This window comes from Balaenoptera acutorostrata, chromosome 16 (genome assembly GCF_949987535.1).
Source record: "Balaenoptera acutorostrata chromosome 16, mBalAcu1.1, whole genome shotgun sequence".
NCBI lineage: Eukaryota > Metazoa > Chordata > Mammalia > Artiodactyla > Balaenopteridae > Balaenoptera > Balaenoptera acutorostrata.
The window spans coordinates 35,665,847-35,780,517 of record NC_080079.1 but is presented as its reverse complement, the minus strand read 5'-3'; the positions used below and the strand labels follow the sequence as shown (position 1 = coordinate 35,780,517).

At 37.4% G+C, this 114,671-nt stretch overlaps 2 protein-coding genes and 1 long non-coding RNA gene across 4 annotated transcripts; 1 reads left to right on the top strand and 2 right to left on the bottom strand.

Annotated features, from left to right (window-relative positions):
- Positions 1-17,474: 17,474 nt before the first annotated feature.
- Positions 17,475-18,766, bottom strand: FGFBP3 (fibroblast growth factor binding protein 3). The gene is made up of 2 exons (XM_057531348.1): positions 18,702-18,766; positions 17,475-18,334 (listed from the first exon to the last, which is right to left on the bottom strand). Exon 2 carries the CDS (start codon positions 18,243-18,245, stop codon positions 17,475-17,477), a length of 771 nt encoding a protein of 256 aa, XP_057387331.1. The 5' UTR covers positions 18,246-18,334; positions 18,702-18,766.
- Positions 18,767-19,348: 582 nt separating this feature from the next.
- LOC130705012 (uncharacterized) lies at positions 19,349-26,523 on the bottom strand. Its single transcript, XR_009005609.1, has 2 exons — positions 26,128-26,523; positions 19,349-23,639 (listed from the first exon to the last, which is right to left on the bottom strand). It is a non-coding gene; the product is annotated as an uncharacterized LOC130705012 (long non-coding RNA).
- A 63-nt stretch (positions 26,524-26,586) lies between these two features.
- BTAF1 (B-TFIID TATA-box binding protein associated factor 1) lies at positions 26,587-113,180 on the top strand. Of its 2 annotated transcripts, XM_007187496.2 has the most exons (38): positions 26,587-26,893; positions 38,733-38,856; positions 42,187-42,301; positions 44,047-44,193; positions 50,361-50,524; positions 53,264-53,400; positions 55,677-55,806; positions 56,083-56,151; positions 57,252-57,341; positions 58,039-58,134; positions 58,230-58,406; positions 59,084-59,224; positions 60,048-60,172; positions 63,020-63,140; positions 76,303-76,407; positions 77,525-77,674; positions 77,969-78,111; positions 78,377-78,551; positions 79,893-80,096; positions 85,172-85,598; positions 86,562-86,752; positions 88,322-88,475; positions 88,900-89,009; positions 90,379-90,580; positions 91,731-91,879; positions 97,915-98,067; positions 98,296-98,417; positions 98,508-98,675; positions 100,618-100,695; positions 100,827-100,956; positions 102,983-103,124; positions 103,276-103,406; positions 105,035-105,160; positions 106,587-106,739; positions 108,578-108,789; positions 110,041-110,200; positions 110,583-110,756; positions 112,259-113,171. In XM_007187496.2, the coding sequence occupies exons 1-38, from the start codon at positions 26,880-26,882 to the stop codon at positions 112,400-112,402; spliced, it is 5,553 nt and encodes a 1,850-aa protein (XP_007187558.2). In that variant the 5' UTR covers positions 26,587-26,879; the 3' UTR covers positions 112,403-113,171. The 2 variants fall into 2 exon arrangements, with proteins under 2 accessions (XP_007187558.2, XP_028023555.2); XM_028167754.2 differs by lacking the exon at positions 97,915-98,067 and having other exon boundaries at positions 112,259-113,180.
- Positions 113,181-114,671: the final 1,491 nt, after the last annotated feature.

The following is a 114,671-nucleotide window of genomic DNA, read 5'->3' as shown; positions in this document are numbered from 1 at the left end:
TGAATTATATAAGGGGTCCTAATAGAAGTAATTAATTGTTTAAGGAAAAATTAAAGTTAAATCTTTAGTTTACATCATAGTCTAAAATAAATTGCATGTGGATCTAAAAGTCAAATATTTTTTAAAAATAGAACTAAAAGATGATAAAGATGAATATTTATATAATCTCAAGATGAAGAAGCATAAAAGCAAAAGTTGTAAATCAAAAGATTGAGATGTGATTACATTTTTAAATTTAAATTTGATATGTAAAAAATACATAGATACAAAAAAAATACAAAATAGATCAGAAATATGACAGGAAAAAAGTTCAACACTAGAATTAATAAGATGCATGAAAGTTAAAATAACACCAGTTTTATCTATCAAATTGGCAACTTTTTTTTTAAGAATGATACTCTGTGGTGGAGGTGCTAAAAATGAGTATTTTCTTAAACTGCTGGTGGGAACGTGTATTGGTGTAACCCCTTTGTAGATTCATTTGTAAATCTGTAAATCATAAAACAGCATTTTCCAGGCTTCCTTTTCAGAGATTAAAAGAAATAAATATGACCTATTGTGTAGTGTTACATATCAAACTCTTTAACTAAATGATAACCATTAATTTTCATAGCAGACCTACGAGGTTTTATCTATAATGATGCCCATTTTATAGATGAGGAAAGTGGGGGTTAAATATTTGTCAGCTGGGGACTTCCCTGGTGGCGCAGCGGTTGAGAATCTGCCTGCCAGTGCAGGGGACACGGGTTCGAGCCCTGGTCTGGGAAGATCCCACATGATTACCGCAGAGCAGGTAAGCCCGTGCGCCACAACTACTGAGCCTGCGCTCTGGAGCCCGTGAGCCACAAGTACTGAGCCCTCGTGCCACAACTACTGAAGCCCGCGCACCTAGAGCCCGTGCTCCACAACAAGAGAAGCCACCGCAATGAGAAGCCCGTGCACCGCCACGAAGAGTAGCCCCCGCTCACCGCAACTGGAGAAAGCCTGCGCGCAGCAACGAAGACCCAGTACAGCCAAAAATAATTAATTAGTTTAAAAAATATATAGATATATTTGTCAGCTGTATGTATTTCATTGTTCTGACACTAATTCCCATGTGTTGTTATTTTTTCTTTTGGTCTGATCAGACCCCAATAGAGATAATAAAAGCATTAATCCCCGCACCCCCAAATAAAGTTTAAAGGAAAATCCTTATTCCTGGTCCTTCAGCTGCCTTCTGAAATCTTCAGAGCTGCCCACTAGCGAGGGTGTTGGGGGGAGTCATGCTCTGCACTGTGGGGCCCACGGACGGAAGAGTCATCATCGTGGCAGCACACACTTGGGCCCCCAGTCACAGACACAAGGAACGACTAGACGGGTATCTGTGTACTTGAAATTCCACTGGAAACCTCTAAGGAATGGATGGAGGCTATGAGAAAACCCTGTGATTTAAGAAGTTTGGAAAATACTTCTCGATTCCCCAGGACTCTTACCACCAAGGTATTCCATCCTGTCTCGTGGATAAGCCCTGATCACTCTATGGCATGTTTTAATATTGTATGCCTGCCATTCGATATTTGTTAAAGCATGTATTTGGGCTTCTTGTCATTTATTTCAGGATTAAAGTGATGTTTGTGGTATGAAATGGGGTTTCAGAACAGTGCCCTAGTTCCTAGCCTTGTATCTATAGAAAATAAATTCCATTTTTATGATTCAATTAAGGACTGTCATCTAGGAATCATTTAGATTGTATGGAAGTTGTGTAACTCTTGTGTTAGAGAGGGGTTCTCAATGCTGGTTGCCATTAGAATCACCTGGGAAGTTTAAAAAATACTGCTGCACGGTCCTCACTTCCAGATTCTGATTCAGTTTGCCAAGAGGGGACTTAAGAGTATTGGCATTTTTTTAAAAGATCCCAAGAAATTCTAATGTGCAGCCGGAGTTGAGAGCTGCAGTATTTGATCCTTTGTTCGGTTGCCTTTCCAACTGGGCTACTGGCTGCACGTAGACAGGGACCATGTCAGTCTTGTTCGTGACTGTCTTCCAGCATCCTGCCCAATGCCATGGACACGTGTTTGAAATGAATGCAGTGATATCCTTGGGAGTTCGTTCATTCAAGGCCTGAGTGGCTTTTGGGAGGATGCTGGAGGCTCTGAGAACCAGTTTTTGCCCAGCTTGGAGGTAACTGGGGGAAGCAGGTAAAGATAAGCACATGATGGGTGACCAGGGTATGTGGGGGGTTTATCAAGGGTTGCGGGCAGGCTCAGCTAGCCTTGCGTTTGAAATGACTGATTTAGTGTGAAAGGCAATTATTTATCCCTTGAAGGACCCGGGGACGTCAGCTGTATGAGGAAACTGAGATGTGGCGCCAGTTAAGAGCTTGCGACAGCGACAGGAGTTGGCCAACCCTAGGGAGCTGTGGGGACACCCCCGTGTTCAGAGCCGTGCTTCTGCTTTCCTTTAATTCCAAGCACGAAGTTGTGCTATAAATCAGAGCTCTGGTGGCTACGGCAGTGTTCAGAGTAGAGGCCCAGGGAAGATCGATGAGACTTGAGTAAGGGGAACAGATAAGAAAAAGGGGGGATTAATACCAGCATGGAGCAGTTCTGAAGACTAGGAAGCTAGAGGGAAGAGATGCTGCTTGGGCTTTTCTGCAAGCCGCTATTTGAAAGGATGAAGGGAGGCCTGAGGACTGGCTTCTTTAAAAGAGTGTTTTGTTTTGTTCTGGCCCTGAAGCAAAGCCATAATGGCCATGCTGGTTATAAAGGAGGGGGAAGCCAAAGTGTAATTTTTATATGTTTGTTTTAAAACATTAATTATTTAATTTGAGTAGGTATTATATTTACATGGTTCAAAAATATTAAAGTATAAAAAGATATTCAATAAAATCTCTCTTCTATCCCCATTCCCATCACCCAATTCTCCCACATTAGATAAATGCTATTATTTGTCTCTAGTGTACCCTACCAGAGATTTTAATACATACACAAGCAAATATGAATGTATATATGTATGTATATATTTTAACCCCCTTTTAAAATTCACATTATGCACACTGTTGTGCGTCTTCCTATTTTCACTCAACAATGTATCTTGTGCATCTCTGCATATTAGTACATTGAGAGCATCCTCAGTGTACTAATATGCACAATGCATGGCTTTTCATTTTGTAGGTGTGCCACAATCTGTTTTACCAGTCTCCTACTGGTGGATATTGACAACGTTTCAAACATTTGCCATTACCAAAAAAAAAAAAGCTTCAGTGAACAACTATACAGTCATGTCATGTTTGGAGTGTGAGTATATCTGTTTGATCAATTCCCAGAAGTGGAATTGCTGGTCAAAGGGTCAAAGGGAGTGACGGGGGATACCCAAGGGTAGTTTAAAAAAGTAAAATGCACACAGTGAAAATCAAAAGGTAAAAAAAGGTATAGCGTGAAAAGCAAGCCTCTCTCCCACACCACTCCCTGCCACTCAGTTCCCTTCATTGAAGTAACCAGCATTATCACTTTTCCATGTATGTATATGGGTTCCTTGTTTCTCTTTTCTTTTTTAACACAAATAGTAGTACACAAGACACCTTGCTTGCTTTTCTCTCTACAACATTTCTCCAAGATACTTCTATGTCAGTATCGTGCTCCCTCAATCTAAAGGGGAATTTTCTAATCCTACTCCAGTGTGCTGCAGTTGCAATCATTCTTTTTTTAAATTTCTTTTCTCATCCAGCTAGAAAGCAGTTTAGCTCAAGTCTGAGATTCTCATACCGTTGAAAAAACTCTTAGAGGTTACATCTGTTTTTAAGACGTGTGTGATTTGGGAGTTGGTTTTATTTGCATCTCCATCTCTGTGAGCCATGGTGTCAGGGAAGAAAGGTGATTCAAGGAGGTAAAATGAAGCCTCACGTGTGCTCTGCACTCTCTGACTTTCTAAGTCCTGGTGGACACGTGTCATATCAGACTTCCCCTGTTTTACACATTGGTCTTCAGCATAACATATTGTTAGAAATAAGGATTTGGATCTGATATACCTTCTTGGATTTCAGAAGAGGGTAGTGAGGCCAAGAGAGGTTGAACAACTTATTTAAGTCCACCCAACTGGTAGATGCAGGAACAGGACGAGGGTCTCCGAAGCAAGGTCCACATCCTTCTCTCCTCATGCCGGGACCCTCATCCACCTTCTCAGGACAGCTAGTGTCCTAAGTTGACAGCAGAGTGTTTAACCAGCTCCTCCAGATAACACCTGTGCATGTTATCACCACACCACCCAAACCTGAAGAACTTCCTAAAGAGTGGACACTCTAGGCATTCCAGAAGAACCACTGGGAGGACTTTGGGGGAAGGAGGCAGTAGGTAGACATCTGACCTGTCCAGCAGCACACAGGGCTAATTGGTGCAAGGCCAAGGAAACACTAGACCCAAGAGCTCATAGGAACCACGAATCAAAGTGAAACACTCCTGGGTCTTGTCTGCATAACAAGTTACCAAACGTGATTCTTACCAGAATCTCCTGGGCAATCTGCAGGTTAAAAATAGTCTCCCCAGTGCTGCCCCAGATGGTCACTTTCGGAAGATCCAAGTGCGGTCCAGAAATCTGTATTTTTCATGAGCTCTGTGGGTGGTTTAAAAAGAGCTACTAATGTTCAGCCCAGATTTGAAGAAATGCCATTGAGTAGAAAGAGCACTTCAAGTCAGACATGGGTTCAGGGGGCAGCTCTTCCCTACAAGACACTCGCTCTGAGCCTCAGTTTCTCACAATGTTAATTGGGGGGAAAGATCACGCATGCCCTGCCAACCTTACAGGGTGGCTATGGGGCTCAGATGAGGTCATGTCTGTGAAAACACTTGGCAGATTATAAACCACATACACATGTGAGGGGCATTACCTCACTGTGCCCAAGAGGAAAAGATATTTGGAAGAGACTGGTTGATTTTCAGGGCTCAGCAACAGCTCCCAGCTACCCTTGGGGAGACTGCTGCAAATACACACTTGTTTTCCTACAAAACATCCTCTCCTTCCTTGTCCATGGGCTTTGCCTGGGACTAGCTTCATTTTAGGTCAGCTTCCATTTTGCAGGGGTTTGTGCTGATAGGTTGGTTTCAGAGGCTCGGACCCCTTATTGCATCAGGTATGGGACTAATGAAAAGAGTGCTCTCTCTCCAGACCACTCCTGGCCCTGTCCCCTCAGAGTCCCCTGGATTGAGGAGCGCCTTTGTGACTTGAATCTAGGTCACAGGATTGCCTTTGTTAATCCCATGGGGTCACAGTTGCACCCGGTGCTTGGAGGAGGAGCGATGAAATGGAATAAACGCCTTACCTTTGACTTCCCGCTTTCCTACAGAGAGATGCAAAGGTTCCTAGAGGTTAATAAGATAGAGCACTGTGGGGTTCATTCCCTGGGGCTCTCCTTGAGTGGTGTGACATCATGCTGTTTCCTCGGGGCTACAGTGGGTCTCCTAGAATATCAGAGAATAGCACCCCGCCCCTCACAATAAAAGGAGTTCATATTTTGTAGTCTGTGATCTACTGAAAGTGCAGCCTGCCTCAGCCTGGACTGAGGTTTTCTCCCCCACCCTTTTTTTTTTAAAAAGAGCTCCTGACTTATTAATTTATTTATTTATTTATTTATTTATTTATTTATTTATTGGCTGTGTTGGGTCTTCGTTTCTATGCGAGGGCTGTCTCTAGTTGCGGCGAGCGGGGGCCACTCTTCATCGCGGTGCGTGGGCTCCAGACGCGTAGGCTCAGTAGTTGTGGCTCACGGGCCTAGTTGCTCCGCGGCATGTGAGATCTTCCCAGACCAGGGCTCGAACCCATGTCCCCTGCATTGGCAAGCAGATTCTCAACCACTGCGCCACCAGGGAAGCCCCCCACCCCTTTTAAAGTGCCTGTAGGCTTGGAACTACCATTTAAGACAAGAGGTAAATTGCAAGAGGCTATTTCATGCCAAGGTAGAGTAGCATCTCAAAGAAGGCTTAGCTAGGAGAGCATGATGGGCAAATCCTTCCACTCCCTGAGCAGGCAGGGAAGGTGGCCCGTGGGTGGAGAGAGCCCTAGCTTCACCCTGCACAGCTTGCCTACACTTACTTAAAGGAATATTCTTTCGAGTGGCCTCCTCCTTAGGCTGTTCATGATTAATGTACTCATAATTTTGGCAGACGTTGTGCTTTTTTTAATAAAGAGAGGGGAGCCATTTTCAAGATAGAAACGATAGTTCTTTAACTGTTGCCTATGAAGCGACAATTACAGCGTTTTTTCCCCAGTTGTCAAAATGTTGCATTTTACCTTCTCTTTAAGGAAGGACATGCCATTGTAAGTTTCAGACCCCAATTAGTCCACCGGCATTCCTTAGGAGGGCCTGGTTTTCTTATACATCCGGATTTTGATTCGCTTTTTCTCCAACTTCAATAGACATTTCCTGAATGTGTACTAGAGGCAGGCAGCACAAAGAAGATGGAAACAAGAACAATGACTAGCAACTACTACATGCCTGCTGGGCAAATGTTTTCCTTCAGAAAACTAAAAAACAAAAGCTTCCCTCCCTTTGCTTTAGTAATTCCCCCAACTTTGCTATACATTGGGATTACCTGGGTTTTAAAATAATTTTATTTATTTTTTAACATTTATTTATTTATTTATTTGGCTGCGCCCGGTCTTAGTTGTGGCACGTGGCATCTTCCTCGAGGCATGTGGGATTTTTAGTTACAGCATGAGGACTTCTTAGTTTTGGCATGCATGCGGGATCTGGTTCCCCTGCCAGGGATCAAACGCGGGCTCCCTGCATTGGGAGCACGGAGTCGTACCCACTGGACCACCAGGGAAGTCCCTTAAAATAATTTTAAATAACACTGTTGCCAGGCTCTCACCCCCAGACATTCTGATGTACGGGAGTGTGACCTGGGCCACAGGGATTTTAAAAAGTTCCCCAGGTGATTCTAATGTCCACGAAGTTAGGGAACCCCTGGCCTAACTTCTTCTCTCAGGTTTCAGCTCAGTATTTCTTCCTTCAGGAAGCCTTCCTGATTCTCTCTCTCTCACCTCCACACACACCCATGACCCTGACCCAGTCGGGTGTCCCTGCAGCACCCTGGGCTCCTGCAGCACCTGGTACTTACTCTTTCATAATACTGGCCACCTCAATCAACGCTCTTCCTCAGGAATACTGGGAGATTCTGGAGGGCAAGACCGGTGTTCCACACACTCTTGAATCCCTGGCGCCTGGGGCATTGTGGGTTCTCTAAGTACTAGTTAAAGGAGTGATTTAATTTTCTATTTGGACATTTACTCATTCTGTAGATGCCAATTTACTTTTTCTGGTGAGAATGTCATTTTGTATTGCCCACTTAATCACACTTTCTCTAATTTTCATGGTCATTGGATAGGTGATTAAAATGAAGGATTTACATTATTTTATGTTTTATATATTTTATAAAATATTTTAGGAAATATTGCCAGCTGAAGCTATTTTAAAAATATGGTTTTTACAGAAAGAAGAATAAATTATTAGATTTGGTGGAGCATTATTTATGAAAATAATATATTCTTTTCATTTAGGTTTCTGTAAACTTAAAACCCAGTTCTTCTATTATTAAAAAAAAAAGTTTATATTTTATGAGATGTGCTTTATAAGATTAGACAAGGGCAAATCAGGAAAAGTGTCTCTTTTTTGTTTGATTCATAGGGATTTAATGAAAGGGCGCGCGCACACGCACACACACACACATTTCTCAAGTTGTACCACGCTTTATTTCCAAAATTCAGACAAAGGAACAGATCTGCAAACACAGGCCCCCTGTCACATCACGAAAGGGGTCAGATTACTAGGCTAGTCGACGACGGGGGCCTTCAGAACCACGGTAATTGTCTCCACGTTCCTAGCCCATCATTTCTAGATTCTGCGACGACGTCCATAGACTTCTTAATGTCCCGCTTTGTAACCCCCGTCGGGCCGCGTGAATGGTGGGGAAGGTAACGTGACTGCAGAGCGCAGGGTCGGCCCCGGAGGGGCGCGGGCTTGGCCAGTGGGAAGGTTGGATGCGGAGCGGCGACATCACCCCACCGGCATCAGGCCATCGCCTCCATTCAGCGGCGGAATGTGGGCGGGCAGAGGATGCGCGGGCCCCTCGGCGTGCAGTTAACCCTGTGTGCGCCCGCGGTGGAGCATCACGCGGGTCGCGGAGCACCGCCCGCTCCCGAGCACCGCGCGCAGTGCTTAAAGGGCTTGCCAAATTCATTTTCCTCTAAAACATACTCGTGTTCGTGGCTCTTTTAGTGTTGTCTTTTTTTTTTTTTCAATCTCACCGTTTAATCACCATGGTTACATTCCTCAGGACCACATTTTCTCACTACAATTCAAATAATGTAGAAAACATTTTAAGGTAATCGTGGGGCCCGGGAAGCTTCCGTTGCACAGAGCCCACAGGAGAGAAGCCAGCGAGGCAATGGCTCTGTCTCTCTTACTCTCTTTCTCTGTAACTTTATTATATTCCTAAGGAGAGGCGTGATCAGTTTCCGGTTAGTTTTTCTTCAGACTTTCTTTTTAGGAAATATTCAAGTCTACAGAAAAGTTGAAAATGTAATACAATAAGACAGATGAACATTCCTCTACCCTTCATCTACGTTCACCACTTGTAGGCATTTTGCAATTAGCTTTATCGTATATCTGCATAGAGAGATTTCTTTCTCCTGAATTACAAGTAAATTGCGCATCTCATAACAGTTTGCCCTGAAATAATTCACATTCAGGAACTGGGCATAAGGACGTTTTTCTTCATAAACGCAATACTGTTATCACACCTCGAATAATTAACTCTGCTTAAATATCATTTAAAATATAGGCCATATTTAAGTGTTCTCAGTTTTTCCCAAAATGCCTTTTAACTAGATTTTTTTTAAAAATCCAGAATCCAGTAAAGTTTCATGCATTGCATCAGTTATGTTTTTTCTTTTTATAGTAATTTTGTTAAATGTTATTATTATTTTTGTTGTTGTTGTTATTTTCAGCCTCGCTGGCACATTTCTGGAGTTTAAATTTGTGCACTGTGCCCTACAGTGCAGTATGGATCTTGAATATAGTTCCCTGTGCTATACAGTAGGACCTTGTCGTTTATCCATATTACACTTTAGTTTTTAATCCCTTAGATCACTGAGAATGAGTACTAGTCAAGATTGTAATAGAAAATACCCAAATGGAACTCATAGCAGAAAAAAAGCTGAAGGAAAAAAGGAAACAGAACACCTTCAGAGTGATCTGTTTATTTTCTAAACCCCAAACTGTAGGACATGACCATATAAAATGTGCAAATACAACATTAGAAATTCTTTAATGAATATTTAACTCCTTTTCAAAACAATGAAATCCGGCTAGAAAATTACTCTCATCAAATCTATAGCTTGAATAAGTAGATGAAGGTCTCTGCGTCTCCAAAATCTTTACTAAGTGGAGAAGTAATGACTAATCAAAGCAATGAAAACTTTAAAAGAATTATTCCTTTTAAATCACAAATCAAAACTTCAAATGCTACTCTGGACTATTAGCTGATAAAGAAAATTACATTTAAAATATAGGCCATGAAATCGGCAAGCTAGATGAAAAAGAGGAGACCTTTGGAACGATTTTGGGGGGTAAGGATCCTGGAAAATTGCCCTCACATCCTTCCAGCATGAGGATGTTCCTAGCGCCACCCCCCCCCAAAAAAGGTTAAGTTCAAGTAAATCATTATCCAAGTTTAATATTTCATTGTACATAAAAATTTCTTCAGATGGAGAAACTGACTTTTAAATTCTAAGCACAAATGCAAAGTATTCTGTAGCTCCTCTTACATGTTTCACAATCATGTCATAATTAGCTTTGACCAATGGAGGGACTTGTGAAAGGACACATTTAGATTCTCTATTAGAAGAACATGACTGTCACTTGTGCATTAAAAAAACAGACATACACAGACATGCAAACCCTAGAACTGAAAAAAAAAAAAGCTGAATAAACAGCAATTAATAGTATTTCAATAGCTGATTCACTTTGTTATACAGCAGAAACTAACACAACATTGTAAAGCAATTATACTCCAATAAAGATGTTGAAAAAAATTGTATTTCACAAGGACAACTAAACACCAATATAAAACATCCACATAATAGTCATAAAATCATAATACATGTCCAGTATTCAGCTAGACATGGTATTTTTCATGGCACTAACAGCACAACATTTACAGAAAATAACAGCAAATTTCTAGATTTGATTAAAATGATTTCAAAAATTATAGCCAGAACAGTCCAAACTAATGTTTCATTAGTTTCACACCTGTTGTAAAAAGCACAGGTTTTCACTCAAGTAAAGAATTGAAAGAATGAAAAAAAAATGTCAACTGTAGGTATTGATTTAAAAGGTTGCTGGGGACTTCCCTGGCGGTCCAGTGGTTAAGACTCCATGCTTCCACTGCAGGGGACAAGGGTACAATCCCAGGTCAGGGAACTAAGATCCACCCCGCACCCCCCGCATGCCGCTCCAAGAGGACTAAATAAATAAATAAATAAAATAGGCCTATACCATCTTGGTAAAGGGAAAGAGGTGCAAACCAGAATTTTGGACAAAAATCCAGAAGCATTCTTGGTGTTCTACACCAGCACTGTCCAATAGAAATATAATGCCAGTCACATACGTGATTTTTTTTTAATTTAATTTTTTTTTTTTGGCCTCACCATGTGGCATGCATGATCATAGTTCCCCGACTGGGATCGAACCCGTGCCCCCTGCAGTGGAAGCATGGAGTCTTAACTACTGGACTGCCAGGGAAGTCCCACACATATGTGATTTTAAATTTTCAAGTAATTACACGAAAAAAACATAAAAAGAAACAGGTAAAATTAATTTTAATAATTTACTTTCTTCAACCTAATATCTCTAAAATATCACTTCCACATGCAAGCAATATTACAAAATTTTTTCATGAAACATCTTACATTTTTGTGTTGTAGGGGGAGGGCTACCAAGCTTTTGAGACCCAGTATGTATTTTATACTCACAGCCCATCTCAATTCAGACTAGCCACATTTCAAATGCTCAGAACCTCATGTGTCTAAATAGCTGCTATATTGGGCAGTGCAGTGCATAGTTTGACTTTATTTCAGGAGACAGGGTCTCAACTGTGCTAGTAGCAATGGCATTCTTTGGAACAATTCAAAGACTATATGCTATATTTTCTGGATCTGCCCAGAGATGTCACATCTTGATGAAGTACATATTAAAATTGACCTTTCTGACACACAATGTGAGAGCCTATGAAATGGTGCTAAAGCAATTAGACTTAAGCTAGATACAGAACATGTGTGAGATGAGTTAAGTGAAACAGATCTTCAAATGAAGAACAAATTGTAGTTGGTGATAGAAAATGAAATTAATTTAAAATGTGCTCTCTCCGTACTTATTTTTGGTATATCACTTGCTATTAATAATGTTATCAAAAGCTTATAAGAACAACAAATAGATTCAAGATTGCCTATTTCACTTTTTAAAAAATTAAAAATACTTTTTTAATTTTAGTGAAAATTGGTTATTTAAATTGAATGAAACCGCATGTGACATATGAACAAAAGTGACATTCTTATAAAACATAAGGAAATCAAAATGGAAAAGAATATGTTTGCATGACTTTGAAGGAAAAGATTTATTCATAAATGATTCTAAACTAATTTCAATAGAGCCTATTTTCTGGCCTTTGTAGAGCAAGGTGTCCTGTCAACTGAAGAGAGATTTGAACAAATTGGAAACTTTGAATTTAATATTGAATGGTTCTAGATATTGCTTTAAGAGATGAAACATTGAAGTATAAGTGATAGCAATTTATAGGATTCAATTAAAATGTTTTACAAATATATTAAATATTTTATGCTATTTTCTGTAATAATGTTAATTATCATTCGCAATTCCAACACAGTGCTTGAATGTGATTTATAAAATTTCGGGTTCATTTCTGAATCTAAGAAATTCATTGACAAATTCAGTTGCTACTGCCTCAGCGGAATGAAGTTTCTCAAAATCGAAATTAATAAAAAGCCACCTAAGAACTAAGATGACTCAAGAATTATTATCTAATTTGGCATTTCTGGCACAAATCTTGCCATTATAATCCAAACAGCATAATTAGCAATTTTGCTGAAATGAAGACAAAAAATTACAATATAATAACTTGTGAATTATATAGGTCACTATTACTCATCCATCATTCACCGGCCCATCAAGAGGACCCCAGACATGCACCATGATCATTAAATTTCATTTTCTTTGACATTTTACCAACTTTCAATCGTATAAAAATTATAGTTTTCGGGCTTCCCTTGTGGTGCAGTGGTTAAGAATCCGCCTGCCAATGCAGGGGACATGGGTTCGAGCCCTGGTCCGGGAAGATCCCACATGCCACAGAGCAACTGGGCCCATGAACCATGGCTGCTGGGCCTGCGCTCTGGAGCCGGCGAGGCACAACTACTGAAGCCCGTGTGCCTAGAGCCCGTGCTCCACAACGGGAGAAACCACCGCAATGAGAGGCCAGCACACCACAACGAGGAGGGGCCCCTGCTCGCCACAACTGGAGAGAGCCGCGCGCATCAGCGAAGACCCAATGCAGCCAAAAATAAATAATAAATAAATAAATCTATTTTTTAAAAACTTATAGTTTTCATACGTATATATTTAAAATTCTGTTGTTCAAAGGTATGGCCAAGATAGGAGGATAGACTATATTTATTAGCTTGCGTTATGATTATTTAATATTTAGACATACCGTATGTGGACTTCCCTCCATTGGAGCTCTTGCCCCAGGCCCTGCAAATGTTGGAGGAGGACCTAAAGAGGGAAATGCTTCTTGGAGTGATGTCTCTGCCTAAATAATCGTAGTATTCCCACCCCTATTTCTACAGCTTTGAGAATCAATCCCTTACTCCCATGGGCTCCCCTGGTACATTTCCAGAGAGACTCTAGTGGGACAGACCTTCTTTCAATGTGCTCCTGGGTTTAGTGCAACCCACCCCTCCCTGGGGACCTGGCACGCTTTCCTGGGGGTTAGGTGGGGAGTCAGTTTGAGCAACACCATGGAGTGCAGGGTGCCTTTGATCCCCACCAGCTGTTCCGCCTGGGAGGTTAATAAGCAGCCATTATTCCCCAACACATGCGGGGTTCAGACTTGGGAACAGGCCACCAACACAAGTTCACAAGCTCATTAACCCTTCTCACTCTTAGATCTGAGCTCTCACATTCAATATTTAACAAGGACCAGGAAGTCTATGAATTTCAATTAGGATCTAATGGCAAACTTTGAGATAAACAACAGAATGGTAAACAAAGGGACTTTTATGTTATTGATATAGAACTTTGTGAAACTGCATTCGTTACCAAAATAACACACCAGTCATGTCTAAATGGTTTTCTAAGTTATTTTCAAAATTCAAGAAGATCATTGACATTAAACAATAGTTGTTATTATTTTTTAACGGCAGATGAAACTTCATGACTATTAAAAGAGAAGGCCTCCTCTACTATTTTGAACAAATTTACCATTACACAGTAGCCAAATTTTGAGGCTGCAGTCGAAGGGGCTCAGTCGAGGCCCCTTCTGGCCCATCCCCTCTTACATCCTACCACCTGGTCCCATGAGGCTAATTATCCCTCCTGCAAATAACTTCAGCTCTCCAGCCTTCAATCTGCCCCCAGCTTTCCTAAGGCAGCCCACCTGCTTTTAGGCATACGTGCTGTCCTCTTACACTGAGGTCCTCCTTCATTCTCGGTGACTCACTCAAAGTTTTTATAACAGTGTAGGTGCCAGCCATTCACAGTTACTCAAAGTGATTTCACCCTCCAGATTTTCCTGAGGGTTTATGTTGTGGATTTTAACAGGGCTTTGCAGGAACATCCAAACCCATCTGAGAAGCTGGTTGCATACCCACATGGTAGAGACTGCTGGTGTGAGCTAAGGAATGAAAGACGGGACTGTCCTAACCAACTTCTTTCCTCTGGGCACACTGCCGGCAGTAAGTTTTCAAAACACTCCAGTCCTCTGTGTGTGTGTGTGTGTGTGTGTGTGTGTGTGTGTGTGTGTGTGTGTGTATGGGGTGTGTGTGTGTGTTCTGTTGTGTAGTGTGTTCTTTTGCTTTGCTTTTTTTAAATTTAATCGAGAGCCCTCCCAAGCCTTAAGTAATAATAGGAAGGGAGAAAAGAGAGACAGTAAAGAGCTGCCTCTAAATGCTGGCAAACATTTCATCCTGTGGCACTCCCAAGGAATACTAACACATGATTAAACATAAACTGTGACATCTCACCCTCCTGGGGATCCCACACTGGCCATCTTCCCTTCGCCTCTCTTCCCACATCTTAAAATCAATGCATAAGGGCCCTCTCCCTGTCTCGATTTGGAGAAGAATCGTTCTCATTGTGATCGTTATGCATGGAAACAAAAGAACATACGGATCAAAGGTTTAGGGTCCTCAGCCCCACCACGATCACATGACCACCCAGCTCAGAGGCAGCAACAGTCAACTGAAGTGCTGGTTGGAAGCTTCTGGCCTTCTATGGAGAGTCCCTGTGGTTACCTAGAAACAGTCCACTCACATCATTTACATTGTTTTGCACTGTGCTGCCAGCAGTCCTTTGGGAGATTCTATATTTAACCATTTCAAATTGTACCCTTAACCTTAATGAAAGCATCCTTTTTTTCTCTCTCTCTGAAACATACAACCCTGCACCCCTCCAGTCCCCAAATTCGTTTTGGTTTTCCTTTGGAATTTTAGAATCAGTTTGCCCAATTCTCACACCAAAAAATCCTTTTGGTAGTCTGTTGTTATCATGTTTAAATGTATAGATTATTTACAGATTGACATTTTTATTTTTATTTATTTATTTTTAGATTGACATTTTTAAATGTTAAGGCCTCTTTAATCATAATCATAATCCACATATGTTTTCATTTACTCAAGTCTTTCTGTTCTGCCCTCAGAAGTATTTCTGTGTTCTTCACATAGCTCTTGTATATTTTTTATTGAATTTATTCTTAGGTATTTTACCTCGGATTGCTATTATTAATGGCACCTTACATTATCTTTTTCTAACTGCTGTTGTCTGTATATAATGACCACCTAATAATTTTAATATGGCTGAAGCAGCTGTCTTGCTTTACAAAAGGGAAAGGAGGGCTTTGGTCTGCTTTTATGCCTGCTTTTAAAAATTGAAATGGGGAAGAGTTTGAATGTGGTGAGCCAGAGGTCACAGGAGGGACAAACTTGGGGTAAGTTCATCAAAGCTCTGCAGCTGTAAGCATCGGGCAGGAAGTAAGGAGAGATGCTCTTTGAAGTTGTAAGAAAGCCATGGAGCTGGGAGGGCAGCTGTGGTCCCCAAGCCTCCAAGACCAGAAACATTCTCATCTCCTTTCAAGTCCTTGTCATTGAAGGACATCACACATACCCTCTTGCTTACGCGTCAGGGATGCGAGCACTGTATTTTGTTCTCCTCATCAGATAATTCTCCCTTCTACAACCACAAATTTCTTGCTTATTTCTTTTTCAACCACACATTTCTTGCTTATTTCTTTTTCAACCACACATTTCTTGCTTATTTCTTTTTATGTGGCTCCCAGCTGAGATGGAGAGTTTCTGATCACCATTTTGTGTAAGTGCCCTGTAAGACTGAACCCCTTTTGGGAATTCCCTGGCAGTCCACTGCAGGGGGGGCCAAGTTCGATCCCTGGTCGGGAAATTAAGATCCCTCAAACCTTGCATTCCTATCTTTAGGGGGTGGTCGCAAGCTACTCTGAGCTTCCTTTCCTTGGCCAAGATGAATTTTATCTAATGGTCAATGTTACTCAGAAGGTGATTCATAAACGTGGCATGAAACTGTGGTCAATCTGAATGTTTTGCCAATTGTGTGAAGAATGTACAGAATAGGTAAAAGATAGTTTACATTTTCTAGGGGCTGGTCAAGGAGGAAAAAGGTCAGGAGATGTTCAGTATCTGTAAGATTGTTGCATTTACCATTATTTTAAAGGAGAGGAGGTGAGAAAAACAGAAGGTCAGCCAAAAACCCTTATATCTGGTGGTGGCTTAAATGTCTCATGGGTTCAGCCCTGTAATATAAATGAATAAAGTCAATTTATAAGATGTGCAGCAGCAGTGGGAAAACTCAAGAAAATATATCTAATCTAAAGAGGTCAGCCAATATTCAGCATCAGCCAGTTGTTGCAATGTGGAAAGATGTGTCCAATGTCATTAGATCTAATTTTACAAGAGAATACAGAAATCTGGCTTTTTATATGAAATGATCTAATTTTTAAATGCTAGCAACAAATCCCAATTGGGAGGGAGGGAGGAAGAGTGGAAAAATGAGAGAACTGCATGCAGGCCAAACAGAGCAATGATAGGACCCAGGGTTTGTCAGTTTGTGATTTTTCCCTTATGCAGACTTGTTCTTGTCTTTCCCCAACAATTCAAGATGTTTTTAGGAACTTCAAGGTATACTCAGAACTAGATCAAATGCAGTCAAAATTTCCATTGTCCTGCCAGTTCTTTAAATCTAGCCATACAGTTTTTATTGAGCACCTGACACATGCAAAGTCTATCATTTCATCTTATTTGAAATGAAATATGTTAACAATTAGTTACGTGAAATAGAGAGATGACTTCCATAATGGTCCAAATGACTCTGAGATATGTACTTACATTTTAGCTTTTTTAAAAAAAATACGATCAAATACAAAGAGAATTGTTTTTTAAAACCTACTGGAGCACTCAACTTCTATAATTCACTTCTGAATTTGGAAGGTTAATAGGAAAGTTTCAGAACACTAGGCATCACTCTGTTTAAAAGCAGAACTTCTAAAAGAATTCAAAGGCAATCATCCTGAAAACCTTTTCACTGGAGTCAATTTTGAGCTCTGAATGGCTTCGATCGCTATAGGGATCATCTATGACAGGAGACAGCACCCAAGTTCAGGCTAATTCCTAAAGAGAAAAGAAGTTGGTAATCTTGTCAGCTGAGTAGGTGAGATGACACTGAAAATTCAACCTGGCTCAGGTTATCAGTTGCTCATGAGTGTATTTTAATAGGAATGTGTTAAACAGTGTACATTGTATCCTGCTTCCCACACGAGAGTCACATCCTCTTAGTCACTTTTTCCCACTTATTTTTTTCAGCCTCAATCTGTACCCGTCTCTCTCCCCAGTCTACAGTTTTTGTACATTTAGGGTATGCCCACTTCTGTTTCCACTAGTTCTTCTGCTCTTAATCAGGGTCGACTCTTAATAATTTTTAACTTCTCTGCTGTCTCAGAGACTCTCCATAGCCTTTATACTCTCATCCCAAGCCCCACCTCCACCCCCCAGACCCATTCTAGAACCTGGACTCTTCCCCACTCTCTATCCAGTATCTCGTGGCCTAGGATGCCCTTAGCTTCCCCTCCCGGGCTGCGCACAGATCCCCTCCCTCCCTCTCCCCTTCCCTCCCCAGGCCCGCACCCTCAGCCATTCCAGAAATTGACAAAGAAGTTGCAGAGGGAATGCCACTTCTCAGCACAGTAGGTCTCCGTGAGCTTCGCGTTCTCGTCCAGCTCGTCGGGATCGGGCCGGGTCCCCAGGGGTCGCCCCTCGTCTAGGTCCCAGGCAGCCTTTCTCTTGCCTCCTTTGGTCTTCTTCTCAGAGGGCTTCCCTTCGGGCGGCGCGTTCGGGGGAGGCGGGGCCCCTGCGGCGGGGCCGCGCGCGGCGTCCCGGGGCTGCCCCCGGCTCCTGGCCCGGAGCTTGGGATCCCGGGGAAAGCCCGCCCCAGTAGGGCTGACGAATGGGGATGCATGGGGCACCAGGCGCAGCTCCGCGCCCTGGCCCTTCTTGCCCGCGCACAGGCGGGCCTTGAGCGGCGCGGGATCGTGGCAGGGCCGCCGCTTCCTGCGCAGCCCACCTAGCACCTGCTTCCAGAAGTGCGAGCGGCGGGCGGCATAGACCGGGCAGCGCCCCGGCTCCCCGCGGTAGGCACACTGGTGGCGCGCCCCGTCCGGGCCCTGGCAACGCAGCGCCAGCTCGCTGCCCGCCGCGGGCCCTGGGGCGGGCGGCAGGAGCTGCCAGCTGCACGCGTGCCGCTCGGGGCTGACGAAGCGACCGGAGGAGCCGCCCGCGGGGCCCGGGGCCGACTCGACCGCGCTGCCGGCCGCCCCCTGGGTTCTCCCGGCGCCCTCGAGGAGGCAGCCACCCAGCAGCAGCAGCAACGAGAGAGACGCTCGCAGCCTCAGAGGACTCATGGCTCGTAGTGTCTGCACTCAGGTCGGCTTTCCAGGGACCCCTGAGCGCTTCAGTGGTAGCAGGGCCAGGAGAGCAGCATCCCTTGGACCTGGGGACAGAGGCAGAGACGGCTACTGACTGAGTCGGGCGCAGCCCTTGGCCCAAGCACAGGCACCTGCCAATCCCCCTCCCCAGACTTTGTGGGCGTCGGTTTTCAGTGGGCAGCAGCAGCTTGCGAGTGGCCCCTCTGGAAAGGTTTCCTGGGAAAAAGCCAATTACTGTCTAATCTTTTTGCAACTATTTGCGCATTGAGGTTTTTCTCCCCATTGCAAATATGATAGCAAAGCGATGCCTGATAATTACCACCTCCACCCCTTCCTCCACCCCCTCCCTTCTCCACCCTCCAGTAAATTATCTACAAAGTCATTTCAGATTATTCTTTGGAAAAACGCACTTTTACTGCACTTTGAACTTACCGAGTTCTGGGAGAGGTGGCGGAGCCTTGTTAAGGTAGAGGGAATGACTGCTAGAAGGATTAGTCTGTTTCAGCCGGCTCCCAGTGAATGAACGTGTTATCAATGGAACCGAACGGGCCTCCCCGACTATGCCCCTCCCAGACTTCTCTCTCTCTCCCTGGGAGACTTCCCACCACCGTGCCACACACACACACGGACACACAGATGTATGATAGAAGTGGCAATGTAACATGAATATAAATCTTTTTTGCTTCCAGTGTTTAAAATAATCACGCGAATTTTAACAAATCATTCTTTTCTTTCCTTTTACGTATTTTTTACTTGAATTTTATTTAATTGAATTATAGTTGATTTACAATATTGTGTTAGTTTCAGGTGTACAGCAAAGTAACTCAGGTATACGTATATATATGTATCTATATTCCTTTTTTAAAACTTCTTTTCCATTATAGTTTATTACAAGATACTGAATATAGTTCCCTGTGCTCCACAGTAAATCTTTGTGTATCTATTTTATGTATGGTAGTGTGCATCTGTTAATCCCATACTCCTAATTTATCCGTCCCCCCCAAAACACTTGTTTTCAATGCTCTTTTAAAAATAGGCATTCATAACTATATTTGCAGTAATAGAAAAAAAAGCTTGAATAGTGTGCTTCCTTCACGTACTTTTTATTGAGATATAGTTCATATACCATACAGTTAACCCATTTAAAGTGTAAAATTCAATGGTTTTTAATATATTCACACATACGTGCAACTATCACCACAGTTAATCTCAGAACACTTTCATCACCACGAAAAGCAACTCTGTACCCTTTAGCTACTACACCCCCTCTCCTTTTTTTTTTTTTTAAATTTATTTATTTTTATTTATTTATCTTTGGCTGCGTTGGGTCTTCGTTGTTGCACATGGGCTTTCTCTAGTTGTGGTGAGCGGGGGCTACTCTTTGTGGCTGTGCGTGGGCTTCTCCTTGCAGTGGCTTCTCTTGTTGTGGAGCACAGGCTCTAGGTGCGTGAGCTTTAGTAGTTGTGCCACATGGGCTCAGTAGTTGTAGCTTGCGGGCTCTAGAGCTCAGGCTCAGTAGTTGTGGCGCATGGGCTTAGTTGCTCCGCGGCATGTGGGATCTTCCTGGACCAGGGCTCGAACCCGTGTCCCCTGCATTGGCAGGCGGATTCTTAACCACTGCACCATCAGGGAAGTCCCCCCCACTTTTACATATTTAATCATGTGAAGATAAAAGTTAAACAGAAAGATCTAAGTTTTAAGAGTTAAATAAGATGAAATGAAACAAAACAACTGTCAATATCCTTAACTGGACACTATTTACACTCTATTTTTTATATCATTCTGAGTTCTATATTTTCACCCACCATTTCTGATAGTTTTTCTCATCCTAATAATCTTAATCCTAATAACTGTTACTACTAATAAAAATGTAATATCCTCATTTATTGATGCATTATAATGTCCAGCATTTCATCCAGCGGTGAGCATTTGGTCTTTTGATTGTTTTTAGGTTTTATAACTCGATTACAAACTTCTTACAAAAATTAGAAGTTTAAAAAATTATTTTGATTATAGTATAATATTACCAATTCAAATGGTTAATCTTTAAGAATTAATGTGTCCTTGAATCTTAAGAATTTTACATGTAAACAAAGCAATTTTTCTTTTACACTTTAGGATATTCCATTATCTTTTAAAAACTGTTCTCAGTAATAAATGTGATCTTTTTTATTTCAAGAGTTTATACCTCTGACTATAGTTGTTTAATACAAGTAAGTATTTTCCTAAAATACTCCCTCAGGACATCAAGAAGTCTCATTATATTTCCTAATGTCTTCTTGTGGGCAGTATTTTCTATTACTGAACTCCCATTGGTATTGTATTTCAACAGTTACAATTTGATTACTACTATAAAAACCAAAATATTTTAGAATTAGAATGTACTTAAATATGTTTTAGCCCAGAGTAAATATACGGTAGTGTATATCAACCTAAGAAAGGATGTTTCTACCACTCTGGTGAAATCAGAGGGATTAAAGGACTTACCAAATGTCACACATCATTTAGTGGTAAAGCCACCTGACTTTTAATGATCAATGATCTTTACATCTCAGCTTTGTATTTCCCTATCACTTACAAAGTTAGTTATGTCTTAATTACACCAGCTCAATTTATACTGAAAAACAATTAGTACCAATGAAGTTAATAAATATTAACATAAATTTCATGAACAGAGTAGCTTACTAATACATTTCACAGATGGAAACCTTCTCTTTCCCAGAAAACCATATTTGTATGAGCAAAGCACTATATACAGGCTTTTATCTGATGCTCTGGAATTACTTATAGTTATCGGCTACTGAACCAAACTGCAATAGTTTTTCAGCTGAAGAGTGACATCTTGTGACATTTTTTACTAATTACAATGAAAAAGTCTATTACCAGAAAGTCATAATTATTAAAGGAGACATTCGAGACCATGTTTTCTGTCAGAAACATTGCCCCCAGAACAAAAATAAGGGCACACAGATGTGCTATGCCATGTCAGAAAGGGGTAACGTCTTACTAGAAGTTACTTTTTATAAATTGTGGTTAAATACACATAACATAAATTGTACCATTTTTTGTTTGTTTTTTTGTTTTTTAAATTAACTTTTATTGGAGTATAGTTGATTTACAATGCTGTGTTAGTTTCTGCTGTACAGCAAAGTGAATCAGCTATACGTATACACATATCCCCTCTTTTTTGGATTTCCTTCCCATTTAGGTCACCACAGAACACTGAGTAGAGTTCCCTGGGCTATACAGTATGTTCTCATTAGTTATCTATTTTATACATAGTATCAGTAGTGTATAGATTTCAATCCCAATCTCCCAATTCATCCCACCCCCAAATTTACCATTTTAACCATTTTAGGTGTACAATTCAGTGACATTAAGTACTTTCACACTGTTGTGCAACCATCACCACCATCCAGCTCCAGACCTTTTTTCTTCTTCCAAAACTGAAACTCTGTACCCATTAAACAATAACTCCTCATTCCTCCCTTCCTCCACCCCCTTGCAACCACCATTCTACTTTTTGTCTCCATGAATGGACTACTCTGGATACCTCATATAAGTGGAATCATACAGTATTTGTCCTTTTGTGACTAGCTTATTTCACTTAGTATAATTTCGTCGTCTCATCTATGTTGTAGCATGTGTCAAATTTTCCTTCCTTTTTTTTTTAATTTTTATTTATTTATTTATGGCTGTGTTGGGTCTTCGTTTCTGTGTGAGGGCTTTCTCTAGTTGCAGCAAGTGGGGGCCACTCTTCATCGCGGTGCGCGGGCCTCTCACTGTCGCGGCCTCTCCTGTTGCGAAGCACAGGCTCCAGACGCGCAGGCTCAGTAATTGTGGCTCACAGGCCTAGTTGCTCCGCGGCCTGTGGGATCTTCCCAGACCAGAGCTCGAACCTGTGTCCCCTGCATTGGCAGGCAGATTCTCAACCACTGCGCCACCAGGGAAGCCCCTCCTTCCTTTTTAAGGCTGAATAATAATCCATTGTATGTATAGCGCACATTTTGTTTATGCATTCTTCGGTTGATGAACACTTGGGTTGCTTCCACCTTTTGACTATTTTGAATAATGCTGCTATGAATATGTGTGTATAAATATTTGAGTTTCTGCTTTGTTTTTTTTTAATAATTAATTTATTTTTATTATTTATTTATTTATTTTTGGCTGCGTTGGGTCTTTGTTGCTGCGTGCGGGCTTTCTCTAGTTGCAGCGAGCGGGGGCTACTCTTTGTTGCAGTGCGCAGGCTTCTCATTGAGGTGGCTTCTCTTGTTGCGGAGCGTGGGCTCTAGGCACGTGGGCTTCAGTAGTTGTGGCACGTGAGCTCAGTAGTTGTGGCTCGCGGGCTCTAGAGTGCAGGCTCAGTAGTTGTGGCGCACAGGCTTAGTTGCTCCGTGGCTGCTTTCAGTTCTTTTGGGCACATACCCAAAAGTGGAATTGCTGGATCATATGCTAATTTTATTTTTAACTTTTTGAGGAACCTCCATGCTGTTTCCCATAGTGGCTGCACCATTTTACATTCCAACCAACAGTGCACAAAGGTCCCAATTTCTCCAGATCCTTGCCAATACTTGTTATTTACTTTTTTTAAAATATAAATTTATTTATTTTTGGCTGCGTTGGGTCTTCGTTGCTGTGCGTGGGCTTTCTCTAGTTGTGTCGAGTGGGGGCTACTCATCGTTGTGGTGTACAGGCTTCTCATTGAGGTGGCTTCTCTCCTTGCAGAGCATGAGCTCTAGGTGCGTGGGCTTCAGTAGTTGTGGCTCGTGGGCTCTAGGGCACAGGCTCAGTAGTTGTGGAGCATGGGCTTAGTTGCTCCACGGCATGTGGGATCTTCCCGGACCAGGGCTCGAACCCGTGTCCCCTGCATTGGCAGGCGGATTCTTAACCACTGTGCCACCAGGGAAGCCCCTGTTATTTACTTTTTTTGTTTGCTCTCTTGCGTGTGTGTGTGTGTGTGTGTGTGTGTGTGTGTGTTTTATAATAGCCACCCTACTGGGTATAGTTTTTCTTTTTTTTTTTTGTCTGTGTTGGGTCTTCGTTGCTGTGTGCAGGCTTTCTCTAGTTGCGGCGAGCAGGGGCTACTCTTCGTTGCAGTGCGCGGACTTCTCATTGTCATGGCTTCTCTTGTTGCAGAGCACGGGCTCTAGGCACGCAGGCTTCAGTAGCTGTGGCACACGGGCTGAGTAGTTGTGGCTCGTGGGCTCTACAGCGCAGGTTCAGTAGTTGTGGTGCACGGGCTTAGTTGCTCCGCGGCATGTGGGATCTTCCCGGACCAGGGCTCGAACCCATGTCTCCTGCATTGGCAGGCGGATTCTTAACCACTGCGCCACGAGGGAAGTCCTGCCATTGATTTTTGAAGCCACCTTTCTGGTGATAAAAAAAAAAAAAATAGCTAAAATTTATTTAGCACTTAGTATTTCTTAAGTGTATCATGTATCAACTCATTTGCTCCTTACAACAACTTTACAAAGTACAGGTTCACGATCCATTATTTACAATTCTGGAATTGAAAAAGGTCTGAATATGATACTTAAAAAAAATTCATCTGGCAGCAAAACCTGACCTAAACTGCCATGCATCTATTTAGAGTTTCTTATTTAGTCCTCTTAGTATGGCTATTCATATGTTTTGCTGCAGAACTATAAATGTACTTGACTATGGAGTGCTGCCCTAGAAGCTGCTAGGGTGTGACATAATAGGCACTGGATTGCCTTTCAAAATCTAAAAAATTCTAAATTCAGAAAACCATCTCTAGCCAGGGTCTCAGATAAGGGTTGTGTACCAGTACTAATGTTATCCCCATTTCACAGCTGAGGAAATTGAGACATAGAAGGTAAGTCATTTGCTTAAGGTTGCGTAGTTAACAAAAAGAACACTCAATGTAGTTAATAATGTTTTTGAGTGCTTAAAGTTTCAGTCACTGGGTTAAATGCTTTATATTCATTATATCATTTAATCCTTACCACAACCCTATAAGGTGCTATTATTGTCCCCGTTTCCCAGAAGCAATTGAAGCTTAGAAAGGTTAGACAACTCCCTGGACACACAACTGTTAAGTGTGGTAAGGAAGGATTTAAAAACAAGTCAGTCTGACTTCAGTATATTTGATTATTACACTATGCCTTACCAATCTGTAACACCAGCCTTTTCCTCTCTTCTATATGTCCTTTCGAACTATATATCTAATTACCTCTTGGATATTAAAGAGTAAGATTTTTTTAAATGTATATCAGATCATTTTACCCACATGCTTAAAACCCTCCTATGACTTTCTATTGCTAGACTAAAATCCAAATACCTTACAATGGCCCCTTTCTACCTCTCCCATCTTGTCTCCCAAGATAGCCAGCTTCTCTTAGGTTTTTACACTAGTTGTATCCTCTATCTGGAAGGCTCCCCAGGTTTTCACATAGCTGGCTCCCTCTTGTCCTTCAGGCCTCAGATTAAGCTCCTCCTTTGTTTCCCCCTAATAACACAGTCTGGGGTCTCTAATCACCCTCTCTATCCCATCATTCTGCTTTCCATAGCATACAAACATGATATTTTCTTGTTTATCTGTTCACTCTCTTTCCTCCCATTAGAATGTAAGTTCAACTAGAGTGGGCACCTTATCTGTTTTTGGCTCCTTTAGAAGCCCTAACCTCTAGTGTAGAGTTTAGCATGTGGTAGGTACTTAATTTTGGCTGAATAAATGAATGTAGTGTACAATCAGTAAATGTACCTGCTTGTTAGTTTCAGTGGTGTTAGATGAACTGAGAAGGCAGGTGGGAGGAGGCTGTGAAATATGAAGACATGTGAACATCAGCTTAATCAGATATTGTCTAATAGTATAAAACAGTGCCGAGCAGAGTGTCTGGCATAGAGCAGGGGCCAAATTAATATTTGTTTAAGAATGAACAGTAAATATTATTAGTAGCTTGGATCTTGGGCAAATTACTTAACCTTCCTGAGCTTAGTTTTCTCACCTATAAATGAAGATTAAAACTTACTTTACAGGGTTGGCCTACAAATTATATGAGATAATGCATGCCAAATGCCTAGCACATAGGTTCTTAAGTTAGTTTCTTTCCCTTCATGCTTTATAAACTCTTGTAAGCTTTTCTAGATACATGACCTCATTTTATTTCTATAGTACTTCTCATTAGCCTCATTTTATAGATGAAAAAGACTCAGGGGTTGAGGCAAAGCCTCTTCAGATAATGAGAAGCCAATGGATAAGTTTTATAAGCAGAGGAGTGACACGGTGAAAGCAGTGTTTCATGAAGATTAATCTGCTGGAGGCCTTTAAGATGGGCTCAGGGGCTTCCCTAGTGGCGCAGTGGTTAAGAATCCACCTGCCAATGAAGGGGACACGGGTTCGAGCCCTGGTCTGGGAAGATCCCACATGCTGCAGAGCAACTGGGCCCGTGAGCCACAACTACTGAGCCTGCGCGTCTGGAGCCTGTGCTCCGCAACAAGAGAGGCCACGACAGTGAGAGGCCCGCGCACCGCTATGAAGAGTGGCCCCCGCTTGCCACAACTAGAGAAAGCCCTCGCACAGAAACGAAGACCCAACACAGCCAAAAAATAAATAAATTAATTAATTAAAAAAAAAAAAAGATGGGCTCAGTTGAAGCTGGAGAAATATTACTTTGACTACTGTCATTAAAATCAAGTTTAAGGTGATAAGGGCCTGCACTAGGTGACAGAAGAATGTTTAAAAGCCTAATAAATTAAGCGACTGAACAGTCACATAAGCAAATAAATAAATACATAAATAAATGGCTGAGAGTTTTCAAATAAGGCTGAGAAAATGATGGCACCAACAACACAAGCAATTAAGAAATCAAACATGGCAAAATGGTTGACAGAATACCTTCCCTCCAATACCTAGGCAGAACATATGGCCGATAGATGGCAAACATTCGAGCCGTGTCTTCAGTGCCGTTGCAGATCTTTCTGGATTTCACCCCTCCCACTGGCATCGCCACCTGGACTAGAGCATGCTATGGTCCTGTGGATTCTGCTTTCTCTAGAAGCAGTCTGGTGAGATGGGGATCGGGGCAGTGAGGAATTACAAGCAAAGGTTTTAACTCCCAGAACCTTGGCTAGATCGCTTCTTTTCCTTCCCTAGAAAATAAGTGGACTCATTTCTCCTCTCTCGCCTCTTATGAAGACTACCGACCCCCTCTAGATGAGCACAGACAACTTTTTTTTTTTTGCGGCGCGCGCCACCAGGCCGTATGGGCTCATACTCCTACTCAGCGGCGGAGCGGAGCCCCTGACTGTGAGCGGGCGTCACTTCCGGCGCGCTGACGCTCAGTCCGGCGTGCCGACGCCTGCGTCAGCAAAGAGCGGCGTTGGGGGCACTCGGTTTGAAGTCGTGCGGGTCGGAGGACTGCTGCCTCCGCCGCCGTCTCAGACCCCTGCTCCCGGGCCGCGGCAGGGACGAGCTCGGGTAGGCGGCGGGGCAGATGCCCGAGGGCCCGCGCCGGGACATCCCGCGCTGCACCGGCCGCTCCTGTCTGCTCCGTGGTCTGGGCCTGCGCCGCTCCGCTCCCTGGAAACTAGCGTCTCGGCAGCGCGGCGCGTCGCTCGCGGGGAGCTCCGAACCGCCGGCGCCCGGCCATGGCGGTCTCCAGGTGGGTCTAGCTTTTCCCGAGCGGACGGGAAGGCGGCCCGGGCGAGGCACGGTCTCCTCTCTGAGCCCCCACTCCTAGGAAGGAACGGTTCCCATTGTCACTGGGCTCGGCCGCCTTCCTCCCCAGACTCCGCGATTCGCCCCTCGGTCTGCGGGGGTTTGGGCTCGGGTTACCCCTCGTAAATCGGTTCAAAAATGTCTTTTTTCTTGTTGAATAGATCCTTTGGCGCGTTAGGGCTAGTTTTTCTCTTTCCTCACCATGTTTCTCTTCTCTGGTTTCTCTTCCCCCTTTCAGTTTTAGGAGAGTCTCTTCTTTTTCTGAGCATTTTAAGGCCGATCCCTAACCTCCATTTCACGGGAAAACTTGGTAGCAACTGTCGAAGTCGGGGAGATTTTGAGTTAATATTATCTACATGACCTTCTAATTATGTTAAAATTTTGTGTTTACGGCTTTAGGGATATGTTCCGTATGAGGACTTTTTCCTTACATTACAGTATAATTCTTCCTTTTGTTTGACAGTACACATTCAGTCAGTGTAATCTTTAGCAAATTACTGTATCAGCATCATCTTCCTTAACTAAGGCGTGAAAGATGTATCGCGAATCTTAAACTATTTTAAAGCGATGCCCATCGATAAGAAACTGTAGAAAGACCAGCAAGACATTTATTTGTATAGCTATAGAAGGAAAGTTCTCCTTTCCTCCAGTATGAGAGAGTGGGGGGAGTATATTTTGTCAGAGGCTTGAAGTTAGTGGACCTATGTGTGTGTAAGTAGGGGATATTCCCTCTGATAGCAGTCAGGATTCGCCAAGTTTACTGTTAGTTTTCATGAGAAATGGGTCCTTCTACCACATAGACTGAAAGGGGAAGACATAAAAACATAGTTTTTGCTCATTTTTCATAGTTAATTGAACACATTCCTGTTTTGCAAGTGAAATGATAACCCATCCCTCACAGACTCCCTAGGTAACTGATAAAAGAGTACGTGGGAGAAACCCCCATGGGAGTTGGGTGAAAGGGGTCCTAAGATACCTGTAGTGGGGCATCTAATTTTTATTTCATAGATTAGTTGAATCCGTTCAATGGGAGGAAATTCTTACTTTGTGATATGTAAAATTGCCTTGAGAGTATACAAGTAGTATTTTCAGCTTTTTCAAATACAGAAAGGTGTATCATCTAATTTGTTACCCCTATATGAATATATAAATACATACATTATAAATACATTGATATATAAACTTAATATGGTATTCTGTTTATAAGGTGGTACAACGTTTAAGGGAATGAGTAGCTCTTGAAATTTCGTTCCTGAGTAGACGGTGTATGTTCACAGTATTGGTTATAGTTTTATAGAGACAAAATGAAAGATTAAAGAGCGCCTAATCTGCTTGGCCAATGTTAATCTATTTACAGAAGTTTAGAGCACCTAAACTTCTGCATGAATGAGTGAGTTTTGAAAGCAAGTGCTTTTTGTTCTTGACATTGGATTTCAAAGGGTGGTGCTCTTTTTCTATAGATCTTTTTTATTTAGCTTGCCAAAATTCTATCAAATTCTACTGTAAAAAGAAAGCCTGTCATGGTTTTATGAAAGAGCTAGTCCTGTGCTTATTTTGGTAATATAATAGGTTCATAGAAAACACTTTTGAGACACTTTCTGGTTTGGGGATACTGTCAGTCCTTGACTTTTTCATCTGAGGATTCACTTTGGATAGCAAACTTTAATTTCAAGCTGGCCTTCTCCATGCACTGAGCACATATCTTTATTAACTAAATTTCCTTTTTCCTTTTGGTGTGGAATACAGACTCATTTTAATACTTTATTGTAGAAAAGGTGGAAGATGGTTCAAGAGATAAAAATCATATTTGCTAGAACCAAATCTAAAATATTTTTTGCACTGTTTATATCAATGTGTGTAACTGAAAAGAAACTGTAATGTTTTTAGAACCTTGTAAGTATTTCCAATAGAAGGGAAATATTAAGTTCAGATTGCAAGATCCAGAAATCTAGGAATAATATTTGACTTTGCTCTCCCTTCCTTTCCCCGAGTCTAGCTAGTCCCCACATCCAATCTTGTCAGTTCAACCTTTCTAATCTTTCTCTGGCCAATCTTTTTCTTTCCATACGAATTACCACAGTCCTCCTCCATACCACCATCATCTCTAATCTGAGATACCTGTAACAGCAGCCACTCTGCTCTTCCTGCCTCCCATGGCATCTCTTTCTAATTTATTCTTCATTTCAGTTATATTATTGTTCGCTAATATGCTAATTTTAATATGGCCTTTTTTCTGCTTAAAACCCTTTAGTTTTCTGTTGCCTTAAGATAAAGGCCACATTCCGTAACAAACACATCTTACCAGATAATTTGTGATCTGGTTCCTGCTTTACCTTTTTAAGCTTCATCTTGTCTCAGGTTCTCTGCATCTCTCTCTCTCTTCTCCACTCCCCTTCATTCTGAATCTTTGTTCTCACCTCCAAGTCTTTATCTCTGGAACATTTTTCCTACCTCCCCCACTTCCCCCCAAGTCTGGCTAATTCCAGCCTTAGTTTTTAGGTCTAAACCCTAAGCCTGTACATATGTCACTTTGTTTGGGAAACCTTCTCTGGTTTTCCTTCATCTGAGCTCTTTGCACCAACGTGTACTCCTATCAGTCATATTTATCATACTTTGTAAGTGATTGTTTAATTGTTCTCTCCCCTGCTTGAGCATCAGCTCTGTGAGAGAAGGGAGTGTCTTTGATCTTAATATCCCCAGGAGAGTGCCTCGTTCCTGGTAGGTGCTCAATACGTTTTAAAAAAAACGAGTAAGTGAGTGCTTTTGTTTCTTGTTTTAATTCCTCTCATGATTTTTCTGTAATTTATATATAGTAGAGTATTTCTGGTGTTTTTCAATAAGTGCTTCTGAGTTTTACAGTTTTCCCTGAGGAGAAAAACTTTATAGCTTTGACTATTAGCCAGAATTATAATTTTAAAAATATAATAAACATTGTCAGAACTAGTTTTATAGGTTTATAACCTAGTACAATTCTGTGATAGCATGGTCTTTTATAATGCAAATTGGATATAATGTAACCCTGCATTTTGTGTAATCAAAATTTTTAGACCCCACTTAGTTTTATGAAGGCCTAGTTTTAATGTACTTTGAATTATAAGAATGTAGCAAATCGTGAAATGTATGGTCAACTCTTGATCCATGGATGAGTTAAATCTTACCACAAACAAACACTCCCCCCGAAAAAAAACTTTGTGACTCTCTAAAATTGCAAATACAATTATAGCATTTGAAGTTCTCTATAAAATGCAGTGAAATACTACTAAAAAATGTATGACTCCTTTAGACCCTAAATAAAAGAGAGCATACACATGTAGGAGAACAATGTTGCCCTTAAGATGTGAATGCTGGAAGGTCAGCCAAGCTCACTCACTAGCTACTTGACTTGCTCCCATAAAATCACCCTCAGCAAAAAAACAAATTAGTATATATTACAGGCTTTCAGTGTTGTTTGCAAACAGTTTGAATTATAATTGTTAAATCTTTGAATATTGTTTTGTAGAGGCTCACAAGAGCCTCTCTCCCTGTATTATCTGTCATCTAGTTGGAGTTGAGTCACCAACAGTAAAGGCAACCTTAGAGGGACTGTTAAAACTTATGCTCATTACAGAAGGTGTAGGTGAATGTGTGGTGATGTTGGGTTCCATAGCTTAATACAGATTTTTTAAAAAGATTGTTTTTGATACCTTTGCCTGTTTATGCCACAATTGATTGACTGTTGTTATGCATTGATTAGCTATTATGAACTTAGTTTTTCCTTAATCATATAGGGAAAATGTAAAAATATAATTTAGAGAATTTTTCCTGAGTGATCTCTGCTATAAAGTTCATGTCTAAAATGTCGAGACGGTAATTATGACTTGACTGTTTTAGAAGTCATGCCTTAAGTCTGTGACACATATTCTTTGCATTTAAAAATGATGCAGTGTTCAGAAGAGATTCAGGGAAAAAAAGGGAACATACCCTCTTATGGAAGAAACAAATTGCTACATGTGAGCAGAACTTTGCTCAGTTTTGATAATTCTCTCTCTGCATTGCTGATACTTCAGAGAAACATTGTCTCAGTGGCCTATTCTGCCAAGTAAAAGGAGGTTTCATGATGCTGGGGCAAATTCCAGTGGGTCCTTGCTCTTGACAGGGAAAATGCTAAAATAATCTTACCTATAGGACAGCACAGGTTGCTTATGTTTGCTAGGCCTATTCTTCCATTATTGCTAATTTCTATCCATTATAAGATTGACAGAAGGCACTGTTGTAAATTGTAATATATCAGATATTTTGTTATTTTAAAAATGTAGGGACAAAAAGCTAGGAAAGGTGGAAGAGGCATTATGTAAGTGTATCCATTTTAATCCCTGTGGTAAATTCCTCCCTTTTAGTTTATTTCTCAAAGTACTATACACATAACAAAAGTCACCATTTTAAAGTGTATAATTTCAAATGAAGTTTTAAAACCACAGATATTTTTTCCTGCAAAACCTAGATTTTGTCTTTAAGATAAAGTCATGCAAGAGGTGGAGACTAGAAAAAAAAAATGGCCTGAAGGAAATAATGCAACTTGGTTGTCCTTTTTCAGCATTCATTTAACAAGTATTTACAGAGTGCTTTTTATTTTCTAGGTGCTGGAGATACAGCAAAGAACAAAAATGGAGTTCCCATTCTCATGGAGTTTGTGTTCTAGAGTGGGAGTGGGGGGAATGTAAATTATCTAGCATGCACCTGCCCTTGCACCTGGCTTTGGTGTGGTTTCACATCTTCATATTTGTTCTTAGTGTCCTATGTGGTATTTCAGATTAATCTACTTTCTTGTTTAAAAAACATAACATAGTTTCAAATAACCCACAGTAGGAACTAGAAGGCATACATTTTAAAACATCAGTCTAGACAATTTCTTGGAAGTTGTTTCTTTTGACCATAACTTCCTTGCTTAATGATATTATGTAGGACTAAGTACAGTGTTCATATCAGCTATTTATTTTCTTATTCCGTAAGTAACACAGAAAAGTAAAACTTCAAATAGTAAATGTAAAAAATGTATGACAAAATGGACAAACTTCACTGACCAATCCCTTTTAGTTAAGATTACAAAGCCATCCGTGTGAGGTATTCTGCCAGTAGACCTTCCATAAATTTTCAGAGTGTTTAAATTTATTCTGAGAATATTGAGATTGGAAGTAGATTGAGGAAGTTATATCTTATACTTTTTTTCATCCTCAAATGGCTTAGGAGTAGGAATGCAATATATATATATGTTTATTAATGATGAAGTAGTAATCTAGGACATGTTTTATAGCTCAAAATGCATATGATTTCTTTTTATATTTTTACTTTATGAATTATCATAATGCAAACAGCTGAAGTTAGATCGCAGTTGCCAGCATGGCCTCTACAAACTCCCACGTACTTTCCTTTTTTCTAGGCAGTCTTTTTTTTTTAACCACATTTTTAAAAAAATTGAAGTATAATTAATTTTCAACGTATTGGTTTCAGGGGTACAACATTGTGATTCAGTATTTTATAGATTATACATCATTTAAAGTTACTATGTGCTGTACAATGTATCCTTGTTGCTTATTTATTTTGTACATAGTAGTTTGTGTCTCTTAATCCCACACACGTCTTCCCATTCCCTCTTCCCTCTAGGTAGTCTTTAGAGCAGTTTTCTGAAATCACACGTTTGTAAAATAAACATGAATCATATCTGTTATAGTTATTTCTGTGAATTAAAATCCAAATTGAAAATGGGCCAGATTATCATCATCAGTAGATTCATAACCAGTGGATACTGTCAAATATAATTGCCTTATGTTTTATTAAAATTATTCGTCTACAGTCTTTGGTACCTTCCATTCAGCTTGACATCTGTTACCTCTTTCTCCTCCATCTGTCTATCCTTCGGCAAATGAAGAATGTCATTTTTTTCTATTATCTGTTATGCAACATAAGGTTTAGCCAAAAGAAGTATCGTGGTAAGTACTGTGTTCCCTCAGTCAGCCCTTCTTTTAACTTCCTTTTTCTTTTGATCACCTAGCCTTCAGACCTCTCCCTCATCAAGGGCCCTGTCTGCTCTCCAACATAATACTGACTCTGTCTCATGCCCTTTCCCTGTCCCCTACCAGTTCATTATACCAGCCTTTTCCATTGTGGCCTGGCGCTGATGCTTACCCTGCTTGCCTCATAGCTGACTATCTCGGAGTAATAGGTCAGATTGCCCTCTTGTGAGATCCTGGTCTGCACATCCCTTTGTTCTTCCTTTTGTGTGGCATCTAATCTGTTGTCCTGGAGAGAGGAATGGAGAACTCCAAAAGGGGCTTTGAGTCAAGAGGACTAAAGAAGCATTCTTGGGTCCCCATTCCTCTATTCAGGGAGGCAAATTTGGCTATCAAAAGGTGGGAGATGTGAGAATAAACAGGCCTGGAATTGGATGAGAGGGTGAGCTGATCTGCTACCCTCAGGGCAGTTGGCTGGTGAGGGAGCAGAGCTGACGTGACATGGCATTGGGATAAAAGACGTTGAAGAAAGGAGAGGCAGGAGGAACTGTGTGGTTGTGAGGCAGAGCCAGCATTAGGTTAGAGAGGAGTCGAAGGTCTTTGAGCAGGATATGGTTCTAATGAAGCTGGGTAGCAGAGGACTAAAGGAGAGTTTAGGAAGGGTAGAAATTATTGAAGGAATACAGTGCCTACTGCGCGGTCTTTTTCGGCTTGCTCTTTGGAGCAAGTGTAACTGCCGTGATGTTCAGATTGCTAAAGTACTGCTGTGTTCGTCTTTTCACTTACTGAAACATTGCCTTAGCATCACTTCTGTTATTTTTATAACTTGTTTTTACGTAATATAGCTATGACAGATTAAGGATATTTCTTGAAGGAAGCAAAAAAATTTGTAATATAGCACCCTCTTTCTTTGCTTAAAAATGGTGCTTAAACCTGTCCCCAAGAAACTTGAACTTTTCTTTATCTATAATTTTAATTACAGTAAATACCAGGTATTCAACAAATATTTGACTACTGTGCGAAGACACTGCAAAGACACTGTGCAAAGTGTTGTGGGGGACAAAAAGAATCATTGAAGAAGGTGAAGCCTAACGAGCATAAGACAACATGTGACAAATTAATGTAAAGACACAAGAATTCATAATAATGCCAAAAAATGCCAAAATGGTTATTTAAGATGAGAATCCCTGTGGATTTTAGAAAAGGATGAAATAGTATAGTAGTCTGAGATGGTTTCAAGAAGGTAAAGGACTTGAACTGAATCTTGATGGGTGGGAGCTAGCTGAAGAATTGGACCAAGAAAGACATTCCAAGTAGAGGAAACAGGGTAGACAAAATTGTGGAAACCAAAATGGATCCTGTTTGGGAGATACTTTTTTGTTTTTGATTACTATCTGGTAGGTAAGGGTGAGCCATTGAAAGTTTTAGCGTAAGGTAATAATTTGATCAAAGAGTGCTTTAGGAAGTAAATTTAGCAACGAGATCATATTAGTATGGAGTTATGCTCGTCAGGCAGTTGAAAGTGTGGCACTGGAGCTCCCAGACGGGCTAGGTTTGGGGATTATTTTTACTGTGTTATAGTTTAACCAAATTACAGTTTCCTACAGGAGAAATGGGTGAGAGATGGGCAGCCAAGGATTGAATCTAGGAGAATGTTCATATTAAGAGTGTTAAGAGTAGGGAAACCACAGAAAGAATTAAGAGTTCAGAAAAGAACAGGGTAACAGAATGTTGTGAACACTTAGGAAGGAAAATATTTTAAGAATGGGGTACTTGCTGAAATCACATGTCATAGAAGATTCATGAAAATTGGATTTACAAAAAAACACACAAACCATTAGATTTAGAGCTTAGAAGTTCATTGGTGACCTTCAGGTGTGCTATTTTAGTAGTAAAGAAGGATAGAAACTTGATTTATAGGGATTAAATTGTGTATGGTGAGGAGATAAAAGAAGTGATTTTAAGCACTTGTTCAAGATGTTTGGCAGCAAAAAGAAAGTGTTCTAGAAGATGGAAGTCAAGCAGTTTATCTTCTCATTAAAGATGGACCTCTGGATGTTTGAAGATAGAAGGGAATAGATTACTAAGGCAGTGATTTAAGATATTGGAGAAAGGATAGTTGAATGAGGGTAGAAGGAGATGGTAACAAAAAAAATAGTGGGACTTTATGTAAGTCTTGAAGAAGAGTGAAGATTGTCTTTTCATCTGAAATTGAAAGAGGATAAGTGTAAAGACCTTTAGAGGTAATGAGTAGAGAATGAGATAGTTCTTGTTCCATAATCTAGAGATCTACTCAGTCCATTCCTTTTTAAGGAATAGGGAATGGCAACTGGGACTTGAGGAAAGTGGAAATGATTGGGGAAAACTGTCAATTTTATTTTAACTTTTTTACACATGCATTTATAAACAGGTTAGTATTGTCACTTCTTAGAGTGTTCATTTTGCAGCCAACTTTGCTTTTAGTCACAAAAGCAGAAACTCCATCATCAAAAAAGGAATTATGGGGACTTCCCTGGTGGTCCAGTGGTTAAGAATCCATCTGCCAATGCAGGGGACACGGGTTCGATCCCTGGTCCGGAAGATCCCACGTGCTGCAGGACAACTAAGCCCGTGCGCTGCAACTACTGAGCCCGCGCGCCACGACTACTGAAGCCTGTGTGCTTAGAGCCCTTGCTCTGCAACAAGAGAAGCCACTGCAATGAGGTGCCCGCGCACCGCAACGAAGAGTAGCCCCTGCTTGCCGCAACTAGAGAAAGCCCGCGTGCAGCAATGAAGACCCAGCATAGCCAAAAAAAAAAAAAGGGAATTATGAGGTAGTTGAAGTCCTTCCAGAGGTGCAGTCTAGGGAACTTTGCGTGAAATAAGTCAAAGATATGACAAACACTATGGTATATAAGGGAAAAAACCCCTATTAAAATGAATGCAATGATGTGAAGCTATAAAATATGGCTAAATCTAGTTTAACCCTACAAAATAAGAGGTTAAGCAAAGTTAAGTGAGCTTCTCTAAGTCGTCTAACAAGTGACAAAAGTAGTGCTTTGTCTCCTAACTTCCAGTCTAGTTTGTTTTACCATTTTACCACTGTTTTCCTGTAAGAAAGTCCTGGATTTATGTGAACTGTACACATACAAGAGAGCCCAATATTGTTATAAAGAATGCATGCCATCATATGCAAATATAAGTCCACTGTTACATAAATTTGACCTAAGACATAATTTTTATAATAAAACTTATTTAATTTTGGATAATTTTGCCTGCCATAGAATATAGATTTAAAATGAATATTTGCCTTGATAGAAAGTTGTTTATAAATTATTTAAAATTTCTTTTCGCAAATTTCATTGAGCAGAGGCATTCAAAATCAGAGTCATGGCAATAGGCATTTATTTGTTGTGAAGGTTCAGAGAGAGTTTCAGTAACTTTAATATCACAATCAGTTGTAAAGATGAAAATACGTCAAAGAGCATTCTTAGGGTTATGTATGGGATGTATAAGGGAAGTCATTTTATGGGGAAGGGATTTGGGGTCTGACTTAGTGTTAGAACTTTAAGAAAACCAGCTGTCAGAAAATTTTTTTTTCTCCCTTTTGTCCCATTATCTGTGACTCACTGTTCACCAAATCCTGTAGCAAGGCCTGAAGAGTGAATGGGTAAAGACAAGTATTTAGATAGCCTTGAATGGATAAGGAGAAGTATTGTGTCAAAAGGTGGGGTGTGTCTATGCACAGTGTATAAAATAAATTGATCTTTGCATGTTTTTTTAGAAATAATTTCTATAAAACCACTCTGTGTGCCATTCAGTATATTGGAAGCAAAAACTGTGTTGTATTACTCTTTTTTTCCCCTTTATTTCGCTGGCTTTAATTACCTGAAATATTTTTCTTGAACTATGTCCTTCTTACACATACACTTAACTGTAAAATTTGAACCTCGCCTCTTAGTGTTTTGTTCTGAAGCAGTTGAAAAGTTTTCATAGTACCCTTAGCCTTCTTGACTGAAAAAGATCTATTTTAGTTATATATATATTTTTTACCAGTTACAGTGATTTTGTGCTTATTAGTGACTGGCTAGTTTTATAAATACTACCCCTTCGAAAAGAAAAAGTAAGAAGAGAAGGAAAAACCCTGCTTATTTCCTTTGCCCCCTTATAGCTTTATATTTTCTCGTAAAAGGTTTTTAGAGCTTTGCTTTCTAATTTTTTAGCTCTTTGTGAAAGAAAAATAATCCCAGAAGTAAAATATGAGCCTCTTTGCAGTCTATTAATACTTAATGCTCATGCTTAACTTTGGGACCTTGCTTGCTTTCTTTTCCTCATTAGATGACATTTAAAGGTGTATTCTCTAAATCTCCCCTCATATAGGATTGGGCACAATTAATATAACCTTGCCCCTTTTCACCCTTCATCTTGCTTAAAGTACCCATTTATTCTGGATATGAAGCCGCCTCCTTTCATTACCTGTGGCATCCATTTGCCTCATTGAGCCTGATGAGTACTGTGGTGGAAGGGCTAGACCTTCTACCATGTGGACAGCTGGTGGTAGTTACTAGTTTCTTTGCCTTTTTAAAATCTTAGGATTTTCCTGTATCTCAGAAACTAAGGGATACAGTTTTCCCTTTCTCCCCACTTATTCCAGGTATAAGGCATTGTGATTTTATTCCAAACCGTCTGTTGGATAAGTGGCAGAACTGGGATTTGAATCGTGAGGCTGTGGCTCTGGAATTTGTCCCATTATGCTATTTACCTTTACAAACTCTTTCCTCAGAGATCTTATTGCTGTATCTGTCACTTCTACACAAATGACTCATATATCTATATACCTTTCGTCTCGACTTTCTCCTGAACGTCAGATCTCTATTTCAGCTATCCTTTTTGGTCTCCCCCAGCTTTCCTGTCCCTGCCAGTAATAAACTTGTCATCTTTTCTCAATAACATTTCTTCCACTAGTTATTCCCATATCTTTTAATGATATCTTCATTTCTAAAATTCAGAGTCTCAGAATCCTTTCATTTCCTTGACATTTCATGGAATTACTATACCGTGGTGTTTTACTTCTGCAGCATTTTCCCCAACTTCTTTCTAGTCTTAGATAGCAGTTCAGGTCTGAAAGTTCTCTAAAAGTTTTCTTCCATTTTACTTCGTGCTTCACACTGCTGCCAGACTAATCTCTCTAAAGCATAGCTCCAGTCCCATCACTTTCTTGACCCAGACTTTCATGGCTGAGCTATAATTCAAGGGTCTCCACAATATTAGCTGTATCTTCCACTGTTCTCTTAAGTGTACCCTGAATTACAACCAGGCTGTTTTACTCACTTCCCTAAATACAGTCTCCTTTTTCTTATTGCTGTTCTCTTCTTATTCCCTCTTCCAGATGTTTCTCCCCCTTTTCCTTTTTACCACCTCATCTCCACCAGTATTGAAATTTTTTTCTACCATTAAGGTCCAGCTCATACACCATTTCTTTTAGAACGCCTTCTCAGTAGTATACAGTTGGGGATGTAGTGTTTGTTGCCTCCATTCCCACTCCTAAAAGCACTTTGTTTGTCTTTTCTGACGTGTCTTATTGTATGTGTCCATGCATGTACAGTACCTGTATTGAACCCTATATTCTAATTGTGTATTTGCCTTACCCATTCACTCCACCTCCATAGCATGTTCCTTATGAGTAGAGGTTAGATTATCTCCTGTGACCCTACCATAAATCTTTCTTCATAGGTGCTTAAAATGTACATTTACTGACTCAGACGTATACATATGAAGAAACATTTCAGAATAAGCATTATATTTTTGTTATTTTAGGCTTGACCGTCTTTTTATCTTACTGGATACTGGCACTACTCCAGTTACAAGAAAAGCTGCTGCACAGCAACTTGGAGAAGTGGTGAAGCTTCATCCCCACGAGCTAAATAATCTCTTATCTAAAGTAAGAACTCTCTTTTTTTTTTTCTTTTAGTATAATACAATTGTAGAAATTTATCCATGGGCAGGAACATAAAAGTAGAGAAAGAAATTGTCTTATTAGTGACACTTTGTGGTCTTCAAATTAAGTATCTCAATATTTCTCCAAATATTTTAAAATTTTTGCCATTTTTGTTTGTCACAAGGTTTAAAATATTTTGCTTTTTGCATCAAGTTTGTTTAAGGGATTTGACAATGTAGAACCTTTGGCCTGTGGCACAAATTTGAATCTGATCCAATTTGTTAACAAAGTAAGTTGTTAATCTAGTTTTTTAGTGGTCTAACTTGTTCTTAGCAGCTAATAATTATACTAGTTGGCGATCTTCAAATGGATGAGTACTCATGGGTAATGGTGGAAATATATGAGAAGCTAGTTGTTACATTCTTAGCTATTAGCTCTTTGAAAGTGGAGACTTCTGCTCTGGTGGATAAGTATTTTCATAATCCTAGCCCATGTTCTTTCCCTAAGAAATGCTTTATTTTTACTGACCTCTGTGGGCTTGTAGAAGTGTGACTGTATGATAGTAAGCAGCAAATTCCATGTATTTAATTCTCTGGCATGCAAAGTAAAAACAGGAGTGCTTTGTATCTGTGTTTAGGGGGGTGGGAGCAGTGGATAGAGGATAAGGTGGGAAGCAGTATGATAGCCCAGATATTGGAAGACTCAGTATATCCCTCTTCCCACCAGTCTTATCTCATCCTTTCATTCTGATTTGTCCCTCCCTGCTTCCTATGAGTAGGCGTTCTAAGCCCTTTGTCATCATACACAAACCTGCACTCTATTGTTCCTATCATAGGGGCTAACAGCGACTCTCATTCCAACACACTCCCCACTTAGATACTATCAGAACTTTCTAACCAAGATGTCGATGAAGAGATAGTGATTTGACATCTACAGGCTCCATATTCTCAGAATGGAGAAGGGTGCGTATTAGGCAATACCATACTCATGTGAAAGGTGTGGGGATAGAGAGGTATACCCATTTCTTCTCATCCCAAGGGAAGAGATGGAGGACTGAATGAGCTGAAACTGGAAACAATGAACAAGACTAACTTGTGCTGAACTGAGAAAAGGTTTCCAGACTTCTAAGTGAGTTCTGGTCTTCTTAACTCAGACCCCACCATATGGCTGCCATCAAGTAATTCCAAAAGAGGCAGTTTGTTTTTAGCACCTTCTCACCTCCTATGCCCTCTCTGCCCTCATGTTTTCCTATTGCCTTTGGTTTTATTTTTTAAAAAACAGCTGTATTGAAATATAATTTACATACCATACAATTCACCCAGATAAAGTGTACAATTCAGTGATTTTTAGCATATTCACAAATATGTGCAACCATCACCACAATCTAATTTTAAAACATTTCTGTCACCCCCAAAAGAAACTTCATGCCTATTACCAGTCACTCTCCATCACTCCCCCTCCCGTAGCCAGTCCTAGGCAACCCCTAACCTACTCTCTGTCTATAGATTTGCTTATTTTGAACATTTTATATAAATGTATGACCTTTTGTGATTGGTTTTTTCACTTAAAGTATTATTTTTAGGGTTCATTCATATTGTAGCATGTTTTGTTTTTCATTCCTTTTTATTGCCAAATATTGTTCCATTGTATGGATATGGATAATGCTGTATGGATATAGCACATTTTATTTATCTCTTCATCAGTTGATGGACATTTTGGTTGTTTCCACTTTTTGGCCTGTTATGAATAAAGCTGCTATGAAAATTTTTGTGCAAGTTTTTGTGTGGATGTATGTTTTCATACATGGGTGTATACCAGAGAGCAGAATTGCTGTATCATATGGTAACTGTGTTTAACTTTATGAGGAACTGCCAGATTGCTTTCCAAACTGGCTCCACCATATTACATTCCCAACAGCATGTATGAGAGGTTGGATTTCTCCACATACTTGCCAACACTTACTATTAACTGACTTTGTTTATATCCGTACCAATGAGTATGAAGTGATATTGTAGTTTTGATTTGCATTTTCCTGATGACTAATGACGTTGAACATCTTTTCATTTGTTTATTGACCATTTCTATATCTTCTTTGGAGTCCTGTCTGTTCAGATCCTTTGCCCATTTTTAAGTGGGATATTTGTTCTTTTATTAATGAGGTGTAGGAGTTCTTTATATATTTTAGATACCAGCCCCTTATCAGGTATGGGGTTTGCAAATATGTTCTTCTAGTCTGTGGGTTGTCTTTTCACTTTCTTGATGGTATCCTTTGAAGCACAAAAGTTATTAATTTCAATGAAGCCGAATTTATCTTTTTTTTCTTTTTTTAAATACATCACTTGTGTGCTCTTGAGATCATATCTAAGAAATCTTTGCCTAACCCAAGTTTACAAAAGTTTATCCCCATGTTTTCTTCTAACAGTTTTATAGTTTTAGCTCTTATTTTTAGGCTTCTGGTCTATTTTGAGTTAGTTTTTCTGTCTGGTGTGAGGTAGGGATTTTAAGTCATTATTTTGTTGCTCTAGTACCATTTGGTGAAAAAAACCTTTTTCCCCATTGAATTGTCTTGGCACTGTTGTTGAAATCTGTTGACGATAGACACATAATATTATTTTTGGACTCTAAATTCTATTCCATTGATCTATGTATCTGTCCTCTGCCAGTACAACGCTGTCTTGATTATTGTTGCTTTGTAGTAAGTTTTGAAACCAAGAACTGTGAGGCTGTCAACTTTATTATTCTTTTTCAAGATTCTCTCGGTGATTATGGGTCCCTTACATTTCCATATAAATTTTAGGATTAACTTGTCAATTTCTGCAAAAAATCCAGCTGGGATTTTGATAGGAATTGTGTTGAGTCTGTATTCAATTTAGGGGGTATTGCTGTCTTAACGATATTAAGTCTTCCAGTCCATGAACATGAGGTGTTTATTTAGGTCTTATTTAATTTCTTTCAGTAGTATTTTGAATTTTTTGTAGTCTTCAATGTACAAGTCTTGTACTTTTTTTGTTAAATTTATTAAGTATTTTATACTTTTCGATACTATTATAAATGAGATTTTCTTAATTTCATTTTCAGATTGTTGAAAGTGTATAGAAATACAGTTGATTTTTGTATATTGATGTTACATCTTGCTCTCTTGCTGAACTCATCTTTTCTACTAGTTTTATAACTGTTGTATTAAGTAATGGGACTTAATGAATAATATGCACTTTGCTTTTTAGAATGTTAAAAACTATGTTATTTTTAAAATGCACTTAAGCATTCTGTTTTGGCCACTTTGAACAAACAAAATTTTTTGTTATATAACTATTTAATTTTTAATTTTTTAAGGTGTTGATATATTTAAGGAGTACAAATTGGGATACTCGGATTGCAGCAGGACAAGCTGTTGAAGCTATAGTGAAAAATGTACCTGAATGGAATCCAATGCCAAGAACCAAACAAGGTGCTTTTAAGTGGAAAAGTAGTTTGCAGTAAAAACTACACATTTTATATTTTAGTAATTTCACTTTTAAAGACTTAATTTTCATGCTTTTAGGTGCAGTCTTGTCAGGAAATAATATTAAATAAGGTGATTTTTTCACCATGTTTTAAAAAGCATACTAGACAAACAAAATGTTTTCTCATATATATTTTATTTATTTTTCTTTATTTTTTAAATTAATTTTTATTGGAGTATAGTTGCATTATCTCACATATATTTTAAATTACTCTACAGTATGCTTGATTTAGAGATTATTACTTCCCTCAAGGATTTATGTTCTAAAAAAAGAAATCAATACAGTGTAAATATTTGTAACAGTCTATTTATTCTTGTTGCTGGGAAAATAGTGTAATTGTTTACTAAATTTAAGCACAGTTATGTGTGGATATTTGGAGGGGTCAGTCTTTAGTTTTTTTTATGTGTCTTTTAGATGTCTTTTAGTGGAAATTACTTGTTTTCTGACTGCCTATTATATATGACATTTAAAAATGAATGTATGCTTTTACAAATTGATAAAGGTATACATTTTAATTAAGTGAGAATTTAATATGGTGCAAATGCATTTCATTTTCAAGTCACTTTGATAACATGACTTTTATCATATGTCTTAGCTCGTCCAAAATTTTTGCTTTAATTTGCCTCACCTATTATTTTGAGGGATTGTGTTAATTTGTCTTCTCTCATCAAAAGAAATATATAACCAGCAGAAGTTATAACTTGTTTTAGAAAAGAGCCTTTTCCATTCCAGCCTATTACTCAAATTCTTTTCAAAACAAATTAAAAAAAAAAAAATTTTTTTTGCCCTTGCCACACGGCTTGTGGGATCTTAGTTCCCTGACCAGGGATTGAACTCACAACCCCTGCGGTGAAAGCGTGGAATCCTAACCACTGGACCACCAGAGAATCCCAAAAAAAAACTTTAAAGTAGTTACAATAGCATTAAAATATATAGCAAGGTTACTTGTTATCATTAGAAAACTTTAAGATATTCATAGCAATTCCCTTTCAGTTTAGCAATTATACTTCAGTTTACAGATGAATTATATGCAAATGCCGGTTAAACAAACTATTAAGTCAGTGAACAATTACAGTACATTTAAAAACTTACAATGGCATAACCTTTTTGGGAGGAATACAGAACATTTTGTAGATAGTTTTAGACCCCAGATGGATATTTAATTTTAGTGATTTGCCAGGAGATTGTAATTTGCTTTATATTATGAGAAATGAGTCCTGTTGTTGGAGTACTTCACTTCCTTTATGTCCTAGATATTCCTCAGGTATAGGGAACGATGATGCTCACTAGTTTTATTTATGAATATATTCTATGAATATGTTTATCTTCCAATTTATCACTATGATAAACTACCTTGGTATTTTTTAACTGTTTAACAGCACGATTTTTAACATACATATTTCAACATGGGGATGCATTTCTTCATATAACATTGTGCTTTCATAGTCAAAAAGTTATACACACACCCACTGACATTCTGGTACTTTGTAGTAAGGGAGCCACCTACTAAATAATTTTTTCATAAATAAGAGTTGATCATAAGTAAATTCACAGTAGCTTTTCTACTTCTTCCACATTTTACTTCTCTTAAAATATTACCCTCCCCCCTGCCCTTCCGAAGTGATGCTATTTTCTTTCGTTCTATACTTTGGCTATATAATCAAATTAAATGTTTTTAAACCTCATCTAGAAACTACTTCAGAAGGTGCTATGGAAGATTCATCTACTACAGATCGATTGAATTTTGACAGATTTGATATATGTAGATTGTTACAACATGGGGCATCACTTTTGGGATCTGCTGGTGCAGAATTTGAAGTACAAGATGAAAAATCAGGTATGTAGTAGTAGTCCTACAGAAAAAAGTCTGAAATGCGTGCGTTCAGACCAATTTGTTATTTGGCGTGCTATGTTATCAGTCATGCAAAATCTAATAGATGTCATGAAATGCAAATTCACTGAAGTTTTCAGTTTGAGGTGTGGGGCATGCAGGTGGGGAAGGTAACCAGAAGCACTTTGTCTAAAGCTACCATAGGAATATTTTTCTTCCCTTAGTTGAATATGTACTATATATATATATATATATATATATATATATATATGCACCATTAATAGATACATATTAATATTTCATTATTTCAATATAGAAATTGTAAATGGTACCCAAGAGCTTCAGTTGAATAGATTTTAAAAGCCAGGATTAGTACAGATTGTGGTAATGTTTTCACAATTATGGAAATTTAAGAGGCTATGATAGTTTCCTTTTTATCATATGTTTTAAACATTTAAATAATTGGATCTACTTATGCTGATGACCAAAGCAAAAACTAAAAATGAAAAATAAATCTTAGATAGGTAATTGTCCCATTATCTTTAAACTTACAGAATCCATCTGGATATAAATAAATGTTTTGGCCATTCAAGATTGATGCCTTGAGTGGAAAAAACCTTGATGTTTTTAATGGATTTCTGTAAGTAAATAAGTTGCTTTTTTGACTAAAACCAAAACAGAACAGTGTTTTGTTTTGTTGCTAATTTATCATTAGTCAAATCATATCTGTCTAAGTTAATGAAATGATCTTCAATTTGTTCATTTAAAAAAAAAGTCAAATACCCATTTCCTCTTTCCTAATATACTTTGTATTGAAAGATCTAGTGTAATTATTTATGGAGAGAATTAAGAGGAGAATTTGCTTAAGTTCCAGAAAAGCATAGTTTTTTTTTTTTTAATAAGGGAGGTAGAAGTCTTCAAAAGCTTTCCAATTTGAAAAAAAGTTATCTCTAAGTTTACTAATTAGTAAGTTTACTAATCTTACTAGTGTACCCATGGACATCATGAGAGATCATTGGCCCTTATCTAAGGATAAAAGTCAGTGTCACTTTTGTCACTTAAAAAAAAATATGTGTTTGGGTCGTATCTTAAAGATTCTGATTTAATAGATCTGTGGAGAGTTTTGGGAAATTGTATATTAAAAGAAAAAGCTCCACAGGTGACTGATAATGTAAGCAGGATTGGGAACCCCGATTTTCTTGGAACTTAGTTTTTAATGCTGATAAGTCATAGTATGCTGAAGAGTGCTCATTAAAACCCTCTAATTAGGTTTTCTTTAAATATCTGCTCATCTGTGTTGGTCTCTACATATTTATAAATATGATTTGCATAGGTGCCAGTCTGAGTTTCCTTTGCAGTTGGTTATTTTCCCCAGTAGAACTTTCCCTGGAATGAGAGGACCAATTTTAGGCTCTTTGTAAGTGTACTGAACTTATGATCCAGCAGCCTTCATTTTGGATGCCTAGTGTTTTTCCCTCTGGTTAGAGTAGCCTTAAATTTTTTTTTTTTTTAATGTAGCTTTAGAGAGATGTAATTCACAGACGATAGAAATCCCCACTTTAAAAGTGTCCAATTCAGTGGGTTTTAGTATATTCACAATTGTGTGTAGTTAATTTTAGAACATTGTCTCAAGAAGAAACCCTGTATCCTTTAGCAACCACCTTCCTATCCCCCTACATCCTTCCCTTCTCTTCTCAGCCCTAAGGACCATTAATTTACTTCCTGTAGCTATAGATTTGCCTACTATGGACATTTCATATAAATTGAATCATATAATATGTACTCTTTTGTGACTGGCTTCTTTTTACTTAGCAGAATATTTCCAAGGTTTATCCATATTGTAGTATGTATATTAGTACTGTTTTCATTTTTTTTCCTAAGTAGTAGTTACTACTGTTACAGGGTGTATCAGTTTTTAAATTGTGATAGAATATAGATAACATAAAATTTACCATCTTAATCATTTTTAACTGTACAGTTCAGTAGTATTAAGTACATTCATACTGTTGTACAGCCAATCTCCAGAACTCTTTTCATCTTGCAAAACCGAAACTTTATACCCATTAAACAGCAATTCCATTCCGTTTTCCCCTCACTCCCTGGCAACCACTGTTTTACTTTCTGTCTCTGAATTTGACTGCTCGAGGTACTTCATATAAATGGAATCATAAAATATTTGTCCTTTTGTGACCGACTTATTTCACTTAACATAATCTTTCATGTTCATCTATGTTGTTGTATGTGTCAGAATTTCCTTCTGTTTTAAGGCTGAATAATATTCCAGTGTATGTTTATACCACATTTTGTTTATCCATTCATCCGTCAGTGGACACTTGGGTTGCTTCTGCCTTTTGCTTATTGTGAATAATGCTATTATGTACGTGGGTGTACAAATATCTGTTTGAATTCCTGCTTCCAGTTCTTTTGGATTTATGCCAAGAATTGGAATTATAGGATCATATGGTAATTCTGTTTTTGATTTTTTTTTTAGAACTGCCATACTGGCAGTTCCATAGTGGCTGTTCCATTTTACGTTCCCATCAACAATCTATGAGGTTTCCATCTTCTCCACATAACCTTGTCAACGCTTGTTATTTTCTGGCTTTTTTGGTAGTAGCCATATTGGTAGGTGTGAAGTTATTTTATTTTCTGGCTGAATAACATTCTATTGTATGAATATCACATTTTGTTTATTCATTCATAGGCTGAGGACATTTGGGTTGTTTCCACTTTTTTGGCTATTATGAATAATGCTGCCAATAAATGTTCATGTACAGATTTTTGTGTGGGTGTATGTTTTCATTTCTCCTATGTAGATACATAAGAATGGACTTGCTGGGTCATATGGTAACTATGTTTTACCATTCGAGGAACTGCCAGACTGTTCTCCAAACTGGCTTCACCATTTCACATTCCTCTAGCAGGATACAAGGATTCCGATCTCTGCACATCCTTGCCAATGCTTACTTGTTATTAACTGACTTTGACTATATCCATACCAGTGACTGTGAAGTGATATCTCATTGTAGTTTTGATTTGCATTTTTCTGATGACTAATGATGTTGAACATATTTTCATGTGTTTATTGACCATTTCTGTATCTTCTTTGGAGACCTGTCTATTCAGCTCCTTTGCCCATTTTTAAGTGGGATATTTGTTCTTTTATTAATGAGATATAAGAGGTCTTTATATACTCTTTATACAAACCTCTTATCTGATATGTGATTTACAAATATTTCCTCCCATTCTGTGCATCTTTTCACTTTCCTGATGGTAACCTTTGAAGCATAAACGTTTTTAACTTTGATGAAGTCCAATTTATCTTTTTCTTTTGTTTCTCAAGCTTTTTGATGTCATATGTAAGAAGCTATTGCCAAATCTAAGGTCATTTACCCCTGTGTTTTCTCTAAGAGTTTTATAGCTTTAACTCTTACTCTTAGGTATTTGATCTGTTTTGAGTTCATTTTTGTATGTTGTGAGGTTAAGGATCCAACATCATTCTTTACATGTGGCTATCCTGTTGTCTCAACACCATTTGTTGAAAAGATTCTTCTTTCCCCACTGAATTGTCTTTGCACCCTTCATGAAAACCTGTTGGTGGTAGACATATGGTTTTATTTCTGGACTCTCAATTCTATTCAGTTGATGTCTTTCTTTATGCCAGTACCTCATTGTCTTGATCACCATTGCTTTCTGGTAATTTTTAAAATCAAGAAGGAGGATGGGAGGGAGGGAGATGCAAGAGGGAAGAGATATGGGGATATATGTATATGTATACCTGATTCACTTTGTCATAAAGCAGAAACTAGCTAACTAAATAAATAAATAAAAATTTAAAAACTAAAAAAATAAAATCAAGAAGTATGAGCCTTCAACTTTGTTGTTCTTTTTCAGGATTATTTTGGATAGTCTCAGTCTCTTGCATTTCTATATGAATTATAGGATCAGTTTGTCAGTGTCTGCAAAAAGCCAGCTGATTTTTTTTTTTTAAATGCTATTTCTTTTTTTTTTTATTATTAATTTATTTTTATTTTTTGGCTGTGTTGGGTCTTCGTTTCTGTGCGAGGGCTTTCTCTAGTTGTGGCAAGCGGGGGCCACTCTTCATCGTGGTACGCGGGCCTCTCACTATCGCGGCCTCTCTTGTTGCGGAGCACAGGCTCCAGACGCGCAGGCTCAGTAGTTGTGGCTCACGGTCCCAGTTGCTCCGCGGCATGTGGGATCTTCCCAGCCCAGGGCTCGAACCCGTGTCCCCTGCATTGGCAGGCAGATTCTCAACCACTGCGCCACCAGGGAAGCCCCCAGCTGATATTTTGATAGGAATTGTTTTGAATCAGTATATCAATTTGAGAAGTATTACTGTCTTACTATGAGGTATTATGATCCATGCACATGGAATGTTTTTCCATTTGTTTAGATCTTTAATTTCTTTCACCAGTATTTTGTAGTTTTCAGAATATAAGTTTTAAGTTTTACTTTTGATGTTATTGTTAGTAGAATTGTTTTCTTAATTTTATATTCAAGTTGTTTGTTTCTTTAAATCTTTTTTTCCCCTCCCTGTTCTTTAGATGAGGGAACTTTGTATAGCTTTACCTTTGAATTCACTTATAAAACTATTATAATTTACCCTTTTCAAGTGTATGATTCTATTTTTTTTAATAGTTTGTTTCTCTAATGAGGTATTCTATCTTTTCATCATTGTGACAATATCTTCCTTTACATTTAGCATTGTTATATTAGCTGCTTAAAAAATCTTGTCTTCTAATTCCAACATCTGGGTCATCTCAGTGTTGATCTCCATTAATTGTCTTCCTTTTGGGAATGCGTTACATTTTCTTGGTTCTTTGTATGTCAGTTAATTTTGGATTGTATTCCTCACATTATAAATGTTTATACCGCAGGATGGATTCTGTTATATTCTTCCAAAGAGTGTTTTGATTTGTTTGGTTTAGTTGGTTGTTTTTGCTTACTTGTTTTAATAAGCATTTAATTTGGTGAAATGCAAATTGCAAACTCAGTCTCCTTTGTACTGGGCAACAACTCAAATCCCAATTCAATTTTTAGCTGTAGTTGGACTGTTTGGAGTCTGCCCTGTGCATGCATAGTTCACAGGTCAGCCAGAGATTCGGCTGAGTTCACAGAATTTGGGCTTTCTCTCTGGTTCTCTCCTTTCTGGGTTTTTTCTCTCTACTTTCCAGTGGCTATAGTGATCCCTGACTCTCCTCTAATTCTGCAAGCCAGACAGACTGGGTTTTTACACAACTTTTAAATGTAGGGCCTGGCTGCCCTACACACCACGGACTGGGTCTACCTTCAGGCTAAAAACTGGGTCTACCTTCAGGCTAAAAACATTCAAAAATGGGAAACTCACCTAATGCCATGTCCTTCTTCCAGGTATTGATGACTCCTCCAAGTATATGCCTACTTTTGATTTCTTTCCAGTGCCTCAGGTGGTTGTTTATTATATTTTAGCTAGAATTTGTTATCTGTGGAGGGGGTAGTCCAATAAGAACTTAATCAGCTATTATTGGAAGTTAATCATTATAGAACCATCTCTTGCAGCTTAGCTAGTTTAAGCCCAAATTTTTATTTTTAAAATAATACCTTTTGATCTATTTTCCACTGAAATATTGAGGGATTTTTCTTGGGACATTCAAAATCTACTTTTATGCCTTTGTCTTTGTTATTTGGGCTATCAGGACTGTGTCATCTCAGAATACATAAAGGCCACACTTGGAATAAGCATGTATTTGTTGAGATCTTTTTCTGTAAAATAAAATATAGATTTTTCTTTTTTAAAGCCTGGTTAGAGCTCTCAGAGAATATACGAGATTAGCTAAAAAATAATAAGATTGGTTTATTTTCATAGGAATAGATCTCATTTTATATATACTTGATAATTGACAGTAGGGCAATGGGGTAATCTCAGTGAATTTTTGTTAGCTAGAGTGTTTTGTTAGCTAGAACACTGTTTTCCAAGATCCAGTAAAAATATTTACTCTATTAGGTAATAAAGTTTATGACATCTTCAGAGATTGTGAGTGTGGTTCGTTTTATTATCAAGAGAAGTATTCTAATGGTTAAATTTTTTTTTAAATTTTAATCGAGTCTGATCTTCACGTATTAGAAAACTGCTTAACTGATTTGAAGAAAATGTATTTCTTCTTTGTTTAAAGGTGAAGTGGATCCTAAAGAGAGGATAGCACGCCAACGAAAACTATTACAGAAGAAACTTGGCCTTAATATGGGAGAAGCTATTGGAATGAGCACTGAAGAACTCTTTAATGATGAAGATTTGGATTATACGCCAACTTCAGCAGCCCTTGTAAACAAACAACCTGTAGGTAAAACCTGTGGTTGGTTGATTGCAAGTAATAATACAGGGGGTTTGTTTTATTTTGCTATGCAATTGGAATTTTAAAAAATGCATTTTTAAATTCTGCTCATTGTTGCTTAGTGTCACCATAATTTAGTGTCTTCATAAATTGGATTTCTAGTGATAGATTCTAAGGAGACAGAAGTTGCCACCTACCTCATAGACATTGGACTATTAGATAAAAGGTATGGTGCATCTTTTAGGAGACACTGGTGTTGAAAAATCCTAGTTGCATCAATTGCTCTTTCTTTGTTCTTCAATGAAGAAAAATATTTCAGAGGGTGGGAGATAGTAAGGGCTATCATAGTCAGATATGATGATACTAGAAATCTTTACAACTATGATTCTTTTATTTGAGAAAGTAACAAACATGGTGAAAACTTTCAAACAATGCAAAAGGGCACACTAGGAAGCAACCCTTTTTAAGTTATTTGTGCATTTTTCCTGAAATTTTCTCCGTATACATAAGTTCTTTTAAGCCATGTCCACCTTTTCTCACTTCATATGGCTTCATATATCAGTATATACAGATTGAGCACATTCTTTTTTGACAGCTTCATGCTGTTTATATGGCTGTACCATAATTTTGCTCTGTATTTTTCCTGTTCCTCTATTTTTCCAATTCCCAATGGATGCCTGTATGCTTCTTTTTTTTATACCAGACTCTTTTTAAGCTCCAGTAAAAGCTGTGGCTCTCTCCTCAGAAAAATTCACATACATGTGAGATATTACCTTTCAGGGTGTTTAGTGTTCTTTCCTCTTGCCCCTGCAATATCCTTTTAGGGATCTGTGGGTCCCATTAAGAATTCCTGCTTTACATGAAACCCGTATCTTCTCATTCCCTTGGCCTTTCCCTTTGCTTAAGAGGAGAAGGGTTCTATTTGCCTTTATACCACTTGCCCTCTAAACCATTAGAATTTGTAAACTAAATTTTTTGGCATTGAGGGGTATGTGATGATGATGGAACTTTTGCAGACAAGGGGGAAAAAAAGGCAGATTCTGGAGGGAAAAAGGAGAAGAGTACAGAGGCAGAAAATATAATAACAACCAGGAAGGAATAGAAAGAAATGGGGTACAAAGGGACGCATAAGATGTAAATAAATAATAAAGAAGACAGGACTTCTCTGGTGGCGCAATGGTTAGGAATCCACCTGCCCATGCAGGGGACACGGGTTCGAGCTCTGGTCCGGGAAGATCCCACATGCCACAGAGCAGCTAAGCCCGTGTGCCACAACTACTGAGCCTGCGCTCTAGAGCCCGTGAGCCACAACTACTGAGCCCACGTGCCACAGCTACTGAAGCACACGCACCTAGAGCCCGTACTCTGCAACAAGAGAAGCCACTGCAATGAGAAGAAGCCCGTGCACTGCAACAAAGCGTAGCCCCCACTCACCACAGCTAGAGAAAGCCTGCATGCAGAAACAAAGACCCAACGCAGCCAAAAATAAATGAATAAATAAATAAATAAATAAAATTTTTAAAAGTAAGGAAGACAATAGAATAGAATAAAGGAAAACAAAGATGTAGTAATGTGATCACAGTGTGGTATTTCAACATGGTGTAGGGAAATGAATGGGTAGGTGTATTAGAGAAAATGGGCTATAGACAGAATAGTTGGATATGGGATGGCAGCAGCAAATTTGAGGTTTGCAGGATCCAAGTTTGGTTGCTTTAGATGTCGCGGACCTTTGGGAAGAGTTGCTGAGGTTAGTTGTTGCCATAGGGTCATCACTGCTCCATTGCCTTGTGTATATGCCAGTGGTCGCTGGACCAAGTCTGTAGTAGGGTGCCCACACCAGTGAGCCTAATTGGTTGTAGAAGTGTAAATTTCAATTGAATCTTAATCAGTTAAGGGCAGAAAGGATTTTTAGGCCTGCGCTCAAAGCATTTTTGTTCACATCCTTAATAATGTCTCCCATGAATGCAAAAGAGAGCAAAAACAGTATGTAGTGAGTGATTAAGAGGGAAAAAACATATAAGCTAAGTTAACTATAGGACACTGGCCCAGTTACTACAACTATATGGCTATAGTTATTTTTATTTTTTTCAGTAGGAGATGATTATCATTGTTTAAAAATTGACATTCTTTATTCTTATAACTTTTGGATGGTAGTATGTTTTTTTTTTGTTTTTTTTGTTTTTGCCTGCGTTGGGTCTTCGTTGCTGTGTGCGGGCTTTCTCTAGCTGTGGCGAGCGGGGGCTACTCTTCATTGCGGTGCGTGGGCTTCTCATTGCGGTGCTTCTCTTGTTGCGGAGCATGGGCTCTATGCACGTGGGCTTCAGTAGTTTTGTCTCACGTGCTTAGTTGCCCCGTGGGCATGTGGGATCTTCCCGGACCAGGAATCAAACCCGTGTCCCCTGCATTGGCAGGCGGATTCTTAACCACTATGCCACCAGGGAAGTCCTAGATGGTTATTTTGAAGTCTCACCTCTTCAAAGCCCTCAGTGGGGTCAGGATCATACATTTTTGCCTTATCTGTGACAAATGAGCATTTCCTGGCAATTGAAAGAATAGGGGAGAAGGAAGAAGAGAGTGAAATTATGGTACAGCCATACAACAGAACAGAATGAAGCTGTCAAAGAAGAATGTAATCAATTTGTATATAGTGAAATTTATAGACTTTAGGCCTCTTCTGAGGCTGAGACTATGGGTATATATTCTAACTTCAGAAGTTCAAATTCAGCATTCTTTTATTCTTTTAGACTCTCCAGGCAGCTGAATTGATTGACTCAGAGTTTCGAACAGGAATGAGCAATAGACAAAAGAACAAAGCTAAAAGAATGGCCAAGTTATTTGCAAAACAGAGATCCAGGGATGCAGTGGAAACTAATGAGAAGAGGTAATAATCTTTTTCTGCTTATTTAAAATAGTAATGTTGGTTAGCTTAAATCTGGGTCTGCTTGATTTCTAAAAACATTTTGATGACATTGTCTTTGGCTGTGGAGTACCATTTGGATTGTCTTGCTCAATTGTCAGAGAGTATTTACTATTATTAGGGACTAGGACAACTTTCCCAGAAAAATCCACGTATGCACACTTTTTTTTCTTTTTTTTTTTTTACATTTTTTTTCTTAATAATTATGAGCCCTGAATTGAAGATCTTCCAAGGGGAGTGCATTCCAGGTAGCAGGAGCAAGTGTAAATGCCTTAATCATGGAATATTCAAGAAACAGAAAGAAAGGCTGTATGACTGGTAAGAGTAGTAGAGAATGAAGTCAGAGAAATGGCCTGAGGACTACAAGTTAAGAATACTACATTTATAAACTGGGTATTATATCACCTGTTCCCTTGGCTGGGGGCTAAGCCAAATAGTGGGTAATAATCCAGACTTGTTTACCTAATCCTGTTGTAGGAAAGAACTCTGTGGATAAAATCACTGTCCTCACTTTCTTAATGAGTTCATAAGAATGATATCTGCATGGCTTGGAGCAGCATTTCTCAAGGAGTGGTTCAAAACAACTCCCTTCATAAACACTTTGAGAATCTTGTTAAAATGTAGTTTCTTGGGCCCCACTTAACTCTTAAATTAGAATCTTTAGTGGTGTCCAAGAAATGTTTGAGGAAATGGTGCATTCATAAACACGTGAGAGCCTATGAAAATAAGGTTTTGTTGCAGATAACAGAACTTTTTGTTGTTCTTTCCATTCATATAAAGCTAAAAAGTTGTGTTTACAGCATTTATTTAAAAGCTAGGCATATGGTGGGGTAAACAATAAACATCTACTTGGTATAAATTTTTACTTGGAGTTGTTTTTTTAAGTATAAAATCTTTATTGATCTTGTTTAACTACAGGTTTTTTTTTAAAGTTAACAGCTCATTAGGATTGTGTAGTAACCTAGTAAGTGTTTTTACTGACTTCTGTTCACTTAAGACTTTTACCCAAATATCTGAATATTGGAAATAATAGACCTTATTTTTCAGAGCCCATGACTCATTCATTACAGATATTTATTAAATACTTTTTATGTGCCAGATACTGTTCTAGGCCCTCATGATACGGTAGTGAATAAAATAGGTAAGAACTCCTGTCTTCGTGGAGCTTACATTCTAGAGGGAAAGATAGATGAGGAATAAGATAAATAATTCTATTAATGGTAAGGGTTAAGAAGGAAAAAAGAGATAAAGCAAGGAACGAACAAGTGAAATGTTTTGTGGGGAGGGAGTTTTAAAGTTTAGATAGGATGGTCAGGGAGAGATTCACAGAGGTTACTTTTCAGTAAAGATATGAAAGAAGTGAGGATGCTAGCCAGCCCTGTGAATATCTTAAAAAGACATTCCAAATAGAGGGAATAGCAAGGACAAAAGCCTGGGAGTAGAAACATGCTTAACAAGTTCAAAGACAGTAAAATGACCAACCAGTGTGACTAGATTGAATTAGAAAGTATTAGGAGAATAATAATAGTCTCCGATTTCTTTCATCACCTTACAGAAAAAATGGTTGGCCAAGATTACACTATTAAGGTGGAAGGTGGGGCTGGGTGGATATCTATAGAAAATAATGCTGTATATATCTTAACAATGCTAATTCTTTCTTTCTGTTAATAATTCAATAAAGCAGTTACTTGTCTTCTCCTTTGTAATATTTTGTTATTAGTCTAGCCTCTGTTTTTGTTCTTTTAGTCATAAAATTTTCCTCAAATTTTCTGCACACATTTTTCATCTTCCAATAGTCTTATCTCTATATTTTTCAAGAACTAGTAAGATTATAGTGTGTTGCTCAGTATATTAGTTTTTTTCAGGGTACAAAAGCCTAAAGAAAAAAAGTTATGCTGGGCCAGATTTAGGTTGTTAGGCCAAAAGAGTTTAAAATAAAAAGGAGAGGAGCTGGTTGTAGAGAGAAGGGGAAAAAAGAAGACATTGTTAAATTTGAGATCCAGTCTGAAAGTAAGACGTCTTTGACCTGTTTTACATTTATCAGTAAGAGTAGTAGGATAAAGTTTGCTCAAACATTTTTAAGCAGTTAATCTTAGTTATTTGATACATGAAATTGTAAGTAAACCATATAAGGAGAAAATGGCAAAACATTTGTTCAAATGATGGATTCTTTTACATTCATTGTGGTTAACATTATCCTTTATTCACTTTTTTTAAATGGTGACTTTTTTTTTTTTTAGCAATGATAGCACTGATGGGGAACCAGAAGAAAAGAGACGAAAAATAGCCAATGTTGTTATTAATCAGTCTGCAAATGATTCCAAAGTCCTGATTGATAATATTCCAGACAGTTCTCCCTTAATTGAAGAGGTACTATTGAAATGCCCTAAAGTGTCCTTTGAAATTATTTATAATTGTTTCATACTAATGTGTTAGTAGATGGTATATAATAATCTGTCACTTAAGAGAACTTTTATTATTAAAAATCTAAGTATCTTTACTTCATTAGTAAAAATTATAAATTATTTAAAAGTTTAAAAGCCTGACTATTATTATTAGCCCTACAAATAAATACACCTTATTACTTAAATTATTAGCATAAGATAGATCTTTTAAATTAGTAGTAATTCTGTTTTTCTTATTCAGACAAATGAATGGCCTTTGGAAAGCTTTTGCGAAGAACTTTGCAATGACCTTTTTAATCCCTCCTGGGAGGTAGGATTTCTTCATTACAGTTTCTCTCAGCTCTATTTTCTTGGCTAATGATAGGAACCATGTCAAGCACAATCTGTTTTGTCAGAGTTCCTGTTCTTGCCCTGTATCCTTCTCAGAACTACTGGTCAGGGCTCTTCATATCACTCGCCTCTTAAATAGAAAACTTTAGACTGATTTTCACCTTTAATACCCCTTTTGACATATTTCTTTAGTGAATTGTTCATTTCTTTTCATTCTTTTAGCTATTATGTAAAGAGTTGCATATCTTCCAGACAGTAAAAATTTCATCTGGAAGTGGACAATTATCATTAAGACCAGTAGTTTCCAAGCAGTAGCTTAACCTCAGAAATATTTCTTCAAAGAAAATCTTGAACAGGTCTCATGTAAAAGAGATGAACGTGAAGTTCCTCTGGTTGAAATTGAGGGTTGGTAGTCTCAAACGATTCTGTTTCACTTCATTTGGCCTCTGAGTAATTTTAAAACACTGTTTTGGAATACCCTTCAGCACTCTTTCTTCTCCTTGATGTACTTCTATTTAAAGCTATTCAAGTCTTAACTCAAATGGGGTCTTGAATAAGTGGATGCAGTGTCAGTGGCACATTTCCTCCCTTCCAGATGACACTGCAGAAGGCTACAGGGCTACAGTGAAGTAATAGTCATGAGACATTTTATTTGAATTGTCTTCCTTTGATGCTTAACACTGGTAGCTTTGGAACTTAGTATTGATGTATTTATTTCTAAAATATTGGTGTTTGGGCTATAAAGAACATTATATGATGCTTTTCTCTCCTTTCCTGTGGATGATGCTGAATGCAAGTAGAGGTTAGAGGAGTGACAGCCAGGTGGGTTAATATCTCAGAAGGAATTTAGAATAGCTGTTTTCTTGCCTTGATTTTTAAAAAAATTCCACATAATCAAAATTGTGAAATAAATATATGTAAATCTTCTTGGACAATAGAAGAAAAACACATTCTTGTGAAGTACTGCTTAGTTTGTTCCAATTTCTTAAAAATCTAATATCCCTTTTTCATATTGAAGCAAAGGTAAACACTGTTTCTTAAGCATTTAACCTCTGATATTTGCTTCTTGGTTCTTTTTAGGTTCGACATGGTGCAGGCACTGGACTTAGGGAAATCCTTAAAGCTCATGGGAAAAGTGGTGGTAAAATGGGAGACAGCACTTTAGAAGAGGTAAGTGTAAGTGTAGTAATCAATAATTATCACCAAGTTTCAGTAGGTGGCCTCTTTTTCCAAGACAGGGCAGTAACAGAGCCATGAAGTAGAAATGAGAGGTAAATAATAAGAAACATGGAAAGGTGAACATAAGGAAAAAGATAAAAAGGTTAGGAAGAGGTTTATTTATATTATTTATAGACAGGAAGAATGAGTTCAAGGGAAAGATATGTCTGGAAATATTGAGTGGAAAAATATGTAGAAGCACTAGTATTTGAGCAGGATATAAGGGATTCGAATGTGGAGTAAGATGAATGAAAGGATAGTTTAAAGGTCAGGAAGCAATATGATTGGTGTTAAAATGGAGACACTGGTAATAGGCTAGATAATAGATATGTGATAGATATAATTAATACCAGAGCAGCCTTAAGTGGTTTCTTAATTTCTCTTGGAGTGCAAGTAAAATAATAGAATTCATGAATTTTAAAGATTTTGGTACAGTATATCTAATAATCATCAAAGAGGATGTGGTTAATATTAAAGATAGTAATTGGGACTATTCCATATTTTGGTTATTGTTCCTACAGCTAAAATAATCTGTCCCAGCATTTTGTTTCAGTTTACTATACTGTAATAGTTTAGTTTTAGTTTTTGGACCTAATATGTTTCCCTTAATATGTTTTAATACGTTATTAAAAAGTGATCATTTTAACAGATGATTCAACAGCATCAAGAGTGGTTGGAAGACTTGGCTATTAGACTCCTTTGTGTGTTTGCATTAGACAGATTTGGAGACTTTGTTTCTGATGAAGTAAGTAGCGCCTAAGGGAGGCTTTACCCAATCAAATTTCAGATTCTTACAAAATAAGTTTTTTTGCAAATGTGAGTTATCTTTTTTATTTGTAGGTTGTGGCACCAGTTCGTGAAACTTGTGCTCAGACATTAGGTGTGGTGTTAAAACACATGAATGAAACAGGAGTTCATAAGACTGTGGACGTGCTGCTTAAATTACTTACACAAGAACAATGGGAAGTTAGACATGGTGGTCTGCTAGGAATAAAATATGCGTTGGCAGTTCGTCAGGTAAACACTTCAGTTTTTGAAGCATGTATGGGAGAGTTTTTTCCCCCTCTTAGTTTATTTTCATTAATTAAATGAATTGGCCCTAGATTTGCCTTGTTGAGGTAGTATCATAGAGATAGGTGATGCTAATAAGAATTCAAGTACAAATTAAAAGATAGGCTTGGAAACCTGTTTCTATTTCATAGCAAGACCAGTTCTCAGCGAGATTCCTAGTGTATGATCACAGGAGTAGCCTCTGGGAGCTGCCTTTATTGGGGCGATTGAAAAGAGGGTAGTTTGGAGTAATGAGAAGCAGGAAGAGATGGCTTTCTTTTCCCTCTTCTCTCATATTCCCTTTGGTTGTCAGTGGTGTTGAATGAGAAATAGAAGTTAAGGTTCTAGCACAGGAGTGTGTATGTGTGTGTATTCACACTGGGAATTCATAGTCCTGCCTTCAAAACATGTTCTGATGTTTCAAGTCACAATGAATAATGAAGTACTTGATACTGTTGTGTTCTTTCTGAAATGAGATTAGTTACATAGGCATCTGTTGATGTTATTTTTTGTTTCCATTTACATGACTTTAAAAATAAATAAATATTGGAATTTGTGCTTCCATATGTAAATTTAATAAAAGATGTTTACGCACAATAATTGTACTATAGAAAATTAATCTATTTTTATGTACTCTTTTACAGGATGTAATTAATACTTTATTGCCTAAAGTTTTAACTAGAATAATTGAAGGACTCCAGGATCTTGATGACGATGTGAGAGCTGTTGCTGCAGCATCATTAGTACCTGTGGTAGAAAGCCTTGTGTATCTTCAGACACAAAAAGTAAATATTTTTGCATTTTCTTCACGTAGAGCCTGTTTACATTTGAGGTGTAGCATGTTAGGAAAAACTCTGAGACTTTTTTCGCCATTCTCCATTTTTCTTATGACAAACAACCCTCTGATGCATGGGATCTCGATTATATATTATCCTTGGGAAGAGTGAACTGTGTCTATTTATCTTTCCCTTTCATGTACAGAATATGTAGGGAACTTCCTTGAGAAGGAAGCAACCATCCCTTCTTCATTTCATTCCCGGTTTTTAGGCATATGAGATTTTTGTTTGTTTTGATTTTGGTTTTGGCTTTTGGTTTTTTAATCTGGTTTCATCTTTGAAATGCCTCTTTTAAGATCTATCTGACTTCCCTTTGTATTATCAAAACTGGAACACATGTATCTGGGAGTGCAGCAAGCAGTACTTTGAAAGCTCAGAAACTAAATTTGTCCTTTCATGATGATTAGGAATGTATTAAATATATTAAAATTACTTTACTCAGAGAGTCCTGACATGTGTTTCTACACTGTATTGGTTTCAAAGTTTAGTTTTTTACATAAAATAGAGTATTGGATATCTTATTTCCTAAATTCTCCATCCAATTATGAGCCTCATTAGAAAGGGCAGTGCCAAAGTAGAGTTGAGTGGCATTAAAAAGAGGGGTAGAGAATTGTTAAAGGCTTCTTAACTTTGCTCAAAACTGGCATTATCCAAGGTCATTGGGATTGTATATGTTGTTGAATCAGTAGTGACTCCTGAGATACAATTTGGCATGGCTCGTGACTATTTCTTGAAAAATTAACAACTGTTTTCTTGATAACTAATCTTACAGGTACCCTTGATTATAAATACATTATGGGATGCTCTTCTGGAACTAGATGATCTAACAGCTTCAACAAATAGTATTATGACTCTTCTTTCATCCTTGTTAACTTATCCTCAGGTTCAACAATGCAGGTAATTATTTCTATTCAGTGGAAAAAAGTAAAAAGTGTTTACATACATTTCCAGATAATTAAGCCTAAAAATAGTCTAGCACCTTTTAGAACAGTACTGTAAGTTGGGGATGCCAAAGACAGTTATTTCCAGGAGGACTTTTCTTCTTGACTGTCTAGCCACCAGATCTTTTGGGGCAGGAACTTAGAGAGGTCATATTCTTGGGTTAGTTCATTTATATAATTCTTCGATTTGTTCATCCTGTAATAGTTAACTTTAGAAATACAATTATTACATGTTATTTTCACCTCTAGCCCCAGACTATGGAATTTTAGCCTTTATGACATTTAGTTAATAGAATTATCGTTGAACATCAGTTGTACTTTTTCCAAAATTTACTACTCTGTAAACTTTTTCTTTGTGATGTTCACTTCAACTCTTGTTCTTTATTTCAATAATCAGTCATCAGGAAGGGAATACATAATAATGTAATATAATGTCCAAAGGCAGAGTCTGGGTGAAGCCAAAACATAAACCAAAAATTTAAAGTGTTGTTTATTTTCCTATCCTGATATTTGAAATGAAGCTCAGCTAATTAATATATTCCCTACCTTTTAGACTGGCTCCTGAATATTATTTTCTATTAATAGTATCCTTGGAGACAGAGAAGAAGAAAATCATATGCAACTTAAAAAAAAAATCACAGATGAGAAAATTAATTATTCTTCTTAGCCTAGTGAGAGTGTTCAATGAATGTTTATGTGATTATGATCATAAATGATTTCTGGTTCTGTGAGTGAGTCTATTTCCAATGAAAATCATCGATGTGTGAAAAATGTTTCAAATAATACTGACCTGCTGGTAGTCCTTCAATGTTAAATTTAGGCTAGTAGGACAGCTCACAAATTGGAGGAGCAAAATAAGTGCCTATAAAATGAAGAAAAAAATTGAAGTGGTAGTGCCTATATGGCATTTCCTAATTTTCTGATGCTTTCATTGGTATAGGGATTAAATCAGTTAATCTATATGAAAGCCCTTCTCAAGCTGCAAAATGCAAGAGTTCTTAATTACTCTATATCAGGGGTTGGCAAACTTTTTCTGCCCAGATAGTGATGTTTTGGCTTTGTGGGCCATACGATCTCTGTAAAAACTACTCAACTCTGCCATTGTAGCACAAAATCAGTCATAGATAATACATAAAGGAATGAACATGCCTGTGATCCAAAACTTTATTTAAAAAAACCAAGTAGAGTGGATTTGAACTGTGAGCCTTAGTTTGCTGGCACCTGCCCTAAATAAAGACTCTGGACTTTAAAAAAAAATAATCAAGTGGACAGTGTCTGGAAAGCTAGACCATGTAAAAAAAAAATGAAAGAATGTAGCAAAAATTCTGTTAATTCAATGTGAAATAATGTAGTTTTTGATCTTTTTTTTTTCAAAATTGCCTTAGAAAATTTGCTTCATATGTTGTGATATTTGGCAGATACTTTCCAGCTTATGTAAGAAGAAATGCAGCATGTATTTGGAGCATGAACAGTTACACTATTAACAAGACCTGTTATAATGCTTTTATAATACATATTTGACTCTGTTTTATGTCCGTGTGTGCATGTGTTTTAAGTTATAATTTTATAAGTAAATTTACTAAATGTGTAAATAAATGTAAGAAGTGATGTTCATACAAACCTGCAAGTAATGAAAATAGCATTAAAAGATGGACCTCCTGAGAGGAACCAAAAGAACAGAGATAAATAGTTACACTGACATATTCTTTTTTCCTCATTTCTTTTTCTACAGAGGTATATATTTCAAGTGCTAGTTATAAATAATTTCCTAATTTGAGGTAACTTTTATAAATGACTCACGGATGTGACAGGAATCTTATGGTCCAAGTTGTTAGCCTACACGTGGCTTTGCTTGCTTTCCCATTTAAAATCTAATCTGTGAGAAGGAAGATAATTTGAATTTTCCTAACTTAGTAATGCTAGATCAGGATAACAAATTTCAAATCTACTACCATACCATCTCTTGTTTCTTTTTTTTTTTTTTTTTTTTTTATAAAGTATTTTTTTTTTTAATTAATTTATTTATTTTTATTTATTTATTTATTTATTTTTGGCTGTGCTGGGTCTTCGGTTCGTGCGAGGGCTTTCCCTAGCTGCGGCAAGTGGGGGCCACTCTTCATCGCGGTGCGCGGGCCTTTCACTATCGCGGCCCCTCCCGCTGCGGGGCACAGGCTCCAGACGCGCAGGCTCAGCAGCTGTGGCTCACGGGCCCAGCCGCTCCGCGGCATGTGGGATCTTCCCAGACCAGGGCTCGAACCCGTGTCCCCTGCATTAGCAGGCAGACTCTCAACCACTGCGCCACCAGGGAAGCCCGTCTTGTTTCTTTTGATATGTGATACAGTTGGCCCCAAAGGGGGTTGTAAGTTATGTGCACCTATTGGTTACCCATTGGGGTTAGCCATGGGAAAGTAGTAAGGATTAGCAATCCTGATTTTGTGTAGGCTGACCACGAGCTAAGATACATGCCCCCATTTACCTGAGTAAGAACAGACTGAGAATAAGTGCAGTTATATTGGAAAGTTCTAATTTGATAAAGGTTAATTCATGGCATTGGTGCCATAGGACAACCTAATGTTAATATTTCTACTCTTCTTTATGACTGCATTTGCTCTGTCTGTACTGGTACTATAATAACGGTTTTGAATGAGGGTGTAAAGCGAATGTTCGTATGAAAATTGTATTGTCTTTTTAGAACTTATTCATCAGAAAAGATGCTAGGTCCACAAGGAATTGATACTTAGATAATGTATCAATAGAGCTTCAACTGAGAATGAGTAAGATTAATTTGTGTCTTCTTTATTAGTATTCAACAGTCACTCACAGTTTTAGTTCCACGAGTCTGGCCTTTTTTGCATCACACTATATCATCAGTTCGAAGAGCAGCATTGGAAACTCTGTTCACTTTATTATCAACTCAAGACCAGGTAAGAACTAATAACCATAGTAATCTTGAAATTTATATAAATTAATTTTGTAAAATAAATCTGATCCCTAGGTTACCCTCACTTCACATAAAGATCGGGAGAATGCTAGGCCTAGTAAAATTGGTATGGTGACTATGTAGACACATAAGAATATAATCACCATAAGGGCAGAAATATTTAAATATTTTGTTGTAGGTTGTATTCCCAGCACTTGGAATATTGCTTAACACATGGGTGGCCCTCACTGAGTATTTGTCGAAAGAAAGATTGATTGAATATTCCCTTCTTGTCAGAGACTTGTTATTCATTCTTTGCTTGCTCTGTGTGGTTGACAGTTGGATGATTGGCAAAACTCATCCCAGGTTAGAAGGCTACATTTGAAGCTCTGCAGTATGACTCTAAAGACTGATACTAAAATTGCTAGGCACTTACCTCCTCTTAAGGATTACTCAATCTTAAGAGCATGATATTTCGAAGGATAGTATACTTCAGGAATAACACAATGAAATGCCTACAGAGAACCTTCAGGTAATATCACCGTGTGAATGGAATCTGTTAATGAGCTGAGGAGTCCTTGCCCTGTCTGTAAAAGGCTTCACATTCCTATTTTAAAAGTAGCCCTAAAGGTCAAACAAAATACTAGAATTTAGGGAAACACCATAAGGAATCTATTCTTCTATCATGCTGTTATTTATAGGTACTGCAGTTTGAGCCGGTGGTCTTCAAAAAGCAGTGATTAATTTTTTTAGACAATATAGTAGGGATAAATGTCTCTTTTGTGTTCACTAGCCATGCATTCATATGTGAATTAGGAATATTCCATGTAGACCTACTTTAATCTACAGCATGATGTTGTGTTGCACTACCATGAATCAATATTTGTGAAGTTTCGTTTTGCATTATCTTTTTTGTCTAATCACAGTCTTCTAAGGAAAAACTATCAGGTCTGTTTTATAATCCTTAGTTGATCAGGCATGGGTTCATATGACAAAACCGGCATGGTTGTTCTGAATTTTCACTTCATTTTTGTTTTACTTTTGTGAGTTTTGCCTAAATGTTTTTGATGTAAATGTTCTTAAATTCACTTTCGGTAGACCTCTTGAAGTTATCAGATTTCTTCCCTTCATGTTGTTGTTGTTGTTGTTTGGAGCAGTTTTAGGTTTACAGAAAAACAGCAAAAAGTACATAGTTCCCATATGCCCCTACCCACATGCACACAGTTTCCCCTTTAGCTAACATCTTGCATTAGTGTAGTACATTTGTTACAGTTGATAAACCAATATTGATATATTATTAACAAAGCCCACAGTTTACATTAGGGTTCACTCTTTGCATTGTAGATTCTGTGGGTTTTGATAAATGTACAGTGGTATGTGTCCACCATCAGAGTATCATAGAGAATAGTTTCACTGCCCTAAAAAATGCCTGTGCCCCACCTATGCATTTCTACTTTTCCTCCCTTCAGAGCCATAGCAACCACGGATCTTTTTACTGTCTTCATGGTTTTTGCCTTTTGCAGAATGTCATATAGTTGGAGTCATGTAGTGGGTAGCCTTTTAAGAGAGGCTTTTTTTCATTTAGCAATACAGAATTAAGATTCCTCCATGTCTTTTTGTGACTTGATAGCTCATTTCTTTTTATCACTGAATAATGTTCCATTGTATGGATGTCACACAGTTCATATATTCACCTATTGAAGGATATTTTTGTTTCTTTCTGTTTGGGCCATTACGAACAAAGTTTTAAACATTCGTGTGCAGGTTTTTGTACGGGTGTAGTTTTCAGTGCACTTGGGTAAATACCAAGGAGCACAATTGCTGGATCATGTAGTAAGAGTATGTTTAATTTTATAAGAAAGTGTCTTCCAAAAGTGGCTGCACCATTTTACATTTCCACCAGCACTGAATGAGAGTTTGTGTTGCTCTACATCCTCTCCCAGCATTTGATGTTGTCAGTGTTGCAGATTTTAGCCTTTCTAATAAGTGTATAGTGGTATCTCACTATAGTTTTAATTTGCAGTTCCCTAATGATATATGATGTTAAACATCTTTTCATATGCTTTTTACCATCTTTATTTCTTCTTTAATGAAGTGTTCAGATCTTTTCCCCATTTTTAAATTGGGTTGTTTTCTTATTGTTGAATTTTAAGATTTCTTTGTATATTTTGTATACGAGTTCCTCATTGTTCTTTTAAGCCTTTCTGTTCTTTATAAGGTGATTAAGCCACCTGCAGTCTCTTTTAAACTTAACTTTTGTGGCTTTACTTTATTTCTTTAGTAATGTCAACTTTATTTACATTATTAGGAAATCAGGTATTTCATATAAATCAGTTTTCTAAATAGTTGAAACATACTTTTTTGCCACCAAACATAGTTACCCATTAAAATCATTGACAAACCTGGTTATCATCTTAAAGTATATTAAACATGAGTTAATATTTTTTGATGAATGAGTCACCAATATGACTTATTGGTCAATAGTGTGCTTGCTTATTACGGTATACCGTGGGAATATTGAGATACATGAGTCACACTACTTCTTTTTCAGTTGCTTTTTCCTAGGTTTTTGTTTTTTTTTCCTCTCAGCTGTCAATTGTGATTTCTCACTTTTGTCCGTCTTAATAAAATCTGGCTCCTCCTCCCATGTTTCAAAATTTTTTGATCCCAAAATTGCTTCAAATCCCCTTCTAAATTTTTTTAGCCCCTCAATGATTGGTTTGTTTGTTTAATACATTTATTTATTTATTTATGGCTGCGTTGGGTCTTCGTTGCTGCGTGCGGGCTTTCTCTAGTTGAGGCGAGTGGGGGCTACTCTTGGTTGTGGTGCGCGGGCTTCTCATTGTGGTGGCTTCTCTTGTTGCACAGCACGGGCTCTAGGCGCGTGGGCTCAGTAGTTGTGGTGCGTGGGCTCAGTAGTTGTGGTGCGTGGGCTTAGTTGCTCCACGGCATGTGGGATCTTCCTGGACCAGGGCTGGAACCCTTGTCCCCTGCATTGGCAGGCGGATTCTTAACCACTGCGCCACCAGGGAAGTCCTCAATGATTGTTGATATTGGCTATTAAAATTATGTGGCTGTGAAAACATCTCTACAATGTTCTGTGATGTGTTGATTTCTTTTTATTCGGGGTTTTATTTATTTATTTATTTAGGTCCTTTGACCAAATTTGAATTTGCCTTTACTGGCTTGTAAATGAATGCTTTGGCCTTAGCATATGTAAAAGATTGATGATAATGACTGTCATTTCTTATACCAGAACTCTATTGTGTTTGTATGTGATTTGTGGTACGTCAGCCATCACTTATGCATAGGCCCTCAATATTTGTTAAATAAATTTATATAAAATTCAGTGCAGGGTGTTACGGGAAATTATCAATAAGAAAAAAATCCTACATGGTTCTTACCTTGAAAAAATTTATGGTATGATTGTGATAAGACTCTTATGTAATAAGTTTAATAACCTCTGCAAATAAATAATGGAAGACCAGAATATGATAGGTGTCAGGAAGCAGCATTGAAGGCTAGACTAAGTGCTGAAAGATCAGGAGGATTTGGGTGATAAGGTTAAAAAAAGTCATCTTCCCTTACTTCTTCCTATTTAACATCTAATATCTTTAAGACATACTTCTATAAGCGTCTCATTTTTCTGAGTAATATGTCAGTTTCAAATTAGGCAAGTTATACAGACTGTATTGAACAAAAGAGCTTTTCCAGTCTCCTCCTTTTAGACGTTTAAATCTATCCTGCTTCCATATCTTACATCCAGTTATTCTGATATGTGCACAATCCTTTATTTTTCTAGGTCTTAATGTTTATTGTATTTCCTATGTCCTTTTTTTTTTCTTTTAACATCTTTATTGGAGTATAACTGCTTTACAATGGTGTGTTAGTTTCTACTTTATAACAAAGTGAATCAGTTATACATATACATATGTTCCCATATCTCTTCCCTCTTGCATATCGCTCCCTCCCACCCTCCCTATCCCACCCCTCTAGGTGGTCACAAACCACCGAGCTGATCTCCCTATGCTCTGCGGCTGCTTCCCACTAGCTATCTATTTTATGTTTGGTAGTATATATAAGTCCATGCCACTCTCTCACTTTGTCACAGCTTACCCTTCCCCCTCCCCATATCCTCAAGTCCTACAGAGTGAAGTAAGTCAGAAAGAGAAAAACAAATACCGTATGCTAACACACATATATGGAATCTAAGAAAAAAAAAAAAAAAAGGTCATGAAGAACCTAGGGATAAGACGGGAATAAAGATCCTATGTCCTTTTGTGTTTGTTATCTATGCCTCTTCTTTTTCTCTTCTTAAAAATTTTTTAATGGTGTCACTAATGAAATTTCCCATTGTTACTATCTATCCTGTATCTTAAGAGTGTCTTTTTACTGAAAGCATTGCTGTCAGTGAAACTTAATATTGATGCATGTAGATTATTTTGTGCTTCGTCACTGCCCTGAGCCTTGCTCTCCAGTAGCCTCACCATTGGAGGCTGTAGTTATGGCGCGTATCACCCACTCTCAGTACATTCCACTTTTGGGCCCCCACATATATCCTTTACTATTTCGTTTGAGTTTTTGTTCTGTTTTTTCCCCAAATAATACTATAAAGCCAAACCCTTTCAGATTACATTTTTTTACTACCACCACCTCTTTTTCTTTTTTTTAATTTTGGGAAATTATTTAAATAGAAAAATGTTCTATTTAAATAGAGGGAATTATAAAACAACATTCATCTATCCACTATCCGTACTTGGCATTTGTTATAATTCTTACTTGCTTCAAGTTTTTGTCATCAAAAATATAAAGAATAAATTGTAACCCGCTTAGAACATCACCTATTTTCTAATTTACCCATTTTCTTTCTTCTGTATATTTATAAAAAAATATTATTGTCCTTTCCCTAATAGTTGGCTCTTTAAGGTTTGGAATCAGTCTTTGTATATTTAGTTTCTACACAGTCATAGTACTTCTAAAAGGGGAGAATTTGAGTTAAGTCTCAGGATAATTTGGGGGACCATAGCCTCGTTTACTTGCAAACTTGTTAGTAATCTGTCATTGCCTACTACATTAGAATTAAATTCCTGTCTTTCTTGTTCTTCTGTTATTTGGCTCTTGTCAGCCTTTTCCTCTGCTATTCCCTAATATGTAACCTGGAGTTAAGAAAATTGTCCACGTCTACCCCTGTATCCCAGTTGTAACCATGTTACGTTCTTTTGATCAGCGTATCTTTGTACATGGCTCATCACCAACACTGCCCGCCCCCAGCCACACATACATTTTCTCTCCGAAATATTAGCTCCGTTTCTTCCTCTCTGTAACTTTCCTTCAGGGAACAGGTCCAATCTCTAGGGCCATAAAGTTATTCTGACTTCTATAACTCACTATGATTTTTCTTTATCTAAAACATTATTTAAATAAAGTCATTATGCAGTGAAAAACATTTATTTAATGGTTATTGTTAATCTTGTGATTTTGGCAACATTATTTGCTTTCTGAGAAGATAGCAGAGTAAACCATGTCTGATGCTTTTATCTGTTATTGTGTTCCTCCCATGGCATTACCTGATAGTTATTATAGATTGATTAATAGCTATGTACAGACTCTTGTAATGCAAGCCCATGGTCTCTTACCTGCAGTTTTGAAATCCAGCACTTTTGTAAGTTGGGTCAACTTATAAAACTACTTATTTGGCAGAAAAACCTGACCATTCTGAATAGAGGCTATTTATATAAGTCTTTATCCTACTTAATGTGCCTATTCACAAATTTTGCTGCAGAACTATTAACATATTTTATTCAGGTGCTGCCTCAGACTCTATTGAGGATATTACATAACATAGGGTATATACAACCTCATTACTGTTCTAAAATTTGAAAAAATTCTGAATTTTAAAACATACTTGGCTCCAGGGAATTTGGACTGCAGATGTTAGGCCTATTTTGACAATAAAATCTACCTTCATATAACTTGCCTTACTTCTTTCTGAGCTGCTTTCTATCACTGTTGTTTCCTCTTCAGTGGTTTAATGAAAAGATCCCTTAACTGAACAGAGAATCTGGGTTCTAACCTTAGCTCTACCATTTGTTAGCTTTATGACCTTGATCAAGTTTATTTAACCCTCTGGTGATAATCTCTATTGATCCTTTTTCAGAGTTATATATTGACCAAGTAAGATAATGTATATGAAAGTGCTTTAATTCTGTACAAATACAAATTATTAATAGTACAGACATAACAATAATAATTAACACTTGTACTTCTGGGAAATCTTTCCTAACAATTTCAAAATCTTATTTGTATTCTAGGGTGTAAGAATGATATTTAATTGTAGTAATAATCAGGCTATTATTGAGAGCTTAACTTTATGCTGTGAATTTCAGTAAGCACTATAAATGGGGTGGCTATTGCCGTTCCTATTTTGCAGATGAAGGAACTGATGATCAAAAATTAAGAAACCTTCCCAAGCTCACAGCTACACATCTCATAGTAAGCGACTCAGCTCAGATTTAGATCCAATTCTTGCTGACTTTCAGCTTCTAGTTTTAGAAGACAAAATGGAATGTGTCTCTTGAATTACTTTCCCATTTCTGAATATGAAGTCACCTTAAGTCCAAAGTGAAAAAAAACTTCAGAGCTCATTTACTAGTTAGCTCTGTTTTGGTTTCAGTTCTAGCTTCTCAACCTCTTCCTCTCAGTAATTCCAAGGTAATTTGGTGAGGCCAAACCTCACTGTAGCTCAGTGCATCAGTACCTCATAAAGACTGATGCCTCTGTTCCATTGGAAGTATTTTGATTATCTTTAGCAATTTTGTGTTTTGTTTTGCTTTGTAAAACCAGAAGACTTTATAAGGAAGATATCCTAAATCTTAAAATTTATCCGATCATAAGTGTGTATGCATAGCACAGGGAGATCAGCTCGTGCTTTGCGATGACCTAGAGGGGTGGGATAAGGAGGATGGGAGGGAGGCTCAAGAGGGAGGGTGTATGGGGATATATGTATACATACAGCTGATTCACTTTGTTGTACAGCAGAAACTAACACAACAACATTGTAAAGCAATTATACTCCAGTAAAGATGGGAAAAGAAAAGTGCGTATGCAGACCTGCTCATCTCTAAAATGTTTTTGTATAATATCACAGTTAATATAGTTATTTATGAAATAATGAACTCTCATTTCTTTTATTTATTTATTTGGCTGTACCATGCAGCTTGCAGGATCTTAGTTCCCTGATTACGGATCAAATCTGGGCCCCCGGCAGTGGAAGCGCAGAGTTCTAACCACTGGACTGCCAGGGAATTCCCGAAATCTCATTTTTATTAGACTTCCATGTGACATACCTTGGCATCTGTGAAAATAAATTGTTTAATCCCTGTGCCTTTATCTCTGTTGTTAACATATGAAAGTATTGGCAAGCCTGGCTTCTCAGGGAGTATGAAATAAGAACTCTTAAGCAAACCAAATTAATTTCATTTGGTAATGACTCAAAATCAAGATGTAACTTTTTTTTTTGCTGAACTAGGAGCTTGACAAAGTGAAGTAATTAATCACTTGCTTTTCCTTTTTTTTTTAAATTATTTTTTATTGGAGTATAGTTGATTTACAATGTTGTGTTAGTTTCTGCTGTACAGCAAAGTGAATCAGTTATACATACCCATATATTCACTCTTTTTTAGATTCTGTTCTCATATGGGTCATTACTTGTTTTTCCTTTCTATATACTATTTATTCGTGTGAGTTTATCTATGAATGTATATGTCTATCAGTGAACTACTTTACTGGAATGTCTAGATTAATTAGTCTTGATAACCACTATCTGTTTTAACCAGAACTCAACTTCACGATCTAGGAAAATATGCTTCTGGACATTAATCTCTAGTTTAGCCATGTTTTGTTGACTGGGTCAACTTTTCCATTCCATTTGCATCAGAGTCACTTTGTGAGTCAATCCAGAATTTCAATACATACAGTATCGATTTTTGTTTTAAAGGCAAGCATTAGCATGACGCTTATATTTCGCGTGAAGACATACATGAGATTGAGTTGGAATCGGGGGCATACTTAGTCCAGGATGTAAGAAAATTTAACATATGCATATGTAGAGAAGGAAAGAAAGACCAAAAGAATAGAGCTGACTAAGACTTCGGCATTTGAGAACATTAACATAATTAGGTATTGACCAGATTTTATAAAGGTATGAAAAGAGGAGAGCAAAGTTTATATATTTAGTTGACTTTCAATAAATATTGGTTGGACAAATAAATAAAACAAGGCATTATAAGTTGTCTAAATATAGAACTGGGTTTGTTTTTGTTTTTGGCAGTGGGCCAAAACAGGATTTCAGACCAAATTAGTGGAAGAACACAGAACTCAGTATGATTCATCACTTTGCTGTAGCTTCTTTCCAGACTTTCTTCCCTGCAACCCCAGATCATTTGATATGGAGATAGCAATGATGATGCATTTGCCTGCAGGCAGGAATCACGTGTTCAGGGTAATGATAATCAGATTGCTGCTTTTTTCCACATCTGCCTGCTTTGTGGGTGTGCTTGTGGGAAGATAAAAGAGGGGGCATAGCAAAATGGTACTGGCAAGATCTTATCCCACCTAAGATACCAATTTTGCCAGTTAGGGATTTATTGCCAGCTACAGTTGTGGAAAATTTTGCATATTACCAACTATTCCCTGTGACTTTGGACCATTCCCCTAAGCAAGGTGGATTTATTCAACAGATATTTTAGTGCCTACTGTGTGCCTACAGTTTTCTAGATACTTATTGGTAAGAGACAAGGTCTCTGCCCTTCTGTAGAGCTTAAGACAGGAAACTAAGCAAGACAGGAGAAGACAACTAGACAAGCCCTTAAAATTATATAATGGTCATTTCATAAAACTATCAATACATAATGAGGTGAGGATCTGGTAGGGGAAGAAGACAGTGCTACTGGATCCTCACTAGTGAGGTGTGTAAAGGTCAGGGAACTATCTTGCTAAAAGTGAAGTTGAAACTGAGACCTGAAGGATGAGTGGAATTTAACCAGGTGAAGAGCAGGGTAACAGTCAGAGGAAGGAACATGTGTTAAACTCTGGGAGTAGGAGTGAGCATGATGGCACTAAAGAGGAAGTGAAAGGAAATTGGTCCGGCTGAAGGATAGAGTGTAAGGGGGTATAGATGGCTAGAAGTTTAACCTTGATTTTCTGGTACAATGACATGTCTGATAGGCTTTTGTTTGTCATCAGCTTTCCTTATTAGTTCCATGAAGGCAGAACACAGGAGGGAACACCAATCTGAATAAAGGAGCTGGAAAGAGACTGCCCCATTCTCATGAAATTAAATAACTGTCCGTCATTCCCCTGAGTAATTCCCATAAATGCCCTCCCCTCCATCTGACCCTCACTATAGAAATGTTGGGGACCATGTTTAGCACTAACATAAAGTGCTAATATTATGTTAATTATTTAACACAAACCAAAAGATTTTTTTTAAAAGCCCTCTTAAAACATGAATTTACTTATAACTTGAGTTGTAGTAGTCCAGGTTATAGTTAATTTAAACCTAGTGAAATAAACAGTCTGTGGTAGGAATTTTTCTGTATTTTAGATTGCACTCTGCTAGACTAATACTAAAGTCGTCAGAACTTTCCAGACTTTGCCTAAGATTAGGAGGGAAATTTTTGACTAGTAGACTCCAAGTTAGTAGCATACTAGAAGTCTATTGACTATTTTTTAAAATTTTGGGATGGAAAATCCCAAGGTGGATAATGTCTAAAGGACTGAAAGTACTACACCCCTCACTGTACCCCACTCCCCAACCAATTTAATTTAATAAACTATAAATAAAAACAACATTAGGTTACCTGCCTAAATCACTGTCTACTGGAAGACAGGCACAAAATTAATGAAAGCAGGTGGACCAGCTTTCAGATTTGCAAGAGGCAAGTTGACTCTGAATGGGCCAAATGGTACTTAGCGATATTTTGAGAAAATGCTAATAGTGAGCTAAAGCGTGTAACTTTTTGCAACCGTATCTAAAAGGAGATGCTTGCACAGTTGTTTAGATGGACTGAATTTGGCCTACGGTTGTCTTCCCAACTTGTATTTTGTATCTTGTATTTTCTGCTAGGCAGACTTTATGTTGTGCTACTGGAGAATCTGCGTTTTTTAAAATACTGGTTCCTGTGATGATGGTGATCTGCATATTCTGGGTTGGGTTTTTTTTGTTTGGTTAGGTTTTTGGTTTCTCTTTATTTTTTAAATTTTATTTTTCTGTTTATTTATTGACTTTACTTTTTTTTTTTTTTTCTGGCTGCGTTGGGTCTTTGTTGCTGTGCATGGGCTTTCTTTTTTTTTTTTTTAATTTATTTTATTTATTTATTTATTTATTTATTTATTTTTGGCTGTTCTGGGTCTTCGGTTCGTGCGAGGGCTTTCTCTAGTTGCGGCAAGTGGGGGCCACTCTTCATCGCAGTGCGGGGACCGCTCTTCATCGCGGTGCGCGGGCCTTTCACTATCGCGGCCCCTCCCGTTGCGGGGCACAGGCTCCAGATGCGCAGGCTCAGTAGTTGTGGCTCACGGGCCCAGCCGCTCCGTGGCATGTGGGATCTTCCCAGACCAGGGCTCGAACCCGTGTCTCCTGCATTAGCAGGCAGATTCTCAACCACTGCGCCACCAGGGAAGCCCCGGGCTTTCTTTTTAGTTGCGGTGAGCAGGGGCTACTCTTCATTGCCGTGCGCAGGCTTCTCATTGTCGTGGCCTCTGTCGTCTTGGAGCACCGGCTCTAGGTGCGCAGGCTCTAGAGCGCAGGCTCAGTAGTTGTGGCGCACGGGCCTAGCTGCTCTGCAGCATGTGGGATCTTCCTGAACCAGGGCTCGAACCCGTGTCCCCTGCATTAGCAGGCGGATTCCTAGCCACTGCGCCACCAGGGAAGCCCTGACTTTACTCTTTAGAGCAAAATTAAACAAAGTACAGAGTGCCCATCCATATACCCCCTACCCTCCCCCAAACACACCTTCTCCCACCATCAGCATCCCACACCAGAATGGTACATTTGTTACAGTCAGTAAACAAACGTTGACATATCATTATCAGCTAGTCCATAGTTTATATTAGGCTTCACTCTTTTTTTTGGCTGCGCCACACAGCTTGCAGAATCTTAGTTTCCCAACCAGGGATTGAACCCTGGCCCTTGGCGGTGAAAGTGAGGAGTCCTAACCACTGGACTGCCAGGGAATTCCCTAGGCTTCACCCTTGATGTTGTATGTTCATTCTGCTGATTTTGACAAATGTGACATCTCTCCATCATTATTGTATCATACAGAATAGTTTCTCTACCCTAAAAACCCCCTGTGCTCTTTCATCCCTTTCTTCCCCTGGTTGTTTTTAATAATTATAAAGTAGAATTTACTACAGTAACAAAGATTATAGCCTGAGAAGGCTACTACAATTTATATTACATTCATTGTTTGTAAATACAGGGGAAAAATCTTCCTCTATAGGTGTGGCTTTGGGATCTACAAGTAACTATTTGGATTTCCAGTGATGGGGTTAGGGAAGAATTAAGAGAGTTGGTAAATATGGTGGGGAGAAATGAGAAGAAATTATGGGAGAGTAATATCAAATTATTTGGTTATTGCTATTACAGCTTTCCTAATTCTATTAAGATTGTCCCTAATTCTCTCTGCTGAGAAAAGAAAGAGAACTTTTCTTCTTTCCGATTTCCCTTTCCCTTTCAATGGAAAGTAGTTAAGGCATAGCAATCAGTGAGTAGGCTCCCCCAGCTGATGATTTTGCAGTCTGTTTTAAACTTCTTTCAAACCATTTTGAGAAGCATATGAAAAAGATAGGACCAGGGTTGTTAGTTTTCCACTGGCTAGAAAATTATAGGTAGCTTTCTGAGTTATACATTATCCCTAGATCTTCTGGCTTTCTGGAATTTCAGTTAAATTTTTCAAATTTCTCTTCAGTCTCTTCCAGACAACACAGTTTTTGCTTTAAAAAAAAAATTGTGGGGCTTCCCTGGTGGCGCAGTGGTTGAGAATCTGCCTGCCAATGCAGGGGACACGGGTTCGAGCCCTGGTCTGGGAAGATCCCACATGCCGTGGAGCAGCTGGGCCCCGTGAGCCACAATTACTGAGCCTGCGCGTCTGGAGCCTGTGCTCCGCAACGAGAGAGGCTGTGATAGTGAGAGGCCCGCGCACCGCGATGAAGAGTGGCCCCCGCTTGCCACAACTAGAGAGAGCCCTAGCACAGAAACGAAGACCCAACACAGCCATAAATAAATAAATAAATAAAAATTTTAAAAAAAAATTGTGGAAGGAGGTGATGTTAAGTACTGTGAACTAGTTAATAGAATTTTTAGCTCCCAACAAGCTTGTAATTTTGAGCAATAGACAACGTGTGAGATTCCTTTTCTTAGAATTTTGGGCACACAATAGATATTTAATTAATCACTGTTTGATTGCTTGATTTGGGTTGGCTTTTGAATTGTTGAGAAATTCCTTAGATTGAGGTTCTAAACCTGGGCTTAAGGAAATCCTTGAACCCCCTGAAACTGAAAGCAAAATATTATACCTAAGTGTGTATATAAGTGTATTTCTCTCAGAAAAGGTTGTGTATAGTTTTCACCAGATTTTCAAAGGGTCCCTAACCCAAAATAGATGAAGAACATTTGCCTTAATTTTGTAGTGAACTCAAAGTTGAATTTTCTAGGTTGGATATCATCTTACAATTCATTACTTGCATTAATGGTGAGCACATAGAACTTAAACTGTTTAGCACAGCATCAGTAATCTGATCATTTGTCAAATTTCTCTGACTGAGCAGTGATATATAATGTAAACAAAGAGTTGTTGCTGGTTAGAGCTTGCTCCCATATAGAGGATGATTTCAATTTATTAGAAGCAAAACTCAGTGTTGTTAATCATGATCAGACTTTCTCCAGCTTCCTAGCGACTGTGTGCCATGTAATTTCTCCAAACCACTGGAATAATAAGTGCGGTATTGTTGCTCCAGAATCTTGTCAAAATTTATCACCAGTTGAACATTTTTGATGAAGTCATACAGTCTTTTCATGGTAGTACTTCTGTTGTTTGACTTATAACTTTTTAAATAAGCTAACACCAAAGAATTATATGCTATAATTTTGATTTTGTTTTTGTTTTTAGAACTCTTCATCTTGGCTTATACCTATCCTTCCTGATATGCTTCGACACATTTTTCAGTTTTGTGTTTTAGAAAGCAGCCAGGAAATTCTGGACCTCATTCACAAGGTATATGGTGAATATATCTGTACTCCTTTCCCAGTATCTTGGTAGATTTAAAAATTTTTTCATAACTCTGTACTGTTGTTGATCAGGGATTTTAAGAAACTAGAAATCATCCAAGAGATTTGAATAGTCTGGAGATCTGCAAAAGGAGACAAGGAAACAGGCTTCTTATGGAATATAGTAGTTAAGTCCTGGTTAGCCCTGCTGCTTGTGTGACCTACCAGGCAAATGTTTTAAGCGCTTTCTTTATAGCCTCAATACACAAAACAAAATGAAGGAAAGACTGCTTTTCTCCATCACTCATTTTGCTGTTTATCAGCATGCTTATTGATCCTGCAAAGTATCTTTGGGATTTATTGGTAATATATAGAGTCTGATTGTCATAGTTCAGACTTGTACCTTTTTATTACTTAGCAAGATTGGTCATATGTGTTGGAACCTTTAAAGAATAGCCATTTGATGTATTTAATAATATTTATGGGAGGAAGTGGCACTGTTGTACCTTTAAAACCTGTTAAGTTAGTCTTGAATCATTGGCCTCTGAGGTGGCTCATTGGTAACAGCCTTGGGTTAACATTGGTATTATTTCTACATGCTGGCCCTAGCCCATTTAATGCTAGGCATCAAAAAAGGTGCTTTATTGAGTAAGATCATGAATCAAGACTTATACTGTTCTTAATTTATACTAGGATATTACTACCTCTAAATTTAGCAGAGGTTATTTATCAGGAGCTATTATATATTGAAGCAGTGTTGAATATAGGACTGCATATTGAGCTTTATGATACATACAAAGGATTTCATAGACTTACTGAGATTTTGGTAACTGTTATTTTTATGGGTATCTTTTTTTTAAAATGATTTTCATAAAATACTGAGGAAAATACTCTGTATTCCTTTTTTTAAAAACTTTCTCTTGTATTACTTTTTTTTTAGTATATGAACCTACCTACCCAAAAACAGTATTTAAAAATAAGCCTCTATATTGAATTTTAAAATTAATCTCTGTGCTATTTCCTACTTTTTTTTTTTTTGATTCAGTATCCCTAAAAATAAATATTAGGTTTTTTTAGGCCTTGCTAGAAAAATTTCACTCTCTTGTTCCCTTTTCATTCTGCAGGTTTGGATGGAATTGTTGAGCAAGGCTTCAGTTCAGTATGTGGTAGCAGCTGCTTGTCCGTGGATGGGTGCTTGGCTTTGCTTAATGATGCAGCCTTCTCATTTACCTATTGATTTAAATATGTTGCTGGAAGTAAAAGCTAGAGCCAAGGTAAGGGTAGAGGGACACAATGTATTTGTATGTTCAACTCATAATTATTAATATAGTAACCATGTAAGAAATCTGTATTGCTTTATTATAAGCATGATATCATTATTGTAACATAAGGAAAAATTATGTCATTAGAACCTTGACAAAATGCATAGCAATTTTAATCCATTAAAATTTTGTGAAAAGAACTGTATTTTACTGGGATTATAACAAATGAGAGTGTTTTTGATGTTGTCTATTAAATTTTAATGGTTAATCTTTAATTATTGTTTTCTTCCCCCTTATTCCCTTTAGGAAAAAACAGGTGGTAAGGTGCGTCAAGGCCAAAGCCAGAGTAAAGAAGTACTTCAGGAGTACATTGCAGGTGCAGACACCATCATGGAAGACCCCGCCACCAGGGATTTTGTTGTTATGCGGGCTAGAATGATGGCAGCCAAGTAAGTATACATAAACTCAAAAGTCATTTAACCAAAAGATTCCTCTGATGTGTCTGTCAGTCTTTCCTCCATCACACTAGTTACAGAGTAGGAAAAAAATTAAAGCATAAGAAAACGTTTTTAATTTTTTTTAAGTTTTAAAAATAAGATTTATATATTTTTATGAAGATAAGATAGGAGTTATGTCTTCCTTGGGAAAAGTTATAGCTTCAATAGGGGAAACTTCAAGCAATTCTATAGTAACTTCTTTTTTTCTCCCTCTTAGGTTGTTAGGAGCACTTTGTTGTTGTATTTGTGATCCAGGTGTAAATGTGGTAACCCAAGAAATTAAACCAGCTGAATCCCTTGGCCAGTTACTACTCTTCCATTTGAACTCCAAATCTGCCTTACAGAGAATTAGTGTAGCTTTGGTAATCTGTGAATGGGCTGCTTTACAGAAGGTAAGATTTTGCCCAAAAATAAATGAAGACAATTTAAACCAGTTTCCATTAGCTGTTAGGATTATTTTCATTATATTTTACAAACAGAAAAGTGAAAATTGTCTCTGTATAAAAATCCGACATTTATAGAAAAGTATTCCAACTTATATTGCAACATTGTTTCTCATTTGCCTTTAACCCTAGACTTTTTTCTTAGAATCCCCAGTCTTGTACCTGAGAACTACAAAAGATAAGAGGCTTTGAGTGATAGAAATCCATTTTTATGAGTAGTAGCAAGGGCAGATTTTTGGTCACAGGAAGAATAAAATCTCCACATTTAAACACAAATCTTTATATTTCCAAATAAGCCATTCCCTTGCAGCCCCTTTAATTTTTAACTTCTAGTAAGACATATGATTTTATGTAAGACTTGCTTCTGTAAATCAGAGAAACTTCCTGCTGGCTTTGTTTATTCCATTGACTGGAATTCTGGAAATTTAACTGTCTGCACTTGCTGTGAGAGCTGCTTGTTACTGCCTCTTAACAGTTTGTCAAAGCTGTGTCTAAAAGTAATTGAGCCATGCTCTATTGCAACTGAAACCCCAGCTTTGCCTCTGGAAAGAAGCAAGGCTCATCTGTTTTTAGGCAGGACTCGGTGTGCTGGAGAGGCAGTGATGCTCTGTTTTTGTGCCTCTCAGACTCAGCAGCAAGTGTTGACAGTTCGGTTTCTGGACCCTCACAGAGCTTCTCTGGACTTACTCTGTGAAGCCCAGGCTGATCACCCAGATCCCACAGAACCCCTCATGGCTCACCACTGAGGTCATTCCCCCTCTGGTTGGGGCAGGCAACAACCAGAGAGAGTGGGAAGGGTTAGTTAAATTTGGGGGCAGGTAAGTAGCTTTTAAATTATATATCCATTTCTACAGTATGGCATGTGAAGCTATGGGTTCAACTGTTAAGAAATCTAATGAGTTTTTAAATAACATTTTTAGTGCATGCTAAGTGTTCTTTTCTGACTGATTTCTTTTTACAGTTGTATATTTTAAAATCTGTGCTACGTAATATATATGTAAACTTGGAATAAATTCAGAATAAAGTAAGAGTAATTAAATGGAAAATTTAATGGAATTGTAATAGTTCCATGTGCATGTGCTATAGTCATTCATATTAAAATTTTAGAGTAGTTTGGGTGTGATACCTTTTCTCTGTGCAACTAATAACTATGTTGTTCTGGGAGATAACAGAATATAGATTCAAAATCAATAGAAATTTAGACTTGGTAGTTTGCAAGTGAAGATTTATGCATTTCTAGAATTATGTTTACATATTTGCCCTGAATATTTGTTGTCTGTTGTATTTTAGGAGTGTAGAGCTGTTACCCTGGCTGTGCAGCCACGTTTACTTGATATCCTTTCAGAACATTTATATTATGATGAAATTGCCGTTCCATTCACGCGAATGCAGAATGAGTGTAAACAGCTTATTTCATCATTAGCTGATGCACATATTGAAGTTGGTAATAGAGTAAACAACAGTGTTTTTACAATTGATCAAGCTAATGACCTGGTGAGTAAAGAAGTAACCTTCTTAATTTTAGAGCATGAAATAAGGATAAGAACTTTGTCATGTCATGTTTACCACAACAACACTAATTTGTTTAATCTATTTATGGCTTGGTAGCCTGTCATCACTACCCTTTAGAAAGGTTATTTCATTGTATTGACTTTTCTTGAAATAAGAGAATGGGGAAGGGATTTTTTTTTTTTTATCTCAGCTTTGACAAACCAATATACCTTTATTAGAAAAAACTGTTACATTTTTGTCACTTCTCAGTTTTGCTTAAGACTGGCAGAGTATAGAAAAAATTGATTCTATAAGTTCCTGAGTACTTCTCCTCCCCCTTGCCAACTTACAATGAAAATATTCAAACATAAGAGAATTACACAGTGAAGTCTCATATACCTACCCAACTAGATTACACAGTTAACATTTTACTAAATTTGCTTTATCACATATATATGCAACTTTCTACCCCTCTATTCAACCATTAATCCTTCTTAATTTTTGATGCATTTTTAAGTAAGTTGCAGACAGATATCAGTACACTTAAACTAAAATTCAGTTTTTATGTTTTTTTCTCTTTTTTTGTGTCATTAACTAAAATTCAGTTTTTATGTTTATTTGTTCTTTTTTGAGGTAAAACTTATGTACTATGAATTGTACAGACCTTCAATGGAACATATGATAAATTTTAACGGAAGCATATACCTATGAAACCCAAACCTCTATCAAGATACAGACAGTGCCATAACACTTCCCAGTCAATCCCCTGCCCTCAAATAACCATTGTTCTGGTTTTTCCTTCACCATAGATTACTTTTGCCTGTTCTAGAATTTCATATACATGGAATCATATACTCTGTGCTGTTTGGTGTAAGGATCTTTTCAGCATGATGTTTTGTAAAATAATACATGTTGTTATATGTATCACTAATTCATTCTTTTCTGTTGCTGAGTTTTCTTTCATTGTATAAATATACCACAGTTAGTGTAAGCCCTTCTCTGCTTGATGAACATTTGGGCTACTCCAAGTTTTCAGCTGTTATGAACAGAGCTGCTATAAACATTTTTGTACAAGTTTGTTAAAGACATATTTTCATTTCTCTTGGGTAAATACATAGGAGTGCAATTGCTGGGTCATAGGGTGAGGTGTTTATTTAGTTTTATAAAAAATTGCACTTTTCCCAAAGTGGCTGTATCATTTTACCTTCTAATCAGCAATATATGAGAGTTCTGGTTGCTCTACATCATCACCAACATTTGATGATGGTCACTCCTTGTAATTTTTGCCTTTCTGGTGGTTGTGTGATAGTGTCATTGTGGTTTTAACTTGTGTTTCCTTGATGACTAATATGTTTAACACTTTTTTATGTCTTATCAGCCATTTGTAGATCTTCCTTTCTGAAATGTCTGTTCAAATCTTTTGTCTGTTTTTAATTAGGTTGTCTTTTTATTATTGAGTTGTAGGAGTTCTTTATATATCCTGGATACCAATCCTTTGTCAGATAGATGCTTTCCGAATATTTTCTCCCAGTGTGTGGCTTGCCTTTTCATTTTCTTAATGGTGTCTTTGGATGAGCAGATATTTTTAAGTTTGATGAAGTCTAGTTTATCAGTTGTTTTCTTTTATGGTTATTGTGTTCTGCAACCTAAGGTACCTTTTCTTATCTCCAAGTGGCGAAGTTATTCACACACATTTTCTTCTAAAGCATTGTAGTTTTAGTTTTTGTTTAATCATCCATATTTATGTTTATATATAGTGTGAAGTAGAGATTGCGTTTTGTTTTTCATGTGGATATCTCATTTTTCCATCATCATTTATTGAAAAGATTTTTCTTTCCCCATGGAATTTCTTTGACACCTTTGTCAAAAATAAGTTGAAATGTTAAGTGTGTGTCTGTATATGGGCTCTATTTGTTCAATCTATTTGTCTGTTATGCTAGCACCAGTGTCTTGATTACTGTATCTTTGTACTTAGTAAGTCTCTGAGGTTAGGTGGTGTAAATGAGTTCTTCCTTTTATGAGTTAATCAGAAACTCAGCTGCTTCACTTGTGTTGATTCCTGTGAAAGAGCGTGCTTCATTTCTTATCCCCCTTTCTTATTGAAAAACTAATATAGTTGAAATTTTTTTTCTTCTCACCTGTAAAAAAAAAGCTAAAATTGCTCCAATTTTTTTTCTGAGTTGTTTCTATAATTTCTCCTTTTTGCCTCCCCTCCCCCATATTTTGCCTCCCTGGAATAAAATCTCAAATTTTCTTTAAGGTCTGGGTTCCCTTCTTACTGTTTCTGACAACATTTCTTTTTAAAGCTATTACATGGACTCTTAAAGCTTTTCTTATTCAAACCTCTCACTCACTCCCCAGTGAAACTACTATTCTGTTTCATCAGCTTCCTTAGTCCAGTGGTTTTTGACCTGGGATATCAGAGTCTCTAGAAGAGCATATTTGAGGGAAGAGCAATTTTAAAACATTAGTCTTGGCCTTGGCTAAGAGCCACTGCTCTTTGTAACTTTCTTTGCATCCCTATTTTATTCTTACCTGCAAAGTATAGGCATTTCCTGAAGGTCTTCCTTTGTCACCATTCTCACAATTTAGTTCTTATCCATGTACTGTGCTATCTTCTCTTGATCTTTTATGTTCTTCAATTAGGCATTTTTGCTTGGATATCTCACTGTCATTTCAAACTTAACACAACCAAAATTGGGATTTATTTTTTAACAGAAAATAGCCCTTTTTATCCACAGTCTCCAATCTTGTTAACATTTCCTTTCAGAAAGTTTCATATGTTTATCCTTTCTCTGTTTCCATCACCACAACCCAGTCAAAGGCCTTAGTGCTTTATGACTAGGTCCTGACTCATCTCTAAGGCTCCAGGCAGTCTCTGGTTCATTCCATCCTGCATGCTGTGCCACACTAATAAAATTCTTAGTGCCACTCTGAACACATCTCTCCCCTACTTAAAAACATTATTTTCTTTTTCCTTGATTTTAGTTTTTTTCTTTCTTACTTTCAACACCTTCTCTAAATTCCCCATCTCTGTTCTCCTCATTATTTCTCAAACTTCCTCCACTTAAGCCTAGTTAGTTTTTCTTTTGCAGAAGTACACCACCCTCACCCACTTTCTTTGCTTCACTCATTCTCACTTTGGTGTCTGAGCTCCTCTTTCCTTTGCCAGAAATTCCCTACCCTCCAGCCTCTGTGCTCATCCCGAGTTCATCTCTTGACATTCCTTCATCACCCTGTGCTCAGGCTGTGGTAAGCTGTTGTCAGTTCCTTGGACAATGCCTCGCTTTGCACTCCCTACCTCACTCTGTTTGCCAAGATGTCCCCATAACTCCAGACTTATCCATTGTTTAAAAACGTAGCATAAGTGTTAACCGCCTCTGGCAAGCCTTCACTACTTTTGTCTCCTAAGAAGAGTTAAGCTACCCTTGTGCTACCACAGCAACTTGCACTTACCTCAGTTTCATGTTACATTGTCTTAATTGTTTACTAATGTATCTGTCTCCCACATTAGTCTCAACATTTTTTGAGTGTATGAAGACATTGGTTTTACTCATCTTTTAGTATTACTCATTAAGTATTTGTTGAATGAATGAATTTGGGGTAATTGGAAAGCTTTTCCTAAGCTGCCTAGAATCATTGAAAATTGACAGAAACCTAGTGTATTTAGGACAATGTTTTTAAACTTTTAGTAGTGAAACCTGTTTCAAATAATCTTATGCAAAGCTTGAACACATAAAACAGACAAAGCAAAGTGGAGAGATAAGCTAGAAGTAGTATGTAATCATGTTCCTTTGTAGAGAAGAGATCAAGATGAAGCAGATACAGCTCAATTTAAAGTCTTTGGTATTTTATAATGATAAAAGAAGATCTTATTTGTGTGCCTGTTTTGCTTTTTATAATAGAGGTTGGCATTATCAGTCTTGTCCATAAGGGAATTGATTATTTCTAAGTCTGAAAAATTGGGTTCTCCATTAAAAAAAAAGTTAGGTTCTTTAATGTTACAGGCTTTTCTGACCAACATTGATCAGATTGGATCTATTTATGGAGCCTCTTTATGATTGCAGTTACCTATCAAACAAGAAGACTGTTTTTGTTATGTAATCCACCACACAGTCTTTACATGATAATTTAAAAAATGTGCGCACACAGAAACTTGTACATAAATGTTCATAGCAACATTATTCGCAATAGCTAAAAGGTGGAACCAACCCATCCATTCATCAACTAATGAATGGAAAAATGCAATTGATATATCCATATAGTATAATATTATTTGGCAAAAAAAGGAATGAAGTAATTATACATGCTACAACATCAGTGAACCTTGAAAGAATTATGCTAAATGAAAGAATCTAGTCACAAAAGATTACACATTATATTAGTCCATTTATATGAAATGTCCAGAATAGTCAAATCTATAAAGATAGAAAGTATATAAGTGGTTACATGGGGCTTGGAGGAAATGAGGAATGATTGCTAATAGGTATTGAATTTTATTTTGGGGGTGATGAAAATGTTCTAAAATTGTGGTGATGGTTGTACAACTCTGAATATAATAAAAACCATCAAATTGTACACTTTAAATGAGTGTATTATATGTGAATTATATCTCATAAAGTTGTTTTAAGAAGATGTATTGAACAATCTTTTAATGGGGCTTGTAAAGTAGTCTGATGCCACAGTCTTACAGCTTTAAGCAGCTCTTGGTAATTAAATAATTAATGACTATTGTACCATCCTCTCTTAACTGTTGGTTTATATTTGCTTACAGCGTTCTCATTTCACCAAAGTGTACTATATGGGTATTGTGTGTGATTTTTCACTCAAACTTATTAAGATATAATAAGAAACTGTCTTTCTTAAACAATATAATAACTAATGTTAAATTAAGTCAGATTAAAATAAAGTTTACTTGGAAGGTTTTAGACATTTATTTAGTTTACTGAATACTAAAATAGTACTAGATATCATGGAACTTACAATTGAAACAGAAAGTTTGTTGTCTGCCCTTCAGGAGTTTACAGGCTATTTGGGGTTGATGTCCCTAATGATTTTTTATTTCTCTTTTTTAATAGGTCACTGCTGTTTTTAATGAAGTCACATCATCTTTCGATTTAAATCCTCAAGTGTTACAGCAGTTAGACAGTAAACGACAGCAGGTCCAAATGACAGTTACAGAGACCAACCAGGAGTGGCAAGTGTTGCAGTTGAGAGTGCATACTTTTGCTGCATGTGCAGTTGTAAGCTTGCAGCAACTTCCGGAGAAATTAAATCCTATTATAAAACCATTAATGGAGACAATTAAAAAAGAAGAGAATACTCTAGTGCAGAACTACGCGGCTCAGTGCATAGCCAAACTACTTCAGCAGTGCACAACAAGGACGCCCTGTCCCAATTCAAAAATTATTAAAAATCTCTGTAGCTCACTTTGTGTGGACCCATATCTAACTCCTTCTGTCACGTGTCCAGTACCAACACAAAGTGGCCAGGAAAATTCTAAAGGTATATATCTAAAGCTTTATTTGGGGTAGAGAAAGAATTAACCATTTAAATTTGTTTATAGTCATTTACAGGTATAATTTAAGCACAAATCCAGTTTATGTTGGAGCTTTTTCCCATTTTGAGAGAATTTGCACATATTGCTAATAAAATCACAACCCTCTTAACTTAAATAAGTTATTCATAAAAGACCTGATACATAAAATGACTGAATTCTATGAGACAGGTGTTAACCCTTAACTTCTCTTTCAAGACGATAATTATAGGGTTTACTGTTAACAGAGCTAGAAAACTTAATTATATCCAGTGGTGAATAAAAGTTCTTCCTGTAAAATTCTGGTTTCTCTAATTTAGTACATGTCTTATGAGATAAGTGGGCTCTGTTACCTTTAGCAGATAATGCTTAAACAGCTTTTCTGTTTTCATCCAGAAAATTTATATGGAAAGTAACTGCTCTTTGTAGGCTAATCTGAAGGACCAATGTTTCTTCACATGCCTTAGTCCTAAATTCCCCCTATCCCTGTCCCTGAGAGCTATGTGAGGCAGCAATATTTTGCAGTGGTTGGTGTTTCTGAATTCATGGTAACAATGGACTTCTTTTTTTTAAAGAAAACTTACTTGCATTGTTTTTTAATGTTTCTTTTTATGCCTGGAAACATTCATTTTTAAACAATTAATGTACTTTTAACTGAAGGTACATTCATTCTTGCATGTGATATTTCTTGTTGTTAACATGATGCTGCAAATTTGGTTGTATTAAGTATGGTCCTATGCAAATATTAAAACATTCAATGTTATAAATTATTGATTTTTGTTACCATTTCATTGTCTAAAGAAAATATCATTGGCCTATAAAAATTGAGGCTTAAAAGACAATTTTAAAATGTGTTGTATCTCTTTTGGAGCAGGAAACATTTGGTCACCTATATTATGCTTTAAAGGTTATTTAACTTTTTTCCTTAATAGGATCCAACTCTGAAAAAGATGGAATGCATCATACTGTCACCAAGCACAGGGGTATAATTACACTCTATAGGCATCAAAAAGCTGCTTTTGCTATCACAAGTAGGCGAGGTCCTACCCCCAAAGCAGTAAAAGCTCAAATAGCAGATCTTCCTGCAGGAGGTAGTGGAAATATCCTTGTTGAACTTGATGAGGTAAATAGTTTTTTTCTTTGAATACTCTGATTTTAAAACAAATATCTTACAGATTGAGAGCTAAATTGTCATATCAGCTTCTAGAATTGTATTTTAATATTTTTAAGTGAAAGAACTGGGGCTAATAACTTTTTGGAGTACTGCAGCAACAGGGTCCAGAAAAACTGAAAACTTCTTCAAATTTCTCATGCCTCTTATTATTTTTACCAGCTTAACTTGATGATTATATTCCTAGGCAAGAAACCTTCTCAGTAGTGGGTACATAAGTCATTCATGAATATAAACTAATTCACTCCTATAACAGTGACTACAGAGATGTTAAGTAATAGTGAAAGCTAACTTTTCTCAGTCCTATCAATGTCAGGAATTGCTGTTGATATTCAGAGGATAAGTTTATACATGTCAAAGTTTTACCTATCTGACTTTTAGTCAACTTGGAATTTATTAACTGTGTGATGTGAGGTAGGGATCTAAATTTATTTGCCCACATGAACAGCCAGTTATCCCACCGTTGAATCTTTTCCTCCCTGGTTTATAATGGCACCTCTGTTTTATGTCATGCTTCGTACATATAAGGATCTCCTTGGGCTCTCTATTCTGTTTCATTGGTCTACTTATTCTACAGTACAGTCTTCTTTAAAGATGATTTTAAAAAGTGTTTGGTTTTGGAAAATCTTACAGTCACATTATTAACAACGGAATGAATGCTCTAGGTAGCTCTTTCGGTTGCAAGACATAGGAACTTTACCTGAGTTCAGCAATAAACTATCAATGCTAAAAGACATGTGTTTAATATATTTCTATAATGTATAGGCCTATTTTAAGTTTCTTTTTTTTTTTTTAATCAGTCATCAATTTTATACACATCAGTGTATACATGTCAATCCCAATCGCCCAATTCTAAGTTTCTTTTTTTAAACCAAATTCTTAGCTTATTGTCTATATTTCTTTTAAAATATTCTGTGAATGAAGGTTTTTTCACTAACTATATTCTTCCCATAATTTTAATCAAAATTTACTGTGGTTTTAATACTTGTACTTCCATGGTTTACATAGTTCCTTCACTTAAAAATATATATGTATCTTTCTGGGGGGACAGTTTCTTTTGTATTTAATTATTATAAAATTACTGCTAAGTAAGAGTTTATTAATATTGTGGTTAAATTAAATAGATGCTCATATTCTATCCCTTAAGCAAATATAAATAAGGGCCCATCATTTTATCTCCTTTTCCTCTCTCTACCTGTTTCTTTGGGGTGGAGAGAAGAAGAAAAAAACATGTTACTTAGAACTGTCTCTAGAAACAGCACATATTTGTCTATTCCTTATCTCCAACCCCCAAAAAGTATTTTACTTTGGATGTGAAAATCTAGTTTGGGGTTTTATGCCCATGTAAGTTTAATTATTGAGAAATGTTTATAGTTATGGTAAATATGTCCAGTAATTGCTTAATTAGTTAATGGTAACACTGTGAATTCTTAGGTAGTGACTTTTAAATTATCTTAATAACATTTCAAATGCATTATACTTTTTTCTGAAATTTCGTTTTCAACTAACATTTAATTTTAGGCCCAGAAGCCTTACCTGGTACAACGGAGAGGAGCTGAATTTGCCTTGACAACTATAGTGAAGCATTTTGGTGGTGAACTGGCAGTGAAGTTGCCACATCTCTGGGATGCTATGGTTGGTCCATTGAGGAATACAATCGACATAAATAATTTTGGTGTGTACATAATTTTCCGAGTTGCATTTTAAACAGATTTCAGTGTATATCCATTACATACGTCCTTATAAAATAAAAATGCCTATACCTGTTTATCCCAGGCCAGCTGGTAAGTTTTTAAATGGAAGGTTGGTAAAAACATTTAATTTATTTTCATGTCATTTTGCATACTTTTTGCTTTTTACTTTTTCTATTACATATTTAGAAACAGATATTTAAAATGGATCATTATGTTAAACATCTTTAGTTGCTTTAGGTGTAGTACCTCAGCAGTTAAATTAAGGGCATGGTATTTCATTTTACATTATAAAGCAAAATAGACTCTCCCACAGTACCTGGGGGAGAGCTAAAACTTTTTGTGGGCTCTAGATTTGAAAGAATTATTTACAAGGTAATATGCACTTAAATCAATATGTTTTAATAGATGGAAAGTCCCTCCTGGAAAAGGGAGATGGCCCTGCCCAAGAGCTGGTGAATTCTCTGCAAGTTTTTGAAACAGCAGCAGTGTCAATGGATTCTGAGCTTCATCCCTTGGTAACTAACTAATGCAAGTGTAGTTTTTTTCTAGTAAGACAAGTAGTCTTATTAGACTTAAGGCTTGAATGAAAAGTGCAACTTTGATGTCATCCCTTATAATTGCATTTTCTTGTATATGCTATAACTAGATTCCTCTTTCCTGACAACTCAACTCTTATGGGATTTTGAGGCAGAGCTGGGTGCATGAATGATAGAAAACCCACTCTGGGAGCTTAGAATACAGGGCAGTAGGGACAGGGCTCTGATGACGCAGAAGCCAGGTGTAAACAGGAAAGAAAGCTGCATCCCTATTCATCTATACCATCTTAATAATATAGTCTAGGAAAGGAAGAGTACAGGTAATAAAACCTCTTTCCAGGATAAATGTAATGGTAGAAGGAAGTTACCTCTCAGAGATGAAACTAGTCAATGGCAAAGATAGAACCTGGGTTTATTTTTTGACTGTTAAAATATCTCTTACCAAAAAATTGGAACAGAGGGAGGAGGAACATAGACTAGAGAATTAATTGTCTGGTTTTTCCATTGAAGAAAGTATTACTCTTTCTGTATAACTGCAATAGGAAGCTCTCTGCAATTTATAACATTGTGAAGGGTGCTATCTCCAATTCTCTATTCACATCTAATATAAGAGGGAGAATCTAGGAGAGAGTAGAATGAAATTTTTCTGTTTATATAGTAATAAAGCATATTCTTTTACTTGTTGAATTTTGCGGGTTTATCATTAGTAAAGAAGGGCAGAATCCTGTACATGCTCACCCTCCGTGATCAACAGCGTGCATTCAGCTGATCTGTAAGGCTAGTCTGTTGAGCAGGTACCTGGATCTGGCTTCCATGCAGCAGACGTTTAATAATGGGATATGTTGTGCTCTTGTGATCATATTGCCTTTGGTAAGCCAGGAAGTTAAAGTGGAAAATACCTACCAAAGTATAGCGCCTAGAACAAAATCAGGATCACTCAACCCAGTGAATAAAAAAGTATGTACCTAAAACTAAGCCAAATTGGGAGGGGGCTGATGATGTGTGGTGTCATTTTCCCAACCTCAGTAGGAGAATCTTGCAAGTGCCTTTGATGCGTTCCCTACTAATTTTGGAAAGAATTGAGTGTTCCCTGATGCCTAAGAGGATATTGAACAGGGGAGAAGTTCTGCACCTTTCTATTCTTTTTAAAAGCATTATAATAACAATTTAGATTTAAATTTTTATTGAGGATGTTTTGACAGTAATGTTTTGAGGTGATTGGAGATATTCTCGGGTTTAGAGTTACTTAGAATATTGAGAACCTCTGAGTATGGGCCGTTATAGTTATATTTTAAACAGTAGATTCCCTAATGAGTATTCTGATTATCTTAAACTTCTTGTTTTTTAGTTGGTACAGCATTTGCCTCATCTTTATATGTGCCTTCAGTACCCCAGCACTGCAGTGAGGCACATGGCTGCTCGTTGTATAGGTGTCATGAGCAAAATAGGTACCATGGAAACAATGAATATTTTTTTGGAGAAGGTTCTTCCATGGCTGGGAGCAATTGATGACAATATCAAACAAGAGGGTGCAATTGAAGCACTTGCCTGTATCCTTTTTTATTTTGACAAACTATTCAGAAATTATATTCATTTTATTTAAGGATGACTAAAATAAAACTTATTCAAACATGCACAGGGAATTCCCTGGCGGTCCAGTGGTTAGGACTCCATGCTTTCACTGCTAAGGGCATGGGTTCGATCCCTGGTCAGGGAACTAAGATCCCGCAAGCTACGCAGTACAGCAAAAACAAAACAAAAGAGAACAAAAACAAATACGCACATAACCTGCCTTGTTCCAAAAAGAAAACTACTTTTTTAGATTTTATTTTGAAGTGTATTTTTATTACATTATAATACATTATAAATGTATTTACATTTGATTATGAAAATATTCACACAGAAAGTCTGAAGAATTACTATTAATTTTAAGAGATCTTTTTACAGGCAAAAATTTTATGTACCTCATGAACTATTTATCTAGTAACCTGTTTATTTGGTTTATAATCAATTTTTTTAATATTAATCAGATATTATATAGGTAGTTCTTATAAACATTATGTTTGCTTTGTTCATTACTTGGGTAGAAAATGACTAAGTATACTAAATAACTAGAAATATACAGGCAAACTTTTACCAAGGGTATGGCATCCACTGACATTCTTTATCTCGAAATACCTGAACGATATTTCGGTGTAAGAGCAAGAAAGACGGGTGGAGATCAAATCAGTTAGAAACTCTGGCTCAGAAATGCTGAAGATTACTTCAGTCAGGAGGACTGAACTCACTGGGCCTGCTATGTCCAGTTTAAGATTGTTAAGATATTGGTGGGAAATTTGGAATTAATCTTTGACGCTGAGTTGTGCTCCCTTGCTTGCAATGTAACTCAATTTTGGTATGGGAATTCTAGAAACTTGTAGGAATTTCTCTATGGAAAAAAGTCTTATTAGTAAAGTTACCTCCAGCCTTCCTCAGATGAAAAACATCATTTTATCTTCTTAATCATGAGAAAGTTACATAATGTTTACAAAGGAGTAACATTGTACAAATGCTGTTATAGTTGAATCATAGACCTTGAGGGACAGTCAGTTCTTCATAATACAGGTGAGAAAATGAGGAACTGTTTTAGAAGTCATGGTCTTAGTTTGTGAAAACATCTACCTTGGAACCAGTTGGAAATTTCCTTAATAACTTACTCAGGTGTAATGGAACAACTGGATGTTGGTATTGTTCCATATATTGTCCTTTTAGTCGTGCCTGTGTTGGGAAGAATGAGTGATCAGACGGACAGTGTAAGATTCATGGCTACACAGTGCTTTGCAACACTAATTAGACTCATGCCACTTGAGGTAAGTTGAAGATACTTGGTTTATGGACTTAATGTTTTCAGTAACTTCATAGTAATTGTAACCCTTTTTAAAGAACATGACAGGTTTAAAAAAAAGATTTGAATATGTTTATAAGTGTTAAGAATTTTATGCTTTAATGGGTAATTTTTTTTTTTAACACAGTGTTTTAAATAAAACTATGGTTCTGGGACTTCCCTGGCGGTCTAGTGGTTAAGACCCCACTGCAGGGGGCATGGGTTCAATTGGGGAACTAGGATCCCACATGCCGCACGACATGGCCAAAAATTTTAAAAAGAAATAAACAAAAACTATGGTTCCTAAAAGAATGATAATTCATTGATGCTATTCTAGAAATAGAATTGTTCCTAAGTATCCCTGGTAACATCTAGGTAAAGATTCTGTTCTGAAGTTTACGTGAAAGGTAAATTTGAAAGATGGTAATTGAAAGTGTAAAAAGCAGATGATGTCTCTGTTGGATTATGGAGAAAGCAGACTAGAAGGCTGAAGCTGGAGGATTTTGGAGTATATCCATGCTGCAGAAATAATATATGTGGTCAGTGCGGGAAATAGAAGTGGCTTGAAGCAAGGGAAAAGCCAGGACCCTGCCACTTAGCCACTTAATATATTTTTATGGGATTTTTGTAATTCAGGAAGTAAGTATATATGCAGTTCATCCGTGTTGCAGTATGTCAGTAGTTCCTTTTGGATGTATTATCCTTTTGGGTGTGTTTAGAGTATTATTGGCCAAATAATACTCTTATTTTATGGAGACACCACATTTTGTTTATCCGTTCACCAGCTGATGGACATTTGGATTATTACCAGCTTTTGGCTATTATGAGTAATGCTGCTATGAACATGCACTTTATGCACTTATAAAGTCTTTGTGTGGATGTATGCTTTTATTTCTTTTCTTTATTTGTTTTCTTTATTTATTTTTGGCTGCATTGGGTGTTTGTTGCTGCGCGCAGGCTTTCTTTAGTTGCGGTGAGCGAGGGGCTACTCTTCGTTGCGGTGCACAGGCTTCTCATTGCAGTGGCTTCTCGTTGCAGAGGACAGGCTATAGGCACACAGGCTTCAGTAGTTGTGGCATGCAGGCTCAGTAGTTGTGGTGCACAGGCTTAGTTGCTCTGCAGCATGTGGGATCTCCCTGGTCCAGGGCTCGAACCTGTGTCCCCTGCATTGGCAGGTGGATTCTTAACCACTGCGTCACCAGGGGAGCCCCAGAACATGGATTCTTAACCACTGGACCGCCAGGAAAGTCCCTGCTTTTATTTCTTTTGAGCAGATATTTAGGAATGGAATTACTGGGTCATATCATGTTTAACCTTTTTGTTTTTTTGTATGTTTAACTTTTTAAGAAACTGCCAAACTACTTTCCCAGAGTAACTCTACCATTTTATATTTCTACCAGCAAAGTATGAGCATAAGTTGGATGATAGCATCTCTGAAAAAAAAAAAAATTTTTGGCTATATCTGGTAAAGTTGAAGATTCCCATCCCAATGACCCATCAAATCTATGCTAGGTATATATCCTAGAGAAATTCATAATACATCCAAGACACACCTTCAAGAATATTATTTATACCATTATTTATAGTAGTCCAAAACCACTCAAATGTTCATTATCTGTAGAGTAGATATGTTAACTGTGCATTATTATACTGCAATAAGAATGAACAAAGTACAGATACATACAACAATTAGTGAATCCTTAACATAAGATTCTATTTTTATGAAGTTCAAAAATAGGCAAAAGTACATGGGATGCATAATTAGGTGATAAAGGTATAACGAAAGGTAACAAAGAAATTGCCATGAAAGTCAGTAAAATGATTACCTCTTGAGGAAAGGAGAGCAGGTTATCACTGGGAGAGAAATATGGGATCTTGTAGGATGATGGCAGGGCTGTTTTTCTTAATCTGGCAATAGTTAGAAAGGTGTTTATTTTATAATTTATTAATCTGTACATTTGTTTATATATTTCTCTGCATGAATATTTTTTCCGCAATAAAATATGTTAAAGTAACCACCATGACTAAAAAATACTAGACTACTGTATCAAAAGACCCAAGTGACATTTCCTGAATTGTTTCCATCCTCTGTGTTTCCTAGGTCTTATTCATATCCTTTAACTTTTGGGCCTTGCATCATCTTATCTGTAAACTAAGTTGATTATGCTTCGTCCCCTTGGTCTTTTTTGGCACTGAAATCAATGAGTGATGAGAAACCATCATGTGTTCTTTGAGCAAAGGAGTAGATGATGAAAGCAGTGTTTTAGGAAAATCAGTTTAATAGATGTTTGAATGTGGATTAGAATGTAAGTGCCCCCAAACAGAGCCCAGATCCACTGTGAGGTGATAAAGAGTCTAAACTACTTTTTTTTTAAGGGAGAATAACAGTACTTGATAACAAATTGGCAAAGAAAAGAGATTTTGAACTTTAGAGATTGAGAAAAGATTGGTAAGATTCCCTTTGATAGATGTGAAAATTACAAGGATGTGATGCATATTTTGCTTCCAGCCATGATAAAACAGATTTATCCTCCTACCTTAACTTAGAAAACCAGACAAAATGAATCAAACAACGGATTTCAGACATTGAACAACAAGGGAACAAATGAAGTGCCCTAGCTTACTGCCTGGAGTGAGTTTCCGGACCATAGGACAGGGAAGTGAAACCTAAACAGAGGCTAACAGAGTCAGAGTGCAGAAAGGACAAGATGGGTAGAATTTGCAAGGCAGAGTACCTGAGAGGAAGTAGCTGCACAGAGAGGAAGCTCCAGAGGTCCACACAAAGGCTGAGTATTCATTCATCTGGGCATATGTATGAGAATATATGTTTGAGACTCGGGGGGAAAATCAGAAAGGAGTTAGGTGGAACAATTCCCAGAGCTCACACAGGGTCAAGAATAGGTATTTCCCCCAAGCTGAGTCAGAGGACCTACCATATAGGGCACTGAGTACAGTCCTTAGAAGTATATCGCCTGAGTAGCAGGGCCAGATTAACCCTTGACAAAAGACTGATTTGGACCCACCTTAATAAAGCTTAAAAGCAAGCCTGAAAAGGATCAAATTGGTTTCAGGTAATTTAACTATATCCCAGAAAGAAAAAACTATTTAACCCCCAAAAGTTCAGCACCCAACAGCGTAAATCTTAGGTTGTTTAGCACCCATCAGAAAATTAACCAGAGGGAATTCCCTGGTGGCCTAGTGGTTAGGATTCCAGGCTTTCACTGCCATGGCCATGTTTCAGTCCCTGCTCAGGGAACTGAGATCCTGCCCAAAAAAAAGAAAAAAAAAAAAGTTAACCAGGAGAAAAGTCAGTCAATAGAAGCAGACCCTGAAATGACCCAGATAATAGAATTAGTATACAAGGACATTAAAACATGCTCCATATGTTCAAGAAGGTAGAGGGAAAGCATGAGTGTAATGAGGAGCAAAATGGAAGATATAAGAACAACCCAAATTGAACTTCTTGAGTCGAAAGATATAATTACAAATAAAAACACACTGGATAGGATTAATAGCAGATTAGATGCTGTGAGTTTGAAGACACAGCAATAGGAACAAGAATGTCATGCAGGGCTTCCCTGGTGGCACAGTGGTTGAGGGTCTGCCTGCCTAATGCAGGGGACACGGGTTCGAGCCCTGATTTGGGAGGATCCCACATGCCGCGGAGCAGCTGGGCCCGTGAGCCACAAATACTGAGCCTGCGCGTCTGGAGCCTGTGCTCCGCAACGGGAGAGGCCGTGATAGTGAGAGGCCCGCGCACCGTGATGAAGAGTGGACCCCGCTTGCCGCAACTGGAGAGGGCCCTTGCACAGAAACGAGGACCCAACACAGCCAAAAATAAATAAATTAATTAATTAGTTAAAAAAAAAAAAAAAGAATGTCATGCAAGTTAATTCCTGTTCCACTTTATCTTGATTTGCTCTGTCCCATCTTCATAGGAAGAATCATGTACTTTTCAGTCAAGGATTTAGGGAATATAAACCAGTGGTTTTGATAGAAGCTTTAATTCCTTGCACTATTAGTAACTCTTGCTGCTTTTATAGGAATTGGGGTGAGGAAGATACTCAAAGGAAGGGTTCCTGGCACTAAACAATATTTATGAATCCTAATTGTTGTTAGGAAATGTCCCTATTGTATGGCCTTATATCTGGTTGTCATTTATTAAAAGGTCCATGAGGATAAATGTTTGAAGATTTGTTACTTCCTTATAAAGCACTGTGCAGAAAGGCTTCATTTTGATGGTTGTCATTATGGTATTAGATGTGTTAAAGTGTTAGTTTCTATCTTACTTGACAAAGTTGTTAATTCTAAAACCTTTTGAGGGAGTTCCCTGGCGGTCCAGTGGTTAGGACTCCGTGCTTCCACTGCAAGGGGCACAGGTTTGATCCCTGGTTGGGGAACTAAGATCCCTCGAGCCCTGCAGCACAGCAAAAAAAAAAAAAACTTCTGAAGATATAACATGCAATCATTTTAAGACTCAGTGTATACACCTCACTCCTGATACTATTTCTGGTATTATAAGGAACATATATTTTAATTGAATTTAATTGAAGTTCTTTTCTCAGAATTTTACATTTCTTAACTTTCACTTTACATTTCTTATTCATAGGGCAGTAGTTCTCAAACTTTCTGGTCTCTGGACCTCTTTACACTCTTAAAAATTAAAGACCCCAAAGAGCTTTTGTTTATCATATTTTCTGTTATAGAAATTAAAACAGAAATGTAAAAAGATTTATTAATTCGTTTAAAGAATAAATCCGTTAGACTTTTGAATAGATCTTTTACCAGTACATGTTTTGTAACATGCATTGGTCATTTGGAAAACATTGGTTCACTGAGTTATGTAAATCTTTTAAAGGTTGATACATTTCATCATACAGTAGCAACAAATCAGACTCATTAATATCACCAACAGAAAGTTATTTTTAAATATTGGGAAGTACCTGCAGTGCTAAGTCTCTTTTGAAAACTTGAATTTTATCATTGGCAACAAGTTATGTCAGTTGTTTTCCTTGAAGTGACAAATTTATTTTTGAGAAAATATCAGCCAAATACCCAAGTCAGAATAACCATAGTTTTGTCAGTCCATTCAAATAAAATGTTGTTCTGTAAAAAAATGGCTAGGTCAACTCAGAGTTTTAAGAAATCTTGCAAGTGCTTTTCCTAAACATATTGTGCTTCCATATGTATGATATGCAGCAGAAATGCTTTATGTGTACTTCATATTTTGTTGCACGGAATGTTAAAAAGATCTGCCATTCGAAGGTTGAGGTTTAATAAAATTATTTTTACTGCTTCAAGGACATTCTTAAGTGAAACCAACTTTTAAAAAAAAGGCTGGTGGATGGCTGTGAGGAATACTACAGTGACTGCCAGTACACTTGGTGACATTGCCTTGATTCTTTCTGAGGCACAAGCAGTTTTGCCCATTATTTTTGTGCATCAGAGCAAATGTCAACACAATGAAAAAAGTAATGTCTTTCTTTTGTTATGAAATAGTTGATGTCAATAACCCTTTGAAAAGGTCTTAGAGACCCTGAGGGGTCTGCAGACCACTTTTTGAGAACCAATAACCCTGGGGTATCATAACACTAAAATTGAGAAGCTCCAGAAACGGCATTTCACTTAAAATAAGCTATACAATTTTATTTGCCTCTTTATCAAGTAATGCATGGTACTGGAAAAAATAAATTGTAGCTGTGTTCTTTAAAATATCTCAAATGTGTTTATTTAGTAGTCTCATTATAGCACTTTTAATACCTGTCAAATTCTTAAATATTTGTCTTCGAGTCTTTAAAATCATACTATTTTTGAATTGCCTTTTTCTCTGCATTTTTATGTATATACATATATATGTTTTATCGTTGGTATTTTTTATAATTGAAGTATACTTGGTTTACAATATTGTGTTACCTCTACATTTGTATTTTGATAAGATGTGAAATGATTTCACAATCTGAGGATGGAAAAATTAATAAATAGTAGCAAATAGTTTTAATACACTTTAAAAAACAATTTTAGGCAGGCATTCCAGACCCTCCAAATATGTCAGAAGAATTAATCCAGTTGAAAGCCAAGGAACGACACTTTTTGGAGCAATTGTTAGATGGGAAAAAATTAGAAAATTACAAGATTCCAGTACCAATCAATGCTGAACTCAGAAAATATCAGCAGGTAAAGTTTTATACTTATAAATAGTGACTATTCCTTGTAAATGTTCCTTGAGGAGTTTAAAAATTGATTTAGTAATTCAGTTCTTCTGTTTAGTGTCTTATACCGATTTATTTCTCGTTGCCTGTAAAAATACAGATTTTTTGGTCTGTGTAAACATGTTCTTTACAAGAAAAAATTTGTTATGATCTGTTCACATTTATCATTTTTCTTTTTCTCCCAACCTTTCAGGATGGTGTGAACTGGTTAGCATTTCTTAATAAGTATAAGCTTCATGGAATTCTGTGTGATGACATGGGTTTAGGAAAAACTTTACAGTCCATCTGCATTCTAGCAGGAGATCATTGTCACAGGTAATTTTAAATGTTATTTTAAAAGAAGGCTTTCAGATGCTGAGCAGTTTAAACGAGCTGGTTAACTCATTGTGTTTTGCTGTCGTAAAGGGCCCAGGAATATGCAAGATCAAAATTGGCAGAATGTATGCCACTTCCTTCCTTAGTGGTTTGTCCGCCAACATTAACAGGTCATTGGGTGGATGAAGTAGGTAAATTTTGCTCCAGAGAATATCTCAATCCATTGCATTATACTGGACCTCCCACTGAAAGAATAAGGTAAGAACTGTACAACCAAAAAATGTTTTATCTTTTGCTTTAAGTAGTTTGGAAGAATAAAATCTATTAAAAATGAATTCTAGTTAGCTTTTTTGGTTGTCAGACATAGGAACTTACTTATTTAAGAAAGGTGAGTGAATAATAAAGATATAATCAGTGAGACTCATCAAAATTCAAGGACTTTAGCCATTGTTAACAATCAGTTGGGCTTTCTAAGTTTTGGAGCTAGGAGACTGTCAGGAACCAAAACCATTCTCTATGCCTTTCTTGGAAGTCTTCTGATCATAGTATCTTCTAGGTGCTTCTGTTGTATCCTCATTTTCTACTCACTTTCCCTAAGTGCTCCCTCTTTCTTCTTCTCTCTCCCCAAAAATGCTTTTGGTCCACAGTGGCTTGCTCTAGCTGCCCTGATACCATAGAAACACTAGAATTCTATTAGTTTTACCTTCTTTCTATCAACTAGTACATCTCTGTTCCTAAATACAAATGTTGAAGAGTGGTATATCATTGATTTCAGTTCATCTTTTTTTTTATATAAATTTATTTTATTTTTTATTTATTTTTGGCTGCACTGGGTCTTCGTTGCTGCACACGGGCTTTTCTCTAGTTGCAGCGAGTGGGGGCTACTCTTCATTGCGGTGCGCGGGCTTCTCATTGCGGTGGCTTCTCTTGTTGCAGAGCACGGGCTGTAGGCGCACGGGCTTCAGTAGTTGTGGCTCGCGGGCTCTAGAGCACAGGCTCAGTAGTTGTGGCACACGGGCTTAGTTGCTCCACAGCATGTGTGATCTTCCCAGACCAGGGCTCGAACCCATGTCTCCTGCATTGGCAAGCGGATTCTTAACCACCATGCCACCAGGGAAGCCGTGATTTCAGTTCATCTTTTAAAGCTTGGATAGTCATAGATTGCTGATTAGTCCATAGATTTGCTGCCCTTCTGTTAATAATAGCTAACATATATTGAGCACTTACTGGCTAGGCATTATTCTAAGCAGTTTTATTTACATTTATGTAAAATTGTGTATTCTCATAATTACCTTATGAGGTATGGGTACTATTATTGTTCCCAGTGTGCAGATGAGGAGTCTAAGACATGGGGCCTGGGGAGAAGGTCACTCAGCTAATTAAATGAAGATTGGAACACAGGCAGCTCAACAGCTTGTACTCTTAAAGAATTTATTGTAAAAGAATTAATCCATTTACAAGTGGTAGAAGCTCAGCTCAGACTAGCTTAAGCAAATAGCAAATTCATTAATTAAATTGAGAATCTCAGGGGGTGAATTCTTGCTTCAGGTACATCTAATTTACTATTCTTCCCCACGTATAACTTGTTCTGTTGATCTCTACTGGACTTCAGTCTACTGTTGGTAGGTAAGATGATCATGGGCAGTCTTAGGTCTACATTCTCCTAGGTTGGCAACTATAATAAACAGAAATCTTCTCTCTCCCATCATGAACATATCAGTACTTGAGATGACTGACTGGCCTTGATTGGGTCATGCCCCCAAACCAGTCTTTGTGGTCAGGGGATAAAATATTGTGAATGGCTTGACCTGATTAAAATGCTTCATCCCTTTGGTGATTATGGGGACGTGTGATTGATAGCTCCCCCTCTACCCCCCCAGCACAACATGGAATGGTGAAGGAATAGTGAGTGCCTCCAAGGAAGAGGTGTTGGCAAATAAAGTTAAAATGATCTCCACATTTTGAGTCAGGTACCTGTCTCTTTTCTAATCAGACTGAGTTAGGGCAGCAAGGCCAAGCCATAAGAAGCATGGCCTTCAGGTGTCAGGGTCATGGATGTAGAGTAAGCAGAAGGGAATATTGGGCTTAGTAGGTAGATTGAAAGCACTGTATACAATGGCATCTGTGGTTTTCCCTTTGAAAGCATATTACAAACTTTGCAGATTCCCCATTTTGTAATCTTATGTATTTTTAAATACAGGTTACAGCAGCAGGTGAAAAGGCACAATCTGATAGTGGCTTCGTATGATGTTGTGAGAAACGACATAGATTTCTTTAGGTAAGAATTAAACTTTTTTAAAGAAAGACTTAGTATCAAATTCAGAGAGACTTAGTATTTTCCTGCCTGAAAGACTTCATATTGTTCCTGACATATAATAAAAGATGCTAACATTTTTTGTTTTTCTTCAGAAATATTAAATTTAACTACTGTATTCTTGATGAAGGCCATGTCATCAAAAATGGAAAAACAAAATTGTCAAAAGCAGTAAAACAACTGACTGCTAATTATAGGATCATTCTTTCTGGAACACCAATCCAGGTAATTATTTACCTTTTTTTTTTTTTTTTTTCCTTCTATATTTGCCATGTGGAGAGAAGGCTTGGCATTTGACAGTGAATTAAAGAGGTTTTTTTTAGTTTATAGGAATGATAATTTCCAATAATTATCTTGCTTTTATAATGGTTCATTTGGTATGTAGCAGTATCTGAGCAAACTAGGTTTTAAATCTCATATTTAAAATGTAATTTTAGGCTATGTAAACATAAGTCTTATGTCCAAAGTATGGGAGACATTAGTCACATTTTCTTCCACGTTGGCCATTTTCCTTCTGCAGTATAATACAATCTGATTTAACATTGAAAAGCTAAAGATGATTCAGAGGTGACTCATCATATAGGAGAGGTATGAATACCTGAGGTTAGGAAGCAATTGAAGGAAAGAGATTGTAAAAGTTTATCTTGGAAAAGGAAGGAGATGGCTGAGTATGTAAATGCCCTTAGATACTTTTGAGAGATTCTCTTATCTTCCAGAGGAGTTGGTTGCAAATGTTCACATCTAGCTTGGATAGCCAAGTCTGATGGGAAGATGCCCTCCATCATTCTCCAGTTGGTTGGAGGATAGACACGAAGTGACTTCTAAGATTGCTTCTGACTCTTAAAAAAATGATGGTTCTTTATGTATTTGTTACTTTTCTTTTAAATTTATTTTTGGTGATGGACTGACTACTAAAGTATTAGGGTTTTGTATATTAAGTAAACACTTCAGATTTTAATAACCACAAGAGAGAACATAATTACAAACATATGAAAATTTAATGGAAGTAAGAAAAAGTACATTTAAAAGGGAAAAAGGGACTTCCCTGGTGGTCCAGTGGTTAAGACTCTGCCCTCCCAGTGCAGGGGGCACGGGTTTGATCCCTGGTTGGGAACTAGGATCCTGCATGCCACACGGCACAGCCTAAATAAATACATAGATAGATAGATAGATGGAAAAAAAATCACTCTTTCAGGTTTGATATATCAAGATTTGTTTTGCTTATATGAAAACTTCACAGTATTTTAAAATTGATTATAGCTTTCACAACAAAAGAAGTATTTGTTTGCTTAAAGGCTCTCTTTTCCCCTTCCACACCTCAACAGTTTAGCTCTGAAGCTGTAAGGTGTCTGGGTTTCTGTACCAAACAGCCATGGTAGCCCATGAGTCGTGGGGCAGAGCCTAAGTGGGATGAGAAGGGTTTCAATATAGAATGGCAGCCCAGCATGGTGAGGAGGGCTTCTGGAAGGGGTAAACAGATGGGATGGGACCTTAGGATCCACACATACTGGGAAAGCATCCAAAATGAAAAAGTGTTGATTTTTTTTTTTTTTTTTTTTTCATGAAACTCCAGCAGAATTGGAAAGAACCTGTGCCTGTTCCTCATGACCCATAAATACTGGGTAGACTTGACCTATAACCAAACTCTTCTAGGTTTTCCTGTGTTGAAGAAATGGTGGTGTTGGCCAAATTTCTTAAATCTTGCTGTTAATCTGAGTCTCAAAGTTAGAAGAATTAGACATGTATTCGAAGAATTAGACATGTATTCATCTTTCTCCTCTTCTATTTACTACTTGATGGAACCCACCAGTAGGAATTAAATACCATGGACCAAGGCTTATTCTGGTGGAAGAGACTTGAAAGTTTCCTCCAAATAGGATAGAGTATTTTCTCCAAATTTTACACGTTAAAATATAGACTCACAGAGACTTCCCTGGCGGTCCAGTGGTTAAGACTTGTACCTTCGCAGGGGGTGCGAGTTTGATCCCTGGTCGGGGAGCTAAGATCCCACATGCCTCATGGCCAAAAAACCAAAACAGAAAACAGAAGCAATATTGTAACAAATTCAATAAAGACTTTAAAAGTGGTCCACATCAAAAAAATCTTTAAAATATATGTATGTATAGACTCATACCCAAAAATGTGGTGATAATCTATGTCATCACAGTGGGCTTTCATTAATGTTCCATTTTTAAGTATAAGGAAATAATCCTAGTACACAAGATAACTGGTGTTCTTTTCTTATATTCAGAACAACGTTTTGGAGCTGTGGTCATTATTTGATTTCCTCATGCCAGGATTTTTGGGGACTGAACGCCAGTTTGCTGCTCGATACGGTAAACCTATATTAGCAAGTAGGGATGCTCGAAGCTCCAGTCGTGAACAAGAAGCAGGTATGAAAAAGAGATACAGTTATATACTCTGTGCAAGTGAATATAATTTATATCTAACTTTTGGGAAGCCATTTAATCTTATTATTGAGAGAAATTAATAAGAGAATAATAATAATAAATAGAATAAAGTTAACTCTGTTATTATTAATAGGTGTTCTCGCGATGGATGCACTGCACCGCCAAGTCCTGCCATTTCTTTTGAGAAGAATGAAAGAAGATGTTTTGCAGGATCTACCACCCAAAATTATTCAAGACTATTACTGTACTCTTAGTACTCTCCAGGTTAGGAATCTGGTGATCGCAATTGTGGTTGTTGGTGCTATGTTTATTAGGGGAATGTTTTGAACAAGCCACAAAAGTATTGAATAAAGGGGATTTAGCCTTTGGTTTATCACTCTAATCTAGCTTCTACTTCCTTAGACTTCAGGAATATTCAGTTTCAAACAGGTGTAGATAAAACCTAAATGAATCTGTTTGGATATGTAAGTACACATTTGGGTATGTGCATTTTGAATATAGCATTAAAACAAAATCCAGTATCATAATTGCTTTGTTATATATGTCTAGTTAATTGAAAAAGTTGGAAGGTTAAAATGATAAAGAAGAAAGCCAATGTTTTATAAGGGCCAGAAGTCTGCCTATAATGTCATATCCTTACAGCAGCATTATAGGTGTATACATCAGGGCTGAGTTGGAAAGTGGGACCTTGTCCCTTTTAAAGTATTGCCAATAAATTTTCAAAATAAGTATTGGCTTCTGCACAGTTCTGATTTTGTGCATAGAGACCATTATCAAAGGAATTTATTGTATGCCTTTCCTTGTGCAGTATTTTTGTAAGGGGAAACTATCTCTTGTCTTAGTAAGATATGGCCAATAAGCAGAATTTTCTGTTTGAACGTTTACTTTGTGTTCTAGGTTAGTGAGCATCAGTCTGTTTTAGTATTAGAGTTGATTGAGTATGGTCAAATGAATAAAAGATATACAGACATACCTGGAAAATAGCTTCTTTCCCTCCAGTGTATAGACATTTAACCTTTTAGTATTTATCTATACAACTTGAGTTTAGTGGACAGGACACTAATTTAGATGCTAAGAGCTCTGTGATCATTTATGTTATCTACCTCATCACTCTGAGCCTCCATCCCTCATTTGTAAAAATTGGATTAATATTTCTTGAAGGAAAAATTTTTAGAGGTAATGAGATGAAGACTTTTTAAAGTATAATAAAGAAAAGGTGCCATATGAAAAAACCTGAGACGATACACTGGTGGTGGTATTACAGCATCCTCATAAAACACATTTCAGTAGTCTGGAGGGAGGGGGCTGGGGAGGGAAGTGACGTTTGGGTTCGTTTTGCACCTACAGGTTTTTATTCTCTGACTTCTGTTCTCTAGCACTCTAGATTCTCTTCCCTTTCACATTGTTTTAGCATATACAAGGCAGGAACCCAGACTCCAAGATAATACTTTGAACTTGGTATGGGTTCTGCAGTTAGTATCCTTTTTTAAACTTGGTCTTTTGAAATATACCTATTAGGGTCTTGACCACGTAACTTCACTTAAGGAAGATTTCCTCATTTACTTGTAAGGGTTAAAGTTCTCTTTTATTGGTAATGTATTTCTCTTCTTGAACAGAGTGGAAAAATTGGGTCTAGGACTATTTGACTACTTTTTAAAATATTTTAGCAGCCAAACAATGTGTTAAACTTGTTTTCTAAATGTAATTTAAAAAGAATTTACCAAGATGCAGTGGATCATCTGTAATCAGGTAGTGAAATATAGGTATCATAATTTATTTTCTTTGATGAGGGCTGATTTAAATTACTGCTTTTATTGGCCTTTGCTATATAGTTATATTTTGAACAATTGAAAATAAATATACTTATTGCTTTCATGGGGGGAATTTTACAGGTTCAGCTCTACGAGGATTTTGCTAAGTCTCGTGCCAAGTGTGATGTTGATGAAACAGTTTCTTCAGCTGCACTTTCCGAAGAAACTGAAAAACCAAAGCTTAAAGCTACAGGCCATGTATTCCAGGTATATATTGCAGTCCACTTTTTAAATGTTGAAGAATGTTCTTCAGTGCAGCAATTTTTACATGGAACACTGAAATACGGGTTTATTTAATTTTTTCCAGTATTGTGTATACATTCTTGAAAATAGGTAAAAGTACCAATTTAATTTATTTTCATATTCATAATTAGTAATTAATAAGTAATTTAATATTAAAATTAAAAACCACAATATATGTTTGTATATTACATGAAAAGAAGGGTTTTAAAATAGAGAACCTTTTATTTTCTATTCAAAAAAATATTTGAACATCTACCACAAGGCAGTAATTTTTCTAACTTCAGGGGTTAATTAAAGCAGTGGACAAAACAGACCCCTTCCCTTGTAGAGGTGAAAAATGATTAAGTAAGTAAAATATATATGTCATGTAAAAAAAAAAAAAAAGGCAAGTATAGGGTTATACAGTATAGGAATCACGGTAGGTTGTGGTTTTCAATAGAGTGATCAGGGATGTCGCTGAGAAGGTGACATTTGAGCGAAGATCTGAAGGAAGATTGAGGCATGCAGATATGTGGCGGGGGGAGTGATTCCAGGCAGAGTGTACATAAAGCACAGAAGTCCTGAGACAGATGATGAATGTGCTTGAGAAAAAAGAGATAGTATCAAGTCACTTTTTTTCTTTCCCTTTTGAAATATTCCACTGTAGAATACCTTCCAAACCCCCTTGTCACCAATAAATTAAAGACTTGTAGCAGTTTTAAAGATAGAAATGGGAAAAGGTGATTTTGAAGGCTTATACCTCTCCCACAGTTTCTGTCAAAGTGCTTATGGATACAGTTGAGACCCAAACTGTAAGCCAAGTAATTGACAAAAGACAAAGGGTATAGCTGAATCAGAGAAAGAAAAAAAAGACCTGAGGGGCTTCTGATTCTCAAACACAACCACCTAGTTCCACCTTACCCTTCCCACCACCAGACATGTTGAATCAAAATACTGTGTAGAGGGGAGAGATTTACAGATTTATAAGGTCCTCAAGAAGTTTTTATACCCACTGAAGTTTGAGAAACCTTTCTTTAGAAAATGTTGTCTAGTTCTAGACTCATCTATCAGCATTATCAGGCACTTTGAGTGGGAAAGGGTTAGCTAGGAGCTAATAAATAAGACATTCTTTCACGAGAAGCTCATTGTCTAGTGGGGGAGACAGACATAAACAGTACAGTTTATACAAGTTATAAATGCTGTCACAAAAATAAATACAAGTTGCATAAGAAGCACAGATGAAGACATCACAGATGAGATATTTGAACTGTTTCTTGAAGAATGAGCAGGAGTAGTGAGAAGGGGAAGAAAGGCATTTTAGATAGACGGACTAGCATAGGAAAGATACTGAGATATGAACATTTGTGGCATGTGAAGGAGACTTGTATATACTTTTTTCCCTTTCTTAAAGGCATTACAGTACCTACGTAAACTGTGCAACCATCCAGCATTAGTCTTAACACCTCAACATCCAGAGTTCAAGAGTACTAGTGAAAAACTTGCAGTTCAGAATTCTTCTCTCCATGATATTCAACATGCCCCTAAACTCTCGGCTTTGAAACAAGTAAGTAGGTCTTTTAAGTGTTAGATGTGTGTTGTACATTCTTGGTCTGTAACAGTAGGTAAATTTGCTTTTCCAAAAGATTACTGAGGTGTTTACTATTTCTTTTATTTTTAAATTTGGTTAAATTTTTGATACAGCTTTTTAAAAACTTGTGGTAAAATATATAACATAATATATGCTGTTTTAACCATTTTTAAGTGTAGAATTCTATGGCATTAATAACATCCACAGTGTTATGTAACCATCACCACTATTTATTTCCAAAATTTTTCCATCAACCAAACAGAAACTCTGTACCTATTAAGCAATAACTTCCCACTCCCCTTTCTGTAACCCCAGGGAACCTCTAATCTACTTTCTGTCTGTATGAATTTGCCTGTTCTAAATATTTCATGTAAGTGGAACCATATCGTTGTTCTTCTGTGGCTGGCTTATTTCACTTATTTTCAAGGTTCATTCATGTTAGAGCACGTATCAGTACTTCATTCCTTTTTATGGCCAGATAATAGTCCTTTGTTGTTGTTGTTATTACCACCACCGGTACATTTTGCTTATCCAGTCATGTGTTGATGACACTTGGGTTGTTTCCACCTTCTGGCTATTGTGAATAATGCTGCAATGAGCATTAGCTTATAAGTATCTGTTTTGAGTCCCTCTTTTTAGTTCTTTAAAATATTAGACCTAAGAGTGGAATTGCTGTATTATATAGCAATTCTATGTTTAACTTTTTCAGGAACTGCCAAACTGCTTTCCACAGTGGCTGCAACATTTACATTCCCAAGCTATGTGCCAGGGTTCTGATTTCCCTACATCCTCACCAACACTATTCTCCTTTTTTTAAGTATAGCCATCACAATAGGTATGAAGTGGTATCACATTGTTGATTTGATTTGCTATTCCTAATGACTAATGATGATGTTTTTCATGTGCTTATTGGGACATTTGTATATCATCTTTGGAGAAATGCCTGTTTAAGTCCTTTGACTGTTTTTTCATTGGATTGTTTGTCTTTTGGTTGAGTTTTAGGAGTTTATATTCTAGATATTAAGCCTTTATCAGATATATGATTTACAAATACTTTCTCCCATTCTATAGATTGTCTTTTAACTTTCTTGGTCATGTCCTCCATGGTGTCTGATGAGAAAACAGGTGTTCATCTCATTGAGAATCCCTTTTACAGGAAGTCACTTTTGGGAATTCCTCGGCAGTCCAGTGGTTAGGACTTGCCGCTTTCACTGCCGGGGCCCGGGTTTGATCCCTGGTTGGGAGACGAAGATCCCACAGGTTGTGTGGTGGGGGGAGGTGGTCACTTTTCTTTTGCTGTTGTCAAGATTTCGCTTTTTGTCTTTGTCTTTCAACAGTTTGATTATAATGTGTGTCAGTGTGGATCACTGGAATTTATTTTTCTAGGAACTGCTTGCTCTGCCATTTTGCTCATGTCACTCTTGGTATAACTTTTAAAAATGGAGTTTTAAAAAATTCTGAAATTTGGAAAGGTTAAATTAAAGGAACCAATTCCAAGTTAATGTAAATGTTAATACCATTTAGTTCTTCTAGCCTTAAAAATTAAGATCTTATTGTAAAATCTGGACTTCATTGTTTTAGCTTTTTGTAGTTATTCTGGCTTAAATTTTATTGAGAATAACTAATGGATGACGATTTTAGATTTCACACGGGCTAGTGTAGAAAATGTTATAAATGAGAGCCCAAAATGCTAATCTGCTTTTCAGGTCACAGGTAAGTAACCTTTTCTCACCACAAAGAGAAGTATTTATTTTGGTGAGATTGACGGCCTACTTTTATTGGACATCTGCGTAACAATTGATTCTTTTTTCAAGTTGCTGTTGGACTGTGGTTTGGGAAATGGCAGCACTTCCGAGAGTGGCACAGAGTCTGTTGTCGCCCAGCACAGGATACTGATCTTCTGTCAGCTTAAAAGCATGCTTGATATAGTAGAGCATGATCTTCTCAAACCTCACTTACCCTCTGTCACTTACCTGAGATTAGATGGTAGCATACCTCCTGGTCAGAGGCATTCCATTGTTTCACGGTAAGTGGCTTCTAAAATCTTACAAATCAAGTTATAGTCAATTTATTATTATTACCTACATAGAAGTTTGCCTCATGAAGTATCTTCTTTGCCTAGATATTTGCAAATGTGTTTTTTTGTTGTATAATTCAACCCAACTAAATCTTTACCTTTTTACAATACAGAACTGCAGAAATATAATTGAATAGTTTGTTTAGTTAGGGGGAAAAAAGTGTGACTGTATTAGGAAAGCACCCCTAAGGGCATGAAAGAAATTTAAGGCATCAACAAAAAGTAGAGATAACTACTTTCCCCTCATCTGTTTTTGGGGGTTGGGGCAGGAGGAAGCAAATAAATGGCTTAACTAAGCTCTTTATCCTGATCCCTCTGTCTCTGCTGAAAACAAGTTGGAAGCTGGCCTAGCTTGGAAGCAGAGTCACTGAGTGCAGTGTTTCTTACGTGTGGTCTGCTCCCTCTGCTTTGGAAATCTCAGGGCTTCGTTTTTAAAAATGCATATTCCTAGGTTATGTCCCAGGCCTGCTGACTTCAAGAGTGAGCATTTTTAACAAGCATCCCTAAGAGATTTTTAGGCACAAAAAAGTTAGAGACCCACGAAGGGACTTTGACCCCAGGTTTGACTCCTGACTCTACCACTGAGGCAGTGTTCTCTTGGGCCTGTTTATTATCCACACAGCCTGAGAGTCTCTCAAATAACAATAATCATATCTTATAGAGCTGTTGTAACAAATAACATAAAGCATGTAAAGTACAAAGCCCATTGCTTGACTCAGAGTGAGTAATAAATGGTAGCTTAGTAACGTTAGTTTTTCTTTTTCCTAGAAGCTACCAGATGTCCTTTGTCAATATCTTCTAGGACTAGTACAATTTTAGCAACCCTCAGCACGCTAATCTTCTACCTTCCCTGACTGATCTAACCTTTTTCTACGCTCTTCTGTTTCCATATGTTAAAGGTTCATAGTTGGGTTTTGTCTTAATTATAATTAGTGTTCCATTTTTGCATCCATTTTGCAATTGGACTTAATTGCTAGGTATGAAATTTCTGACATATTCTAGAATACCTTCTTTCTACTACTAAAGATGTTATGTATATTGATAGTCTGAACTCAGGTGATCACAGAAACGTCTGTGTCGTGGATTATAAAGCAGTGTTCTCATTTGTGCTCTTTAACTTTTATTAAACAGTTCAGTTTCTGTTACTGTAACTTTAGGAAGAAATGTACTAATTTTATTTTTTAATATCTATGTTTTTAGGTTTAACAATGATCCATCTATAGATGTTCTCTTACTTACAACTCACGTTGGTGGCCTGGGGCTTAACTTAACAGGCGCTGACACGGTGGTGTTTGTGGAGCATGACTGGAATCCCATGCGCGATCTACAAGCTATGGACCGGGCCCATCGCATTGGGCAGGTAAAAAGTCAGCATGCGTGGGTGTTACCTTGTGCCCTGGGAAAAATCACTCCCCCCACAAGACAGGAAGCCTTGGTTTAAGTGCCTGCTCTTATGTTAGTAAGTGTTGTGACGTTAGGCAAGTCACTTAATTTCGCGGCACCATTTCCTCATGCATTAAATGAGGTGCTTGGGCTAAGAAAACCTGGGAAACTGTCCATTCCTAATATTCTGTGATCGTCTGCAAACATTTTAAGGTCATGGGCACAGATAAAGAAAACCCAATCCTAATTCAATAGTAGTTAAGTACTTAGTACAAGTATGCAAGCCCTCTGACTTGGTAAATCTCAATACTTACCCATTTATTCATGCTACAGTTGCTTAACTTCTTTTTCTCATTCAGAAACGTGTGGTTAATGTGTACCGATTGATAACCAGAGGAACGTTGGAAGAGAAAATAATGGGTTTGCAGAAATTCAAGATGAACATAGCAAATACTGTTATCAGCCAAGAGAATTCTAGTTTGCAGAGTATGGGGACAGATCAACTCCTTGATCTGTTTACTCTTGATGATAAGGTAAAGAACTTATACAATTTGTTGTATTTTTAATGTGTTCACAGACTTCCTGGAACTGCTTGGTAAAAGTATTAAAAGGAGGAGCAAAAGTCATTCACTTTAGTATCACCTAGACAACCCTTTGTGGGAATTTGTGATGTCCAGATAGAACTCTCCAGGATACTAGGGGATGTTTGAAGGTCTGACTTTTGATTGATGTCTCCAGTGTCTTCCCCAGATTTTCTTTCCTTAGTCCCTACCTGCTAAAGGACAGCTGTTTCTGGAGTCAGCTAGACCTGGGTCTGCGTTTCTTGCCCTGCCTCCTATTAACTGGTGACCTTAGGCAAATTAACTTCTCTGAGCATCTTCAGCCTTGGCAGGATAACAATGCCTATGTTACTACAGAGTTGTGAAGATAATAAATAGTAGCTATTGTTGTTACTGTGGATGATGGAACTAACATATCAGATAACAATCCATTATCAAAGGATGCACCAGCTGGAAATATTGGTTGGTCTAATAATGTAAAACTAATAGGGTTGGATTTAAAGTCCTGTGTAGGTTCAGAAAATCAACTGTACACTCAGTATAAGTTAGGGTGAGAAATGGCCTTATATAATGCAATTAAACTAGCTGTAATAACAGAATTATAGTGTCCAAATGTGAGAGAAAGTAGTTCCACTCTACTCTGTGTGTGTTAAGCCACACTTAGAATACTGTCTGGTTCTGGGTGCTGCATTTTAAACAGTAACAAATCAGTGAATCCCCAAAAGATGGCCAGAATGGAGAAAGCTTCTTCAATCATGTCACGTAAGGGAGGTTGAAAGAACAAGATCTGTGTAACCCAGAAAAAAGGCTCAAAGAAACATGGATTGCTTCAAATGTATTTTATTCTGTTTGAAACAATATTCTTATGGGTGACTTTCAGCGAGCAGAAACTGGGCTCAAGGGGTGTTCCAAGGAAGCAAGAACTATTGCCATAAAGGATCTTATTGGCAAAATTTGAATATGGACTACATATGAGATCATCTTAATATACCAATATTAAATTTCCTTAATTTGATCTTTGTACTTTGGTTATGTAAGAGAATGTCCTTGTTCTTGGGATAAAGGGGCATAATTATGTACAACTTACTCTCAAATGGTTTTGGGAAAGGCTGATAATTTAACTATATATCTAATACTAACATATACAGAGGTGTATATATATATATATATATATATATATATATATATATACACACACACACACGGGAGAAGAATGACAAAGCCAATGTGACACAGTTAACAGTTCTTTGCAGTGTTCTTAAAATTCTTCTCAAGTAAAAAGCATAAAATGATAAATTATTAGGGCTGTGGGAAAATAGAATAGGCTATCTTATGAGTTCACGAACTTCCCCATATTTTGAAGTGTTTAACTCTGTTGAAAAAGTGCAATGTTAGAAACAAGTATGATATTTTAAAGGAAAATAAAATTTCTGAAATTAATCTTTCATTTTATCTTTCTTCCAATTTTTCTTAAGGATGGCAAAGGAGAAAAAGCTGACACCTCTACTTCTGGAAAAGCAAGTATGAAATCAGTTCTTGAAAACCTGAGCGATCTTTGGGATCAAGAGCAATACGATTCAGAGTACAGCCTGGAAAATTTCATGCATTCTCTCAAATAACTATCAAATATTGTAAATGCAATTGCTGCTAGTTCAGTAACATTTCTGCTGATATTCAGCAAATTTCAAAGTTTATGGTGAACTTTTTAGCTCAATGTGTAAATAGATCTGAAGAATATTCACCATAACGCAGGTTCTTGTTTCACTGGGGGGAACAAGTTATTCTCAAACATTTGCACTGTATTAAATTTAATGTGAAATGGTTTAAATTTTACATGCTGAATAGCTGCAGAGCAGAGGAACCAAACCAGGTTTACATGTGCTACCATGAGGTGTTCTTACTGGGAACAAGCCTCCTATCTATCTTTACATAGTAGTCACTTTGTACAGGATAATATCCATGAGTACTTTAGTGTTCATGTACATTTTTCCTTTTAAAGAGAACTTGTTTTTATAAATGATTAAAACCAGGGCTTTTTTTTGTATAAAAGCCTTTAATGAGCCATAATTTTAAGAATAATGACTACAATACTGGTTACTCTTGGAACATGAAAATCTTAGACAATGAATTGAACCAAGCTTTTGGTGGAAACCTTTATATATTTAATGCAAAGGCATAGTGTTGTTCAAATCTTTAACATCATTTTGTCAACTTTTAAAATATATCAACTATTCTAAATACAGGTAATGTTCTATTTAAGGCTATCATAACATCCTATTAAGAGGGTGTTCTTTTAATTTATCTAAGGGCTAGGATATAGCCAGATTCTGAGAACATATCTACTCAATAGGTTTCAATCATATATATATATATATATATATATATGTGTGTGTGTGTGTATATATATATATATATATACATATATATATACATATATATATATAAAATATATATATTTTTTGTAACTATGAACCTATACAGTTTTCCAGAAGTAGATTTTACACTGTTTAGAATTTCAAAACCTATGGTGAAAAGACTGTTTATTGTAGTAATGCATGACTGAAGCATAAAAGGGAGAAATGATTCCTTTATACACACAAACATACATAAATACACATATCTATATGCACAGATGTACCTATCCTGCATCCAAAAGGGTGCTTGGTATTGGCACTAAAATCATATAGTTATACTGGGCAGCAATAATTGGGCATGAAGCTGATTAGTGTTAGAAAAGTGAGCTCAATAGTGAGGGTGGGTATATGTATATAGATATGCATGTATGTGTATGTATATAATTTTATATATTTCACACATAAATTAATACATGCCTGTGTGCATATATATGTATGGGATATATTTGTATATACATGTACAGGAAATAAACATCCCCCAGGTTTGTGGCTGGCCATACACATAGGCATTGGTTTCAAAACCATCAGACCTCAGCTGTAAAATAACTTTTTGTTAAAATAAAGTTTTACTGTTCTGCAGCATTTAGACACGGATGTGTCACATTTCAGTAGCTTTGACAACCATACTGTAACATTAAACATAGCATTCCACAAGAGAATAAAAAAAAGATTTAACTGTAAAAATATGTGCAACTGTGTGTTATTTGTAGGAAATGATCACTAGAACAAGCAAAAGATCATTAGTTATGTTCTAAAAAAGCTCAAGATCTTTTTTCTTACTAATTAAATGGTTATTTTTTCATTATTTAGGATTTATAGTCAAATTTGGTGGAAGACAAAAAAGGAAATTCTTGACTTTATATAGAATATCCATTGTACATAGCACAGTGAAGCTGTTTGGGGATGTGACCACTCAGAGACAAAAGTGGGGGGACTATAAGAGCATAATAGAAATTACAGAAAGGTAACAGCATTGCATCACATATCTGTTCCAAATATTTAATCCCAGTACAATCTTATACCTCCCAATTAAAGATAGACCTCCCAATTTCCCAGAATACATGCTGGCATCAGTGGAATCTAAGTGAAATTGATTGCAGGAACATCTGTTATCAAGTGCCAGAGTACTCAGTGTGAATCTACAAAGCAAAAACTTGAGTTGTGTCAAGTAACAAAATATTTGCTAGTCACACAAGTCAGTGTCAGACATCAAAAATTGCCTCCTGCATAAAGGGTTCCCACCAGTCTCTAGTAAATTCCCTCAAACCGGTGAAGTTCTGTTGAAGAATATAGGGGCTGAGATCCTATTATCTGTGTAGGGACAACAGCCATGGTTTCAGGCTCACAGGAGAAAGTGGAGCTATAACTTAATCCTCTCCATAAAGCCACAAAGAGTTCATGTATTGAAACAGGACTAGTAGAACTGTCCAAGAGCCCAGAATCACAAAGTCATCTATGAGAAATCAGAATCCCA

Excerpts from the sequence above, each read along its gene's own strand:
- FGFBP3 (XM_057531348.1), bottom strand. The coding sequence starts at position 18,245 with ATGAGTCCTCTGAGGCTGCGAGCGTCTCTCTCGTTGCTGCTGCTGCTG.
- BTAF1 (XM_007187496.2), top strand. Across the intron at positions 42,302-44,046 it reads AATGCCAAGAACCAAACAAG|AAACTACTTCAGAAGGTGCT; the intron begins GTGCTTTTAAGT and ends AACCTCATCTAG. Across the intron at positions 56,152-57,251 it reads TTTTTAATCCCTCCTGGGAG|GTTCGACATGGTGCAGGCAC; the intron begins GTAGGATTTCTT and ends GGTTCTTTTTAG.